Below are 133,583 nucleotides of genomic sequence, written 5' to 3'. Positions count from 1 at the left end.
TTCTCCTGGTGCCACTTTGTCAGTGGCTCCTTAATCTCCTGCTATGGAGATACTCTCGGTTGTGACCTTCAAATGCCAAAGATTGTTTTTCTAGTTTACAAACTAGAAATACTGCCACTGGATTGAATGTAGAGTTGGAAATGGGATTCGCAAAATACTAAAACATACAGGTTATAGTTACTGAAGTTTAAGCCCTTCCTTTTACAGAGAGAGAGAAAAAAAAAAAAGAGTTCAGAGGGGTCAGTTAACTTAGCAAGGGTCACATAGCTGATTAATGGCAGAGCCAGGACTGGACACCCTAAGCCATAGTTCTGTGAGCATTCTTTCTACTTCCTCCTGCTCCCCATCCTGTATTGATTGCCAGAGCAACATTTACAAGAGCAAAAGTGTTAAGTAGCAAAACAACCCATGTCTACAATTCTTTTATGGTAGAAATTAGGGAACCCCAAATTTCCTTTTTTGCTATTTGCCAGGCATGGTAATAAACACTTTTACAAAGAGTAACTGACTAAATCCTCATGATAATCTATGGGTTAGGTACTGTTACTGTCATCCTTGTTTTGATAGATGGAGAAACTGAAGCCCAGAGAGGTTATAGGATTTGATCAAGATCACACAACTGTTGAATGCTGGCTCTGGGACTCTAACCCAGTTTGTTTGACTCCAGAGTTGATGTTCTTTATTATTACTCTCTCTGCTGCCTGTTTGTGTGATGATTAAAGGGGTCAGGAACGGGAAGGGGAAGAAATAAAAACCTTGGACAGCTCCATGCACGGACCGTTGAGATTGGAAGGAAAATTGAAAAAACCTAAAACAATTGCTTCCTTGGCTTCTGAGAGTGGTCATCTACTTATGTAGAACAAGGGTTCTCTTGAGAAAATTTGTTTTTAAAGAGACATGCCCTCCTTAAAAGACAAGAGGTTTTGTTTTTGTCTTTGTTCTTTTTTAAGAGTAGTCTTTAAAACAGTACATGCCATCAGTCTATTTTCTTTCTAAAGCAATAGAATGCAGGGTGAAACTCTACATATTTTTAAAGATATAAAAGACCCCTTGAATGCATTAACATGACAATACACAGAATAAAATTTCATAGAGAAATTGCCTAGAAACCAAGAGCCTCAAACACCCAATCTGACAGAGGCTGTCTGTGACATAGATCCTCACCATCACACCCGAAAGAGCATGCACAAGGCAGAGTTGATGCTAGGTTCTAGTGGCCCAAGGTTACTGAAGACTTTAGGCTAATACCATCACATTGGGAGTTAGGATTTCAACATATGAATTGGGAGATACAAAAATTTAGTCCATAACAGAACCCTTCCCAACAACAGAACCCTTCCCAACTTTTATCTTTCTTTCAGGAATCTCTAATTGATACTATTCGTGTCAGACCTTCTCATTCTACTTCATGTCTTTTCTCATATTCTCTAGATTTTTACATTTTGTGCTACATTCTAGGTAATTTCCTCAGATCTATCCTCTGTTCATGAATTTTATCTTGCACTATATCTAATCAACTGTTTAACCTGCACACTGACTTTATGATAATGCAAATATAATTAAATCAAGAGGTAGAAGTTTGAGAGTGCCGATTTCAGCATCTTTCACAGCAGGGGGTGAATTTATAGTTTAAAATTGAATCACTTATTTACAACAACTAGTATTATCAAAATCCCTTTTTCCTTAAGTTTATAGGAAACTTGTAAGAACTAATATTTCTTGTGGTGAAAAACTTTCTTCTGAGGTTTAGCAATGTATTCTGCTTTCCTTATTTCTGTTAAATCCAATAAAAATTAAACTGAAAGAATTAAAACTAGCATAGTGACCCTGTTTTTATTTTTACTTATTTTTATATATATATATATTTTGAGATGGACTCTCACTCTGTCACCCTGGCTGGAGTGCAGTGGCTTGATCTCGGCTCACTGCAACCTCCACCTCCCAGGTTCAAGCTACTCTCCTATCTCAGCCTCCCGAGTAGCTGGGACTACAGATGCATGCCACCATGCCCAACTAATTTCTTTTTGTTTGTTTGTTTTTTGAGACGGAGTCTTGCTCAGTCTCCCAGGCTGGAGTGCAGTGGTGCGATCTTGGCTCACTGCAAGCTCCGCCTTCCAGTTTCACTTCATTCTCCTGCCTCAGCCTCCAGAGTAGCTGGGACTCCAGGCGCCCGCCACTATGCCCAGCTAATTTTTTTGTATTTTTAGTAGAGACGGGGTTTCACCGTGTTAGCCAGGATGGTCTCGATATCCTGACCTCGTGATTCACCTGCCTTGGCCTCCCAAAGTGCTGGGATTACAGGCGTGAGCCACTGCGCCCTGCCTAATTTTTGTATTTTTAGTAGAGAAGGGGTTTCGCCATATTGGTCAGGCTGGTCTCAAACTCCTGACCTCAGGTGATCCACCTGTCTCAGCCTCCCAAAGTGCTGGGCTTAAAGGCATGACAACAGGCATGATAGCTGATGTCTAAGATTCCAAGCTATTGGATCTTCATTTGTGTGTACATATACATGTTTAGATGTGTTTATTTGTATATACACTTATTGTTACATGTTGTATCTACCAAAAGTGGCTTATAAGTAAAAGAGTACTCATAAATTAAGTAAATAAGCCTAAGCAATTTTAAAGTTCACATGACTTAAGTATAACTTAACTAAACCAGCTAGCTCTTTTATATATATATACTTTAAGTTCTAGGGTACATGTGCACAATGTGCAGGTTTGTTACATATGTATACATGTGCCATGTTGGTGTGCTGCACCCATTAACTCATCATTTACATTAGATATATCTCCTAATGCTATCTCTCCCCCTTTCCTCCACCCCATGACAGGCCCCAGTGTGTAATATTCCTCACCCTGTGTCCAAGTGTTCTCATTGTTCAATTCCCACCCATGAGAGAGAACATGCGGTGTTTGGTTTTCTGTCTTTGCGATAGTTTGCTGAGAATGATGGTTTCCAGCTTCATCCATGTCCCTGCAAAGGACATGAACTCATCCTTTTATATGGCTGCATAATATTCCATGGTGTATATAAGCTAGCTTTAAAATTATTGGTGGAATAAAAACAAAATGCCTTCAGAATTGCCAGCATACATTTTGTCTGAATGTAATGTTTGTCTTTGCTAGATATTTTGAGATGTCAGTGTTTGGTATGGAAGGTTATAAAATTATAAACCCAGCCAAAACAAAATAATCTTGGTTTGTGTGCTTTCTTTTGATGAATGAGAGTAATTTATAAAAGGAAAATATCTTGGGTCCCCCAAAAATTACTAGGCTGAAGAGAAGATTTGGGCTGGGAGCTGCTTGGGGAAAGCCTGCCTCATATTCTGTTCAATTTCACTGAGATAAATGCATATCTAATTCCCTCCTTTGGAAAGGCTAATCAGAAACTCAGAAGAATGCAACCATTCCTTTCACGCCTACTTGTGACCTGGAAGCCCCAAGCCCCATCCCCTGCCTTTCTGACCTAACCAATGTTCATTTTACATGTTAATTGATATCTCCTGGCTTCCTTGTTAAAAGTGAAAGAATTGGCTGGGCACGGTGGTTTACGCCTGTAATCCCAGTACTTTGGGAGGCCAAAGCGGGCAAATCACGAAGCCAAGACATTGGGACCATCCTGGTCAACATGGTGAAATCCCGTCTCTACTAAAAATACAAAAAAATTGGCTGGGCGTGGTGGCGCGCGTCTGTAGTCCCAGCTACTCGAGAGCCTGAGATAGGAGAATAGCTTGAACCTGAGAGGCGGAGGTTGCAGTGAGCCGAGATGGCACCACTGCCCTCCAGCCTGGCGACAAGAGTGAGACTCCATCTCAAAAAAAAAAAAAAAAAAAGGTGAAAGAATTGAGTACAGTGAATGGAATAAATGTTTTAGGTAAACTTTTTGCATAAATTAAAATCTTAGAGTTATTTCTGACGCTCATTTAATATCTAGGTCATTTCCAATTATGAAAGGGTTGTGGACGGGCGTGGTGGCTCAGGCCTGTAATCCTAACAATTTGGGAGGCCTAGGTGGGTGGATCACGAGGTCAGGAGATCAAAACTATCCTCACCAATGTGGTGAAACCCCGTCTCTACTAAAAACACAAAAAAATTAGCCGGGCGTGGTGGTGGGCGCCTGTAGTCCCAGCTACTCCGGAGGCTGAGACAGGAGAATGGTGTGAACCTGGGAGGTGGAGCTTGCAGTGAGTTGAGATTGCCCACTGCACTCCAGCCTGGGCAACAGAGCAGACTCCATCTCAAAAAAAAAAAAGAAAAGGTTGTGATATGGGGACATACGTTTCTAAAATTGTGGAATTGTTCTTATGTATAAATGCCTATATCTGATAGTTCAGGATTTCTTGCTTTTTAGAGTCTTACAAAAGTTTTAACTTACCAAGGATGAGAGTTCTCCTTAACACATAATTCTGTTTACAAAATGTGCCAGAAAGGGTTATTAGTGAGAAAAAGAATCATTTTGTCTAATTCAGAAGTTATCCAAAAGTTAGTTCAAATTACAGATGTGAAAAGGTTATTTATGAAACAATGTAGTAAGGAATCATTAAGTAGGGAAGAAAACTATAGGAAACGTTTATGTAATAAAATGTTCTTTAAAACCTAATAGAGAATTGGAGACATTTGGCTAATTAACATTTTCACAGTTAAAGCTCTTAGTCTTGATTACAGTAAAGTAAGAAGTATAGAGAAATGCATCAGCAGTTTGACAACTTTTTAAAAAATATAGTTAAGGCTCTAATTTGGTTCTGTGGATAGGTATTTTGTTTCCTATGCATTTCTAGCAAGCCATCATTTGTTCCATTTATCTAGAATTCCTAAGATACCTTTGTGGGGCCCACAGCAATTAATGGAGCACACTAGACTTTTAACCTTTAAGAGGGAGTTAAGAGTAGCAGTTTGGGGATAGCACTAGGAGATATCAGCTGTGACGGCTTGGAGAAACAGTGTAAACCAGCAGTATAAATAAGAGCAGAGCATTTATGAGTAGTTGAGAACGGTGAATAGGAGTATGATTAGACAGAAGATAGTAGGGATGACAAGGTTTTTGGGTCACAGTCCAAGTTGGTCTGGTGTCTGGAATGAGACTGGGGCTTAATAAAAAGGACCGTCTCAAACCTGTAATCCCAGCACTTTGGGAGGCCGAGACGGGTGGATCACGAGGTCAGGAGATCGAGACCATCCTGGCTAACATGGTGAAACCCCATCTCTACTAAAAAATACAAAAAACTAGCCGGGTGAGGTGGCGGGCGCCTGTAGTCCCAGCTACTCGGGAGGCTGAGGCAGGAGAATGGCATGAACCCGGGAGGCGGAGCTTGCAGTGAGCCGAGATCCGGCCACTGCACTCCATCCTGGGCAACAGAGTGAGACTCCGTCTCAAAAATAAATAAATAAATAAAATAAAATAAAAAAATAAAAAGGACCGTCTATACAGGAGCTTAAATGGGCTGTACCCTGTAGCATTCCGAGTACAGGCCTGAATTCTGAGAGGGCAAGTGGTAAAAGTATAGTCCAGTCCTTTTTAAGTTGGTGGCTGAGCTTGGTGAGGTGTTTTTAAAAGACTATTAGTCCGTTCTACCTTTCTTGAACACTGAGGACCGAAAGGGGTATGAAGCTTTGACTGAATACCAAGAGCCTGAAAAACTGCTTGAGTGATTTGACTAGTAAAGGCTGGTCCATTATCAGACTGTATAGAGGTGGGAAGGCCAAACCGAGGAATTATGTCTGACAGAAGGGAAGAAATGACCACGGTGGCCTTCTCAGACCCTGTAGGAAAGGCCTCTACCTATCCAGTGAAAGTGTCTACCTAGACCAAGAGGTATTTTAGTTTCCTGACTTGAGGCATGTGAGTAAAGTCAATTTGCCCGTCCCGGGCGGGGGCAAATCCCTGAGCCTGATGTGTAGGGAAGGGAGAGGGCCTGAGAAATTTCTGAGGAGTAGTAGAATAGCAGATGGAACACTGAGAAGTGATTTCCTTAAGGATAGATTTCTAGGATGGAAAGGAAATGAGAGGTTCTAAGAGACAGGCTAACGGCTTGTAACCTAGATGGAAGAGGTTATGAAATGACGACAGAATAGAATGGGCCTGTGAGGCTGGAAGGAGATATTTTCCTTGGTCTAAGAACCATTTGCCTTGTGTGGGAAGAGATTGATAGGTGGAAGTCTCAGTGGGGGAGTAGGTGGGAGTGACCAATGTGAAGGAGGAAAACTGCTGTGAGGGGTAGAAGTTGGAACGCTAGCTGCCTTTTTTAGCTGACTTATCAGCATAAGCATTGTCCTGAGCGATGGGATCTGATGCCTTTTGATGGCTGCTTTTTTAGCTGCCTTATCAGCGTAAGAGTTGTCTTGAGCGATGGTGGGGCGAGGAAAATAGATTTTGAAAGTTATGAGAACTGCAGAGAGTGAGTTGAGCATAGTTTGTGATTTTTAGGGCCTCTGAAAGTATTAAGACAGTGGCAGCCGCTGCACGCAGACATGAAGGCTAGGCTAAAACAGTAAGGTCAAGTTGTTTGGACAGAAAGGCTACAGGACACAGTTCTGGCTCTTTTGTAAGAATTCTGACCACACTAACCATGCCTAGGAAGGAAAGGAGTTGTTGTTTTGTAGAAGGGATTGGGGTTTGGGAGATTAGCCAGACACAATCAGCAGGGAGAGCATGTGTGTTTTCATGAGAATTATGCTGAGATAGGTAACAGATAAGGAAGAAATTCGGGCTTGACTGAAGTAATGGGGGCTGTCTGTGAAGCCTTGCGGCAGTACAGCCTAGGTAATTTGCTGAGCCTGATGGGTGTCAGGGTCAGTCCAAGTGAAAGCGAAGAGAGGCTGGGATGAAGGGTGCAAAGGAATAGTAAAGAAAGCATGTTTGAGATCCGGAACAGAATAATGGGTTGTGGAGGGAGGTATTGAGGATGGGTTTGGCACCATAGGGTGGATAGGCAAAACAATTTGGTTAATAAGGCGCAGATCCTGAACTAACTTGTAAGGCTTGACTGGTTTTAGGACAGGTAAAATGGGGGAATTGTAAGGAGAGTTTATAGGCTTTAAAAGGCTATGCTGTAACAGGCGAGGGATAACAGGCTTTAATCCTTTTAAAGCGTGCTGTGGGATGGGATATTGGCGTTGAGCAGGGTAAGGGTGATAAAGTTTTAATGAGATGGTAAGGGGTGCATGATCGGTCGCCAAGGAGGGAGTAGAGGTATCCTATACTTGTGGGTTAAGGTGGGGAGATACAAGGAGAGGATGCAAGGGAGACTTTGAACTGGGGGAAAAGGCGGCAATGAGGTGCGTCTGTAGCCCAGGAATAGTCAGGGAAGCAGATAATTTAGTTAAAATGTCTTGGCCTAATAAGGGAACTGGGCAGGTGGGGATAACTAAAAAGGAGTGCATTAAAGAATGTTGTCAAAGTTGGCACGAGAATTGGGGAGTTTTAAGAGGTTTAGAAACCCGGCCATCAATACCCACAATAGTTATGGAGACAAGGGAAACGGGCCTTTGAAAAGAAGGTAATGTGGAGTGGGTAGCCTCTGTATTGATTAAGAAGGGGACGGACTTACCTTTCACTGTGAGAGTTACCTAGAGTATCTGTGATGGTCCTGTAGGCTTCTGAGGTGCTCGGCAGTGTCAGTCTTCAGCTGCTAAGCCGAGAAGATCTGGGAAGGAGTCAGTCAGAGAGCCTTGGACCAGAGTTCCAGGGGCTCTGGAAGTGACTGCCAGGTAAGTTGAACAGTCTGATTTTCAGTGGGGTCCCACACAGATGGGACATGGCTTAGGAGGAATCCTGGGCTGCGGACATTCCTTGGCCTAGTGGCCAGATTTTCAGCACTTGTAGCAAGCTCCTGGGGGAGGCGGTCCTGGAGGAAAGCCTGGTTGCTGTGGTTCAGGCGTTTGGAGTTCTTGTGTGCTGGAGATGTGGCTGGGGTTTCTCTCACAGTGGAGGCAAGGAATTGCAACTCAGAAATACATTGCTACTTGGCTGCCTCTACTTTATTATTGTACACTTTGGAGGCAAGGTTAATTAAGTCCTGTTGTGCAGTTTGAGGGCTGGAATTTAATGTTGGGGGCTTTATTTAATTTTGGGAGCAGATTGGGTAATAAAATGTATACTGAGAATAAGACGGCCTTTTGACCTTTTAGGTAAAGCATCTCAGGGTTGCTGCCAAACAAGCCATGAACTGGGCTGGTTTTTTCATACTTAATGAAAAAGAGCCTAAACACTAACTGATTTGGGAGAGGTCAGATAAAGAAAAAGGAGCATGTACCCTGACTATGCCTTCAGCTCCAGCCACTTTCTCTAAGAGGAAATTGTTGGGCAGATGGGGAAGAGCTAGTTGCGGAACTAAACTGTAAGCCAGACCTGGTGTGAGGAGGGGAGGTGATAAAAGGATTATAGGGTGGGGGAGTGGAGGCTGAGGAAAAATTGGGACCTAGTTCGGCCTGGTGAGGAGGGGAGAGGTCAGATGGGTCTGTGGAAAAGGAAGATTAGAAAGACTCAGCGACGCCTGTGGTTGGGACTGAGGGGACAGGCGGGAGGGAAAGAAGGAAGATTTGGGACGAGTTGCATTGGGAACAGAGACTAGGGAGGGACTGATATATAAAAGAATTCCTGGACGTCAGGCACCTCAGACCGTTTGCCCATTTTACGACAATAATTATTTAGATCTTGTAGGATGGAAAATCGAGAAAGTGCCGTTTTCTGGCTATTTGGATCTACTGTCGAGTTTGTATTGAGGTCGAGCGGCATTGTAGAAGAAAATAAGGCTTTTAGATTTTAGGTCAGGTGTGAGTTGAAGAGGTTTTAAGTTTTTGAGAACACGGGCTAAGGGAGAAGAGGGAGGAATGGAGGGTGGAAAGTTGCCTATAGTGAAGGAGGCAAGTCCAGAGAAAAGAGAGAGTAGAGACACGGAGAGAAGGGGTTGGGGGGTTCTTGCCCTCCAGAAAAGCGGGAAAGGGGTCGGGACGTGAAGATAAGGGGTCGGGTCATGGAGATAAGGGGTCGGGGGGTTCTTGCTCCCCAGAAAAGCCGAGAAGGGGTTGGGGGTTCTTGCCCCACACCAGAAAAGCAGAGAAGGGGTAGAGACAGGGAGAGAAGGGGTTGGGGGTGCTTGTCCCCACCCAGAAAAGCAGTACTTGCCACTAAGGGTGAAGGACCAAGGCAGGCTTCCCTGCGTGGGAAGACACCTCTGAAACGTGAGTGAATAATCAGGTGGGCATCCCCGCATGATTAAACACCAAGGGAAGACTGTCTTCCTGAGTCTAGTCCGTGGATAAAATGCATCTCCTTTATCTCTACCAGAAAAGGAAAGGAACTGAAATTAAGAGAAGGGAAAGATTGAAGTGTGGCATCAAGATTGAAAGGAGAAAGAGGTTGAAGGATAGTGAGAAAGGTTGGAGAAGACAGTAAAAAGAGGCCGCTTACCGGATTTAAAATTGGTGAGATGTTCCTTGGGCTGGTTGGTCTGAGGACCAGACGTCGTAGGTGGATCTTTCTCACGGAGCAAAGAGCAGGAGGACAGAGGATTGATTTCCCAAGTGAGGTCCCCCGATCCGAGTCAAGGCACCAAAATGTCATGTGTGTCCGTGTGAAAAGACCACCAAACAGGCTTTGTGTGAGCAATAAAGCTTTTTAATCACCTCAGTGCAGGCGGACTGAGTCTGAAAAGAGAGTCAGCGAAGGGAGATGGGGTGGGGCCGTTTTATAGGATTTGGGTAGGTAAAGGAAAATTACAGTCAAAGGGGGGTTGTTCTCTGGCAGGCAGGAGTGGGGGTCACAAGGTGCTCAGTGGGGGAGCTTTTTGAGCCAGGATAAGCCAGGAAAAGGAATTTCACAAGGTAATGTCATCACTTAAGGCAAGGACCGGCCATTTTCACTTCTTTTGTGGTGGAATGTCATCAGTTAAGGCAGGGGCAGGGCATTTTCACTTATTTTGTGATTCTTCAGTTACTTCAGGCCATCTGGGCAATATACGTGCAAGTCACAGGGGATGCAATGGCTTAGCTTGGGCTCAGAGGACTGACATTAAGTATACTCAATATGTATGGGATTTCTAAAATTCTAATGTCTAAGTATATGCTATCAATTATAATTATGGTTTTTATGTTAAGTTATTGTAAACCACAGAAATAACCAAATTTCCTTGCATAAATCTACTAACCCAAGTAGAACAAAAAAATTAATTAAATACCAAGGAAATACTTTGTCACATTTTCATGTTAAACCAGCTGATACTAAAATTGTTTAAATATACAATTTAGGCTGGGTGCAGTGGCTCATACCTGTAATCCCAGCACTTTGCGAGGCTGAGGCAGGTGGATCACAAGGTCAGCAGTTCGAGACCATCCTGACCAATGTGGTGAAAGCCCGTCTCTACTAAAAATACAAAAATTAGCTGGGCATGGTGGTGCGGGCCTGTAATCCCAGCTATTCGGGAGCCTGAGGCAGGAGAATTGCTTGAACTCAGGAGGTGGAGGTTGCAGTGAGCTGAGATCACACCACTGCACTCCAGCCGGGGCAACAGAGCAAGACTCTGTCTCGAAAATAAACAAACAAACAGTTTGATAAACTCCATGGTCTAAGTCAAATCACCCATGATAATCCATCAGTTATCAGTGCTATGCACCTAATTTGGAAAAACTAGTAGTATTCAAGAGGATACAAGTCTAATGTTAATTAAGCATGGATTCATGGAGAACCAGGATGGACACCTTGTCGTTCCTGAGTCCTTAATGCTTTTATTATTAATAGTTCTGCATTGTATGACTCATCATGGAGAAGATAAAATGATCCAATTTGAATACATTGGTGTTGTGACTTATAAGTTACTAAAATAGTTTATAACCAACGTGTGATCCCATATTCATGGAAAAAACAAAGCTTCAGGTATATTTGGTCACCTGATGGGCCTTTTAAATTTTTTTTTTTTTTGAGACGGAGTCTTGCTCTGTCACCCAGGCTGGAGTACAGTGGCACAATCTCTGCTCACTGCAAGCTCGGCCTCCCAGGTTCACGCCATTCTCCTGCCTAAGCCTCCCAAGTAGCTGGGACTACAGGTGCCCACCACCATGCCCGGCTAATTTTTGTATTTTTAGTAGAGACGGGGTTTCACCATGTTAGCCAAGATGGTCTCGATCTCCTAACCTCGTGATCCACCCACCTCGGCCTCCCAAAGTGCTGGGATTACAGGCGCAAGCCACCGCGTCCGGCCTTACACATTTTATAAAGGGATTTCATTCAATTATTATTTTCAATGTATGTTTTCTGGTGGTATACAAGCTCTCCCATGCAAGAAGGCTGAATGGTAAATTATTATGCTACAGTGTATTTTCAACAGGAAAGAAAGCTTTTTATGGTTTGAACCTTCTGAGAACATTAAAGAAAAACTATTCTTGCCATCCATACTACAACAAAACCTTGGAACCTTGAACTGTGGATTCATAATCTCACAACTAAGAAGGGTCCCTCCACGCTCTTGGAGCTGTACATCCTTGGAACCCTTGGGATAAGACTAACCAGGGAAGTTTCTCCTCAGAAGAAGAAGCCATCCTTGATGTGAACAACTTTTCCCAAGTTCACAGATTAAGACTTCTATCATGAAACTCTGAATATTTTTTTATTGCTTATGCCTCTATGAACAATAAAAGTAGAAAGGGGTCTGTTATGTGCACTTATGGGGTATACTTTTATTTGTGAAGAAGTCTACAGCCATCCTTATAAATGAATAACCTTATACTTTGATAGATAAAAAATAGTAGGCCCAAGGCTAAGCATGACGGCTCTTGCCTGTAATCCCAGCGCTTTGGGAGGCTGAGGCAGGCGTATCACTTGAGGTCAGGAGTTTGAGACCAGCCTAGCCTGGCCAACATGGTGAAACCCTGTCTGTACTAAAAATATGGAAATCAGCCAGGCATGGTGGCGGGCACCTGTAATCCTAGCTCCTAGGGAGGCTGAAGCAGGAGAATGACTTGAATCTGGGAGGTGGAGGTTGCAGTGAACCAAGATGTCGCCACTGCACTCCAGCCTGGGTGACAGAGCAAGACTCTGTCTCAAGAAGGCAATGATTAGAAATGTATCCCCCATAATAGGCTCTATAGCAGAATTTTTTTTTTTTTTTTCCTGAGTGGAATTTCACTCTTTTTGCCCAGGCTGGAGTGCAATGGGTGCACTATCGGCTCACTGCAACCTCTGCCTCCCAGATTCAGGTGATTCTCCTGCCTCAGCCTCCCGACCAGCTGGGATTACAGGCACGTACCATCACACCCGGCTAATTTTGTATTTTTTTAGTAGAGACAGGGTTTCACCATGTTGACCAGGCAGGTATTGAACTCCTGACCTGAGGTAATCTGCCCGTGTCCACCTCCCAAAGTGCTGGGATTACAAGCGTGAGCCACCGCGCCCAGCCTACGCAGATTCTACTGTAAAGGTTACAGTTACACAACAGACTTTGTATTCTCTTGTGAAAGTTATGATAGAATTAGCTGAACAGAGAAGTATCTGTGCAGCTGCTCCACTCATGGCCTTTGGAGAAAACATTATTATAGAAATTCAGTTGTAGGCCGGGTGCAGTGGTTTATGCCTGTAATCCCAGCGCTTTGGGAGGTGGAGGCGGGCGGATCACGAGGTCAGGAGATTGAGACCATCCTGGCTGACACAGTGAAACCCCATCTCTACTAAAAAAAATACAAAAAAAATTAGTTGGGCAGCTGGACTTGGTGGTGAGTGCCTGTAGTCCCAGCCACTCGGGAGGCTGAGGCAGGAGAATGGCGTGAACCCGGGAGGTGGAGCTTGCAGTGAGTGGAGGTCGCGCCACTGCACTCCAGCCTGGGCGACAGAGCAAGACTCCATCTCAAAAAAAGAAAAAAAAATTCAGTTGTAGCAGATTAATGAAGAAACTGCTTAGTTAAGTCATTGTTTGATCAATTTGATTTTAGGTTTGGTTTATGGGAACCTCAGGTAAGGGGCACACTTCAAACTCTTGCTATTATCCTCCCAATGGTCATAATAATAGTCTCCCTGGGGTGCTGTATTCTCTCAAAGGTTTTAAATGCTTGTATGCAGCCATCTCTAGAGCATCATATGATCGCTCTTCAACTGGAATGACAGGAGCTGAAAGAAATATGCAACCGGATGGGTGTGGTGGCTCATGCCTGTAATCCCAGCACTTTGTGAGGCCGAGGCGGGCGGATTACCTGAGGCCAGGAGTTTGTGACCAGCCTGGCCAACATGACAAAACCCCATCCTCTACTAAAAATGCAAAAATTACCCGGGCGTGGTGATGAGCGCCTGTAATCCCAGCTACTTGGGAGGCTGAGGCAGGAGAATTGCGGGAACCGGAGAGACAGAGGTTGCAGTAAGCCAAGATCACACCACTGCACTCCAGCCTGGGGAGACAGAGCAAGACTCCGTCTCAAGAAAGAAAAAAAAAAAAAGAAAAAATATGTACCACCAGGAAGACATCATAACCTATAAATGACGCTCTAAGACTGGAAACCCAAGATGATGGTAACTGAGAGTGGCACTAGGCCCTCAGTTTTGGTCACACTCTCACCAAAGTGAGAACCTGCCCCAAAAGGGGTTTTTTAAACAAAATTCTGGGAGGCCATTGTTTTGGACTAAGCTCATATATTAGGCCCCAGTAGACCAAACCAAATCAAAATGGAGTTGCTTGTGCTAAGACTTTAAAGAAACACATAGATTCTAGAACAAGCCAGGTTTTGGGTTTTTTTCCTGCAAATGTCTCCTTTTTTATTTTATTTTATTTTATTTTTTTGAGACAGAGTCTCACTCTGTCACTCAGGCCAGAGTGCAGTGGCACGATCTTGACTTACTACAACCTCTGTCTCCCAGGTTCAAATGATTCTCCTGCCTCAGCTTCCGGAGTAGCTGGGATTACAGGCGTGTGCGCCACCACGCCCAGCTAATTTTTGTATTTTTAGTAGAGACGGGGTTTCACCATGTTGGTCAGGCTGGTCTCGAACTCCTGACCTCAGGCGATCCACCCGCCTTTGCCTCCCAAAGTTCTGGGATTACAGGTGTGAGTCACTGCGCCCCGCCTAAATCTTTTAATTAAATTCATTTCCTCTTGCCTAGCGACTATGAAGCTTTAGTTGATCACACAACAAAGGTTCCAGCCAGTGCCAGGTGAAGAAACCACCGCTGGCCATCAAGAAGCTACCCTGCCTCTACTAGACAGAGCAAAGCGAGAGTTCCGTTATCCCCAGTAGGTAGAGACTACACCCCAAGCCAGCATGTAGCAGTTACAGGAGAAAGACCATAGGTCCCTCCTCCTCCCATAAAGACTTATGAGGATCACATCTCTCAGTGGGGAGATGAGACAGGAAAATAGGGTCTAGAGGCAGGGAACCTAAGGCCAATTCACACGTCAGCTATGACAGGAAATATCCTCTTCATAGGGCATATGCTGAGTAAATGACTTTGTAACTTTACTGCATCCTCTTCATTCACATAAGGCATACATCAAGTAAACAATGGAATCCTCTAAAGGGTATTTAAATTCTCCGAAATTCTGTAACAGGGCTCTTGAGCCCCTATGCTTGGGCCTGCTCGCACACTGTGGGGTGTATTTTTATTTTCAATAAATCTCTGCTTTTGTTGCTTCATTCTTTCCTTGCTTTGTTTGTGCATTTTGTCCAATTCTTTGTTCAAGATGCCAAGAACCTGGACACCCTCTCCCGGAAACAGGTGTGTGGTCCAACAATGCATGTTTCAACAAGATTCTGATGTTTGCTAAAGTTAGAGAACCATTCCCTAAATGATGTAGTCTCAGGGCAAGAAGATACTAAAAGGCAATTGGCTGCATGTATCTTGTCGGCTTTTCTGATCTCTTGTCCCCTGCACTTCCAACTCCATCAAGAACTGGTATGGATTCCAAAAAAGAATGCAGCTGATTATCCTATGCTTTGTGTAATCCAATGTAGTCAACTACAAAGAAATCTCATAGAGAGTTATTTTAGTGACCAAGAGTGTAGTCTGTGAAGTCAGGCTTGCTCAATTCAAGTATTGGCTCCACTTCCAACAAGCTGTTTCTCAGCTTCTCCTTCTCTTCCTTTCCTCTGTTTGTAAACTGATAGCTAATAATACAGTCACTTCAATGAGGATATTGAGATAACTAAATGTATTCAAAACCATAAAGGATAGCTATTATGTTACAATAATTTTTTTCTTTCCCAGACTGCATTTTGATACAAATATAAAGGTGAGGATATTGCTTCAGTTGAATAGTTAAGAGTCATATTTGGCTGGCCACCGGGGTCCTGCCTGTAATCTCAGCACTTTGGGAGGCCGAGGCGGGTAGAGTGCTTGAGCCCAGGAGATTTAAATCAGCATGGGCAACACAGAAAGACTATTTCTACAAAAAATGCAAAAAGGAGCTGGGTGTGGTACATGCACCTGTAGTCAGAGCTACTCAAGAGGCTGAAGTGGGAGGACTGCTTGAGCCCAGAAGGTGAAGGCTGCAGTAAGCCGAGATTGCGCCACTGCACTGTAGCCTGGGTGACACAACGAGACCCTGTCTAAAAAAAAAAAAAGAAAGTATTTATAGGGACATGTTGGGTTGCAGGAAGGGCAAAGAGAAAAAGATCGAATTGCAGGAAGGGCGAAGAGAAAAAGATTGAATTCATGTGCTGCCTTCTTTACCATGTCGATGGAATTAATGAAGTTACATTTGTAGGTCAGGGAGTAGAGTTTTAAGTTCAGACTATTATGACAGCCTCTGTATTTATGGGTTTTAAAGTAAGAAATGTCTAGGCTTCTAACTATGAAGGATTTTATTAACTGGTGGGGTGATAAGGGTTTGTTTTAATTCCTACTTCTCATTTGAATCCTTTATGACAAATCCTGTAAGAGGTATAGCACAGCTCAGCAGATTACACAAGAGAAACAGTCTAGACGTCCCTCTCCTGATGTAATTAACACAAAGGTCAGTGTTAACCTAATGAATTCAAAGCTATTAAGTTTTCTCCAACAAAATCAGGCTAAACTTTGTAGGTCAGGCAGTTGTTTGTAATTTTGCATGTAAGAGTTATAAAATACTTTTTATGTGACTAGTTTAATGATCATAGGATCACTTGTTTAAAACAACCCATGTTAAATTGAAAATGTGAATTAAAATCCACTTGATTGGTAAAGGTTATCTACATTTAGGCCTCACTCTATGGCTTAATAAGCCTGTTGGCTTATTCAAACTATGAAATGGGTAGTTAGAGAACTTTCATGGACCCTTCCAACAATGAAATCTTTAATTCCAAGTTCAAACTAGTAGGAGCAGAAGCATTCAAATTCTCATGAAAAGGTTCCTATATTCAGTATTATCTGAGTATGGTAGCCTTTTTATTTTTATTTATTTATTTTGAGATGGAGTCTTGCTGTGTTGCCTAGGCTGGAGTGCAGTGGCACCATCTCGGCTCACTGCAACCTCCATCTCTTGGTTCAAGTGATTCTCCTGCCTCAGCCTCCTGAGTAGCTGGGATTACAGGTGTCCACCACCATGCCTGGTTCATTTCGTAGTTTTAGTAGAGATGGGGTTTCATCATGTTGGCCCAGGCTGGCCTCGAACTCCTGACCTGGTGATCTGCCCGCCTTGGCCTCCCAAAGTGTTGGGATTACAGCCGTGAGCAACTGCACCCAGCCAGGCAGCCTTTTTAAACTGGTAAGACTACAAGAGCCTTCTGGTTTTGTACATATCCAAAAGATGTCTAGTTTTTAAACGCATTGCTAATGTATTCAGTTTAGTTTTTCAATCTCAAATGATAGGTGTGATATAATAAAAAAAAAATAGGCCAAGAGCGGTGGCTCACGCCTGTAATATCAGCACTTTGGGAGGCTGAGGTGGGTGGATCACCTTAAGTTGAGAGTTCGAGACCTACCTGACCAATGTGGTGAAACCCCATCTCTACTGAAAATACAAAAATTAGCCGGGCATGGTGGTGCATGCCTGTAATCCCAGCTACTCAAGAGGCTAAGGCATGAGAATCGCTTGAACCTGGGAGGCGGAGGTTGCGGTGAGCAGAGATTGCACCACTGCACTCCAGCCTGGGCAACAAGAGTGAAGCTGTCTAAAAACAAAACAAAAAAATGGATTTGGGTTTTTCTACCTGGTTCCTTGCACACAGCTCCAAAAATTCTTGGAATTTCCAGAATGTCTTTTGTTATTCATTACAAGCCCCTTTTGACCTTACCAGTTTATGCTAATGAGATGACTATTGGCAGAGGGGCCCCTAGAGAGTTTCAAGATGGGCATGGGTCACTAGAGGAACCCTAGGAAAGGTAATGTACCTTTGTCCTTGATCTTTACCTTGTGGTCAAAACTCGTTTTAAAATCCTTGTTTCATACCTTGGCTTAAGGGCACAGTATGCGCTATTTTCAGCATTCAAAATTCACTAGACACTAACTAGCAATTTACATATTTGAGACCACTATCTGTTAAGAGTTTTTTTTTTTCTTGAACAACTCAGGAACATTGGCATCCTAAGGCAAACTGAAAATTCACTGGGATATAATTTAATTGTAGTATCGGTATTTTCCAATTTCAAATAAAAAATACACTGTTAAACCATATTAAAGGGCTACAACTATTACCCTCACCTGAGACCTCCAGGGAAAGAATGGGCTGAAGATTGAGTCTGGTCGCCAATAATTCAATCAGTCGAGGTTATAAAATCTCAGTAAGGGAGCTTCTGAGTTGAACACATCAACATGCTGGGAAAGTGGCATGCCAAGAGAGGGCAGAGAAACCTCTACTATTCTCCTCCACAACCCCCTCCTTCCACCTTACCCTGTGCATCTCTTCCATTTGGCTGTTCTTGAATTGTATACTTACCGTAGTCCCAAGTATAGTGCCTTCCTGAGTTGTTTCAACGCATTATTGAACTCGAGGGGATGGGAAGGCCTAAGAACCCCAAATTTACAGTTGGCTGGGCAGAGGCGCGGTTAGCCTATTGATCGCATTTGTGGCTGTGGTGTCTGAAGTGCGGGCGATTTTGTGGTACTGAGCACTTAACTTGCTCTAAATCTGGGTGGTGTCAGATTGAATTGTTGGGCACCCAATTGATGTCTGAGAATCATTGTTGGAACAGTGGAGTAGAGGAGATAGAAAAGCCTCTCATTCTCAGTGCACTTGGAACTTATTTCTATGTGATCACTGCACACTCTACTGTCCAACTTGGTAGCTCATACCGTAGACTTATTTTAAAACTCCAGTAGAAATAGAGTAGAACACTGAAGGACTAAATATTGTTTGCTTCAGTACTTGGAAGCAAATATACATCAGTTGTTAATAGCTGTTTTATGTTCTACATAAAATGCTTTCCAACTACAAAGTGTTATTCAACATACGGTTTATCACCAGTAGATAGTTTTCCTCTACTTTTACAATCAAATTCACTGGCATTCTAAGCACACTGATAGCTTCTATACCTTTTGGAAAAAGAAAAATGAACTGTATCTGCACCTCAAATCTGTCTCGAAAGGTCTTGACAAATGTGAAAACTCAAATAATTTTAACACTTTGATGTACCTTTGCCTTGATCTTTACCTTGTGGTCAGAACTCGTTTTAAAATCCTCATTTCATACCTTGGCTTAAGGGCACAGTATGCACTATTTTCAGCATTCAAAATTCACTAGATACTAACTAGCAATTTACATACTTGAGATCACTATCTGTCAGGGTTTTTTTTCCCTTAAACTCAGGAACATTGGCATCCTAAGGCAAACTGAAAATTCACTGGGATATAATTTAATTGTAGTATCGGTATTTTACAATTTCAATTAAAAAAATACTGTTAAATAAGCTTTGCAGTAGGTACCCAACTACCAAACAGTACACACTTGAAAGTGTTCATATCCTTATTTTGATCTTAAAAATGTGGCCTCCTTAATACAGTGGTTGGCTTTATCTCCAGATTTATATCTAAATCTGACTTCTCCAACGGTGGGAAGCCATTCTCTTCAGTTTATTTTTGTAAATGTGATACGATTTAACATCAGGATTACCAAAGGGGGCTAATCGAATTGGTGTTTTACATTTGACACAGTTAACTGAATTCCTGCTGTTGTGCCTACCATGTAAGAACTATTAATACAAAGAATATGAAATTCTTCCATGCTTTTGAGCTGATTTTTGGGGGTTGAAGGTATGATTGAAAATTTATCACAATTCATGAATCAGTCATGTTAACACGGGTAAAGACACATGAGGAACTATCTCTGCCCAGATACAAACTTTCACACTGGTACTTTTTTAAAGAAGAGTCATGAACACATAATTTTAAACTTTACTTAAAAAATGTAAAGAACTCCTAATATTTAACAGGTAAAGAAAATAGCATATTGGTTTACGTGTTTGTTATATTTTATTTTCCAAGTAATACTGATTAAAAATATTTACACACCTACTTTTAAGTCCACAGTTTAGCACTCTTATTTGTATGGCTTTAAAAGTTATAGCACAAGATCTTTACATTAAGGATCGGGGGAAAAGATTCCATTCAAAACAAAGCCTGATAATTATATACATGTCTTTCTCTGTACTTTATTTTAAATACATTAATTTTTAAATGCTGCTCATCTTTTTTTCATCTGGTGGTAAAATACTAGTGCAACTTTTCATCAAAATAAAGTTTACCACAGATGTAAATACATTTTCCCAATTGAAAATGGCCCTTCAGTGGCCATTAAATAAAATTTCTCAACCTAAGTGAAAAAGAACTGGTGGCTGTCATTATAAGCAAAAATATAAAGTATTATAGCATCATCTACATTGCTCCTTACAACACAAACTTTGAAAGAACCAGAGATGCTTTATAGAAGTTTAGTTGGTTTTCAGAAGGCACATGGGTGTTTTTTTTTTTTTTTTTTAAACATTCTAGAACTTTTGCCACCACCACTCTTTCTGTTGCAGAGATGGCATCTGTGACTACTGGGGTAGACAAGAACGTTTGTTCAAACTAAAGAAAGCCAGAAGCCAAAATTTACTGCACAGTAACAATGCACTTTTCATCATGCAGCCTTGTGTTTCCTATATTATTCAATTTTCTAACATGCATTAGAATACATACACTTGTATTCTAATGATTTAAGTTTGATTTTACAATATGGAAAAAATTTGAGGAAGAACATGACCTGGGAAAGAGAAAAGGAAGAACTTTTACCACAATGAAAATAGATACATTCGTACCCAACTATATAATAAGAATATAATCCATTTAAGTTTCCAGAAATATACTTCTCAAAACTCCCCTTCAGTTATGGAAAAGATCCCTCCTCTGTGGCATTAAGTAGGGGGAGGGGAATCAATGTGTTTCAACAGAAACAGTTCAGCACAACAGGAAACAGCTTAACTTTGGTCCACTTGTCTGTTAGGCTTAAGGACAGTCATACTGCCCATAATCAGTTCAAAAACCCAATAAGTAAATTTAAAAATATATTCATGTGTAATTTCATTCTAAAACTGGCATAGCTGTTCTGTCCTCATTCTTGGCCTTTTCAGTTTCAGAATCCACTGCTGGCTTGGTCTCTAAATCCTCAGCATCTTGGTGATCTTCTCTGGCAGCCTTAGCAGCATCTGCTTGGCTAGACTCTCTCTCCTCTTGGTTCATGATTTCTGGGGTCACATGGTCCAAATCTGCTTCTAGAAGTTCAGTTTGTACTTCCACTGGCATCTGATTTACCCGTTCAACATGCAGCTCCTCTACATGTACTTCAGTACCTTCTTCAGTCTGAATTCGGCCCACTTCTAGATAACTCACTTGGACCTGCTCTGGAAGCTCACTCATGTGTGAATCGTGCACCTGGCTGTCCTGAAGCAGATCTGGATGGACTTGTTCCACAGTCACTTGTGCTGAATCCACCTGAACCTGAAGCAATGGTAGCACATGCACCTTCCCAACTTGTTCTATAATAGTCATTGATGTTACAGGTTCAGTTTGCACACGTGTTTCTACTGAAAGAACTTCTTCTGTTACTAGACGCTCTGAAATATTGTGAGCATCACTGAGATGCCTCCTTAATTCATTTCCTTGCATAAACCACAAATCACATAAAGTACAATGGTTGGGTTTATCTCCAGTGTGTATCACCAAGTGATCCTTGAACTGGTCCCAGCTGTTAAACACACTGTTGCAGACCTAAAATAATCAAAAATATGATGTAGACAATACTTATATCCGAACTGAAGGAAATATGAATGCATTTATTCTCTGTAAAGAAAAAGTTGAAGGCTTATTCTGTAAATGTTATAAACGTGGTACCTGCAAGAGAATCTAGTCCAAGCTATTTCATAATTCTTTGGTTCATTTGGACTTTTAGCTCACACAGCTAGTAATACATTTTTTTTTTTTTTTTTTTTTTGAGATGAAGTCTCGCTCTTATCGCCCAAGCTGGAGTGCAATGGTGCGATCTTGGCTCACTGCAACCTCCCCCTCCTGAGCTCAAGTGATTCTCCTGCCTCAGCCTCCCAAGTAGCTGGGATTACAGGCATCTGCCACCACGCCCGGCTAACTTTTGTATTTTTAGTAGAGACAGGGTTTCACCACGTTAGCCAGCCTGGTCTCAAACTCCTGACCTTAGGCGATCCACCTGCCTCGGCCTCCCAAAGTGCTGGGATTACAGGCATGAGCCACCGTGCCTGGCCACCAAAATACATTTTGAGAAACATTTCAATACTGCCTTCATTGTTTAAACATAAAGTAACAATATTTTAATTTCTCCCATAACATATAACACTTATATCAAATATTTTTATATCAAATAATGTAATAATTATTTGATATTTGATATAAAAATACACTAATCATGGGGGAAAAAATCTAATTATAGCTGAAATGTTTCCTCCAATCCCCATCCCAAATTCTAATAATTGCTCCATGGTTAACTACAGTTCCAGATTGTTATTTAGGACATAATTTTTATTGACATTGGTGTCATCTATGGTTGGGTTAAAAAAACCAATTTAGTCCCCAAGACAATAATGTTCTTTATTCTCATTTCTTTCCAGACCATCAGCCCCTATACCTTTGCTTGAGACTGTTTCCCTTTGCTTTTGATGACTGCAAACACAACACTCCTTTGTTAAGAACTGAATGCATGTAACTGCACATACCTGGCATTCGTAGAGTTTCTTCCTTCCTTTTTTTGCTCCTACTCCAGTTTGGCATGCAGTGAGGTGACATTTAAGAGTGCTATTTCTAGCAAATCGTTCATGACAATTTGGACATTCAAAAGGTTTTTCACCTATTAGAGGGGAAAAAACATATGTTGGCAAATTAAGAAAAATCATAAGAGCAAATAATTTTAAATATTTACTTTGTTTTTTTGACGGGGCAATTTTAATAGTAAATTCCTAAAAGGAGAAATCACAATTCATAATTCAAATATTTTCACCATATTCCAAAGACTTTTCTAGAGGTAGCAAAAATAATAAAATTTAATATTTAATTGTATCTATGCTTTGACAAAGATAAATATAATTTACATCTAAACTCTGTTCCATGTTTTTGCACTTCTTAAAAAAATTATTTATTTTCCCGTAGATAAAAATCATGATCAACCTCTTATTTTGCGGAAATGCATCATTATCCTTTCTGCATTTTTTGCACTTACCATGTGCTAGACCATGTGCTAGGTGATGAAGGTAAGAAGATAAACTGTCCTTTGCAAAAAACTTCCTATCAAAGGCCAAGGTATAAAGATGAAATACATGAAAATAAACAAATGTAATGCACTGTAAAAGATCTGTCACAGAAAAGCGATGGAATATGTACTGCAGCAGCACAGAGGAGGGGGTCAATTCGGCCTGGAATGAAATAGGAGGAAAAAAAGGAAGAGGCACGGAGGTATAAAACAGCATGGTGGGTGAGAAGTAAGGATGGAGGAATCAGTGATGGAGATTCCCAGATCCTTGGCTTAGAATACCAATGAGAATAAAGAAATAGGACACAGGAGTACATGTAGGTTTAGAACATGGTATGCTGGGAAAGACTATAAATTCAGTTTTGTGTCTGCTGAGTTTACGGTACTCAGAACAGAGTGGAGATGTCCGGTAGATAGTTGTAAAGATAATTCTGGAGCCAAATAGAGGGTGATTTATATATAAAATAGGGTCGTTTTTTTTTGTTTGTTTTTGTTTTTTTTTTTTGAGACAGTCTTACTGTCACCTAGGCTGGAGTGCAGGGGCACAATCTTGGCTCACTGCAACCTCCACCTCCCGGGTTCAAGTGATTCTCGTGTCTCAGCCTCCGGAGTAGCTGGGATTACAGGTTGGGGCCACCACACCCGGCTATTTTTTTGTATTTTTAGTATAGATGGGGTTTCACCACGTTGGCCAGGCTGGTCTCGAACTCCTGACCTCAGGTGATCTGCCCGCCCTGGCCTCCCAAAGTGCTGGGATTACAAGCATGAGCTACCGCACCTGGCCAAATTAGGGGTTAAGTGATAGTAAAAACCTTTAGGCAGGAAAACATTTCTGAGTATGTTGTATGATAACAAGAATGAAGGGCAGAATCCAGAGAAACACCAAGTTAAAACAGCAGGTAGATGAGCTAGCAAAAGAAATGAAACAGCCAGAAGTAAAAGGAAAGAAAAGGAAATGACTTTAACCAGTGATGTAACTGGCCCACTGCCACGGGGCAAAAGTGAGTGAGAATCATGTCAATGAAAACAGTCAGTACCAAAATTCTTTTAAGAAGGCCCAGAAAGCCAAATGTGGTGGCTTAAGCCTGTAATCCCAGCAGCACTTTGGGAGGCCAAGGTAGAAGGATTGCTTGACGGGAACAGCTTGGGCAACATGGTGAGACTCCATCTCTGTTTAAAAATAAAACAGCTGGCCAGGTGTGGTGGTTCACACCTGTAATCCCAGCACTTTGGGAGGCTGAAGCGGGCAGATCACTTGAGGTCAGGAGTTCAAGACCAGCCTGGCCAACATTGCAAATCCCCATCTCTACCAAAAATACAAAAATTATCTGGGCATGGTGGTGAGAGCCTGTAGTCCCAGCTACCTACCTGTGAGGCCGAGACAGAACAGCTTGAACCCGTGAGGCAGAAGTTGCAGTGAGCTGAGATCACACCACTGCACTCTAGCCTAAGCGACACAGTGAGACTCCATCTCAAAAAAAAAAAACAAACATAAAATGACCTACAAGAAGAGAGATGACTAGCTAGAGGGAAGCATGTCAATAACAGCATTCTTTTTTTCTTTGAGATGGAGTTTCACTCTTGTTGCCCAGGCTGGAGTGCAATGGCATGATCTCAGATCACTGCAACCTCCACCTCCCCAGGTTCAGGCAATCCTCCTGCCTCCCAAGTAGCTGGGATTATGGGCGTGTGCCACCATGCCCAGCTAATTTTGTATTTTTAGTAGAGACAGAGTTTCACCATGTTAGTCAGACTGGTCTTAAACTCCTGACCTTAAGTGATCCACCATGGCCAGCCAATAATAGGATTCTTTAAGCCAGGAGAGACATCCATTATTTATTTGTTGATGGGCAAAGAGGCAATGGAGAAAGGAGATGGAATGATAGATGGGACATGGTTTAGAGGGACATCAAGGCATGGGATCTAGAATTGGCTTTGAAGAAAAGGGAAACCTCTTTTTCTAGAATAAAAGAAGAGGGTATAAGCCAGGCACGGTGGCTCACACCTGTGATCCTAGCACTTTGGGAGGCCAAGGCAGGTGGATCACGTGAAGTCAGGAGTTGGAGACCAGCCTGACCAACATGGTGAAACCCCGTCTCTACTAAAAATACACACACACACACACACAAAATTAGCTGGGCATGGTGGCAAGCACCTGTAGTCCCAGCTACTTGGGAGGCTGAGGCAGGAGAATTGCTTGAACCTGGGAGGCAGAGGTTGCAGTGAGCCAAGATTGTGCCACTGTACTCCAGCCTGGGTGACAGAGCGAGACTCCATCTCAAAAAAAAAAAAAAAAAAAAAAAAAAAAAAGAGGGGCAAAGATTAATGCTATTACAGGTAAGTTGGGGGTTGGAAGGTAAGTATGTTATCTGCTGGAGGAGGGGTGTGGGCAGAGGTCTTTGAATATACCGGGAAGCTCTGAAATAGCAATTAGGAAAAAGAGATAAATCAGACACGAAAGTGCTTAACTTAAGGTCTGAGATATCAATTTTCTCCAGCAGTCCTCAGCAACCAGCGGGTAGGAGTAAATAACTGAATGATTCCAGGATGGAAGGTGGAACCCCAGTAATGAGGAGGTCCTAGATGTGAGCCTTACACTTAAATACAATGACACAGTCCAGTAACTGAGCTATATGTATCATCTGACAAAACATTTATAGCTTATTTTGTGCAATTTTTATATGATGAAAAGTTAATTTGAGAGACAAGACCTAATTAGCTGGAATTAGTGCAATAAAAAACTATTCTCAACTACCAAAATGATGGGCAATATCGCTAAATGAAATGGTTTAGTGGTTTTATCAATAATTTTTCATTATCAGTAAGACCTAGAAACAAACTGGCATAGCCTCTCCTTAAATGGCAATTTAATCATCTTTGTCAAGATATAAAATGTGCATATTATTAGGGAGGCTGAGGCAGGCAGATCACGAGGTCAGGTGTTTGAGACCAGCCTGGCCAACATAGTGAAACCCCGTCTCTACTAAAAATACAAAAAATTAGCCAGGCATGGTGGCGGGTGCCTGTAATCCCAGCTACTCGGGAGGCTGAGGCAGCAGAATCTCTTGAAACCAGGAGGCGGGGGTTGAAGTTATCGAAGATCATGCCATTATACTCCAGTCCGGGTGATAGGGTGAGACTCTGTCTTTTAAAAAAAAAAAAAAAAAAAGTGCATATTCTTTGACCTTGCAATTCTGCTCTTAAAAATGAAATTACTTGAACATCTGAAAAGGCATATGTACGAGTGTGCTTACTACAGCAGACTCTGTAATACCAAAAGCCTAGCAACAACTTAAATGTTCATCAATACTAGTTGATATACCCATAGATTAAAATACTGTGCAGCCACAGGAAGAAAATTTAAATACTCATAAATGTTCCATATATTTTTCAAAACGACTCAAAGATAAACTAAATGGCATGACGCTGTACTACCGCATGCTCGTTTGTTTTTCCAAAAGCATGTGTGCCTGTGTGTGTATGGCTACCTGAAAATGCAAGGAATGAATCTGATAAATCAGAAAAGGATAGCAGTAGTTACTTCAAAAGACCTACTTGAGTAGAAACAAGACTCAATTTTCATTGTGTGCCATCTGAGCTTTTCCTATTTAAAAAATTTAGTAAGCTCAGTAAAATGTAGGAATAGCAACATATTAATTCTTTTAGATGTGTGGACAATACAGTTTTCAATGTGCTTTCACCATTTTCTTATTTGTCACAACCCTATAAAGTAGGTACACAGACAAGAAAAGCCCAAAGATGAAGTGAACGGTCAAATTCATCATGCTGGCAAATGCTGAACTGGAGCTGGAACTGAAATTCTGATTTCTGGACACACATTCCCTCTATGATTCCACACTACCTTTCTTGGAAACTAGGGAGTAGTTGTTTGAAAACATGGCTAAAGGTTACCTCTAGGTTCTCTTTTGACACTGTGTGTCCCACAGGTGTATCTGTCAACATGTCTGGTATTTCCCTCCTTCCCCATCTGCTTACTCTTCTACATATTTTTTTGTAAGTTAATTAGCCTCCAGTGGCCATTCAAATCAGAAAGCTGGGACTCACCAGCTCTCTTTTACTCCTACACCTCACTGACCACCAAATCCTACTGATTCAGGCTACGTAATGTTACTCAAATCTCTCTTTTCCACTAACACTGCCTTTACCCAACCTCCCATTCTGGTTTAGATTACTCGAAGATTCCTCACTGAGCTAGCAGGTTTCAACCCACTCCAATCTATCTTGCCAGTCACCTCTCTAGAATATGAATCTGATGAGCTATCTGCCTGGCTGAAACTCCTTTAAAATGACCTAGTCTTCCAAGATATTATTCAAACTCATTTATGGAATTTATGAAAATAACTCCATGATCTCAAACTCATCTCTCATTACTCTCCCTCTTTCTTACCCTTACACCACTCTAGATCTCCCATATGATGCCCAAGTGCATGCAACATGGTTAGCCCTTCCAACCCCTTTGGCCACATCTCCTGGCATTCCTCTACTTGGACCCAAGCCTCTGGCCATAATGCCCTACTAACAGTGATCTAAACAATTTGTTTCCTCTCATTCCTCTGTGTCTGTGTCATTTCCTTTTGCCTGGAATACCTGTTTCCAGGCTAACTCCTCTTCCTTTCTGAGTCATCAAAGACTAACGACCCCCAGAAGCCACCTACTATAGTTTTAATGTTTGTCTCCTTCAAAACTCAGGTTAAAACTTAAACCCCAATTTGGTAGTATTGAGAGGTAGGACCTTTAAGAGGTGATAGGATCATGAGGGCTCTGCACTCATGAAGAGATTAATCCATTCATGGATCAGTGAATTAACGGGTTATCATGGGAATGGGATGGGTGGCTTTAAAAGAAGAAGAGAAACCTGAGCTAGCATGCTCAACTTCCTCACCATGTGATGCCCTGCATGGCCTCAGGACTCTGCAGAGTCACCACTGGCAGGGCTCTCACCAGATGTGACCTCATAACAGTGAACTTCTTAGCCTCCAGAACTGTAAGAAATAAATTCCTTTTCTTTATAAATTCCCCAGTTTCAGGTATTGTTATAAGCAACAGAACAGACTAAGATATCACCTTTGTCTCTTCCATCACAAACAAGCAACCCAGGCAGGCATTCCCACAGGATTCTGCTTACTGTGGTCAGCACTTAGCATGTTACACAGATTGTACACGCTTGTTCCCCGCTGCAGCATATCCTGAGCTCCTTGAAGGCAGGGACTCTAAAACTGTTTTATATTCATGGCCTAGTGGTATATGGCATTATCATTACTATTTTCCAAATAAAAGTAAATTCAGAGGACAAAAAATAGCTAAAATTTTACAAATCAAGCCATAGATTACAGTGCATGCTTTAACAGCATACAGGAAACCAAACCATTAAACTAATAAAGATATGCAAAATATGAAACTAATGGGGTATACATTTTGAGAATAGGAAACAGGAAGAGGATTGTCTGCCTTAAGTTTGTTACAAGGAAAAATTGTCCATTCTTTATTAACTTAAACGTAGTTTAAAACTGCTTACAAACATACCTATTTTTATTGTGCTTCACTTTCTTGCATTTTTTGAAAAACTGAAGATTTGTGACAACCCCGTGTAAAGCAAGTTTACTGGTGCCATTTTCCCCAACAGCATGTACTCACCTCATGTCTCTGTGTCACTGTAATTATTGCAATATTTCAAATTTAAATTTAAATTTTTAAATTATCATCTCTTATAATGATCTGTGACCAGTGATTTTTGATGTTACTACTGTAATTGTTTTGGGGTGCCCTGAACCACACCCATAACAAAGAACTTAACTGATAAATGTTGTATGCTTCCTATTCCACCAACCAGCTTTTCTCTCTTCCCTCCCTCCCTCTCTCAAGTCTCTCTATTCCTTGAGAAGCAACAATATTGAAATTAGACCAATTAATAACCTTAAAACAGCCTCTAAGTCTTTAAGTGGAAGAGTCACGTGTCTCGGCCGGGCACAGTGGCTCATGCCTGTAATCCCGGCACTTTGGTAGGCTGAGGCGGGTGGATTCCAAGGTCAGGAGTTCAAGACCATCCTGGCTCACATGGTGAAACCCCATCTCTACTAAAAAATACAAAAAAATTAGCCGGGCATGGTGTCGGGCGCCTGTAATCCCATATCCTCAGGAGGCAGAGAATTGCTTGAACCTGGGAGGCGGAGATTGCAGTGAGCCGAGATCACGCCACAAAAAAAAGTCACATGTCTCTCATTGCAAATCAAAAGGTAGAAGTGATGAAGTCTATGAGAGCAAGGCATATCAAAAGTTGAGACAGGCCAAAAGCTAGGTCTCCTATGCCAGGTAGTTAAGTTGTGACTGAAAAGGTAAAGTTCTCTAAGGAAATTAAAAGTGCTACACTAATGAACATATGAATGGTAAGAAATCAAAACTGCCTTACTGCTGATATGGAGAAAGAGTGAATAACCTGGATAAAAGATTAAACCAAACAAACATTCCCTTTAGCCAAAGCCTAACCCAGAACTAGGCCCTTTCTTCAGTTCTATGAAGGTTGAGAGAGGTTAAGAAGTTGCAGAAGAAAAGGTAGAAGCTAGAAGAGGTTAATGAAATTTAAGAAGCCATCTCTATAACATAAAAGTGCAATGCGAAGCAGCACATGCTCATGCGGAAGCTGTAGCAAGTTATCCAGAATACCTAGTTAAGATCACTGACGAAGGTGGTTACACTAAACAACAGATATTCAATGTAGACAAAACAGCCTTCTATTGCAAGATGCTATCTAGGACTTTCATAGTTGGGGAGAAGTCAATGACTGGCTTGAAAGCTTTAAAGGACAGGATATCTTTCTTGTTGGGAGCTATTGCAGCTGTTGACTTTCAGTTAAAGCCAATCAGTCATTTATCACTCCAAATCTCCTAGGGTCCCTAAGAATCTTATTACATGTACTCTGCCTGGGCTACAGAAATGGAAGAACAAAGTTTGGTTGACAGAACATCTGTTTACAGCATGGTTTATTGACTATTTTAAGCACACTGTTGAAACCTACTGCTCAGAAGACTCCTTTCAAAATACTACTGCTCAAAAACAAACAAACAATCACAAACAAAATACTACTGCTCACTGACAATGCAGCTGGTCACCCAAGAGTTCAGAGGGAGAGGTACAAGGACATTAATATTGTTTTCAGTCTGCAAACACAACAGCTATTCTGCAGCCCACAGATCAAGAAGTAATTCTGACTTTCCAGTCTTATTAAGAAATACAAGGCCACACCAGAGATGTATGCACGAAGAGGATAAAACCGTGTAAGGACACAGAGAGAAGGTAGCCATCTGCAAGCCAAAAAGAGAGGTCTCAAAAGAAACCAACAGATTGATCTTGGACTTCTAACCTCTAGAACTGTGAGAAAATGAATTCCTGTTGTTAAAGCTAAAAACAAACAAACAAACAGACAACAACAACAAAAACAGGGCTGAGATGGTGGCTCATGCCTATGTTCCAAGCCTAGGGAATGTGATGAAACCACGTCTCTACAAAAAAACAGAAAAATTAGTTGGACATGGTGGCACACATCTGTAGTCTCAGCTACTCAGGAAGCTGAGGCAGAAGGATCACTTGAGTCCAGGAGGTTGAGACTGCAAGTGAGCTATGATGGCGCCACTGTACTCCGGCCTGGGAAACAGAGGAAGACCCTGTTTCAAAGGAGAGAGAGAGAGGAGAGAGGAGAGGAGAGAAGAGAACAACTATCTTGGAACTAATTACCGGTATAGAAATTGGTTGAAGTTAAAAAACAATGAAGTGGGGGTTCAGTTTGCTTTACGTGCTCAACTGTTCCTCCAATGGGCATATGGTTCAGTAATTTATAACTACTTAAATTACTTATCTCACATCATTTCTAAGGGAAAGACATACAATATAATGTACTTAACTCTATATTCTGCTGTCCAATCCAAAATAAAAAATCTAAGACCTGAGAGGCATATTTAAAGATGTCCAAAGTGGTCTGTGTTGTCCTATTTTCTAAGAGGTAAAAGTCAGTAGGTAATGTTTTGGGTAAAAGAGGTAACTGCGGCTACTTTCACATTCATAGGCTATAAAAGCTACTGATTATCTGCTGGGGTATGGGAAACTGCTATCAAAGTTTGCAAGTTACTTACCAGCGTTTTTGTTTTGTTTTGTTTTTTCTTTGAGATGAAGTTTCACTCTTGTTGCCCAGGCTGGGGTGCAATGGCACGATCTTGGCTCACCACAACCTCTGCCTCCTGGGTTCAAGGAATTCTCCTCCCTCAGCCTCCCAAGTAGCTGGGATTACAGGCATGTGCCACCACACCCGGCTATTTTGTATTTTTAGTAGAGACAGGGTTTTGCATGTTGGCCAGGCTGATCTTGAATTCCTGACCTCAGCTGATCTACCTGCCTCAGCCTCCCAAAGTGCTAGGATTACAGGCATGAGCCACCATGCCTGGCCACCAACGTTTGTTTATTGTGCTGCTGGTATAACAATCGTTTTGCATAATTAACCCAATTACCACAAATATGTTCACCAACAGACTATTGTTTTCTAAAGACCAAAAATTATAACTATAGGCAGTTTCCAAATATTATATAAAACAGGTTGGTGTCCCTTGGTATATGCGGGGGATTGGTTCATATAGCAAAATCCACGCACATTCAATTCCTGCAGCCGGCCCTGTGGAACCACACATACTAAAAGCTGGTCTTCTACATATATGGGTTTTGCATCCTGGGAATACTATTCTTTTGATCCATATTTAGCTGAATGAAATCTGCATATAAGTGGATGCAAGCAGTTCAAACCCATGTTGTTCAAGAGTAGACTGTATATACATATGTTTGAAAACAGAAAGCATTTTCCCAAAAGATTTCATGAACGCCTATTAGTTATCCAAACTAGTACCTTAAAGACTTTTAAATCCATACTGAGCCTTAAGTACAAGATCCCTTTGCTATTCCTGTATTTATTCAGTCCTCGAATACTGACAGTAAGAGTTTGGACAGTGGGGGGATAACATCATCTGAATCTATGTGGTTCCTCAATTTCAAGTGATGTATACCAAGTGACGGTGAGAAACCTATTTTTAAAAACTTTTACCAGAAGCTCTCCAAACTCCAGCATCAAAGAGAAAGATTCTGAATACTGTAGGATATCTATGTTGTATTTACTGTATTAACAGTCTAAACAGCCTTAACCACCACATATAACAAAGACTTGGGAACAAATGTCCAGAAGTCTGACACTTAGCATGCTGTATTAATTGTTCTCTCCATACCCTTGTAATAGTACATTTAGGGACTATCTAAGATTCAATTCGTTGGTGGTAGCTACTGTGTCTGGTGCAGGAGACCTAGTAAAGATTGGGGAGTGGGAGCAAACAAGAGACCTGAGCAAGGTCAGGGACTCTTGAAAGGAAGATGACTGGAATAGGGGATGAATAACTATGTGGGAGAGGCCCTGAGGTAGGTATCCTGGGACATTTCCATCATGCTTGCATGGCTCTCAGAAGTATAAAAACCTTATTCTCCTTAGCTCCCTGGATGTCCGCAAGTCCTGACATATTTGCTGTTGAAAAGGTGGAGAGAGATGGACATATATTACCTACTGTGCCAAAGCAGGTAATTCAATGTACATTAAAAAGTATAAACAAGGGCCAGATGTGGTGGCTCATGCCTGTAATCCCAGCACTGGGAGGCCGAGACGGGTGGATCACAAGGTCTGGAGTTTGAGACCAGCCTGACCAACATGGTGAAACCTCATCTCTACTAAAAATACAAAAATTAGCCAGGTGTGGTGGTGCAAGCCTGTAGTCCCAGCTACTCGGGAGGCTGAGACAGAAGAATGACTTAAACCCAGGAGGCGGAGGTTACAGTGAGCTGAGATTGGTGCCACTGCACTCCAGCTTGGGTGACACCGAGGGACTCCATCTCCAAAAAAAAAAAAAAAAAAAAAAAGGAAAAGAAGTATAAACATGTCAGGGATTGTATTTTTTTTTTCTTTTTTCTTGAGTTTTGTTCTTGTTGCCCTGGCTGGAGTACAATGCCGTGATCTTGGCTCACTGCAACCTCCGCCTCCCAGGCTCCAGCAATTCTCCTGCCTCACCCTCCCAAGTAGCTGGGATTACAGGCGCCTGCCACCACACCCAGCTAATTTTTTGTATTTTTAGTAGAGACGGGGTTCCACAATGTTGTCCAGGCTGGTCTCGAACTCCTGAGCTCAGGTGATCCACCTGCCTCAGCCTCCCAAAGTGCTGGGATTACAGGCGTGAGCCACCGCACCCAGCCATTTTTTTTTTTTTTTTTTTGTAGATGGAGTCTCACTGTCGACCAGGCTGGAGTGCAGCTGCACGATCTCGGCTCACTGCAAGCTCTGCCTCCCAGGTTCAAGCGATTCCCCTGCCTCAGCCTCCGGAGTAGCTGGGACTACAGGTGCCCGCCACCACGCTTGGCTAATTTTTGTATTTTTAGTGGAGATGAGGTTTCACCATGTTGGCCAGGCTGGTCTCAAACTCCTGACCTCAGGTGATCCGCCTGCCTCAGCCTCCCAAAGTGCTGGGATTACAGGCCATGAGCCATGGCGCCCGGCCGTCAGGGATTGCTTGTAAATGTACTCTAAGTAACACAACACAAGAAATGTAAAAATAGAAATGGTAAAGTCTCACTATAAGATTTAATTATTTATAATCTTTAGGAAATAAATCACAAACTATTTTCTCTATTTCTTTAAAAAATACAAAAATTGGACAAGGCATAAAAATAACAATTACTTCCAAAGTTGATACTGATTTGCATTTAAAGCATCAATATTTGAACATATAATACTATACACAATATGTACTTAGCCTACACATTAGAGATAATACATTAGATGGCTTCTGAGGCACTATTTTTTTAAAAAGATTTTATATATTTAAATTTGAAGTGCATGTGGGAAAAAAAAATCTTAAGAAAGTATTTGCTAATTACCTGTATGTTTTCGAAGATGTTCTTTAAAATGTCCAAAATGGTCAAACTGTTTCTCACAGTACTGACATACGTGAATTTTTTTCCCAGTTCTTTGCTTCTTACTGACTCCACCTTCTTCAAGGTGGTAACAATTTAGGTGCTGTTTCCATGCGCTCTCTCGAAGATACCGTTTATTGCATATTTCACACTTGAAACTCTCAGTGGAGTGTGATTTCATGTGTTCCTTAAAATGGTAAAACAATTTAAATGAACGGTTACATTTCTCACAATGGAACAAGTCCTTCACATGTGACAGCTGAAGTTCCACAATTTCAATACCTTCTACCTGTTTGCTCGTGGGGTCAGATGGACAGCCATCTTCTTTTATCTGCCCTTTTCTGTCACCTTGACGGTACTTGCTGGTAATATCTGCCAACAGTGCTAGAGCAGAATCATCAGAGGAACCTGTGCTCTGTATGTACTTTACGGATTGCTTGGCAGAAGCCATTTCCTCTAATGTTTCGATGCCTTCATCTTCCACTTCAATGGTGCCTTCGGCAATCTCTACCTCAATTTCAACAGGTTCTGATTCTGCAGATGGCAATGACTCAGTGATAACATTTGAAGTTTCTGCAATCTTCCTTTTTTTGGCCTCATTTTTTCCTGTGGTATTTTCCTCTAATGGAGCTGAATTTTCTTTGTTCCTGAAATACATAATGTAGGGGTTTAAAAAATATAAGAAAATCCCAGCAGGCTTTTTTGAAGAAACTGATAAAGTGGCAATAAAATTTATATAAACAGTTAGAAAACAAGACTGCAGGGCTTATCCTACCTGATTTTAAGACTTACTATAAAGCTATAGTAATTAAGACAACAGTACTGGTGAAAGCATAGACATGAAGATTAATGGAATAAAGTCCATGGAAATAGACCCACGCTTAGTCAACTGATTTTTTTGGGAGGGGAATAAAGGTGCCAGCCAGGTGCAGTGGCTCACACCTATAATCGCAACACTTTGGGAGGCCAAGGCAGGTGGATCACCTAAGGTCGGGAGTTCGAGACCAGCCTGACCAACATGGGGAAACCCCATCTCTACTAAAAATACAAAATTAGCCAGGTGTGGTGGCATGCCTGTAATTCCAGCTACTCAGCAGGTTGAGGCAGGAGAATCGCTTGAACCCGGGAGGCAGAGATTGCGGTGAGCCAATATCGCACCATTGCACTCCAGCCTGGGTGACAACAGCGAAACTCTGTCTCAAAAAAAAAAAAAAAAAAAAAAGTTCCAAGGTAATCATTTAACAGTGGTGCTGGAACAAGTATGTGCATGGGAAAAACAAACCTCAACCTTTACCTCATATCATCCATGAAAAGATTCAAAATGGGTCACAGACCTAAATTTAAGAATTATTAAATTTCTAGAAGAAAACAAAGACCTTAGTGACACTGGTTAGTGAAAGATTTCTCATTCTCTCACCCAGGATGGAGTGCAGTGGTGTGATGTTGGCTCACTGTGGCTTCAACCTCTTGGTCTCAAGTGATCCTCCCACCTCAGCCTCTCAAGCAGCTGCGACTACAGATGCATGCCATCACACTCAGCTAATTTTATTTTTCATAGAATTGAGGTCTTACTATGTCACCCAGGGTAGTCTGGGCTCAAGTGATCCTCCTGCCTTGGCCTCCAGAGTGCTAGGATTACAGACATGAGCTACTGTGCCCAGCTGAAAGATTTCATAAACAGCACACAAAAGACAGAAATCAAAACAGCAAAAATTGATAAAATTGATTTCATCAAAATTAAAAACTGCCCTCTGAAATACAGTTAACAAAAAAGCAAGCCACAGACCAGAAGAAAATAGTTGCAAACATTTACCTGTCAAATATCTTTTTTTTTTTTTTTGAGACGGAGTATCGCTTGTGGCCCAGGCTGGAGTGCAGCAGCACAATCTCAGTTCACTGCAACCTCTGCCTCCCAGGTTCAAGTGGTTCTCCTGCCTCAGCCTCCTGAGTAGCTGGGATTACAGGCTCCCGCCACCATGTCAGGCTAATTTTTGTATTTTTCAGTACAGACAGGGTCACCATGTCGGCCAGGGTGGTCTTGAACTCCTGACCTCACGTGATCTGCCTACCTCGGCCTCCCAAAGTGCTGGGATTACAGGTAAGAGTCACCGTGCCCAGCCTAAAGATCTTATATCTAGAGTAAAGAAAGGATTCTCACAACTCAATAAACACAGTAAAAGACGACACCTGTTGGGAGACAATTCTCCTTGAGTCTCTTCAGTTCCTCACATCTTGTGAACTGAAAACTTTTGTTTTGGACTTTTCAAGAATGTCTGCAGTATAGTATAGTAGAAGAAAGGGCAGGTTTATTGTTCAATATAATAAAGAGAATGCCCCCCCTCACCTCTGGGAAAAAGGTTAGGATGATTGTTTGTAGCCCACTATAAAAAATTTGGGATTCCTAAGCTGGAGATTCGTCAGTTACTACAGAAATCAATCATACGCATTCACCTGGGCCACTCTATGTCACTCTTGTGGGACCTGAGAAGGTAAAACTGGTATAAAAATGAAATTTATACTGCTTGCTATGTAGAGAGTAATAAAATCCTTTCTTTCTGACTCAGAAGTCTTGTATCTTCTTCCAACATCCATGACACTGTGGCAGGAAAACTTGCAGGCTTGCAAGTAGAGTAAAATCTCAGATCCCTCATAGCTCTTGCCAGTTTTTTGGCATTGAGAATAAGATATTGGGGGAAAAAAAGGCTTTCTGGAAAAGGAAGGATGAGGCATCACAGAGCAACTGATCAGATTTCAGGGAAATCCACCAGAACCAGCAGCAAACATGTTGACTACATTGTACAGTCAACAAAGCAAAAAATGGCCCTCTACTTTATTGCCTATTATTGTGGGTTGAATTGTGTTTCCACAAAAGGTATGTTGAAGTCTTGGCCCCTAATATCTGTGAATGGGCCTTATTTGGAAATAAGTGTGCACATCTGGCCGGGCACTGTGGCTCACTCCTGTAATCCCAGCACTTTGGGAGGAAGAGGCGGGTGGATCAACTGAGGTCGGGAGTTCGAGACCGGCCTGACCAACATGGAGAAACCTCATCTCTACTAAAAATACAAAAATTAGCCGGGTGTGGTGGCACATGCCTGTAATCCCACCTATTTGGGAGGCGGAGGCAGGAGAATTGCTTGAACCCGGGAGGCGGAGGTTGTGGTGAACCAAGATCCCACCATTGCACTCCAGCCTGGGCAACAAGAGTGAAACTCTGTCTCCAAAAAAAAAGTCTGGCGCGGTGGCTCACGCCTGTAATCCCAGCACTTTGGAAGGCCGAGGCAGGCGGATCAACTGAGGTCGGGAGTTTGAGACCAGCCTGACCAACACAGAGAAACCCTGTCTCTACTAAAAATACAAAATTAGCCAGGCATGGTGGTGCATGCCTGTAATCCCAGTTCCTCGGGAGGCTGAGGCAGGAGAATCACTTGAACCCAGGACTTGGAGGCTGTGGTGAGCCGAGATGGCACCATTGCACTCCAGCCTGGGCAACAAGAGTGAAACTCAGTCTCAAAAAAAAAAAAAGAGGTTATTAAGATGAGCCTTAATTCAATACAACTAGTGTCTCTACAAGGAAGAAGAAACCTGGACACAGGAGAAAGCCATTATGAAGACAGAGAAGATGGCAATGGGAAGATGAAGGCAGAGATTGGAGTTCTGCTACCATAAGCCAAGAAACACCTTTTAGCCAGAAGCTAGAAGAGGCAAAAAGGATGCTCCCCCTAGGGTCCTGGGAGGCATCATGGCACTATGAACACCTTGATTTCAGACATTTAGCCTTCAGAACTGAGAAACAACACGTTTCTGTTGTTTAAAGCCACCCAGTTTATGGTACTTTGTTACAGTAGTAGCTTTAGGAAACAAAAGTACCTATAAATGAAGCAAAACTTGGAAGGTGGTTGCAGGAAGAGTACTAGGCAGCAAGTTCAAGAATAGCTGCTGAAATGGTGCCCTGGTTATTGCAAACTCTTCTGTGGGAGAAAGAGAGACTCTTTTATCAATCTGGTACCATGTCTGCCCCATGATTAACAACCATACTAAGATTCATTGGGAATGGGTGGGTGGGACAGAAGGTTCTGCCTCTTTTCAGACAAGTTACAATAATATGCACCTACAATGAATGTAAAAGAAAGGAAATTTGTGATTGCTATAGGCAGAAGCCAGGTGAGTCACGGCTCTGGCCGGTTCATATGGGAGATGAGGGGAGAACATAATACTTATCAAGGAAGAATGTTAAAACCTGGGCCAGCTTTGGGCTCAGTTCTTCCTGCAGTTTATCATGCCCACCTTTGATTTATTTGGAGAGGACAGTAAAAGGTCTCCAAGATTTTTTTTGCAGTCAAGTCTTGGCTTCTGTAAGGACCCTCTTTGAGAGATGTATTTAAGATAAACTCCTATGGGAAACCACAGATAAGATATTGAATAGATAGAGCCTTCCAGTCCAATTGGGTTTACAATGCTGATGAAGATCCCACTGGCGAATGAGAAAAGGATCCAAAGTAATATGAATTCTTACGGTCAGTGCTGCTGAAAAGCTCCCTAACCTTTATGTTAAAACCAGGCAAAAGAATAACAACAGGGCAGCGATGTCCAGAATTAAGGTGTAATTTTTTTTTGGTGGGGGTGGAGAGACGAGGTCTCACTATGTTGCTCAGGCTGGTCTCAAACTCCTGAGCTGAAGTGATCCTCCCACCTTGGCCTCTCAAAGTTCTAGGATTACGGGCGTAAGCCACTGCACCCAGCCAGTGACTGAAGAGTGTACTCTTCAGGAATCACCGAAGCTGAAATAGATGAGTGTCAGTAGGGATGACATTACACTGACTGAGGTCACTGGGTGGGCTTAAAACACTGGAGGTTTGTTTAGTCAAGCCACATGCAGCTTCTGTGCTACTTGAAACCAAAAGTAAATGTGCCTTACTTATTGGCACAGAGTCCCCTTTCTCCCTCCACATCTCGTCCTCCTCTACCCTCTCCTCTGACTTAGTGCTTTTAGGAGAAAGATAATTAGGAGTGGAGCCAAATTCTCCCTATTCTCAAAGGGGATTGAAAGCAACATACTCAGCCAAGTATACTGGGGAAAACTCAGGAATGGAAGGACTCAAACTTCCATGACTATTTCAGATTAAGGTGCCAAACTCACCATAACCACTTTTCCAAGGGGAAAGGATGGACTTGCATTTTTTAACTGATGGGGTTTGGGCATGGTTCACAGCAGGAAAGGGAAGCTATCTTGACCTTGTGGTACGGCTGATTCTATGTATACTGCTGTTGCTTCAACATGTGAATGTACAGCAGGAAGTGCCTTTATACTTCTTCATCCCGTAAGCACCAGAGGGTATCACCCCAACTGGGAAGAAAAGCTAAGAGAACAGTGGCGCAAACCTCCCTGACATTTGCCACTAGTGGTGAGATCAGGATTTAGTGCAGTGTCTCTATTCTCTGATGTCTAGTTTATGTTATATTGATATCCTATTGATTGGTAAGTCAGAAGTCTCAGTCTCAAAGGCCCTGAACTGCAATGTTATCATACCTCCATCAGCAGGGGTTGCTGATAAACCCCAGCAAATTTCAGAGGCCTACTCATCAGGTAAAGTTTATAAAGATAGATTCATAACACTCCATCCAACAAAGAAAAACTGTTTCTTCTCCTACCCTCCTCCCAACAAAAATAAAGCCCAGCATCCTATTGGACTCTCTGGGTGCTGGGCAGTATATGCCTTACTTAGGCATTCCACTTTCTCCTTTCTATCAGCTAACCTGCAAGCAAATCAGCAACCTCTAAGTGGGGCTCCAACCAACAGGCTGCTTTGGAAGTTAACCATCAAACTGCAGTGCATTCTCTCTACCTTTAGGGCATCACAACGCTAGTGAACCCTTTGCGCTACTAGTCTGAACCCGATGCTTTTGTAGATTAGAGCTTCTGGCAAAAGGAGGCAGACTCTACCCAAAGGTTATTCCTTGGGTTTTGGACTTGCTGAACCCTGACACAGCTCCCAAGGTACACCAAATCTGAGGAAAAAAAATTAGTTTGCTTTTGGGCTCTTGTTGAAACTGATCCCTAACCACCCATGCAGGTCTTGAGGTTCTCCAGCCTGATATTCCCATCTGGGGGTGAGTCAACTCAGACTTCATGACTAACAAGGTATGAGAAATGTCCACCAAGTTTCACTTGTCAAATAGAAATGGTATACTTAAGAAAGCAGTGGACCCCTTGGCCATCATGAAAAAGTAGCAGCTGCCCAACTGTTGCCCAAAGCAAAGTCACCAGATTAATGGAGCCCTTAATTCACTGATGGCTTGGCTAAGCTGAAATTTGATGGTATTCACTGGGCTGCTGCAAGTGCTCAGCCTCTGCACCAACAATGAAAACCCAAAGCAGACATGGTCACTCTGCTCAGTGGGCAGAACTCAAGGCTGTCCTCATGACTCTGGTCAACATTCCCCCAAATTAACCTTGCTATATTTTTACTGGCACTTACGTTGTTGCCAATGGTCTAGCTGTTTAGTCTGCTACTTGGAAGACTTGGCAGATTAAAGACATCCACGCCTCTGGGGCCAAAACTGTAGAAAAAATAGCAGCTGTTGCCGGAACTATCTGGGTCACTCATTTAGATGTGCATAAGCGACTATTCTCTAATGAGACCAACTGGAATCAAGCTGCTAACCAAGCCTGCACTGCCCAGATTGCCACTAACGAAGTCTAGAGCCAACATTATTCTGGATACGGTAACACATCCACCACCATCAGAGACTGGGCACAAATTAGAGGACCCTATGTTTCTTATGCAGAAGTTTGCCACTGTTACGTCAGACTTGTGACACCTGTTACAGCTTGGCCTGCTTGTCTCATAGTGAAGGATCACATAATACAGAGCACTGTCTCTGACTGTTCCTTGCAGACTGACTATATTGGAGCTGTGACCCCAATGCAGGGCTGTCAGTGGTGCTTCACCACTGCTGACATTTCTGACACTTTTTTTTTTTTTTTGAAACGGAGTCTAGCTCTGTCGCCCAGGCTGGGGCGCCATGGCGCGATCTCAGCTCACTGCAACCTCCACCTCCCTGGTTCAAGCAATTATGCCTCAGCCTCCCAAGTAGCTGAGATCACAGATACACGCCACTATACCTGGCTAATTTTTTTGCATTTTTAGTACAGACAGGATTTCACTATGTTGGTCAGACTGGTCTCAAACTCCTGACCTCAGGCAATCTGCCCACCTCAGCCTCCCAAAATGCTGGGATTACAGGCGTGAGCCACCCCACCCCGCCATGGTGACATGCTGACACTTCTTTAGGTTAAACTGTTGCTGTTCCAGTCTCATCAGCTGGTTCTGGCCACACCACTATGGCTCTTGAAACTAATCTATGCCTTATGTTCACCTTTCTAGACCATCTGCAGTCTGATAATGGTTCAGCTTTATCATATACACAAAAATGACCACAAAAGCTAATCAATAATTGGTTAATAGTCAAGGTAATGATGGACCTTTCATGCTACCATCCATAGATACTGAGTATCTTGTTGAGTATGGCAACAGCATTCTCAAACACTGACTCAAAATGATTTCTGACTCTACTTCCCTCACATCCTCTTTGTCCAAAAATCTGAGTAAAGCAGTTTGATCATTGAATTTAGTTGTCCCTAGAAAGGGATGTCTTCTTGGCTACTTCCTGGATAATGATGAAGACAGAAGGCGAGGGAAGTAATATAAACCTAATCTGAAAAAGCAGGATTCTGTGCCCTGAACATCCTTTTTTTTTTTTTGAGATGGAGTTTTGCTTTTGTTGCCCAGGCTAGAATGCAATGGCACGATCTTGGCTTACTGCAACCTCCGCCTCCCAGGTTCAAGGGATTCTCCTGCCTCAGCCTCCTAAGTAGCTGAGATTACAGGCATGTGCCACGACACCCAGCAAATCCTGTATTTTTTTTTTTAGTAAAGACGGGATTTCACCGTGTTGGTCAGGCTGGTCTCGAACTCCTAACCTTAGGTGATCCACCCGCCTCAGCTTCCCAAAGTGCTGGGATTACAGGCATGAACCACTGCGCCTGGCCCGTCGTGAACATTCTTGAACATTTTCTTTTCCCCAACAATAATCCTGGAACAGCCTGGTACCTTTTAAAGGTGACAGTCTGGTCAAAACCAGGCTTAGGAAATTCGAACTTCATTCTAGTTTGGCCATCTGGATTCTCTTAATGGAGTGACATCATTTTATAGGAATACTGACCACTTGGATTGAATTCACTGCTTGCCAAGTACACTCACTTATAACAGCCCATGTGAGCCAAAGTGGGAAACATAATGGGTCTCTAAGTTTTAAATGTCCTTGCCCTTCTTGTATATGACCATACCAGATGAAAGGTCTGGATAAGAGGAGGGGATGACTGGAAAAGAGGTGAAGGAGGAATGACAATCTTGACATCTAGGGAGAGAAACATCTTACAACTCCAGAAGATATGGGGCAGGAGGGACAATAATCTTTGTCAAGCTGGGCGTGGTGGCTCACACCTATAATACCAGCACTTTGGGAGGCTGAGGCGGGAGGATCGTTTGAGTCCAGGAGTTTAAGAACAGCCTGGAGAACATAGTAAGACCGCATCTCTACAAAAAACTATAAAAGATTAGCTGGGCATGGTGGCACATGTCTACAGTCGCAGCTCTGCTGGGAGGCTGAGGTGTGAGGATCATTTGAGCCTGAGAAGTTATAGCTGCAGTGAGCTGTGACTGCACCACTGCACTCCAGCCTGGGTGACACAGTGAGACCCTGTCTCCAAAAACAAAACAAACCTACTTTGTCTTTCAGAACTGCCCCTAGAACCTTTCAAATTAAGAAAAATGCTCAGTTGCAAGTCTCTCCAACGGCTACAAGCATTTTTAAACTGACTGCTGTGTTTGCCATTCTCTGCCAAGTTGTTTCCCTTAACTTTACCAACATGTCTTCTAAAAACAGCTGGGGATGACTCCTGTGTGTCAGAGGCAAAACACCATGCTCCACTACCATTCTCATAGCTGAGATCAATCCATGAGGTGGACAGCTACTACTTAACTCAGCTGGCATTCAGGAGCTTGTGATAAATAGGACAGACTCGCCTGGGCGTGGTGGCTCGTATCTGTAATCCCAGCACCTTGGGATGCCAAAGCCGGCAGATCACTTGAGGTCAGGAGTTCGAGACCAGCCTGGTCAACGTGGTGAAACCCCGTCTCTACTAAAAATACAAAAGTTAGCTCAGCCTGGTGGCACGTGCCTGTAGTCCCAGCTACTGGGGAGGCTGAGGCAGGAGAATCGCTTGAACCTGGGAGGCGGAGGCAGTGAACCAAGATCGCGTCACTGCACTCTAGATTGGGCGACAGAGCGGGACTCCATCTCAAAAATAAATAAATAAATAAATAAAAATAAATAAATAGGACTGTCCTGTCCTCACAGTCTCTCCAAAAACCAGAACTAGACTCAATCATTCTAATTGAACTGGGAAAGGAGACTACATTGGAGGCCATGTCAATCTGTGCCTCTACACTGATGCAGGTCCTACTTTGGAAGCATGTACAATTGCAAACAGTACTTTCCTTTCAGGGTTCCTATGTGCCCCTGGGACTGTGCTTGTGTGGAAGCCAGGTACTAATTTCCTTGCCTCAAAAAAATACAATGCCTTGCAAGGCGCGGTGGCTCACGCACGTAATCCCAGCACTTTGGGACTCCGAGGCAGGTGTGTCACCTGAGGTCGGGAGTTCGAGACCCATCTGACCAACATGGGGAAACCCCAACTCTGCTAAAAATACAAAAATTAGCAGGGCGTAGTGGCAGGTGCCTGTAATCCCAGCTGCTAGGGAGGCTGAGGCAGGAGTACTGTTTGAGCCCGGGAAGCAGTGGTTGCAGCAAACTGAGATGTGTCACTGCACACCAGCCTGGGCGACAGAGCGAGACTCCATCTCAAAAAAACAAAACAAAACAATGACTTACACCTAAGAGGTGGTTATAGGAGACCATCAAGTGTTTAAGGAAGACCAAGCAGCCCTTGGGTGACTGTGGAAGTCTCATTTAAGGATACTCTTGGTTAGAAATTCTCAAAGGGATGCTTCCTAGAGTAATAACTGACTTATTTATGCACATCCTGTGGGAAGTTTTCCCTAACAGTAGGAGTAATCCAATTAAAAAAGTGGTACGACATTGTGCATGACTTAAGCTGATGTGTACACTGTTACTGCTTGGGCTCTGGAAGGCATTTATGTCAGCTTCAAGCCACTGGGGGGCCAGGTTTGTCATGAATGATAAACTTGCCCTAGTAGACATCCTCCCGATGGGACAATGCGGAGTCTGTAATTGTAACTGTAAAACATCTTGCTATACTTAGATTAATGCCCAGGGCTAAGTGGAAAATTCAATACAGAAACTGAAAAAGAAAGTCACCTGTTTTTCTAGAGATTTGTTCAGTTGATTGAGTCCAGGATGAACCTTAGTGGGGTGGGTGCATGCTTAAGGTCAACAGGGCAGGGTGGCCAAATCCTGCTGCTTAAAGTTCTGTTGACTTCAATAAATCCTTAAATAAATCCAGTATGAGAAAAACTGAATGGATTAGGTCCTGGTCCCTGTGTTGTTTGTTTGTTTTTGGGACAGAGTTTTGCTCTTGTTGCCCAAGCCAGAGTGCAATGGCGCAATCTCAGTTCACTGCAGCCTCAGCAATTCTCCTGCCTCAGCCTCCTGAGTAGCTGGGATTACAGGCATGCATCACCACGCCCAGATAATTTTTTTGTATTTTTAGTAGAAATGGGGTTCCAGCACGTTAGCCAGGCTGGTCTCGAACTCCTGACCTCAGATAATCCACCCGTCTCAGCCTCCCAAAGTGCTAGGATTACAGGCGTGAGCCACCGTACCCAGCCAGGTCCTGGTCCATATGATCAGATTACTCAGAGTGGCTAAAGAAAGTGATGTACTTATGGGGAAAATTCAGTACCAGCCAGGATAATACAGAAACAAGGATATGGAACAAGACAACTCTCCATGGATCCTCATGTTTCTACATGTCTTATAAACTAAGACACTGAGAGCCTTTTATTTTGGACTATCTTTTCAAAGTTGTCTGTATAGCAAAGGACTTTGGAAAACAGAGCCCATCCTCTTCCAGAGTGGAGAGTAGGTTTATTTATTGTCCAGTATAATAATGTTTCTTCTACAGGAAAGGTTAGGCAGGTTTGCTTGCAGCTCATTATAAAAGATTTGGGTTTCCTAAAGCTCAGAATTCCTCAATTGTGATGCAAACAACTGTGAGCACAGTACACGCCTAGGCCACTGTGTCACCCCTGTGGGACGAGGGGGACAGGGAACAAGAAAAACTGATACAAACATGGAACTCATGCTGCTTTCTTTGCTCTAAGTAATCAAGTCCTTTTCTCTCTGACTCAAGAGTCTCATGTCTCTTGCCGGCAACCATGATAAACTGTTGGTTAAAAAGTTACTACCTTGCAAATAGGATAAAATCTCAGACCCCCGCAATGTTGCCCCCACCCAGTTCTTGACAATAACCCCATTTTAAAAAATAGGCAAAAGATCTGATCAGGCACCTTGCCAAGGAATACAAACAGATGGCAAAAAAGCACATTAAAAAATATCCAACACCATTAGTCATTAGAGATATGCAAATTTAAACCACCATATACCCACCAGCCCGGCTAAAATAAAAAAGCCCAACCATATCAAGTATTAACAAGGCTGTGAAAAACTGGAGCATTCATAGGCTACAGAATGGAATGTAGAATGGCACAACCATTTTTGAAAGAGTCTGGCAGTATCTTAAAATATTAAGCATATATTTACCATACAAGCCAGCTATTCTACTAAGAGGTATCTACCAAGAAAAATGAAAGCATATATCCAAAAACTTGTTACACAAACATTCATAGCCACTTTATTTGTAATAGCCAAACATTGGAAACAACCTAAATGTCTGTCAACAGGTGAGTCAACAAATTGTGATATAGCCATACAATGGAATACTTAGCAGGAAAAAGGAATGAACTACTTATACACACACTAATATACATGAATTTATTTATTTTTTGATCCACCCGCCTCGGCTGCCCAAAGTGCTGAGATTATAGGCGTGAGTCACCGTGCCCAGTCTTTTTTTTCTCCCTCTGTCTCCCAGGCTGGAGTGCAATGGCACGATCTCGGCTCACTGCAGCCTCTGCCTCCCAGGTTCAAGCAATTCTCGCTCAGCCTCCCAAGTAGCTGGGATTACAGGCATCCGCCATTATGCCCAGCTAATTTTTGTAGAGATGGGGTTGCGCTATGTTGGCCAGGCTGGTCTTGAACTCCTGACCTCAAGCGATCTGCCCGCCTCGGCCTGCCAAAGTGCTGGGATTACAGGCGTGAGCCACCACACCCAGCATGAATTTCAAAATAATTATGATAAGTGAAAGAAATCAGACAAGCACTACCATACTATTAACGTGTACATAAAATTGTAGGGATGAAGATAGGAATAGGAAGAGAGGAATAGATTACAAAATTACACAAGGCAACTAGAGAGTGATGGGCAGTTTATTACATATTATACCTTATTAAAGTTTTAAAAATATTAATACTACAATAACACACCACTATATATCCAATTAGAATGACTAAAGCAGGAATCAGTAAACTCTGGCCTAACAGTAGTAGCATGTTTTATGTCAACAAAGTTTTATTAAAACATAGCTACATCCATTCATTTACATACTGTCTATAGCTGTCTTGCTACAACAGCAGATCTGAATAACTGCAACAGAGACTATATGGCATTTAAGTCTAAATATTTATGTCCCTTTAATAAAATGTTTGCCATCTCCTGACCTAAAGTTTAAAAAAATCTTGACAATATCAAGTGCTGGTGAAGATAGGGCATAAGTAGTTGTGTTGCACACAAATATGTAAATGGATAAAACCACTTTTTTATTTTGAGACAGGGTCTCGTTCTGTTGCACAGGCTGGAGTACGGCGGCATGATCACTGCTCACTTGCAGCCTCAACCTCCTGGGCTCAAGCAATCCTCCTACCTCAGCTCCCCAAGTAGCTGAGACTACAGGCATGTGCCACCACACCTAGCTAGTTAAAAAAAAAAATTTTTCTTTTTTTTTTGTAGAGACAAGGGTCTCACCATGTTGCCCAGGCTAGTCTTGAACTCCTGGGATCAAGGTATGCTCCTGCCTTAGCCTCCCAAAGTACTAGGATTACAGGCATGAGCCACCATGCCCAGCACAAAAAACCACCTTTTTTTTTTTTTTTTTTTGAGAAAAAAAAAAAGTGCTCTTGTCGCTCAGGCTGGAGTGCAATGGCACGATCTTGGCTCACTGCAACCTCCGCCTCCCAAGTTCAAGCAATTCTCCTGCCTCAGCCTCCCAAGTAGCTGGGATTACAGGTGCCCACCACCACACCCAGCTATTTTTTTGTATTTTTAGTAGAAATGGGGTTTCACCATGTTGGTCAGGCTGGTCTCAAACTGCTGACCTCAGGCGATCCACCCACCTCAGCATCCCAGAGTGCTGGGATTAAAGGCATAAACCACCACGCCCAGTCATTAAACCACTTTTTAAAAAACTGACAAACTGTCTTCCAAAGTTAAACATACACATACCAAACAACTAAGCTCTATTCCACTTCTAGATATTTACTAAGAGAAATGAAAGCATATATCCACTCAAAGAGTTGTATACAGCAGCATTATTCTAATAGACAAAAACTAAAAAAAACTACCCAAAAGTCATCAGATAAACAAATTGTAGTATACTCACCCTGTGGAATACTACTCAGCAATGAAAAGGAACAAAATAACACCTACAACCACCTGGACAAATCTCTAAAACACACTGCTAAGGTAAATAAAGTCAAATATGAACTTTGTACGGTACACTATAGAAAAACTAGTGATAAAAATCAGATCAATGACTGCCTGGGGCTAGAGATCAGGATCAACTGCAAAGAATCATGAGACAAGCTTCTAGAATGATAAAAATGTTCCCCAATCTTGATTGTGGTGGTATCTTTATCACTGTACATATATATATATATATATATATTTTCAGATGGAGTCTCTTTCTGTCATCCAGGCTGGAATGCAATGGCGTGATCTTGGCTCACTGCAACCTCTACCACCTGAGTTCAAGCAATTCTCCTGTCTCAGCCTCCTGAGTAGATGGGACTGCAGGCGCACACCACCACACCTAGCTATTTTGCATTTTTAGTAGAGACAGGGCTTCACCATATTGGTCAGGCTGGTCTCGAACTCTTGACCTCAGGTGATCTGCCTGCCTCGGCCTCCCAAAGTGCTAGGATTATAGGCATGAACCACTGCGCCCAACTCATACACAGTTTTGTTTTTTGTTGTTGTTGTTGAGACACAGTCTCGCTCTATCGCCCAGGCTGGAGTGCACTGGCACAGTATCGGCTCACTACAAGCTCCGCCTCCCAGGTTCATGCCATTCTCCTGCCTCAGCCTCCTGAGCAGCTGGGACTATAGGCGCCTGCCACCACGCCCAGCTAATTTTGTTTTGTATTTGTAGCAGAGACAGGGTTTCACCACGTTAGCCAGGATGGTCTCGATCTCCTGACCTCATGATCCGCCGCCTCGGCCTCCCAAAGTGCTGGAATTACAGGCGTGAGCCACCGTGCCCCGCCATACAGTTTTAAGTAAACAATAATGTAATTTCAGCAAAGCAAAATGAGGTCCTAATTTTTTTTTCGGTGTCGTTCAAAAGGTTTACCCTACATTTCAAAAATAATTCTATAATACATATGTGACAAGCGTACCTTACGCACCTTCTGTATTTGCAAAATAGTCATACAATTGCCTTAAGTAGTCCAGCTAAATTAATTTTTATTCCTGAATTGTTTAGCCTGTTAAATCATGTCTTCCTAAGGTCCCATAAAGCCCTTGGTTATTGCTTTTGTAGTCATTCCTTTGATGACATTTATTTGCTCCATTAATATGAAATTAATTAATGGAGAAACACTCCAATACCAATTCTACCATAACTTTCCACTTAAGGATCAACTCATGGTATAATCAATTGGAAGATATTTTAAATGACAAACTCAACTTGTCTGGTATCAGTAACACAAATAACTACAAGAATTTATTAACAGTTGAAACTAACTGTTAACTCTTGCCTGGCCACTCACTTTTGAAGGGAATTCCTATTTGAAATATACTAAAATAAGGAAAAAAATTGGGCATCTTATGCTGAAAAAGTACGGTTTCTTTTTGTTCTTTTCAAGTACAAGTGTTGAGGTAAATTGTAAACTACTTCTTTTTTGGTTTGTTTGTTTTGAGATGGAGTCTCACTCTATCACCCAGGCTGGAGTGCAGTGGTGCGATCTTGGCTTACTGCAACCTCTGCCTCCCGGGTTCAAGCGATTCTCCTGCCTCAGCCTCCCAAAAACTGGGATTACAGGTGCATGCCACCATGTCTGGCTATTTTTTGTATTTTTAGTAAAGACAAGGTTTCACCATTTTGGTCAGGCTGGTCTCAAACTTCTGACCTCAAGTGATCCACCTGCCTCAGCCTCCCAGAGTGCTGGAATTACAGGTGTGAGCCACTGCACCTGGCTATAAACTACTTCTTAACCAGTTTTCTTATGCTTGTCTTAACTATAGGTATGACCTACTGAACTCAGATCCCTATCCCAAACAGGAATAATTAAAGAACAAGAAAAGTGCTGCTACCAGGCTTTTGTTTTGCAGAGTGCGGTAAGCCAGCTTGTATTCAGAACTGAACAGCAAGGAAAGAGATTTTAAAGGCTTATGAGGGAAGAAAAGGACATAAATCTGGCAACTGAGTATTCCAAGAGGCGTAATTTCGAGGTAGTTTTTCAAACCCATCCAAACGCCTCCTAAAGATGAAAAAAACACATAATCCCTGCCTCAGAGAGGTTGGAGACTCTTAGAAAAATGTGGGAACACTAATATGATTACTGTTTTAATGAAAAATGTAAAACAACAAATACTGAATAATAGAAGTACCTAAGTCAACCTGCTTGGCTCAGTGAGGAAAAGTTTCAGAGAACAGGTTGCTGACTCTCACCTGAGACCAGAAAGATGAGTAAAATTTTGCCAATGAACAACCGGACAGATGGCATTCCAAGAAATGAAAAGAACATATGCATAATCATGTTATTATGTGGCAGGTATGGTTTTAAGAGCTTTACACATGCCACTTCCTTAAAAGATAAATCTAAGACAGGATAAAATATTTGGAGATTTGATCTGACTCACAGCTCACTTTTCAAATAGCTCTAACCACAAGACATTTGTCAAAAAACAATCAATGGCAACTGTTTATTATTGCAGCTACTGTGGTGGCATTACAAGTTTGGGCTATCAAGAAGCTGAACAAAAACTGAAAGGAAAAACTGGAGAATGAGATATTCATAGGCGGCTTTAAAAAGCTCTGACAGGCTGGACTCTGATGGCTCTGATGGCTCATGCCTGTCATCCCAGTACTTTGGGAGGTCGAGGCCGGTGGATCACCTGAGGTCAGAAGTTCAAGACCAGCTTGGGCAACATGGTGAAACCCCGACTCTACTAAAAACACACAAAATAATTAGCTGGACATGGTGGCAAGTGCCTGTAATCCCAGCTACTCAGGAGGCTGAGGCAGGAGAATCACTTGAACCTGGTAGGTGGAGGTTGCGGTAAGCCGAGATCATACCAACACAAAACTCCATCTCCAAAAAAAAAAAAAAAACCTCTGACATATTCCAGAGAACCTAGAAGGCCATGCACATGCACAGAGCTGTATACACGTCCAGGAAAGACCTTCGCAACTCTCTACGTGACCTTGAGGTTCTGTTAACACACGAAGTAAAGGCTAAAGTAGTTGTAAACTGCTCGATGGGACACTGATGGTGTGCCCTATAAAGAGTTCCCCAACAAAAATGTGGAGATTTACTGGTTTAAGACATTTAAGAAAATTTCTGTCCAATGATCACTTTGTTCAGTAAACTACCTATGCAGAGACTTCAATGGCCATACACACAAAATACAGACTGTATAGAATTACAGGAAAGGAATTACACAAGTCCAGGAAAGTTGCTAAACCAGTAACAACAATAAAACAATGTCTGGCTCATCTAAACTAGTTCCAGTGGGATAGGAAATTAAGAAACTTCAAATACAGTATGTAGTCAAAGATGATAAACTTGCAACAGTGGAGAAGCAGATCACTGCTTTTGAGGACTATGATGTAGTCCATGGATGTGGCTGCTTTCAACAAGATCTAAAATCCATCCTGGATCGCTGCACTTAAATAAAAGCTTGAGGTTGGGCGCGGTGGATCATGCTTGTAATCTCAGCACTTTGGGAGATAGAGGCGGGTGGATCATGAGGTCAAGAGATTGAGACCATCCCGGCCAACATGGTGAAACCCCCGTCTCTACTAAAATTACAAACATTAGCTGGGCGTGGCGGCATGTGCCTGTAGTCCCAGCTACTCAAGAGGCTGAGGCAGCAGAATTGCTTGAACTCGGGAGGCAGACGCTGCAGTGAGCCAAGATCGCGCCATTGCACTCCAGCCTGGTAACAGAGTGAGACTCCGTCTCCAGAGGAAAAAAAAAAAAAAAAAAAAGCTTGAAAGATTAAAAAAAGAAACCATGTCTGGCCAAGTATGGTGGCTCATGCCTATAATCCCAGCACTCTGGGAGGCTGAGGTGGGCACATCTCTTGAGCCCAGGAGTTCAAGACTAGCCTGGGCAATATGATGAAACCCTGTCTCTAAAAAAAATACAAAAATTAGCCGGGCATGGTGGCAAGCGTCTGTGGTCCCAGCTACTTGGGAGGCTAAGGTGGGAGGATCTCTTGAGCCCGGGAGGTTGAAGCTGCAGTGAGCTGAGATTGTGCCACTGCACTCCAGCCTGGGTGACAGAGCAAGACCCTGCCTCAAAAAACAAACCAAACCCAAACAAATCATATCTGAGAGAGAGAATGGGGGTGGGGAGGTAGGGGGTGGGATCTAAATACAACTTATTTTAAAATATCCAATTTTTGGCCAGGCGCCATGGCTCATGCCTATAATCCCAGCACCTTGGGAGATCGAGGCAGGTGTATCACGAGGTCAGGAGGTCAAGACTAGCCTGGCCAAGATGGTGAAACATCGTCTCTACTAAAGATACAAAAAAATTAGCTGGGTTTGGTGGCAGGCGCCTGTAATCACAGCTACTCGAGAGGCTGAGGCAGAGAACTGCTTGAACCCAGGAGGTGGAGGTTGCAGGGAGCCGAGATCACGCCACCGCACTCCAGCCTGGGTGACAGAGCGAGACACCAACTAAAAAAAAAAAAAAAAAAAATAGATTTTTGTTTTTTTTCTTTTCATTTTGAAAACGTTTTTTTGAGATGAAGTCTCGCTCTGTCACCCAGGCTAGAGTACAGTGGCGAGATCTCGGCTCACTGTAACCACCTCCTCCCCGGTTCAAGCAATTCTCTGCCTCAGCCTCCCAAGCAGCTGGGATTACCAGGAGCCCGCCACCATGCCTGGCTAATTTTTTTGTATTTTTAGTAGAGATGGGGTTTCACTATCTTCGCCAGGCTGGTCTTCAACTCCTGACTTCACGATACACCTGCCCTGGCCTTCCAAAGTACTGGGATTACAGGTGTGAGCCACCGTGCCCAGGCCAAAAATCTAATTTTTAATAAAAAAAAGATATACGATATCTTTTTTTAAAGATATACGAATAAACAGTAAAATACAGCTCATGAACAGGGAAAAAAGTCAACAGAAACCATCCCTGTAGAAGTTTAAAAATTGCATTATTATAAACAGCCAACATATAATACTACTGCCTTTTTCTTTTCAAAGGGAACTCTTCAGAACATATTACATGCCTATCTGGCTCAAGAAACAAATCAACGTTACTGTGTTTATACTGAAAAGCACTGATGATTTTAGGTACTATTGGGATCCCAGTTTTTTGCTTTTTTTGAGACAGGGTCCTACTCTCACCCAGGCTGGAGTGCAGTGGTGCAATCTCGGCTCACTGCAACCTCTGAGTCTCCCATGCTCAAGCGATCCTACCACCTCAGCCTCCTGAGTAGCTGGGACTATAGTTGCACGGAACAATGCCAGCTAATTTTTGTATTTTTCACAGAGTTCGCATTTCGCCATGGTGCCCAGGGCCTGGTCTCAAACTCCTGAGGCCCAAGCAATCCACCCATCTTGGCCTCCCAAAGTGCTGGGATTTACAGGCATGAGCCACAACCTTCTCCAAAGTGACATACCACTCACTATCATGAGCAGCAAAAGGGCCACAGAGAACATTCTTTCAGAAGGCTCTCTTTCAAGATTTAACCACAAATCTGACATCGCCCCATCCATATGTATTTCCTTTAATCTTTTTGAGAAGAGATGGCCTGATCAGGTATATATCCTCAGAACGCATCTCTAGTTTGACATCCATGCTCAGGTCTCTGCAAGAGAGTACTGACCTAGTTTTAATTAGCATGTATCCATCTATCTATTCACAAATGTTTCCTGTACACCTGCTATATGCCAGGTGCTAAGCATCAAAGAATATATATACATACCAAGCTCTTATCAGAAAAGTTTACTCTTGAACTGTCAAACTAAGAGATGATATTTATGGACGAGTACAGTTCAGTATTCTTAGAGTTATCTAAATTTTTATCTCTTAAAAAAACTTTTCTTCAGCCAGGCACGGTGGCTCACACCTGTAATCCCAGCACTTTGGGAGGCTGAGGCGGGCAGATCACTTAAGGTTGGGAGTTTGAGACCAGCCTGGGCAACATGGCGAAACCTCTACTAAAAATACAAAACTTTGCTGGGCATGGTGGCGGGCACCTGTAATCCCAGCTACTCAGGAGGCTGAGGCAGGGAGAATTGCTTGAACCCGGGAGGTGGAGGTTGTAGTGAGCTGAGATTGCGCCACTGCACTCGAGTCTGAGAGACAGAGCACGACTTCGTCTCAAAAAAATAAGATAAAATAACATTCCAGTAGAGTCCTCAGAGAAATAAATTTGATCTTTTAACTAAACCACAACAGTGAGTTAAGATTAAATCATTGTGCCGCTATGTGAAACTGATTTTACCAAACTGTTTTGGCATCATGCCAATGATCTGTATTGAGAAACATAAAAAACAGTACCAGGAGGTAATAGTTCATACTTAAGAGTACTCATTTAGTCAGATGCCATGCTAAATGCTTTGCATGCATTAATTCATTCAACCCTCACAAATAATCAAATTCCATGTAGCAAGTACCGTTTATTACTCTCATTTGACAGAGGAGGACACAGCTGACAGGATTAAGTAACTTAATTAAGGCCACAGTGGTAGAAACAGGATATTAACCGAGGGAAACTGACTCCAGAGCTCCTGTTCTTAGTAACTATGTTACACTGCCATTATCCATTAAGTAAGGATGTTAAGGTCTCTATTCATTATAGCCTTTCATGTTTTCTCTTTTTTAAAAAACAAACAAGGTCTCACTCTGTTGCCCAAGCTGGTATGCAGTCAGTGGCGTCATCACGGCTCGCTGCAGCTACACCTTGCCAGGCTCAGGTGATCCTCCCATCTCAGCTCCTCAGTAGTTGGGACCACAGGCGTGCACTACCACAACCAGCTAATTTCTGTATTTTTTGTAGAGACAGGGTTTCACCATGTTGCCCAGGCTGGTTGTGAACTTCTGGGCACAAGCTATCCATCCACCTCAGCCTTCCAAAGTGCTGAGATTACAGGCATAAGCCACTGGGCCTGGCCTAATGTTTTCTTAATACTTCTCAGGAGAAATTTTAATACTAGGAACGGCTCCTCGGCAATTGATTTGTTCTCGGCTTCTAAGAAGGAATAACTTAACTGACTACTCTTTTTATTTGAACTAGGTGCACTTAAGAGCTAGATTTACCACATCTACTATATAGACTTACAGTATATGTTTTTGGCTATCATACTTCTACTTCTAACTTGTAATGATTATCTCTTTATTCCACCAATTTATTTCCACCTAGTTCCCTATTTTTAAACAGTATTACGTTAATCTTTGTAAGCCAAACCCTTTTTGTAGGATAAGGCTTGGTACAAACAATAACTTGAATCCAACAAAACAGTTTACAGGGATCCAGATCCTTAAAAAGCTGTCTAGACTTATTAGATATCAAAGATGCTACTTTAATATTAGCAGTTTTAACACATGAACAGAAAATCAAAGTCAAGTGAAAGATCAGTATCCAGAAAAATTTTTTATAGATCCTTAAATATTCTTAATTCTTCTGAAGAACTCCGTTCATGGCATGACACATACTATAAGTTCTTCACTAACAGAATGAACATGACTGAATGACTATCTGAACCCCATTAAAGAAATAAGTACCTGACTTCAAGGGCTTTGATAGCTTCTAGCATTTGTAGAAACTCTGCTGCTTTCCATACATCATTGGCTTCTTCTTCTCCTTGTATCATTAATTTTGCTGTATATGTGAACTCAATTAAATGGCGAAAGGCCATTTTACTAACACCTGCAAAGAAGATGTACATTAGAGCATGTAATCATATTGACCTCAAATCTTACAATGTTTAGTAAAGAAAGAAAAGCCCAGGGCTTGGAGCTTGATTAGTATTTATTTTTGAAAACTATTTTCTGGCAGAATTCTCATTAGCAATATAATAATATTGCAGCTAAATTCCAACACTACCTAGCTGGAAAATCTTAAACTAAGATTTTTCCGGAAGATTTCTTGAGGCTCTTGGAGAACAGTTAAGATTCTATCACTCAAATATATGAATTGGCTATTACATGTCAGACATGCTATATTTCTTGCCAGGGAGATTACAGCTGTGCCAACTCAGCTCCAAAATCTTCAATAGCTTTTCACAACTTAGCAAACAAAATTTAGTACCTCTCTGACTTTATTTCAAGGCCCTTCACATTATTTTCCTATTTACCTTTCCAAATTTTAAACTATATCACACACACACACTATATACTGTTTCTCAAACAAACCCTGCACTTTCTAATAGCTGACTTGCCTTTATTTTATTCATTTATTTTGAGACGGAGTTTCACTCTTGTTGCCCAGGCTGGAATGCAATAGTGTGATCTTGGCTCACCACAATCTCTGCCTCCCAGAGTCAAGAGATTGTCCTGCCTCAACCTCCCGAGTTCCTGGGATCACAGGCATGTACCACCACACCCAGCTAATTTTGAATTTTTAGTAGAGACAGGGTTTCTCCATGTTTTTCAGGCTGGTCTCAAACTCCTGACCTCAGGTGATCTGCCCGCTCAGCCTCCCAAAGTGCTGGGATTACAGGCGTGAGCCACGGCGCCTGACCTGACTTGCCTTTATTAACACCTTCCTAGTTGGATGCTTAATCATTTTATCTCTGATTATACTCATCCTACCACTCACCCCTTAAAGGTCCAACTCTAATGTCACATGTTCAATGAAACCTTTTAACATTTATTGTAATAAGAACATGAGATCTTAACACATTTTTAAGTGTACATTATTGACTACAGGTACAATGTTGTATAGATCTCTAGTTTATTCATCTTGCTCAATTGAAACTTTATGCCCATTGATGAGTAACTGCCCATTTCCTCCTCCCTCCCAGCTCCTAGCAATCCCTATTCCACTCTTTCAATCTATTTTAGATAGCTCATATGAGTAGAAGTGACTATTTTAGATTCCTCTAAAATGATAAATGGAAATACGCAGTGTATGTCTTTCCGTGCCTGGCTTATTTCACTTAGCATAATGTCCTCAAGGTTCATCCATGTGGTTGCATATGCAGAATATTCTTATTCTTAAAAGCTGAATAGTATTCCATGGGATACATATACTACGTTTTCTTTTCTTTTTTTTTTTTTTGAGACGGAGTCTCGCTCTGTCACCCAGGCTGGAGTGCAGTGGCCAGATCTCAGCTCACTGCAAGCTCCGCCTCCCGGGTTTACGCCATTCTCCTGCCTCAGCCTCCCGAGTAGCTGGGACTACAGGCGCCCGCCACCTCGCCCGGCTAAGTTTTTGTATTTTTTTAGTAGAGACGGGGTTTCACTGTGTTAGCCAGGATGGTCTCGATCTCCTGACCTCGTGATCCGCCCGTCTCGGCCTCCCAAAGTGCTGGGATTACAGGCTTGAGCCACCACGCCCGGCCTACTACGTTTTCTTTACCCATTAATCTATCGACGAGTATTTAAGTTATTTCCTCTCGTGGCTACTATAAATAGTGCTGCAATGAACATAGGAGTGCTAAAACTTCAAGATCCTGATTTCAGTCCTTTTGGATAAATGTTCAGTAAGTGGGATTGCTGAATTGTATGGTATTTTAATTTTTTGTGGAATATTCATACTGTTTTCCATAATGGCTGCACCTATTCCTACCAACATTGTGCAAGGATTCCAATTTATTTATATCCTCACCAACACTAGTTGTCTTTTGTCTTTTTTTTGAGAGCCATCCTGAAAAGCGTGAAGTGATACTTCATAGTGGTTTTGATTTGCATTTCCCTGATGACTAGTGACACTGAACATTTTTTTCATGTATCTGTTGGCCATCTGTATGTTTTCTTTGCAGAAAGGTCTATTCAAGTTCTTAGCACATTAAAAAAAAATTTTTTTAATTTTTTTTTGCATCATTTGGACTGTAAAGTTACATTTTTTAATTGAGTAGATTTTTTTTTTACGATCAGTTGTGGGAGTTTCTTATATATTTTTGGGATTCACTCCTTATCATTTATTTGGTTTTGCAAATATTTTCTCCCATTCCTTAGATTTCCTTTTCACCCTCAGTTGTTTCCTTTGCTGTACAGAAGCTTTTAAGTTTGATGTAGTCCCACCTGTCTTATTTTCTGTTGTTGGCTGTGCTTTAGATGTCACATCCACGAAATCACTAAAAACGACGTCATGAAGCTTCCCTTCATGTTTTCTTCCAGGAGATTTACATTTTTTGGTCTTATGTCTAAGTCTCTAACTCATTTTGAGTTTTTTTCTTTTTATGGTAGAAGACAGGGGTTCAATTTCATCTTTTTGCATGTGAATACCTAGTTCTTTCAACATCATTTGTTGCAGAAAATATTCCTTCCTTATTGTGCATTCCTGGCATCCTTGAAGATCAGTTGACCATATTATCTGCATGGATTTATTTGTGGGCTCTCTATTCTGCTCCATTGGTCTGTATGTCTCTTTAAGCTAGTCCCTTTGATTATTGTAGCTCTGTAAAATATTTTGATATCAAGAAGCATGATGCCAGCTGGGCACAGTGGCTCATGCCTGTAATCCCAGCACCTTGGGAGGCCAAGGCTGGTGGATCACCTGAGGTCAGGAGTTCGAGATCAGCCTGGTCGATATGGTGAAACTCCATCTCTACTAAAACAAAAGAAAAAAGAAAAAAGAAAAAAAATTAGCTGGGGGTGGTGGCACCCACCTGTAATGCCAGCTACTTGGGGGGCTAAGGCAGGAGAATCACACGAACCAGGGAGGCGGAGGCTGCAGTGGGCCAAGATTACACCATTGCACTTCAGTCTGGGCAACAGAGTAAAACTTCCTCAAAAAAAAAATTAAAAAAGTATGATGCCTCTAGCTTTGTTCTTTCACAAGACTGATTTGGCTAGTCCATGATTTTCTGTGGTTCCATATGAATTTTAGAACTGCTTTTCCTGCTTCCACAAAAAGAAAAAAAAAAAATCCCATCAGGATTTTGAGAGGGACTATAGCGAACCTGTAGCACACTTTCTGTAATACAGGCTGGATATGCCTCATATGAAAAGTTTGGGATCTCAACTGTTTTGGATTTTGAAATATTTGCACTATACTTGACACAGGTTGAGCATCCCAAATCTGAAAATCCTGAATCCAAAACGCTCAACAAGCATTTGAGTCATGTTGATGGCTCAGAAAGTTTCAAATTTTGTAACAGCTCAGATTTTTTTTTTTTTTTTTTTTTTGAGACCAAGTCTCATTCTGTTGCCCAAGCTGGAGTGTAGACGTGCGATCTCAGCTCACCTCAAGCTCCACCTCCCGGGTTCAAGTGATTCTCCTGCCTCAGCCTCCCGAGTAGCTGGGACTATACAGGCACGCATCACCATGCCCGGCTAATTTTTGTATTTTTAGTAGAGAAGGGGTTTCACTATGTTGGCCAGCTAGTCTTGAACTCCTGACCTCGTGATATGCCTGCCTTGGCCTCCCAAAGCGCTGGGATTATAGGTGTGAGCCACTGCACCTGGCAAGCAGTTGAGATTTTCAAATTTGAGATGCTCAATCTGTATGGACAATTTAACAATACTAAGTGTTTTAAATTCATGAAGATCTATTAAGTGTCTTTAGTTTCTTTTTTGAGAAGGAGTCTCGCTCTGTCGCCCAGGCTCGAGTGCAGTAGTGCGATCTAGGCTCACTGAGTAGTTGGGACTACAGGCATGGGCCACCATACCCAGCTAATTTTTGTGTTTTTTTTTTGTTTTTTTTTTAAATAGAGACAGGGTTTCACCATGTTGTTCAGGCTGGTCTTGAACTCCTGACCTCAAGCAATCCACCTGCCTCCACCTCTCAAAGTGCTGGGATTACAGGCGTGAGCCACTGTGCCCAGCCCAATTTCTTTAGTTTTATGGTTCTCAGTATTGCATGTATCTCACCTAAGGAGGTGAAAGGTTAAGCTTACTCTTATTTTATTCTTTATGGTGTCAATATAAATGGGATTGTTCTCCTAATTTCCTTTCCAGATAGTTCATTGCTAGCGTATAAAAATGCAACTGATGGCGGGGCACGGTGGCTCATGTCTGCAATCCAACACTTTGGGAGACTGAGGCGGGTGGATCACCTAAGGTCAGAAGTTCAAGACCAGCCTGGCCAAAATGGTGAAACCTCGTCTCTACTAAAAATACAAAAAGTTAGCTCAGTGTGGTGGGAGGTGCCTGTAATTCCAGCTACTCGGGAGGGTGAGGCAGGAGAATCACTTGAATCCAGGAGGTGGAGGTTGCAGTGAGCCAAGGTTACGCCACTGCACTCTAGCCTGGGCTACAAGAATGCAACTCCATCTCCAGAAAAAAAAAAAAGCAACTGACTTTTGTATGCTGACTTTGTATCCTGCATCTTTACTACATTTATTAGTTCTAGTAGTTTTTTGTGGTGTCTTTAAAGTTTTCTATATATAAGATGTCACCTGCCAAAAAAGACTGATTTCTTCCTTTCTAATTTGGATGGTGTTTACTTCTTTTTCTTACCTAATTGCTCTAGGGAGGATTTCCAGTACTATATTGAAGTGATAAGAGCAGGCATCCTTGTCTTGTTCCTTGATCTTAGAGAAAAAAGTGTCAGTTTTTCACCGTTGAGTATGTTAGCTGTGGGCCCTTATTACATTGAGATAATTTCCTTCTATTCCTAGTTTGTTCAGAGTTTTTACTGGGAAATGGTATTAAATTTTGTCCAAGGCTTTTTCTTCATCTATTGAGATGCTCATGTCATTTTGCTTCTTTATTGTTAGTATGGCATATCACATCAACTAGTTTTCATGTTGAACTATCCTTGCATCCTAAGGATAAATCTCACTTAGTCATGGAATATGATACTTGTACCTTGCTGTTAGAATCAGTCTGCTAGTATTTCACTGCAGAGTTTTGCATCTATATTCATCAAGGATATTGAGCTATAGTTTTCTTTCTTGTGTCCTCTTTGTCTTGCTTTGGTACTGGGATAATGCCTACCAATGAATTTGGAAATATTCCTTCCTCTTCAGGTTTTTTGGAAGGCTGTGACAAGGTCTGAAATTAACTTTTCTTTTAACATTTCATTGAATTAATCAATGAAGCCATCTGGTCCCATGCTTTTCTTTGTTGGAAGGTTTCTGACAACTGATACAAGTGCTATAGCAATTGCAGGTCTGTTCACACTTTCTATTCCTTCATTATTTAATCCATTTATGCCTAGTGTTCCATTATTTGAACGCTAAGTGTGTGGGAGTTATTAATATCCTACTGCTCAGGGGCATAACCAAGGTCTGATTTTTCAAATTCAAAAAATTGCAATTTCAGGTATAAATGGGTTAACCATGAAACATTCTTTAATTACTTCTCCAAGACTCAATTCTATAAACTGTACCCACTCTGATAATGACAGTTCATGGACATCTCTTGACTGTAAACTACTTGAGGAAAAAGATTTTTGATCTGTACACTCACATCACAGTACCTAACAGTGCCTCCTAAAATGGAGGAATATAAAACAGGAATAAATCAATAAATACTGAAGTCACTTTCTCTTTTTCTTTTGAGATGGAGTTTCGCACTGTTGCCTGGGCTAGAGTGAAATGGCATGATCTTGGCTCACTGCGACCTCCACCTCCCCAGATGAAACGATTCTCCTGCCTCAGCCTCCCGAGTGGCTGAGATTACAGGTGCCCAGCACCACGCCTGGCTAATTTTTTGTATTTTTAGTAGAGATGGGGTTTCACTATGTTGGCCAGGCTGGTCTCAAACTCCTGACCTCATGCAGCCTCCCAAAGTGCTGGGATTACAGGTGTGAGCCACCACGCCAGGCCTAAAGTCACTTTCAAAATTATGCATTTATCATTGATACTTTTGACAGTTTTGTGTTTAAAATTTAATCCTAAAGTCATACTCTGTTTATGTCTCTCAATGCTATGTATTATTGGTTCAGTTTGCTAATGAAAGACTATGAGGCACTATTAAGAAAAACAAAAAGAAAACCTATATTTAACATAAATTTTAGACTAAGAAATGCCCAAGTCCAAATTGCACACAATAGGTAAAACTGCAATTCTCAAAAATATGTTCTTCCCATCTGTTTTACACATCTGAATGCAGCCTTCAGGACAACAATAAGAATGCTGGTGGAGTATGATTTAAGCGTTCAAAGCAGCATCCTCTATTTGCGTAAAGAGAGGTTACCGGCTGGACGCAGTGGCTCATGCCTGTAATCCCAGCACTTTGGGAGGACGAGGTGGACAGATTACTTGAGGTCAGAAGTTCGAGACCACCCTGGCCAACATGGTAAAACGCCATCTCTATCACAAATATAACAAAATCAGCCGGGTGTGGTAGCACGTGCCTGTAATCCCGGCTACTGGGGTGGCTGAGGCAGGAGAATCGCTTGAATCCGGGAGGTGGAGGTTGTAGTGAGCCAAGATTATGTCACTGTAATCTAGGCTGGGCAACAGAGCAAGACTGTCTCAAAAAAAAAAAAAGGGATACCATTCAGGAAGTTATAACTTTCATGTTTTACTCACAGCTCTTACATGAACTGAGTTATCTGGGGCAATTCAGAAACTCTGAACCTCAGCAAACTCATTTTCAAAATGTCTAAAAGCAATCTGAATATTGAGAAACACCATAAAAAAGACCAAGTTACACTCTACCAAATAAACAAACAAAAATAACTGGACTCACTGAGGGCTAGTTTTATTTGGTTCCCTTTGTATTTTTTCTCCTTGTTGCTATCATTTATTCTTCAGTATATGAGAGTAGCCCAAGGAAAACACGAGCTTTTGCTGTCTTTCAGAAGTTTTGGCCAAAAGTTTAAAAGCACAAGAAAAATCCTTTTTAAAACAATGTGTAAATGTTTCCAAAGTCAAATGAGATTTTGATTTTTAATCAAACACACATACATAACACTTTCTATATATATAAAAAGCAAGGCCCTAAATACTTTACAAGCATTAACTTACTTAATCCTCATAACATCTCTATAAAGTGATAAAACCCAGATGGTCTGACTCCTAATCTATGACAAAGATTTTAAATAGGATACTAACAGGATAAAAACTTCAAACTTTTCCTTCCTGCTTGGAAAAGTTTGAAGATACATGTTCTCATTCACTATAGGTTCACAATCTCTTACTCATAATTCTAAAGTCCCCTCAATTTATTTTTTTTGTACATACGCACATACGCCTATCCCTCCATGTTACTCTCTGGTGGTAGGATGGGTGAATTACTGCTTATTCTTCCAATTTACATCTTGACTTTTATTAACATTTTCACCAGAAAGGCTTTGCTGAACTTTGAGAGAACCATATGCTAAGAGATATAAACTATATTAGCCAGAAAATCTTAATACCACTAGCATTCTCAAATATATTAGAATTTCAGGATCATTCCTCTGCTTTCCTGCTCAAGTCCAAATACTTGTTGACAATCTTTAGAGGCAGATCTTCCACTTGGAGAAAACTCCATTTGCCATGTCAACACAGAGCCAGCCAAAAAATGTGATAAGGGCCAGGCACGGTGGCTCACACCTGTAATCCCAGCACTCTGGGAGGCCAAGGCAGGAGGATCACCTGAGGTCAGGAGTTAGAGACCAGCCTGGCTAAAACAGTGAAACCCCATTTCTGCTAAAAATACAAAAAATTAGCCAGGTGTGGTGGCGCACGCCTGTAATCCCAGTTACTCAGGAGGCTGAAGGAGAAGAATCGCTTGAACCCAGGAGGTAGAGGTTGCAGTGAGCCGAGATCATGCCATTGCACTCCAGCTTGAGCAACAAGAGTGAAACTCCATCTCAAAATAAAAAAAGTAGTAAGCTTGGAGGCCGGGCTCTGTGGCGCACACCTGTAGTCCCGGCACTTTGGGAGGCCAAGGCGGGTGGATCACCTGAGAACATGAGTTCGAGATTAGCCTGACCAACATGGAGAAATCCCGTCTCTACTAAAAATACAAAAAATTAGTCAGGCGTGGTGGCGCATGCCTGTAATCCCAGCTACTCAAGAGGCTGAGGCAAGTGAATCACTTGAACCCGGGAGGGGGAGGTTGTGGTGAGCCGAGATCACGCTATTGTACTCCAGCCTGGGCAACAAGAGCACAATGCCATCTCAAAAAAAAAAAAAAAAAATGTGGTAAAAAAAAATGTGGTAAAAGAATCGAAGCATCAACTCTTTCAAAACTGGCCTACGGACATTTTTCTCATTTAACAACCAGCACTATTAACATTCAGGAAAACTAATTTTGAAGTTAGGAGAAGAAAGTTATCAAAGAAAAAATATCATTTTGAATCTGCTCTTACTCTTCTTGTATTACCCATCACACAAAACGTATACATTATTTCTTTCTCTCCCTCACCACCATACTGAATCAATGACAAATCTTTTTGATTCTGCCTTATTATATCTCAGCCACATTGTCTCTACTTTCCCGTATCTCTTTTTCTTTTTTTTTTTGAGAGAGTCTTGCTCTATCGCCCAGGCTGGAGTTCAGTGGCACGGTCTCGGCTCACTACAACCTCCACCTCCTGGGTTCCAGCAATTTTGCTTCCTCAGCCTCCCGAGTAGCTGGGATTACAGATGCGTGCCACCACGCCTGGCTAGTTTTTGTATTTTTAGTAGATACAGGGTTTCACCATGTTGGTCAAGCTGGCTTCGAACTCCTGACCTCACGATCCGCCTGCCTCGGCCTCCCAAAGTGCTGGGATTACAGGCGTGAGCCACCGCACCTGGCCTCCCATTTCTCTTAAAACCAGAAGTTTCAGCTGGGTGTGGTGGCTCATGCCTGTAATCCCAGCACTTTGGGAGGCCAAGGCAGGCGGATCATGAGGTCAGGAGTTCGAAGCCAGCTTGACCAACATGGTGAAACCCTGTATCTACTAAAAATACAGGCCGGGCACGGTGGCTCAAGCCTGTAATCCCAGCACTTTGGGAGGCCGAGGTGGGTGAATCACGAGGTCAGGAGATCAAGACTATCCTGGCTAACATGGTGAAACCCCGTCTCTACTAAAAATACAAAAAACTAGCCGGGCGTGGTGGCGGGCGCCTGTAGTCTCAGCTACTTGGAGGCTGAGGCGGGAGAATGGCGTGAACCCGGGAGGCGGAGCTTGCAGTGAGCCGAGATCACGCCACTGCACTCCAGCCTGGGAGACACAGCGAGACTCCGTCTCAAAAAAAAAAAATACAAAAATTAGCCGGGCGTTGTGGCACGCACCTGTAATCCCAGCTACTCGGGAGGCTGAGGAAGCAAAATTGCTGGAACCCAGGAGGTGGAGGTTGTAGTGAGCCGAGACCATGCCACTGCACTCCAGCCTGGGTGACAGAGCAAGACTCCATCTCAAACAAACAAACAAAAAAACCAGAAGTTTCTCCATAAATCTGGCAACAAAACTTGATCTCAACTGACATGAGGCTATGTCCAGTCTTTATCCCACTTACAGTGAATACTAACATGCTATATGCTGCTAAACTATTAATATTTGCAAGTATTATGTTTTTCATTGCCCTTAGAAAAGTTCTAAAATCTGGAATGTTGAGAAGTATGTCTGGCCTCCAAGAAGATGTGAATAAGGAATTGTGGACCTAGCTCCCTGTCTTGACTGATGAGAATCACCTATAGACTAAATAAAGCACTGGTACCAAGGGCTGGGTGTGGTGGCTCATGCCTGTAATCCTAGCACTATGGGAGGCCAAGGCAGGAGCATTGCTTAAGGCCAGTAGTTCAAGACAAGCATGGGCAAAGTAGTGAGATCACTTCTCTACAGAAGATATAAAAACTAGGCTGGGCATGGTGGCCCATGCCTGCAATACCAGCACTTTGGGAGACTGAGGCAGGCAGATCATTTGAGGTCAGGAGTTTGAGACCAGCCTGGTCAACATGGTGAAACCCTGTCTCTACTGAAAATACAAATAAAATTAGCTGGGCATGGTGGCGGGCGCCTTAATTCCAGCCCCTTGGGAGGCTGAGGCATGAGAATTGCTTGAATGCAGGAGGCGGAGGTTGCAGTGAGCCAAGATCGCACCACACTGCACCCCAACCTGGGCAACAGAGACTCCATCTCAAAAACTGTAATAATAATAAAAAATAAAAATACAAAAACTAGCTGGCCTTGGTGGCATGTGCCTGCAGTTAGAAGGCTGAGATGAGAGGACTGCTTGAACTCAGGAGGTCAAGGTTGCAATGAGCCATGATGGTACCACTGCACTCCAGCCTGGGTGACAGAGCAAGACCGTCTCCAAAAAAAAAAAGTACTGGTACCTGATCTTCGGAATCAAAACTGGGATAAATATCTGGGTTTTTGTTTATTATGAGCACCCAGGTGCTTCTTTTTTTTTTTTTTTTTGAGATGGAGTCTCGCTCTGTCACCCAGGCTGGAGTACAGTGGCGCAATCTTAGCTCACTGCAAGCTCTGCCTCTCGGGATCACACCATTCTCCTGCCTCAGCCTCCCCAGTAGCGGGGACTACAGGTGCCCACCACCATACCCGGCTAATTTTTTTTGTATTTTTAGTACAGACGGGGTTTCACCGTGTTAGCCAGGATGGTCTCGATCTCCTGACCTCATGATCTGGCCGCCTCGGCCTCCCAGAGTGCTGGTATTACAGGCATGAGCCACTGCGCCCAGCCTCCAGGTGCTTCTAACTTATATGACCAGCCCAACACTGTCCTAGGAACAAACCAGTGACCTAATGAGCTAACATGAACCAAACTGATAACACTTGCCCAGCTAAGTGAAGTGATGGTAGATGTATAGTAATTATACATCAAGATTAGTTTGGTAACTTAACAAATCTCAGCAATCCCTTACTCCCTTCATAACAGAAGTGTGCAGAATACAACTTTTCTAAGAGAGTATCTAAGGAAAATGTTGAAGTGAACAATTTAATCTGAGTCTTCTCCCTGCCAGCAATGCTTAGAACGGAGTAAAAGAGGGCAGCATTCTGGCATTACTCTAGACTCAGGGAATCCCTGCAACTGGTGGAAAACTCCTACTCAAAAAGATGTACAAACACGTACAAGGATGCTTTTTGTCCTTGATAGTAGGGGCTAAAATTTCTGGACACTATGTTAGAGTTGCTGTTACAGAGAAATTAAGTGCTATGGATCTGTGGTTTCAGGTGAAGTAGAAAAAGAATGAATTTAGAAAATTGGAGGTTCAGGTTAGAAGGTTGTGTGTTCTCAACAAAGGAATGAAGGTCTGTTGAAGATTTTGTATGGTGTGAATCCAAGTCACAAAGGTGAGCTGGGATCCAATTAGCTTCAATAGCAACAAATCTGAATTGAAGTCAAAGATGAACCTGTGGTTCTAATCAAAGGTAACTTACTTTAACCAGGAACACAGAAAACAGGGAGGGTGAGCTCAGCTTGCACCTAATGAGTTTATACTCATAGAGAATATTACAATCTTAATTTATACACGTCATCTGCTTTTATGCAATCGTCTAAGACAGTGGTCCTCGACATTGACTGCACACTAGAAGCATGCTAGGGCAGTGCTCCTCAAATTTTACTGTGCATAGGCATCATCTGGAGACCTTGTTCCAATTCAGCAGGTCTGGAGTGGAACCTGAGTCTACATTTCTCACAAGTTTCCTAATGATCCCCATGTATGTGGTCCTCAGACCACAACCCACATAGCAAGAACCTAGAGAACTTTTAAATATAGTTGCCTGGATCCCACTACTGAAAGACTTAATTATCTGGAAATGCAACCTGGACATTTGTATTTGTGATAGCTTCCCTGGTGTCTCTAATGCCCATCTAATGTGCCATGCTGTAAGTCATTATTTATATTTTACGAGTGGGGGATGGGGTCCCAGTTTTAGCTAAGATGGAGAATGCACACTCCACCCTATCTTGTCCGTTGATCGCAACTAAAAATCCTGGAAAGAACACATAAAGCAAACATACAAGGACGCTGAAAAGTAAGTTGAAGCAAGCAGACTGGGAAGAGAAATCAAAACTCAAACAGTAGTGAGTTTCCTGTTTTTTTCCTCCCACAAATGTCAGCTTAGACTTGAGGACAGCCCAAATCTAACTGTGCAGTGAGTGGAGACAGAGAAAAGTTTCAAGAGAAACTCCTTCTGGATAGAGAACCAGAAAAGACGATGAATGGGAGAGGGACAATGGGGAGGGGTGGATACCTGGTAATTTTTCTTCTCTCTCAGCTCTGCCTCAAAGCAAGTTCCAATTCTGAGTCTGCACACCTGTGGCTGGTAGTGGTCTCCTAAACTCTTAAAGAAAGTTCTTCTGACAAAAGAACTAGGAAAAAGATGATGATCTGAAGAGTATGGAGGAGGGAATTCATTTTATTTTTTTCTCTTAATTTTTCTCTCTCTCCATTTTGTCCAGGAAATGAGCCCCTCCACAGAAAACGTATGAGCGCACGAAGAAGCTAAAATCCCAGTTTTCTCACTAAAGAACCACGAAAAGAAACTCTTGGGAGCTTGTGTACAAGGGATATCATGGAAAGGAGAAAAGTCCTCCACATTTGTGTATACAATCTCAAGTTTACCACCAAGATGCCCATGTGTGGAACTGACCCAAGACTGCAGAGCAAAGGCTTTGAGAACTGCACAATGGCACGGATGGCACACCTGGGACCTGAACGGCAATACAAAGGTTTTGAAAACTAAGTTCAAATTGGATCCGCAGCCCACAGAGGCAGTCTGAACCTAACCAGGTTAACTGCCCGCTAAAGCAAAACCAAAAAACTAAAAATATTTTTCCAGAGAATTTTAACAGCATCCAGTCTTCTAACAAAATATTCAAATGTCCATGACATACTCCAAAATTATGTGATATATGAAAAATAAGGAATCCAAGATGTCTAACGTCACACAACACACAAACAGTTAAAACAGGGCTAAAACTCAGTTTTCTAACTATATGCTCAGGGCTTTCTCCACAGCCAGGTGACCTTGCTAGACAGTACAGTAACCCCAAAGTTAAGGGCTTAAGATACTGAACCAAATTAATTATTTAAACCTGAATCTGACCAAATGACAGAAATAAAAGAGTGTCTATTTTGCTTTCTTATCTATCTCGAGTTCAAATACTGAAGACCCCACGGACCCAAATCTCAAGGTGACTAATCTTCAGAAGACTAGGCTCTACTTCTACTCCTCCAGGTAGTGTGTGCTCATTCTACCAGCAACAAATATTCCAGCTTAGGCCACTTTTTCTTTTTTTTTTTTTTTTTTTTGAGATGGAGTTTCACTCTTGTTGCCCAGGCTGGAGTGCAATGGCGTGATCTTGGCTCACCGCAACCTTTGCCTCCCAGGTTCAAGCGATTCTCCTGCCTCAGCCTTCCTGAGTAGCTGGGATTACAAGTGCCCGCCACCACGCCCGGCTAATTGTATATTTTTAGTGGAGACGGGGTTTCACCACGTTGGTGAGGCTGGTCTCCAACTCTTGACCTCGGGTGATCTGCCCACCCTCGGCCTCCCAAAGTGATGGGATTACAGGTGTGAGCCACCGCACCCGGCTAGGCCACTTGTTTTTTAAGACTTAAAATTTCTGCTCAGACTCGGCCAGTCACGGTGGCTCACGCCTGTAATCCCAGCACTTTGGGAGGAAGAGGCGAGTGGATCACCTGAGGTGGGGAATTCAAGACCAGCCTGACCAACATGAAGAAACCCCATCTCTACTAAAAATACAAAATTAGCTGGGCATGGTGGCACGTGCCTATAATCCCAGCTACTCGGGAGGCTGAGGCAGGAGAATCGCTGGAACCTGGGAGGTGGAGGTCACGATGAGCCAAGATCACATCATTGCACTCCAGCCCGGGTAAAAAGAGCTAAAATCCATCTCCAAAAAAAAAGGAAAAAAAATTCTGCTCAGACTCTCCTCTTTGAAATCTTTCCTCTCTAAGGAAGACCAAATCATTCATTCTCCCTCTTCAGTGATACCATTTCACAGTAATAGTCTTTGTAATACTTTTTAAACTCCTTTATTTGCCTGTTGCTCACCTGCTATGGAATTTTCTGACTTCTTTAAGGGATATCTTATTCATTAATTCTTCAGCTCCAGGGTCTAACATAGTACATAATATAGGTATTCAATACGATATTTTTTTTTTTTTTTGAGACAGGGCCTTGCTCTGTCGCCCAGGCTACAGTGCAGTGGCAAAATCATGGCTCACTGTAGCTTTGACCTCCTGGGTCCCAGCAATCCTCCCACCTCAGTCTCCTGAATAGCTGGGACCACAGGCATATGCCATCAGACTCAGCTAATAATTTTTAAAATTTTTTGTAGAGAAGCGGTCTCCCTAATGTTTCCTAGGCCGGTCCCTGTTTTGTTAAACTTTGACAATACACCAAGTATTATGCCAGGCATTCTGCATGTTATCACAATTAGTCTTTATAAGCCTATGAACCCACTTTTCAGATGAGGAGAAAAGCATGCAATTGAGGTAAAGTAACCTGCCTGAGGTCACATATTTAATAAGCCTCAGGTGTGAATGAATTCATGGAGGCTTACTTTGTAGTAGAAACCACTATCATCTGGGCAGTCAGATTCTCACTTTATTAAGTTTTGTGGATTTCCATAATTATATCTCTGTCCTGATCATAGATATTAAAAGATAATCTAGCTGCAAATATATCAGCTATAATGCTAAACTGGAACATACCAAAATTAAAGAATATTCTTAACTCTTTTTTGTTTTCTTTACTCCTCTAGGCATCAAAGGGAAAAAAAGCATGTTTCTAGGCAACCCATTCAGAACAAAGAATACATACACGATGAAATAGATACAAAACCAAAATCCAAGAACCCTAAAAGAAGCTAAAATTTTGTAATTACATAAGCAAACAGATTTATTTCCTACTGTTTCGGATTTTGATGCCGGTGGTAGGAGAAGAGTTACTGCAGTAGCAGAAGAAAAAGCATGGTAATTAATAGCACAAACTTAATTCCTTGCTAGTTGGGCAACCCTGGGCAAGTAACCTTTTAGAGTCTCTTTCCTGAAGTGTAAATGTAACACCATTTCCCTTTAAAAAAAAAAAAAAAAAAAAGAAAGAAAGAAAGAAAAGACAGGGTCTATGTTGCCCTAGGCTGGCCTTGAACTCCTGGGCTCAAGCAATCCTCCTGCCTCAGCCTCCCAAATAGCTGGGACTACAAGCAAAAACCATCATGCCCAACATCAAAGGATTGCTGTGAGCAATTAGACAATACACAAACTACATATTACAATGCCTGGCACTTGGCAGGTTATTAGAAAAATGTTTAGAAAGTACAAAAATCACTTTTTGCTTCAAGGTAACAGGTATTGATCCACCCCATTGTAGAGCCAGAATTTCCTCTGAACACTACTTCAGTTCATTTTAACTAGCTTTCTTCCTATTATGGCAGCCCATTTCACACTGTGCATGTCATCTGTACCTCTGCTACTACATCACTACTTCTGCTACAGAGTACAGTAGAAGTTTCTACTGTAACCTGCAGCATCTCCACCGGTCTGAAACATAAACCCACTGAACAAAGACGGTAATTCAAAAGACAATGACCACCAGTTTCCACAATGGAAAAGACCAACACTTACCATCTAAGTTTTTCTTGGCAGATTATTCAACCAAGCACTTCACTGAAAGTAAGACTTCTCAGGTATCAAAAGAACAATTTATCTACCTTTACCTATAGAACTACTGATGCCTATTTCCTATGGTGTCTTAATAAACTGTCTAAAACTGCTTCACCAATTGTTTGCTAAGTATTGTATTTAAAACCAGTATTTAAATAAAATGGTTTCTTTGATTTATTAAACAAAAAATAAAAAATAAACAATCACTTACCTTCTATCTCCACCAAAGGTTCTTGGGTAAACTCCTGAAAGAATTTGTAGAAGAACTTACTACAAGCAGCCAAAACAGCCTTGTGAGCCTTAAAATGGTGTCCTAGGTAAAATTAAAAAAGAAAGAAAATAATACACAAGCACGAAAATCAAATGTATAACTATATAAAAGACTGAAAAATCATATAAAACAAAAAATAGGTTTTCCTTCATTACATAACTATATAAATTATTGAACTCAATGCAGAATATTCTTGGCAAATGTTAATCTCAATTAGATAGGAAGCTAAAACTTCACTTCAAATCCCTTTAGTTTTATAAAGGCTAATTTACAACGCTAGGTAAGGAGCCTCTTGCCACTTTGTTATTTCCAATTAAGCAGTGAGAGGCATATCCAACTCAGTTGAAACTGCTAAATAAAAGGACAACCCTTTAAAAGGTCACATATCATTTGGAAAAAGAGAAAAAAGCCATAAACACAAAGCTGGTTATGTCTGCTATGAAAAACATTTTAATATGCCTAATATTTGGAGGCTCCATCTATGGCAGACCCATAATTTTAAAAACAGCTTACCTTGAGAAACCTATTTTCACTAAACAGAAAACATACACAAGCTGGATTTCCTTTTATTATAGAGACAACTTCTAAGATTGGTAAAGACCCTATTTTATTTTGGAGATTGTCAAAGGGGGTATGAGTGCTGCAAAGGAATCTCTCTCCTTCTCCCTTTTAGACCATTTGGGAAACTATAAATCAACACTTCCCAAATGACTCCTGTGAGGGACTTCTCAAAGAAGCTTACCAACAAGAGGCTATCAACCAAACATTTTGAGACATCCTGTCCCCAACGCCATCATCTTGCACTCAACAGGATGTAAGAAGTTAAAATGAGATGAACACCAGACTACGTGGAAAGCGTGACTGATCAACCAGTCTTCTGCAGCACGCTCTGTGAGAGTGGACACTGACAAGTGCAATCTGGTCTGCAGGCTTTGGTAGGGAGACCATAGAAAATGTGGTTTTTTTTTTAAAAACAAAAACAAAAACAAAGGCGGGTGTCCGAAGGACAGAAAAAAACTGAAGCCAAAAATGCTCCTCTGCCCACTGCCCTACCCACCGTCGACAATTAGGGTGATGTCAGTAAAGCGGTCCTGCTCTCGCTGTTCATTCAATCGGTCCAGGATCATTTTATGATGTTCAGGGAACTCCTGAAGGCATTCCATCGTCTCTTCAGCCTCCATGGCCATCGGGCTGCTCTACAAAAGAAGAGCATGATAATATACACCCATGAGCTCGGGCCGAGGAACAAAACCCCTAAAGCATAAAACAACAACAAAAAAACCCAGCAACGTGAAAAGAAAGGGGGAGGGTGAAGCAAGAGGAGAGAAGGCGAGGGAAGAAAGGCGAGCCGAGCGGCCGCGGCGCGTTAGGGGCCGGAGTCGCGGCCGCGGGACTCCGAGCCTGACCTAATTGGAGTCGGGAGACGCGAGCTGGAGCGGGGTGGGCACAGCGCCGGAGGCTCCAAGCGCCGGGGCGCGCAAGTCCAACAAGGGAGGGGACTCGACAGCGGTGGCGGCCCTCTAACGGCCCGCCAAGCCCTTCTGCCCGGCCGGGGCTCCCGCCGCCCCGGGACCCGGTCCGGCCCGCGACCCACAACGACTCTCGGGTCGCCTCTCCCTCCCCCGCCCTCCCTCTTCTCCCCCGCCCCGACCGGGCCGGCACTCACTGAGGGAAGGAGGAGCGGCCCAGGCTTGCGCGTCACTTACGTCGACGCACAGCGTCACCACGTCAAGCTCCGGCTGACGCGGACGCCTTCCGGGCGCCGACCAGCAAAGGAACGGGCCACGCCCCTGTCCACACCCCTCAGTGGATGGGCGGGGCCCAGCGCGGGGATTTGGCGCTCAAGAGAGGCAAGGACTTGAGCTCTGAGAAGGAACTGGGCTGCGGTCGATTTGAGCTCGTGGAGGGCCTGGCAGTGCCAGAAACTGGGAACATAAGTCGCCGCCCTTCCACCTCTCACCCTCCCTAGCTTGACTTCAGGGGCGGACACTTCCCGACCCGAGTCCAGAATGAACTCGCCAACCGTCCTCAACCCAGCTACTGCGCGGCCCCTTCCGCCCCGTCCTGCCCCGCCCCCTTCCTTCCGAGACCTCGGTCGACCCGCCTTACCTAGCTCGTGGGCCGTCCTCCTTCCTCTCGGCCCCTCAGAGCCTCTTGTTCCCTGCTTTCCCCTCCCAGGGCATAATGCGCCCCACACCTTTCCTGACCCCTAACCCGTGGCTCGTCCTCCATTTTCTTCGTGAGAATAGGGGCTCCCCTTCTGCTCGGGCCCGCTGGCGCACGTGCGCTCGGTTGGGCACCCGGGCGGCCGCGGCGCCGCAGCGGCAACGACGGGCGCGAGCACGTTCGGGCCGCCCGGGATCTTCCTCGGCGAAGCGCGCCCTCCCCGCGCCCGGCCGCAGCACGTGTTTGCTGGGCTCAGGACCTGGGGCTGCTCAGGATTATTTACACCGGATCCCCTTACTGCAGACCTTCCCCACTCCATTAAAGAATCCAGGCCGGGCGCGGTGGCTCACGCTTGTAATCCCAACAGTTTGGGAGGCCTAGGCGGGCGGATCACATGACGTCAGCAGTTCGAAACCAGCCTGGCCAACATGGCGAAACCCCGTCTTTACTAACAAAAATTATACGGGCGTGGTGGTAGGCGCCTGTAATCCCAGCTACTTGGGAAGCTGAGGCAGGAGAACAGCTTGAAGCAGGGAGGTGGAGATTGTAGTGAGCCGAGGTAGTGCCACTGCACTTAAGCCTGGGCGACAGCGCGAGACTCCGTCTAAAAAAAAAAAAGTCCAGTGACCCACAGTCAGCTGCATGTGACTGCTTCCTTGATTCCTCCAAAGAAATATATATAAATAAATTTTGAGGATAATTCTATAATTGAGATTTATTTTTTTCTCAAAGAACTTGAGAATTGGGATTAGGGAGGAACTCAAATAGCTATATGCTAAAAATGTAATCATTATTTCAACAGACATGTATTGAGAATCCTAGTACTAGGCACTGAGAAATCGAGCTGTGAACAAGGTACATGTGGTTTCTGCCTTTCTGAATCTTAAGTCGTAGAGTCCATAGATATTTTGAACACTAATTGCCTAGGTGCTTACTGATGAGTTTTGCAACACCTGAAGAACAAAGTAACTCGGTGTCAAGGAAAGCCAGTTGACCTGTAAGAAGAGATATGGGCGGGTGCGGTGGCTCATGCTTGTAATCCCAGCATTTTGAGAGGCGGAGTTGGGGAGGAGTTGTTGAGCCCAGAAGTTTGAGGCCAGCCTGGGCATATAGCGAGACCCCATCTGTATTAAAACAAAATAATGTTTTTAAGTGATGTGAAGTCTAAGTGTTCTTAGCCAAAAGTATAGCACATGCAAAGGCACCAGGATTATAGCATTCAGGAAACTGAAAGAATGTTGCTGGACGCACAAGGGTGCCTTATAAACAGTGTTGAAGATGTTAGATTTTCTTTTTGCAAGGGGAAGCCTTGACGTATGGTGACATCCTAATGTTTGCTTTTTAAAGAGATAATTCTAGCCTTAGTGTGGAGAACAGATTAAATGGGAAAAGCTGCTAAGAGTAGAGATCAATTGGGAGACTGTTAGTAATGTAGATGAAACCATGGGGGAAAATGGAACTAGAGAGCTGGTCAGAATCTAGAGATAAGCTGGGCGCAGTGGTTCAGGCCTGTAATTCCAGCACTTTGGGAGGCCCAGTCGGGGAGGATCGCTGGAGCCCAGGCGTTCAAGACCAGCCTGGGTGACATGGTGAAACATCGTCTCTACAAAATACAAAAACATTAGTGATGGTGTGCACCTGTTGTTCCAGCTACTTAGAAGGCTGGGGTGGGAGGATTGCTTGAGCTTAGGGAAGTTGAGGCTGCAGTGAGCTGAGATGGTGCCACTTCACTCCAGGCTGGGCAACAGAGTGAGACCCTGTCTCAAAAAAAAAATCTAGAGGTAGAACCAACATTGGCTATAAAGCATGCCATAGATACTAAATAAATATTGCTGGATATATTGGTGACAAGGGAGAAGGAATAGTCAAAGATGGCTCCTGGATTTCTGGCTTGAGCCTGTAGATTGTTGGTACCATCTACCAAACTAGGAAATACAACTGGCGGAGCTCGATGGGGAGAGAGGATGGAACGAGAGGTGTTATTATAAGGAGATGATGTTAGAAGCCCTTGGATATATGGGCCTACATATAGTTTAGGGAAGAAGACTAATGGTAGAGATAGAGATTTGCAAGTTTACAGCATAGAAGGAATATTGAAGTGTTAAGAATAGATGGGATTGTTTAAAGAGAGTCTGCAGGGGTGATAGGCTAGCAGCTTGTAGATTGAATTGGTGTTTTAAAATATTATCATCAGCTGGGCGTGGTGGCTCATGCCTGTAATCCCAGCACTTTGGGAGTCCGAGGTGGGTGGATCACGAGGTCAGGAGTTTGAGACCAGCCTGACCAACATGGTGAAACCCCGTCTCTACTAAAAATACAAAAATTAGGTGGGTGTGGTGGCATGCGCCTGTAATCCCAGCTATTCGGGAGACTGAGCAAGAGAATCGCTTGAACTCGGGAGGCGGAGATTGCAGTGAGCCTGAGACCGTGCCACTGCACTCCAGCCTGAGCCACAGAACCAGACTCCGTCTCAAAAAAAAAAAAAAAAAAATAGGCTGGGTGCGGTGGCTCACGCCTGTAATCCCAGCACTTTGGGTGGCTGAGGCAGGCAGATCATGAGGTCAGGAGATCGAGAGCATCCTGGCTAACACAGGGAAACCCCATCTCCACTAAAAATACAAAAAAAATAGCCAGGCATGGTGGCGGGCTCCTGTGGTACCAGCTACTTGGGAGGCTGAGGCAGGAGAATGGCATGAACCTGGGAGGCAGAGCTTGCAGTGAGTGAGCCGAGATCACACTACTGCAGTGCAGCCTGGGTGACAGAGCGAGACTCCATCTCAAATAAATAAATAAATAACACATAAGTTAAATTAAATAGTATCATAATCGTTACTATTCACACAGTCCGCCACCACTGCCTGGCTAATTTTTTGTATTTGTAGTAGAGATAGAGTTTTGCCATGTTGGCCAGGCTGGTCTCGAAGTTCTGATCTCAGGTGATCCACCTGCCTCCGCCTCTCAAAGTGCTGGGATTACAGGCATGAGCCACGTGCCTGGCCATGGTGTTTCTTAAGATGAAGAAATTATACAAAAAATGGGCTTTTTGGAAATTCCAGTATATAGGGCCGCTCTTCTTTTACAGCAATTGAATTTAACCAAATGGAGAACCTTTTTCTATATAGCATTTGAGCTGTCCAGTTCACTACAATCCCCACCAGTTTCTAATGTTTTGGACTCAGCTATCTTAATTCATTTTCCTTATTTGCTTAGTGCCTAAAGGCATTTGAGTTTGGGACTCCTATTCTATAGGGTCAGAATAGAAGAGAGTGTAAGACTTTTTACCTAAAAAGTATCAATGTTTATGGATTGAGTTGAAAAGGAAGAAGCTGAAAGGACTGAGTACTGCAGCTGAAGAAAGATGGAAAACTGGAAGAGTATGATATCAATAAGGCCGTGAAAGGAGAGTGTTTCAAAACAGAGGGTGTGGGCCAGGTGCAGTGGCTCATGCCTGTAATCCCAGCACTTTGGGAGGCCAAGGATCACCTGAGGCCAGGAGTTCGAGACCAGCCTGACCAACATGGAGAAACCCCATCTTTACTAAAAATACAAAATTAGCCATGTGTGGTTACAGGCACCTGTAATCCCAGTTACTCTGGAGGTTGAGGCAGGAGAATCGCTTGAAACCGGGAGGCGGAGGTTCAGTGAGCTGAGATGGCGCCATTGCACTCCAGCCTGGGCAACAAGAGCAGAATTCCGTCTCAAAAAAAAAAAAAAAAAGAGAAATTGTGGTTAGCAATGCCAAATGCTGCCAAGTGGTCAGGCTAAAAAAAGATTGGAAATGGTCTGGTATATTTAGCATCATGAATGTCTTTGGCAGAAGACCTTAGCAAGAAAAGATTTAACGAAGTTCTGAGGGGAAGAAAGGGGAGGTGAGAAGTCTATATTCAGGTAGGTTAAGAAATAGCTAGGAAAATTGGGACAGCAATTTTAGAACTTTCATTTAAAAATGAGAGAAAAAAAAAAAAAAGAGATGAAAGGAGTACCTGTAGAGTCTAGGCAGTTTTACTATTTTTGTGTGTTTGGGTGGGAGAGACTTAGGCTATTTAAATGGTGAGGGGGAAGGATCCAGCAGAGGAAGAAGATAAAAGTACAAGAGGAAAAGGAGTAATTGTACAAGAGAGGGATTAATGGATTGAAAGTTCTTAGGAGTGTAGATTAGCTTTCAAGAAGTTAAGGAAATTCCTATCAAACTGAAGACCTCTATTTTCTTCCTTAGATAGATGGTCATGTCATCTACTAAAAAGTCAAGAATAGGAGAGAAAAAGTGTTTGTGTGTTGGGGTTGAAGAAGTTTCATGAGCTTGAAAGATGTATTAGTTATTGAAGGCAAGGTAACCAATTACCCCAAATCCTAGTGGCTTAAAACAATATTATTATTTCACACTTTCTGTGGGTTAGAAATCTAAGTGTCACATAGCTGGGCTTTCAGGGTCACTCACAAGGCCCCTATGGAGTTGTCAGGTAAGGTGGCTTTAATTTCAAGGCTCCAGTGGGGAAGGATCTGCTTCCAAGGTCACTCAAGTGGTTCTTGACAGAATTCAGTTCCTCCCTGGCTCTTAGACTGAAGACTTCAGTTCTCCACAAGGCCTCTGTTCATGCCAGGCTCTCCACAGGACATGGCAGCTAGAGTCCATCAGAGTGAGAAGGCAAGAAGGGGTGAGCAAGACAGAAACCAAAGTCGTCTTTTATTCCAATCTCAGAAGTGACATTCCATCACTTTTGCCATATTCTATATTTTAGAAGCAAGCCACCAGGGTCAGCCTACACTCAAAGGAAAGTAATGACACAAAGGCACAAATAGCAGAAGGCATGATCATTGGGAACAATCATAGACGCTGCCTACCACAAAACAGAATGGAAAGGATTTGAAATGGACCCTGGACACAGTAATAACACAGTAGCATCAACAGGAAGCACAGCAATAACAGCATGCAGTAGGAGTTGGTGGCCAGGAATTTATATGATAGCAATCTGCCAGACATTATGATTTCCACTAGTAACATTGATAGTCAGGTACATGGTAAATGACTTAGAATGAGTTATTGTTAAAACACAGTTCCCTGTGGTGCAGATGTTGTGCCAGTTAATAATAAGCAGATTTATAGATTTTCTGTGGAATTGAAATAGATTATTCAAACTTAGTAAGAATTGACAAATAGTTCTGGCTACCCTAGTGGTATCCAGGCACTTTTATATGCTTCAAGGCAACATTAGGAAGGAAATAACAGAGTGGTTAAGAAGGTTGGTTTGACAGCCTGGGTTGAAATCTTGTTTCAACCTATTAGCTGGGTGATTTCAGGCAAGTAGTTTAACTTCATTAAGCTTCCATTTCCTCACCTTTGAAACAGTGTTGTGGGAAGCAAATGAGGTAACATACAGGAAACACTTGGATTAGTAGCTGGTATACATTAGCTTTCAGCAAGCGGTCATTATCGTTATATTCCAGCATAAGATTTACATTCTATCTGCTGGACTTAAAAAAAAGAAAAAAAAGTGGTCGGGCACGGTGGCTCATGCCTGTAATCCCAGCACTTTGGAGGCCAAGGGAGGCAGATCACAACATCAGGAGTTCGAGACCACCCTGGCCAACATAGTTAAACCCCATCTCTACTAAATACAAAAATTAGCCGGGTATGGTGATGCGCCTGTAGTCCCAGCTACTCGGGAGGTTGAGGTAGGAGAATTGCTTGAACCCAGGAGGCGGAGGTTGCAGTGAGCTAAGATGGCGCCACTGTACTCCAGCCCGGGTGACAGTGAGACTCTGTCTCAAAAAAAAAAAGCATTTATGAAACAAAAAATGAGCTTGTCTTTGTGTTTGTCCAAAGGAACTGAAAATTCAGGGCATCCCCAATGAGCCCTCAGATACAGCAAGATTAAAAAAGGATCATGACAGGTCCAAACTTTTGGAAGAGCACATGATATTTTACATATGCCACAAATAAGAAACTGACACAATTGTTGGGGCTATTTCCTTCTTTTCTTTTTCAGGCAACCTGCTGTACTCAGGAAAGTAGCACGCACTTAAGGAAAGTTACTTAGCTGTTTCCCAGCTGGTGGATATTGGCCTTTACTTACATAGTAAACTCTAATGCTGGCTTGGAAACTCCCAATTTTGGGGGCACTGCATCATTCCTGTGGTGCTGGGAAAGAAGGCAGGACAGGGGCCAGATAGCAAAAATCACAGAAGATAGTGTGCTAAGTAGGAACTGCACACCAGGCCAGAAATTTTCTTTTCAGCAATGTTGTTCACAGTGGCGGTTAAATCCTTTGTCCACGGTGGCTCAAGCCTGTAATCCCAGCACTTTGGGAGGCCGAGACAGGTGGATCACAAGGTCAGGAGATCGAGACCATCCTGGCTAACACAGTGAAACCCCGTCTCTACTAAAAAATACAAAAAACTAGCGAGGTGGCGGGCGCCTGTAGTCCCAGCTACTCGGGAGGCTGAGGCAGGAGAATGGCGTGAACCTGGGAGGCGGAGCTTGCAGTGAGCTGAGATCTGGCCACTGCACTCCAGCCTTGGCGACAGAGCGAGACTCTGTCTCAAAAAAAAAAAAAAATCCTTTGTCCAAATTTGGCTCTTGTCCCATCTTGGCATAATAATATGAAAAGCAATAATAACGAGGTGTGGAAATAGTTGCTGCTCTCCTAGATTGGAGACCTCCAGGATGTTGTTACTTTCAAAGGGTCCACTAATATCCAAGTACTTCTGCCTTTATTGTTTTGTTTTTATTGCAAACTTGGAACTCATTGGACCCCGCTCCTTCATCTTTTTGTGGATCAACCTCTTTTCCTCTACCTCTTAGTGCTGGAGTGTCCCAATTCATAACCGTTTTTGGTTTTTTTTGTTTTTTTTTTGTTTTTTTTTTTTTTTGAGACAGAGTCTTGCTCTGTCGCCCAGGCTGGAGTGCAGAGGTGTGATCTTGGCTCACTGCGACCTCCACCTCCCAGGTTCAAGCGATTCTCCTGCCTCAGCCTCCTGAGTAGCTGGGATTATAGGTGCCTGCCGCCACACCTGGCTAATTTTTTTCTGTATTTTTAGTAGTGGTGGGGTTTCACCATGTTGGCCAGGCTGTTTCTTGAACTCCTAACCTCATGATCAACCGCCTCAGCCTCCCAAAGTGCCGGGATTACAGGCATGAGCCACCGTGCCCAGCCAGTTCATCACTTTAAATGTCATTCTAATATATTTGGGATTAAATCTGTTATGTTAACATTTGTTTTCTACTTGTCTTACTGTTCTGTTACTTTCCTCTTCTTTCTTACCTTATTTTGGATTTTTTAATGATTGTAATTTCTCTATTAACTTGATAGTTATACATTCTTTTAGTGGTTAACCTAGAGATTACATCATGAATTCTAGACTTAAAACATCTAAATCAGTTACCCTGTTCCCAAACAATGACACTTTAATTTCCTTCATTCTCCCTCCACCCAGGTCTTTTGCTTTTTAAATTCATGTATTTTAAATCCCAGAAGACATTGTTTTGATTGTTTCACGTGGTTAACTTCCATTCAGATTTGCACACAAGGGTAAATCCTTTATGTTACGCATTATTTAATTTCTACTTCCAAACTTCAAACTATTTTCACTTTCTGGTGGTGACAAATTCTCACAGATTTTGTCTGAAGTCACCTTTATTTTCACTTGCTGGATAGGCAGTCTCTAAGATGATTTCCAAAGAAGGCCAGTACTACAGTGAGGAGAGTGAGGCATTTGTCTGGAGTGCCAAAAACTCAGAAATCAAGATAAGTAATGGTTTAACTCAACTTTTTTTTTTTTTTTTTTGAGATGGAGTCTCACTCTGTTGCCCAGGTTGGAGTGCAATGATGCAATCTCGGCTCACTGCAACCTCCACCTCCCGGGTTCAAGCGATTCCCCTGCCTCAGCCTCCCAAGTAGCTGGGATTATAGGCACGTGCCACCACACCTGGCTAATTTTTTGTATTTTTAGTAGAGACGGGGTTTCACTATGTTAGTCAAGCTGGTCTTGAATTCCTGACCTCATGATCTGCCTGCCTCGGCCTCCCAAAGTGCTGGGATTATAGGTGTGAGCCACTGCACCTGGCCAACACAACTTTTTCTTTTTTTTTTTTTTAGACAGATTCTCACTCTGTTGCCCAGGCTGGAGTGCAGTGGCACTATCTCGGTTCACTGCAACCTCCACCTCCTGGGTTCAAGCGATCCTCTTGCCTCAGCCTCCCAAGTAGCTGGGACTACAAGCAGGAGCCACCCTATGTGGCTAATTTTGAGAGGTGAAGCTAGCTGGACTTCCTGGGTCAAATGGGGACTTGGAGAACTTTTCTGTCTAGCGAAAGGATTGTAAACACACCAATCAGCACTCTGTATCTAGCTAAAGGTTTGTAAATGCACCAATCAGCACTCTGTAAAAACAGACCAATCAGCACTCTGTAAAATGGGCTAATCAGTGCTCAGTAAAAGACCAACCAGCAGGATGTGGGCGGGGCCAAATAAGGGAATAAATGCTGGCCACTGGAGCCAGCAGCCCCAACCCATTTGGGTCCTCTTCCCCACCGTGGAAGTTTTGTTCTTTCGCTCTTTGCAATAAACCTTGGTGCTGCTCACTTTTTGGGTCTGCACTACCTTTATGAGCTGTAACACTCATGACAAAGGTCTGCATCTTCACTCCTGAAGTCAGCGAGACCACAAACCCACTGGGAAGAAGGAACAACTCTGGACGCGCCACCTTTAAGAGCTGTAACGCTCACTGCCAAGGTCTGTGGCTTCACTCCTGAAGTCAGCATAGACCATGAACCCAACAGAAGGAAGAAACTCTGGACACATCTGAACATCTGAAGGGACAAACTCCGGACACACCATCTTTAATAACTGTAACACTCACCGCCAGAGTCCGCAGCTTCATTCTTGAAGTCAGCGAGACCAAGAACACACTGAAAGGAACCAATTCCGGATGCAATTTTTGTGTTTTTAGTAGAGACGGCATTTCACCATGTTGGCCAGGCTGTCTCGAACTCTTGACTCCGAGATCAGCCCGCCTCAGCCTCCCAAAGTACTGGCATTACAGGCGTGAGCCACCGCACCTGGCCACAACATTTTTAAAAAGCAAAATGAACAGAAGACTTTGATTTTGGCGCTAATGGAGTAGCTGTATTTTTCCTTATTTCTCCCACTAAGTACAATTTAAAACTCTGGATATGATCTGGAAAACAAAATTGGCCGGGCACAGTGGCTCACGCCTGTAATCCCATCACTTTGGGAGGGCGAGGTGGGCGGGTCACTTTAGGTCAGGAGTTTGAGACCAGCCTGGTCAACATGGTGAAACCCTGCTTCTACAAAAAAACAAGGCGGGCGTGGTGGCCGGCGTCTGTAATCCCAGCTACTTGGGAGGCTGAGGCAGGAGAATCATTTGAACCCTGGAGGTGGAGGTTGCAGTGAGCCAAGATCGCACCCCTGCACTCCAGCCTGAGGGACAGAGTGAAAAAAGAAAAAAACAAAAAACAACCCGAAAGTTTGAGAGAAAAAAGCAAACTGACTATAGGCATCTCAGAAACTGAAGAACAGCACAGTGGCAAACTCCCTGAATTTTCTTTTTACATGTCACAGACTTTGAGTTAAAGAAGCCAGGCAAGCCAGGAATGCCAATGAGCATAGGAAAAAACAAAACTCTTAAGGAAAGCCTGCTCTTTAGCCAAAGGCTCAGGAAAGGGGCTGTCTAGCAAAACAAAACTTTTAGACAAAAGTCACAGTATTGAGGCTAAATACCATGGAAAGAAATGTGAACCCACCTGCATCCATGTCAGAAAGACTGTGGTGGCCAGCATAGGGGCTCCTACCTGTAATCCCAGCACTTTGGGAGGCTGAGGCCAGCGAGTTGCCTGTGCTCAAGAGTTCAAGACCAGCTTGGCCCACGTGGTAAAACCCCATCTCTTCTAAAAACACAAAAATTAGCCGGGTGTGGTGGCGCGCCTGTAATCCCAGCTACTCAGGAGGCTGAGGTGGGAAAATCACCTGAGCCCAGGGAGGTTGAGGCTGCAGTAAGTCAGTGCACTTCAGCAAGAACTGTTGTGGTGAGGAGCCTAAACATCTGCCCTGTTCAGGCTATAATGAGGCACCTCAATTCCCACCTTTTTAGGGTGGTGTCAGAGGCCAAGTCTCAGTCAGAGCTCAGACTTTCATCCACACCCAGCAGTAACAAGGTTCTCCTTTCTCTTCTCCTAAGGTAATGTCAGAGGAGGCGTGATGGAGAGTCAAGACTCTCACCATTATCCCGCAGGAATAGGACTATCTTCACTTCCAGTGTTGATGCAGACCATGAGGGGAGCCAGAACTCCTGCTCCTCCCCAGTAATAACCAGGTGCAACCTCCTCTTTGGGTGTCAATGGAGGTCAGTTGGGAAACTTGGACTTCTGCCTCCATCCAGCAGTAACGAGCTGGCACCCCACCTCCTTCCTCTATGGGAGCAGTGTCATAAAAAGCCAGGTAAAACAGATGGTTCAAAGAAAACTCAGAGTCTCATAATTTCTGAAAATATACAAGTTTCAATTTTTAAAATCACTCATACTTCAAAGCAAAAATCAGGAAACTCTCAAACTAAACGTAAAAGACAATAAATAGATACCAACACTGAGATAAAAGAGATGTTGTAATTAGTAGACAAAAACCATGATAAAAGCCATGATTAAAAATACTTCAAGGAGCAATTATGAACACGCTTGAATCAAATATATATATATATTTTTTTGAGAAGGAGTCTCTCTCTGTCGCCTAGGCTGGAGTGCAGTGGTGCAATCTCAGCTCACTGAAAACTTCGCCTCCCTGGTTCACGCCATTCTCCCGCCTCAGCCTCCTGAGGAGCTGGGACTACAGGCAACTGCCACCATGCCCGGCTGATTTTGTTTTTGTATTTTTAGTGGAGACGGGTTTCACCATGTTAACCAGGATGGTCTTGATCTCCTGACCTTGTGATTCGCCTGCCTCAGCCTCCCAAAGTGCTGGGATTGCAAGCATGAGCCACTGTGCCAGGCCGAAACAATTTTTTTTAAGCCTCAGTAAAGTAACAGACGATATAAAGAAGAAGCAAATGGAAATTTTAGAACTGAAAATTCAATAACTGAAATTAAAAGTTCAGTGGATGAGCTGAACAGAATACTAGAGAATACAGAGAATCAGTGAAGTGGAAAACAAAAGAATCAAAACAATGCAATTTAAAGAGCAGAGAAAAAATTGACTGAAAAAAATAAGTAGAGCATCAGGAATCTATGCGGCTGTAATGGAAGATTTAACATTCGTGTTCTCAGAAACCCTGAAGGAGAGGAGAAAGAGTGAGGCTGAGAAAGTACTTAAGGAAATAATGGTTGAAACATCCCAAATTTGGTAAGATTTGGTACAGATTCAAGATGCTGACCAAACCCTAGAAAGTATAAACTAAAATAAATCAACCCCAATAATCATAATTAAGCTTATAAAAATTAGAGGCAAAAAAAATTTTTGAAAGCATTCAGAAAAAGAAACAAAACCCAAAACCTTGCCTACAGGGAAAAACAATTCAAGTGACAGCAAACCTCTGATCAGAAACCACAGAGGCCAGAAGGAAGTGGCACAATATTTTTTTATGTTGCTGCTGCTCAATTCTCAACCTCCTGTTGAGATTCCAAATACCCATTTATTAGACTTTCTTGTTGTATACTCTATGTCGTTTCCCATCTGTTCTGTATTTCCCATCTATTGTTTTTCTCCTTGGTTCCTCATGGACATTTTCTTCTGATTTTTCTTCCAGTTCACTAATTCTCTTCAGCTGTGCTAATCTTCTGTTGAACTCATTGAGTTGTTGATTTGGCTGCTATATGTTTTATTTATTATTATTTTGAGGGAGAGTCTCACTTTGTCACCCATGCTGGAGTGCAGTGACGCAGTCTCAGCTCACTGCAGCCTCTGCCTCCCAGGTTCAAGCAATTCTCCTGCCTCAGCCTCCCAAGTAGCTGGGATTACATGCGCCCACAACCACACCCAGCTAAGTTTTGTATTTTTAGTAGAGACGGGGTTTCACCATGTTGTCCAGGCTGGTCTCAAACTCCTGACCTCAAGTGATCCACCTGCCTCGGCCTCCCAAAATGCTGGGATTACAGGTGTGAGCCACTGTGCCTGGCCATGGCTGCTTTATGTTTCAGTTATTTTTGCTTCTTTATTATCATTACTAATTTTCTATGAGTTTCTCAATCTTGTTTTTTATTTTCTTATTCATATTGAATGTATTTCACAGTCTATGTTTCAGTATCTAGAGAATGTTTCTTTGTTGCTTCTCTCAGTGTTTCTTCATGTTGTTCTATTGTCTCAATTATCTAATCATTTTTTTTAAATTGAATGCTGGATACTGTATGTGAAATTTTTTACAAATAATTTGAGGCCTGCAATAATTTTATCTTTCTCTATAGAAGATTTTTGCTTTTGGTTGGCAGCTAGAGGTATTGGCAATTGGGAAAACCTTAATTCAATTTTAGAAATGGAGATAATTTGGCTGGGCGAAGTGGCTCACGCTTGTAATCCCTGCACTTTGGAAGACCGAGTGGGCGGATCACCTGAGGTCAGGAGTTTGAGATCAGCCTGACCAACATGCAGAAACCCCGTCTCTACTAAAAATACAAAAATTAGCCAGGCGTGATGACACTTGCCGGTAGTCCCATCTTCTCAGGAGGCTGAGGCGGGAGAATCGCTTGATCTCAGGAGGTGGAGGTTGCAGTGAGCCAAGATTGCGCCACTGCACTCCAGCCTGGGTAACAGAGCGAAACTCTGTCTCAGAAAAAAAAAAAAAAAGAAATGGAGATAATTTGAAGATTAACTTACTTCCTTTTGAGGACTAGTTTATTACCCGTTCTCCTTTATTCCTAGAGTGTAGCACCTTAGGCTTTTAACCCACATCCGAGGCCTCCTCTTTATTAAGATTGTTTGGAGCTGGGCGCGGTGGCTCACACCTGTAATCCCAGCACTTTGGGATGCTGAGGTGGGCGTATTACCTGAGGTTGGTAGTTCGAGACTAGCCTGACGAACGTGGAGAAACCCTGTCTCTACTAAAAATACAAAATTAGCCAGGCATGATGGTGCATGCCGTAATCCCAGCAACTTGGGAGGCTGAGGCAGGAAAATAGCTTGAACCCGGGAGGCAGAGGTTGTGGTGAGCTGAGATCGCCCCATTGCACTACAGCCTGGGCAACAAGAACAAAACTCTGTCTCAAAAAAAAAAAAAAAAAAAAAGGAAAAAAGGTTGTTTGGATTTATTCTCATTGTTCATTTCTGAGATGTTATCACTAAAGACTCCTTTAAATATTCCATTTTTGTGTAAGTTGGTAATCAATGTTTTGTCCTTAATTGGGTCAGACAGAGTTAAAAGGGAAGCAGTGCCCATGCTCATGGCTACTTTGATAATGATAGTGATCAATGAGTTTCAAAAGGCTGGGAGAAAACCAGGGAGAGATAGTGAGGAAGCATGAGTTTGGTCAGGCTCCCTCCCTTATCATCTCTTGTGTGTAAACTTTAGAGTCCAAAGCATTATTTTTAGTGATGAAGGTAACACTTTCTTATATGTTCATTGGGTTCTTCTGAATCTTTTAAGCTCCTGTTGTTTTCTTTGAGGGCCAAGCAGAGTCCTGGCCAAAAAATAACATTATAGTGGTGAAGATAGAGACATTGAGGATTGTATTGATAACCTGTGATAGGGAGATCTGGATGGCATTAGTGCAGACCCTTGATTTGAATATACTTCTAATCAAATAATTTGTGTTTTCCTGAAATAGAGATTACTGATAATATCACTTAATAAGATGACATTAGTTACATGAAAACAGACAAGGTAGCCATATCAACACATTTAGAATCTTTATTGAAAAATAAGAATAGCAAAATAGGACATGGAATTAATTGAAAAATAAAGGATACATAGAATGATAAAATCCAGCACTCTCATGGCTCTGTGGCTCTGACTCAAAAAATATTTTAAAAAAATTCAGCATGCTTTCTCTCAGCACTAAGCAGTGCAGTTTAGGACATGGTTTTGGCAAATTGTTGGTATTGGTTTGTCTTGAAGGATTCATGCATAGTGCTTAAGAAAGCTTCCTCTGCCGGGCGCGGTGGCTCAAGCCTGTAATCCCAGCACTTTGGGAGGCCGAGGCGGGCGGATCACGAGGTCAGGAGATCGAGACCATCCTGGCTGACACGGTGAAACCCCGTCTCTACTAAAAAATACAAAAAAAACTAGCCGGGCGAGGTGGCGGGCGCCTGTAGTCCCAGCTACTGGGGAGGCTGAGGCAGGAGAATTGCGTGAACCCGGGAGGCGGAGCCTGCAGTGAGCTGAGATCCGGCCACTGCACTCCAGCCTGGGCGGCAGAGCGAGACTCCGTCTCAAAAAAAAAAAAAAAAAAAAAAAAAAAAAGAAAGCTTCCTCTTACACAGTACTAAAGTGGCCTGTTAATGTGTCTCTCTCCCCTAGATTAGAATTTTTTGAGGAAACTGAGACTATATCTTCTCTGTGGTCTCCTAGAGGTCATCAGGGTCACTTCCATGTTGGAGGTTCCTGATATATTAAAAAATCAAGAAATCGGCTGGATGCGTTGGCTCAGGCCTGTAATCACAGCACTTTCGGAGGCCGAGGCAGGCGGATCACGAGGTCAGGAGATTGAGACTATCCTGGCTAACACGTGAATCCCTGTCTCTACTAAAAATACAAAAATTAGCCCAGCTTGGTGGCGGGCGCCTGTACTCCCAGCTACTCTGGAGGCTGAGGCAGAAGAATCGCGTGAACCTGGGGGGCAGAGCTTGCAGTGAGCCGAGATCGTGCCGCTGCACTCCAGCCTGGGAGACTGAGCGAGGCTCCATTTCCAAAAAAAAATCAAGAAATCCCAAGTTTCCAAAAATTGTAGCCGATTTTAAATAGTTACATTGAACAAATTTCTACTTTTTCACAAATCAAAATATAATACAATATAATCATGGTTTTCAAAAGCTAAGTTTCGGAATTCTAAGAAAGAACATGTTGTTAATAATTCATTGTGCCCTAGGGGGACAAAAGTTTAAAGTTGAAGAATTAGCATCTTTCAGTCCTGTCACTGTAGCTCTGTCTGTGAGGCCTTCCACATATAAGAAGTGACAAGTCAAATGTGCCTGCCATCTCCCTCAGTCCAAATTCTTGTTTTGGCCCTGGTCTTATTCATCTTTGTACCACAAGCCTAGTACAGTGGTTGCTTCATGGTGGACACTCAACAAATGTTTGTTGACATTTGTTTTTAAACTAAACTGTTTTAAATATGGTTCATTTGACTTCTGAAAGTCAAAATACCAGAAAATGAGTTTGCTATTCAGTTTCTAGAACTCCTAAAGCACTATTTTACACATAATTTTCAGGCTTTGCCAAACTGTTACTAAACTTACAATGGATGATTGTCTTTCATGCTTTCCCAACACGATTCAAATTTCTGGCATGGAAAAATCTAAGCATAAAGGATGTGTGTGTGGAGGGGGAGGGAAGGCAGTAAATACAGGAAATCTATACCTCAACTCCTGACCCCATGAACCCATTTTATTAGCGATAAAACCAAGGGTTGACTCATTGAGGGGCTTTCTAGAGTCATCTCAGGTGTATGCTAGACATGAAAGTCCTAGAAAGTTCTAGAAACATCCCAGTCTGTGGAAAGCAGCACCACCTCCTCGTGACTGAATTTAGAACGACAGAATTGATCAATTCTCTTAGCACTCTATGAGCCAGGGTCCACACTCAACCACAGTCTAATGGAGCCCGGTGTGCTGCTGCCCTCTAGTGGCTCTTCTGCCTGTGCAGGACCCACTGCTTTTCTCCCAACGTGAGGGGGCAGCAAAACTTCCAGGTTATCAAACGCTGAAATCCGCTGGGATGCTCTAACCAGCCAAGTCCATGGTCTTCCCCTCAAGGCATCCGAGATCATCAAGTAGTGCAGGAGTCATCAGGCCCAACACTGGGATTTGGTCCTTCAACTGAAATGCAGGATCCCACAGCTAGTCCTCTTCAGTGCCATTCCCTGCTTTCAAAGATGCAAAACCAAGGGGAGGAGGACTGAGGACAGAATGGATCTGCGAGCAGGAACCCAAAGCCAAACTGTCTTTCTTCCCCCTCCCCCCCCCCCAAATGAATTTAGGTTACTATTGGGAGGGAGCGCGTGTGGCAGTAGTGTCTCTAGTGGACAAAAGGTCCGTTGTTGTTTGATTCACTCTTCAATTCTCCTGGTTTGTTGTTTATATTTCCCAACCAAGGCTTCCTGTCCTCTCCGTTTTCTTTTTTCCACATTGTTTTTCTCCCTAGATTCACTTGCTCGGATAGCTCCTAGATCCTGTGCCCTCATCATCTTTTCCAAGGCCATCAGGACTCATGCAGGCTTTTTTTTTTTTTGATACGGAGTCTCGCTCTGTAGTCCAGGCTGGAGTGCAGTGGGGTGATCTCGGCTCACTGCAACCTTCGCCTCCCGGATTCAAGTGATTCTCCTGCCTCAGCCTCCTGAATAGCTGGGATTGCAGGCGCATGCCACCACGCCTGGCTAATTTTTGTATTTTTACTAGAGACGGGGTTTCACCATGTTGGTCAGGCTGGTCTCGAACTCCTGACCTCGTGATCCACCCACCTCGGTCTCCCAAAGTGCTGGGATTACACTTGTGTTCCTGGTTGCTCGTTGAGGACAGAGGAGTTGGTGGGGCGGGTGGTGGTGGGGAGGCTCATTGGGGGAACTGGCCCTTGATCCTGGGTATTTTGGCTTTGTTGGCCAAGGGGTGTGTGGTGGGGTTGTCTGTGGTCGGGGTTTGAGGGCTTCTGGGAGGGGGAAGCCGGCCAAGGGTAGAGAACTGCCAGAAGTCATAATTGCCGACATAGGCTGGGCTGCGGAAAAATTCGGCAGACAGACAACAGCCCACACTGTGCTTAGCCCTGAAATGCCTCTACTGGGTCCTCCTAACATTTAGTCCGAGTGTGCCAGGGCGCCTTTCTGAAGCCTTCCTGTTGCTCTCCCTGCCATCTCTACTGTTCTCCTGCTTCTTGATGCTTTGGATCAAATAATCGGGCTGGAGAAGAGCAAGTGGTAGGGGACAGACGTCTGATTCTGGCCTATTCTGCAGCCATCCTAGCATGGGTTTAGAAAATGACATTTTTCTGTTTGCAGGCAGGGTAGCTCCCCCCCCCCCCGCCCGCCACAAACACACACACACAAAGTAAAATGAAAAATAAAAAATAAAAAAGATATGAATTGACACGTACAAAAGAGATCAAAATGTCTATTTAAATATTTTACTTCTTTGTGGGACAGCATTAAGAAAAAATATTTATAAACTTTCAAGATGAAATGTTGAGAGTTTTTCTTTTGTGTTTTTCTTATCTAAAAGTTGTGATCATAAATAAACATTCTCAAAATATCCTAAAAACAAAATATATCTTGAATATTTACATGTTTTATTAAGGAATCTAGATTCATTTCTTTTTTTTTTTTCTTTTTCTTTTTCTTTTTTTTTTTTTTTTTTTTTGAGGCATACTCTTGCTCTGTCATCCAGGCTGGAGTGCAGTGGCGGGATGTCGGCTCACTGCAAGTTCCGCCTCCTGGGTTCACGCCATTCTCCTGCCTCAGCCTCCAGAGTAGCTGGGAGCCCGCCACCACGCCCGGCTAATTTTTTTGTATTTTTAGTAGAGACGGGGTTTCACCGTGTTAGCCAGGATGATCTCAATCTCCTGACCTCGTGATCTGCCCACCTCAGCCTCCGAAAGTGCTGGGATTACAGGCGTGAGCCACCGCCCCTGGCCTAGATTCATTTCTTTAAGAATATTATTTTTAAAAAGGATGTAATAAGTTTGTAGACATAAAACTGAATGTGATATCACTCTTATATTTCCTTTTCTGGTTTTTAGGAAAAGAAACAGCACACACAAATAGTTTAAGCATATAGAGATTTATTAGGGGTTAAAGATAACTTAAAATTTGATGGAAAGGTGAAGGCAGATTTTCAACTGAACTTCAGGAACGGCTCTCAGAACCAAACTGCAAACTGGCTCCCTAAGGGTGAAACGGTCGGAAATTAGAAAACACTGAATCAGGTAAGTATCACTCGAGCTGCCCTTTTTGAACTCTCATGCATGTTGGCTGTTGTGTTGGGTATACATAGGGCAAGGAGACATTCCCAGAGTTGAGAGAGGCCAAAACACTGAGACCCACCTGCCTAAGAATCAGTGACTGAAATTGCCAAGATGCTGCAGTTCCTTCAAGGAGACACAGATGCTGCAGCCCAATGGGGCTTACATTAGCTAAAAGCCAGCACTTGGGGAGGTGTAGACACATGTCCAGAGTGCCTTGGAGAGCACAGGCCACCCCTGAAGCTGTGAAGAAAGGCTAAATACATGGTGGAACCAGGAAAGGAAAGGAACCCCAGACTTGCTCCTGGCTCACAGTACTGCCCTCTTCCCTATGCGGAGACACCCCAGTGAGGGCCCTCATATTGCCCTGTGGACTTCATGGGGACTAAACCCTTCAGACCTAAGAGCTTCTAGGGCTCAGTTATTGGAAATATTTTCAATTTTATTCTTCTTCTGAATGACTTAAAGATTTTTCAATTAGAAAAACTCTCTTCATGAATGACATGTACTAATGTACTAAAGAACTTTGCTTCTAGATCGATTTAGAATTGTCACACTTCTACTACTGATTACTATCGTAATCTACTGGATTACAGGCGTGAGCCACTGCGCCCGGCCTTTTTTTTTTTTTTTTTTTGAGGTGGAGTCTTGTCCTGTCGCCCAGGCTAGAGTGCAATGGCACTATCTTAGCTCACTGCAACCTCCGCCTCCTGGGTTCAAAAGATTCTCCTGCCTCAGCCTCCCGAGAAGCTGGGATTACAGGCACCTGCCACCATGCCCGGCTAATTTTTGTATTTTTAGTAGAGACGGGCTTTCACCATGTTGGCCAGGCTGGTCTGGAACTCCTGACCTCGTGATCTGCTCGCCTCGGCCTCCCAAAGGGCTGGGATTATAGGCATGAGCCACTGCACCCGGCCCAAATGTGCTTTTCAACAAAGGATTGGGAAAAAATAAGTTAGAGTGCAACTGCAAATTCCAAAATGATTAAGCCCTTGGAAATAAAATGGGATACATGATTTGAAAGATATCCAAGAGGTGGCGTGTGCGGTAAGAAGAACTCAGCATTGGGCAGGCTGGTGGCTATAGCATCAGTGCCCAGAGGGAAGGATGTTAAGTAGGAAACAAAAGCCCTTAAAGAAGGGCAGAGTTCCAGGATCCCTGTCCACATGGACAACATGACCCTAGTCTCTCATGTCTGCCAGCTCTTGTGTCTTCTGACTTTTCTTAGTCTCACTCAGCCACGTGGTTTGTAGCACTCACTTCCCTTGAAGGCACTTGGGACATCTTGAAACTGGGACATCTGTCCACAGACAGGCATGTCTGGACAGCCTTCCAAAATGCCCATGGCAATGAGAAAGTCTCTGAGTCCCAGTCATTTCCCTGCACATAGAGTAGTTCCCATCTTAGCAAAACTGGGTGTTTTCTGAATATCACTCAGCACATGGAAGCTGTCCAGACTTCTGTCCTGTGCAAGCAGGCAGTAACCTGGGATCTCCGCTCTTGCATGCAGATAAACATACATGTCCTTCAAACCTTCAGGTTCCTAGATGGTGAAACAATACATCTGTGCTGAGAGTGAGAAGGATGTGATAGGCTTCCAGTTTTGTACTTTTATACTTCTGGGTCATCAAAACCAAAAGTCTGCCTTGGTTTCCCAAAGTGTTGGGATTACAGGCATGATCCACCATGCCCAGCCTCAGTTATTATTTATTTATTTATTTACTTACTTATTTTTTAAGACGGAATCTCGCTCTGTTGCCCAGGCTGGAGTGCAGTGGCAAGATCTTGGCTCACTGCAAGCTCTGCCTCCCAGGTTCACACCATTCTCCTGCCTCAGCCTCCCGAGTAGCTGGGACTACAGGTGCCTGCCACCACGCCTGGCTAATTTTTTTTTTTTTTTGTATTTTTAGTAAAGACAGGGTTTCACCATATTGGCCAGGCTGGTCTTGAACTCCTGACCTCAGGTGATCCGCCCACCTTGGCCTCCCAAAGTGTTGGAATTACAGGCATGAGCCACCGTGCTCGGCCCTACTATTGTTTTTTTAAGCCCTAAATTCAAGGAAAAAGGTCTGGCTTTGAAGAGAGTCACATGTTCAGTAACCTTTCTGGTCTTCAGATAAGCTCTCCCAATGATCTTGGAGTTTGGCTGTATTCTGAATGGTCTCTTCACTGTGTCTTTGCTCTCTCACTCGGTTGTAAGGTCTGTGAAAGCTGTAGCCAATCCTTCATCTTTGTGTATATGGCTCCCATCACCGCATCTGGCATATGGAAGGATATCAACACATGCTTGTGAAATGTTGAAACTAATCAGACTTTTATAGTAAGAATGATCTTTGAAAAAAAAAATGTGTATTTGTCAACTTAAAAAAAAAATCACACAATCATTAATTTAGAAACGAGATTTTCTTTCCTTTTTTTTTTTTTTTTTTTTTTTTTGAGACAGGGTCTCACTCTATCACCCAGGCTGGAGTGCAATGGCACAATCATGGCTCACTGTAGCCTCAGCCTCCCCAGACTCAGGAGATCCTCCCACCTCAGCCTCCTTAGTAGCTGGGACTACAGGCATGTGCCATCATGCCTGGTTAATTTTGGTACTTTTTGTAGAGATGGGGTTTCTCCATATTACTCAGGCTGGTCTCAAACCTCTGGGCTCAGGTGACCCCTCTGCCTCAGTCTCCCAAAATGCTGGGATTACAGGTGTTAGTCACTGTTCCCGGTCAACTTTATTTCTTTTTTTTTCTTTTGGTAGATATGTGGTTTTGCCATGTTGGCCAGGCTGGTTTTGAACTCCAGGCTGGGTTTGGCACCAAGTGATCTGCCCGCCTTGGCCTCCCAAAGTGCTGGTATTACAGGTGTGAGCCACCATGCCCAGACTTAATTTTATTTTCTTATAAAGTGTTACGGCCTGTAGGGTGGTTATTCTGACAGGCTGGAAAGTGTACTCCCCAGCCAAAGATGGAAGCAGGCACTTTGAGGAAGTGGAGGGTGGAACAGGGATTTATGTTGAATGGGTTGACTAAGTATACATATTCAACAGGTTACAGGAGGCATATAAATATTCATGAATGTGTTCCTAATGCATGTGTACTGAACAAATATGCCTGTTACATATAGTCCTTATTCATTCTATGGTGGAGACAACATTCAAATGTATTACAATTAGGCCATATACTTCAAAAGGTGAAGCAGGGACATGAAGGCACTCAAGTGCGCAGACTCTGTGAACAGTTCCTGTCGGTGGTCTTCTTATTAGAAGAAAGTTACTGAACTCAGTCTCTTGTCCAATCAAAGCTTCAGTTATAGCTTGTGGAACAAGGGCCTCAGTTAGTCACTGTCTGGCAATGGATGAACTGTAATGGTTTTAATAATGCTTATCTCTAGGCCAGTGCTTGATTAGCTGCTGGAGAAAAAGAAAAACATTGTGGTAGTTAGAACATAATTTTTTTTTTTTAAGTTTAGAGATGTGTGATTTAACCCTTGCCTGGCACAGCTTTAGGTCTCATTTATAATTTGGTGTCTTAATGCTACAAGGAGTCTGTTCTGTCAGTCTCATGATCCCTATTGTAATAATAATGCCAGTCAGTCATGTTTAAACTGCAAAAAGGAGTAGGTGTAAAGAGCTATGTCTGATCTGCTGTCTTGTCATAGCTAGGAACTCAGGTTTCTCTGGGGTCCCCTTGGCCAATAGAGGGTCCATTCAATTGGTTGGAGGCCTTAGGATTTTATTTTTAGTTCTCATACCCCTTGATGTTTTTGCAAACGGAATGTTTGACTCAGATGAAAATGTATTGCCATACAATTTCATTATGGCTATGATATGAGAAGGAAACACAATCCACTTTCAGACAGAATACTCCAAGAAAGTTACCATTTTACATTTGTTCTCATTACGTTGTCTTTGAATCCATGATAAAATCAATAATAATGATATTTGTATTAATAGCAATTGACCAAATTATTTTCTGCTATGCACTGTTGAATATTCACTTTTATATGGAATGCATTCACGAAAGCCACCTTGTAAAATGCGAGCAAATTTCACTTCCATTTTAGAGATGATAAAATAAGATCCAGGTAAATTAAATAACTTGCTGAGGGCCACCATCTGGAAAGGAACACTACAGCTGGCTAACCGAGTCAGCCAGCCGGAGAACTTGACTTCTTGTTGTTACACATGTACACACACTCTGAAATCCTTCTAACTCAGCAATTCATCAGTAAAAGCCAAAACTGGGCTTGTGAAAGTCCAAGTTAGGAATGTATAACTCTCTCTGCCCCACCTCTAATTAAAAACCAAAACCATTCCTTAGGCATCACCCCAAGAATTCCTTTGCTAAGAGACCTGGGTTTCAGAACTACCTACATGATCTGGGGCAATAATCAGCATTCTACAAGCTAGTGTTCCCCAAAAGAGCTTCCTTCCAGAAAGCTAATACTTTTCTTTTCTTTTTGTGAGATATTTAATTAATTTATTTATTTTAATTATTTTTTAAATTATACTTTAAGTTCTAGGGTACATGTGTACAACATGCAAGTTTGTTACATATGTATACATGTGCCATGTTGGTTTGCTACACCCATTAACTCGTCATTTACATGACGAGTTATATCTCCTAATGCTATCCCTCCCCCTTTCCCCCACCCAACCACAGGCCCCAGTGTGTCATGTTCCCCTTCCTGTGTCCAGGTGTACTCATTGTTCAATTCCCACCTATGAGTGAGAACATGTGGTGTTTGGTTTTCTGTCCTTGCGATAGTTTGCTGAGAATGATGGTTTCCAGCTTCATCCATGTGCCTACAAAGGACATGAACTCATCCGTTTTTATGGCTGCATAGTATTCCATGGTGTATATGTGCCACATTTTCTTAATCCAGCCTATCATTGATGGACATTTGGGTTGTTTCCAAGTCTTTGCTATTGTGAATAGTGCCACAATAAATATATGTGTGCATGTGTCTTTATAGCAGGATGATTTATAATCCTTTGGGTATTTACCCAGTAATGGGATGGTTGGGTCAAATGGTTATTTCTAGTTCTAGATCCTTGAGGAATCTCCATACTGTCTTCCACAATGGTTGAACTAGTTTAAAGTCCCACCAACAGTGTAAAAGCATTCCTATTTCTCCACATCCTCTCCAGCATCTGTTGTTTCCTGACTTTTTAATGATCACCATTCTAACTGGCGTGAGATGGTATCTCATTGTGGTTTTGATTTCCATTTCTCTGATGGCCAGTGATGATGAGCGTTTTTTCATGTGTCTGTTGGCTGCATAAATGTCTTCTTTTGAGAAGTGTCTGTTCATGTACTTTGCCCACTTTTTGATGGGGTTGTTTTTTTCTTCTAAATTTGTTTGAGTTCTTCATAGATTCTGGATATTAGCCCTTTGTCAGATGAGTAGATTGCAAAAATTTCCTCCCATTCTGTAGGTTGTCTGATCACTCTGATGGTAGTTTCTTTTGCTATGCAGAAGCTCTTTAGTTTAATGAGATCCCATTTGTCAATTTTGGCTTTTGTTGCCATTGCTTTTGGTGTTTTACACATGAAGTCCTTGCCCATGCCTATGGCCTGAATGGTATTGCCTAGGTTTTCTTCTAGGGTTTTTATGGTTTTAGGTCTAACGTTTAAGTCTTTAATCTATCTTGAATTAATTTTTGTATAAGGTGTAAGGAAGGGATCCAGTTTCAGCTTTCTACATATGGCTAGCCAGTTTTCCAAGCACCATTTATTAAATAGGGAATCCTTTCCCCATTTCTTGTTTCTCTCAGGTTTGTCAAAGATCAGATGGCTGTAGATGTGTGGTATTATTTCTGAGGGCTCTGTTGTGTTCTATTGGTCTATATCTCTGTTTTGGTACTAGTAACATGCTGTTTTCATCACTGTAGCATTGTAGTATAGTTTGAAGTCAAGTAGCATGATGCCTCCAGCTTTGTTCTTTTTGCTTAGAATTGTCTTGGCAATGCAGGCTCTCTTTTGGTCCATATGAACTTCAAAGTAGCTTTTTCCAATTCTGTGAAGAAAGTCATTGGTAGCTTGATGGGGATGGCATTGAATCTATAAATTACTTTGGGCAGTATGGCCATTTTCATGATATTGATTCTTCCTATCCATGAGCATGGAATGTTCTTCCATTTGTTTGTGTCCTCTTTTATTTCATTGAGCAGTGGTTTGTAGTTCTCCTTGAAGAGGTTCTTCACATCCCTGATAAGTTGGATTCCTAAGTATTTTATTCTCTTTGAAGCAATTGTGAATGGGAGTTCACTCATGATTTGGCTCTCTCTTTGTTATTGGTATAAGAATGCTTGTGATTTTTGCACATTGATTTTGTATCCTGAGACTTTGCTGAAGTTGCTTATGAGCTTAAGGAGATTTTGGGCTGAGACGCTGGGGTTTTCTAAATATACAATCATGTCATCTGCAAACAGGGACAATTTGACTTCCTCTTTTCCTAATTGAATACCCTTTATTTTTTTCTCCTGCCTGATTGCCCTGGCCAGAACTTCCAACACTATGTTGAATAGGAGTGGTGAGAGAGGGCATCCCTGTCATGTGCCAGTTTTCAAAGGGAATGCTTCGAGTTTTTGCCCATTCAGTATGATATTGGCTGTGGGTTTGTCATAAATAGCTTATTGTTTTGAGATACGTCCTATCAATACCGAATTTATTGAGAGTTTTTAGCATGAAGGGCTGTTGAATTTTGTCAAAGGCCTTTTCTTCATCTATTGAGATAATCATGTTTTTGTCTTTCGTTCTGTTTATATGCTGGATTATGTTTATTGATTTGCGTATGTTGAACCAGCTTTGAATCCCAGGGATGAAGCCCAGTTGATCATGGTGGATAAGCTTTTTGATGTGCTGCTGGATTCGGTTTGCCAGTATTTTACTGAGGATTTTTGCATCGATGTTCATCAAGGATATTGGTCTAAAATTCTCTTTTTTTGTTGTGTCTCTGCCAGGCTTTGGTGTCAGGATGATGTTGGCCTCATAAAATAAGTTAGGGAGGATTCCCTCTTTTTCTATTGATTGGAATACTTTCAGAAGGAATGGTACCAACTCCTCCTTGTACTTCTGGTAGAATTCGGCTGTGAATCTGTCTGGTCCTGGACTTTTGGTTGGTAGGCTATTAACTATTGCCTCAATTTCAGAGCCTGTTATTAGTCTATTCAGGGATTTAACTTCATCCTGGTTTAGTCTTGGGAGGGTGACTGTGTACAGGAATTTATCCATTTCTTCTATATTTTCTAGTTTATTTGCGTAGAAGTGTTTATAGTATTCTCTGATGGTAGTTTGTATTTCTGTGGGATCGGTGGTGATATCCCCTTTATCATTTTTTATTTGATTCTTCTCCCTTTTCTTCTTTATTAGGCTTGATAGTGGTCTATCAATTTTGTTGATCTTTTCAAAAAACCAGCTCCTGGATTCATTGATGTTTTGAAGGGTTTTTTGTGTCTCTATCTCCTTCAGTTCTGCTCTGATCTTAGTTATTTCTTGCCTTCTGCTAGCTTTTGAATGTGTTTGCTCTTGCTTCTCTAGTTCTTTTAATTGTGATGTTAGGGTGTCATTTTTAGATCTTTCCTGCTTTCTCTTGTGGGCATTTAGTGCTATAAATTTCCCTCTACACACTGCTTTAAATGTGTCCCAGAGATGCTGGTATGTTGTGCCTTTGTTCTCATTGGTTTCAAAGAACATCTTTATTTCTGCCTTGATTTCGTTATGTACCCAGAAATCATTCAGGAGCAGGTTGTTCAGTTTTCATGTAGTTGAGCGGTTTTGAGTGAGTTTCTTAATCCTGAGTTCTAGTTTGATTGCACTATGGTCTGACAGATAGTTTGTTATAATTTCTGTTCTTTTACATTTGCTGAAGAGTGTTTTACTTCCAACTATGTGGTCAGTTTTGGAATAAGTGCGATGTGGTGCTGAGCAGAATGTATATTCTGTTGATTTGGGGTGGAGAGTTCTGTAGATGTCTATTAGGTCTGCTTGGTGCGAGCTGAGTTCAAGTCCTGGATATCCTTATTAACTTTCTGTCTCATTGATCTGTCTAATGTTGACAGTGGAGTGTTAAAGTCTCCCATTATTATTGTGTGGGAGTCTAAGTCTCTTTGTAAGTCTCTAAGGACTTGCTTTATGAATCTGCGTGCTCCTGTATTGGGTGCATATTAATTTAAGATAGTTAGCTCTTATTGTTGAATTGATCCCTCTACCATTATGTAATGGCCTTCTTTGTCTCTTTTGATCTTTGTTGGTTTAAAGTCTGTTTTATCAGAGACTAGGATTGCAACCCCTGCCTTTTTTTGTTTTCCATTTGCTTGGTAGATCTTCCTCCATCCCTTTATTTTGAGCCTATGTGTGTCTCTGCACGTGAGATGGGTCTCCTGAATACAGCATACTGATGATCTTGACTCCATCCAATTTGCCAGTGTATGTCTTTTAATTGGAGCATTTAGCCCATTTACATTTAAGGTTAATATTGTTATGTGTGAATTTGATCCTGTCATTATGATGTTAGCTGGTTATTTTGCTCATTAGTTGATGCAGTTTCTTCCTAGCATCAATGGTCTTTACATTTTGGCATGTTTTTGCAGTGGCTGGTACCAGTTGTTCCTTTCCACGTTTAGTGCTTCCTTCAGGAGCTCTTGTAGGGCAGGCCTGGTGGTGACAAAATCTCTCAGCATTTGCTTGTCTGTAAATAATTTTATTTCTCCTTTGCTTATGATGCTTAGTTTGGCTGGATATGAAATTCTGGGTTGAAAATTCTTTTCTTTAAGAATGTTGAATATTGGCCCCCACTCTCTTCTGGCTTGGAGAGTTTCTGCTGAGAGATCCGCTGTTAGTCTGATGGGCTTCCCTTTGTGGATAACCTGACCTTTCTCTCTGGCCGCCCTTAACATTTTTTTCTTCATTTCAACTTTGGTGAATCTGACAATTATGTGTCTTGGAGTTGCTCTTCTCGAGGAGTATCTTTGTGGCATTCTCTGTATTTCCTGAGTTTGAATGTTGGCATGCCTTGCTAGGTTGGGGAAGTTCTCCTGGATAATATCCTGCAGAGTGTTTTCTAACTTGGTTCCATTCTCCCCGTCACTTTCAGGTACACCAATCAGACACAGATTTGGTCTTTTCACATAGTCCCATATTTCTTGGAGGCTTTGTTCATTTCTTTTTACTCTTTTTTCTCTAAACTTCTCTTCTCACTTCATTTCATTCATTTGATCTTCAATCACTGATACCTTTTCTTCCAGTTGATCGAATCGTTACTGAAGCCTGTGTATTCGTCACGTAGTTCTCGTGCCATGGTTTTCAGCTCCATCAGGTCATTTAAGGACTTCTCTAACTGGTTATTCTAGTTAGCCATTCATCTGATCTTTTTTCAAGGTTTTTAGCTTGTTTGCGATGGGTTCCTCCTTTAGCTCAGAGAAGTTTGATCGTCTGAAGCCTTCTTCTCTCAACTTGTCAAAGTCATTCTCCCTCCAGCTTTGTTCCGTTGCTGGTGAGGAGCTGCATTCCTTCGGAGGGGGGGGATGCACTGTGATTTTTAGAATTTTCAGCTTTTCTGCTCTGTTTATTCCCCATCTTTGTGGTTTTATCTACCTTTGGTCTTTGACGATGGTGATGTACAGATGGGGTTTTGGTGTGGATGTCCTTTCTGTTTGTTAGTTTTCCTTCTAACAGTTAGGACCCTCAGCTGCAGGTCTGTTGGAGTTTTCTGGAAGTCCACTCCAGACCCTGTTTGCCTGGGTATCAGCAGTGGAGGCTGCAGAACAGCAAATATTTCTGAACAGCAAATGTTGCTGCCTGATCATTCCTCTGGAAGCTTCATCTGAAGGCATACCCGGCTGTGTGAGGTGTCAGTCTGCCCCTACTGGGGGGTGCCTCCCAGTTAGGCTACTAGGGGGTCAGGGACCCACTTGAGGAGGCAGTCTGTCCGTTCTCAGATCTCAACTTCCACGCTGGGAGAACCACTACTCTCTTCAAAGCTGTCAGACAGGGACATTTAAATCTGCAGAGGTTTCTGCTACCTTTTGTTCAGCTATGCCCTGCCCCCAGAGGTGGAGTGTACAGAGGCAGGCAGGCCTCATTGAGCTGCAGTGGGTTCCACCCAGTTCGAGCTTCCCGGCCACTTTGTTTACCTACTCAAACCTCAGCATCAGTGGGCGCCCCTCCCCCAGCCTCGCTGCTGCCTTGCATTTCAATCTCAGATCGCTGTGCTAGCAATGAGTGAGGCTCCATGGGTGTGGGACCCTCCGAGTCAGGTGCAGAATATAATCTCCTGGTGTGCCATTTGCTAAGACCCTTGGAAAAGTGCAGTATTAGGGTGGGAGTGACCCAATTTTCCAGGTGCTGTCTGTTACAGCTTCCCGTGGCTAGGAAAGGGAATTCCCTGACCCCTGGAGTTTCCCGGGTGAGGCAATAGCTCACCCTGTGTTGGCTGTCACTCGCTGGGCTGCACCCACTGTCTGACATGCCCCAGTGAGATGAACCTGGTACCTTAGTTGGAAATGCAGAAATCACCCATCTTCTGTGTTGCTCATGCTGGGAGCTATAGACTGGAGCTGTTGCTATTGGGCCATCTTGGAACCATCAATACTTTTCTTTCCAACTTCTAACCCAATCTATCACCAAAAGGATTTCATTCTAGAAAATTTCATCAAAGGTAATTGATTGGATTTTATGTTAATAACACCAGGCTATTCTTCTGTTGCAATCAGCTCTGGGCTTCCTGTCACTACCCAGCTTGCCCCTATCTGCTTGGGACTGCCTAATCAACCAGAAGATCATTAAAAAAATGGCACTCATCTTTTGTCACCTGGAACAGGACAGATGTGAGGCACTTTCAACAACTTGTGCTTGAGGCCTGGGATTTCGTAGAGCATGTTCCAATGTACCAGAGGATTCAAGTCCCTGGCAGCCTGCTTTCTATCCAAAGCTGGGCCACCTCTCTTGGGACCACCAGGACATTGAACTGCTTTCCTATTCCTGTGGACTTCTGAAATGGGCCCACCTGAGACAAGAACCTAGAGTGCATAGCACCTTTAGCCGGGCACAGAACCATCCACCTAGGAACTGATCACTGCAACCCAGGAGGAGACACAGATGCCCCCAGAGATGCCCCCAAGTCACAGCCTCCCTTGAGCCCTGCCAATGCACTCCCTGACTGCCTCACTTGGCTGGATCACCCTGCTCCAGGAACAGACAACTGGAGCCTGAGAAATCTGATGATGGAGACCTACCAAGCATCACCCTCCTCCTGCCTCCAACAGCCACCACCCAATGTTCCAAGTCTTGTTGGCAGTAGAGCCCAGGAGCAGTGACTCAGTTGATGCACGCCTGCCTCTGCCACCTGCCTTTGGCCTCCTTTTTCTTTCACTGAGACTCTTCAATGGGTGATCCTGTGCCAAAAGATATTGTTACCATGACACCCCTAGGTTTGCTCAAACACAATGGTAGAGATTGTGCCAGCAGAGAACTTTGTACATGTGTTTTTGCCCATGAGATAAAACTGTGCAAAAATGCAAAATTCTTATCCATGCCTGTTTCTGGTTTGGCTGTTGAGGAAGGACAGGGAGCAGAGGAGCTGGTGGCCGGGAGCTTGGCCGGGACAGGTGCGTGGCCCTTGGTGTAATAGGGAAGAGTCCAGCATAAACACAACTTTGATTTGTATAGAGGTGACTGGGTGTTTTAAAGGGTGACAGAGGGAATAGGGAGGGATGTGAGTGAGGAAGACCTGAGTAGAAACAGGAAAGTGAAAAATTATAGGAAGTAGAAAGGGCGGATTGGTCCATATGAACTGAGTCTCCTAACTGGGGCTAAACAAAGCTAGGCTCCTGCCCTCCCACAGAGGCTGAGAGATAGCAGCTCTATTTTCAGGTCTTGCCTGGAACACACAGTATATTCTTTCTGCAGCCTTGACCTTTCGGAGTCAGGCATCTAAAGGAGGGCTAGGGTCATCCGAGTTGTAGCCTTGAGCTGTTAGACAATGTGTTAGTGTTTTTCAAGTCTTTATAGACCAAGGTTGAAGCTTAGTAAAGAGTATTCCCAGGAACCTATCTAGAGATTGGTCAAGGGGATAATCTTTGTCAATGTCAACTAAAGAAAAAAACAAAAAAAACAAGCTTTTAAATATTTAAATTTAGTTTTATTTAGAAGTATTTCTGAGGACTACAGATTGAGGACTTATAGCCCTGGAGGAGTCTTTTAGAGAGATTTTGCAGACTGCTTAGAAACAGCGTTTCTGCTCATATACAGGTCACAGAAGTTTCAGTATGTCTTCAGAATTTACATCAAACTTGCTCAGATGTCACATTAAAGCAGAATCACATCAATGCTTGCGTGCAAGAGTACATCTGGTTATAGATTATAGAGCATAATCACTAACCCTGTCACATATTATGTGCAGGAAAATATGTGTCACATATTATGTGCAAGGACTGAGTTTATTTATGTTTTTTGTTTGTTTGTTTGTTTGTTTAAGATGGAGTTTTGCTCTTGTCGCCCAGGCTGCAGTGCAGTTGCGCGATCTTGGCTCACTGCAACCTCTGCCTCCTGGGTTCAAGCGTTTCTCCTGCCTCAGTCTTCCGAGTAGCTGGGATTACAGGCGCCCACCACCACACCCAGCTAAATTTTGTATTTTTGTTAGAGACAGGGTTTCACCATTTTGGCCAGGCTGGTCTTGAACTCCTGACCTCAGGTGATCCGCCTGCCTTGACTTCTCAAAGTGCTGGGATTACAGGCATGAGCCACTGTGCCCGGCCCACTTATCTTTTAAGGAATATGGTGACTCAGACAGGAGATGTGGGGGGCAATGTGCTGTATCTGTTTTTGTTGTTGTTGAGAGAAACTGTTTTTTTTTAAGAGAAACTCTCGCTCTGTCACCCAGGCTGGAGTGCAGTGGTGCAATCTCGGCTCACTGCAACCTCCACCACCCGGGTTCAAACGATTTTTGTGCCTCAGCCTCACGAGTAGCTAGGATTACAGGCACCTGCCACCATGCCTGGCTAATTTTTGTATTTTAGTAGAGACGGGGTTTCACCATGTTGGCCAGGCTAGTCTCAAATTCCTGACCTCAGGTGATCCACCTGCTTCGACCTCCCAAAGTGCTGGGATTACAGGCTTGAGCCACCATGCCCAGCCCATTTTATTTTTAAAGCATTCTCTTAGATAGAAGCACATCATCACAGAGTCAGGGGCTTTGTGAAATTATGCTGGCAACAGAAAGGAGCAAACGTGGCTTTTTACATTGCAACTTTGTCTCAAGTACATTACTGGGGATGTGGGGCCAAAGGGGAGGCACCTTCCTGCACCATAGCAAAGCTGGGAATGGGAAGAGAAGGCAGGAGTGCATGATGGAGATACCAGAGTACTCTGGGGGCGATTTGCAGACCTAGGACCTCAATTTTAGGTGGGGACCAGGATGCCAAACAAATCTCCAAACTGACTTGTCGAGGTCCCTGGATGCTGTTCCAGGTGTTGAAGAAAGGGTCAACCTAGGATCAGTGTGGTGGCTTATGCTGAACTGGGAAGGCGCATGAGGAAGAAGCAGAGAGAACCAAGCAGTCACCTAGCAAGGCCAATTCCGGAAGAGCATGTTTGGGGAAAATGGACTAAAGTATAGCCAGGAAAGTTCTAGTGGAAAGACAGGATTGGTCCAAATGAATTGAGTCTCCTAACTGGTGAGGCCAATTCTGGATGAGCAGATTTGGGAGAAATGGGCAAAGCCTCCCGTCTTCCAGGATATGTGGGTTTCCTTCACCACAGTGGCCACCACATGAATTTCTAGGATGAAGGGGTCAAAATCTCCTGGCAACCTTGAGCTTAACTTGTATTTGGGTAACACCTTCCCTAAGGTTCCAATAAAATTACTAGGGGGTTTTACAGAGTGAAGTAGAAGGGACTGACAAGGACCTTCCTTGACCAAACCCTAGACACAGTCTCAGACATCGCCTCAAGAGCCCAATTTTAGACAGAATCCCCTATCTTCAATATCTGATTCACCCTCAATATCTGACCACATTCCTTATTCTCCAATTGATATCTGATCACCCCGGTCTGCCTATAGCAAGAATACTGTGAGGTCACTTTAGAAAAAATTAACCTATCCTTTTAGTAATTTTCCATTTACTAACCCCTGTCCTTCCCCACTTTCCATCCCTACCCCTCAGTCCTTGGGTGTAAATCCCTTATTTTCCTTGTATTAGGAGCTGATCCCAATCTCTATCCTCTACTGCAAAGTATACCTATGACAATAATGCTGAATAAAGTCTGCTTTACCATCTTAACAACTGTGTAATGTTTTTTTCTTTAAGAGAAATAAAGTATGTTTGCACTTTTGAAGAGGTAGGAGACTTTCTGTCCCATAAGTCCCATATCCAGTCCTGAAGCCTCTTCTTGCCTCAGAGTTGTCAGGGCTGGTTTCCTGAGGAAATAAAAACATTTCACTCCAAAATCTATTTCTTTGACATACTTCATGATAGTGGCTCAGAGGGCCTGCAAACAGAAGTAGTCCTAAAAACTGTGTTTTATGGAGGAGACCTTCATCTGTAGAGAAAACCTGCATTGATGTAGCCAGGCTTAAGCCCCCATTCTTTCTGGTAACCTTAAGTTGGTATATAAACATTCATACCCCATTGTTAGGGTAATCACTTGTGACTTTCCCCCAATGCATGCTAGTAAATTTCTATGCCATCTCCCCTAGTAATCGGCCTTTTGTCAGTTGATTTTTCATTGAACCTTCAGAGGATGAAGGGAAATTTTCCCTTAGCTTCTACAGTTTTGGTGCTGTCAGCAGGATCCCAAAGTCTCTTTGCTGTTCTGGAAACTGCAGTGAAGGGCACTTAGGACCTGACTAGATGGCAGAAAGGTAAGATTTTCTTACCAACCAGCCTCTCTGTCTCTCTCTCTCTGTGGAATCCAGTCAAGTGGATGGCAAAAATCACTGTATGTCTCTTTTTCCTCTACAAAATTTTGATTAATAAGAAAAAAATATTTGTGTGGCTAGTAGTGGGTCTAACAACTCTGATGTACTTTTTGGTATGAATATTCATATTGTTTGGTCTTTCTCCTCCCAGAAATAGTCTTCTTTGTCTTTCTGTGTTGTTCTGTGATAAAGAAGGACACCATAGGGTGGAACATGGGCCTAAACCTCCGATAAGCCCGTTTTTCAAGGCAACCCTGAAAACTAGTCAGTTTTGTAATTGTGATCAGAGTAGCATATAAACTTTGCTGTGGGTCTCCAAAATAAAAACTGGATGGGGTTCCCGTCTTGTCTTATGTCCTTGAGAGCTTGACCTGTGGCCAAGTGGGAGCACTCTCTCTTTGTCTCCATCATTTAGGTGGCATGATTTTTGGATCATGTCTGGTGGCCAGTCTGAAAATGACTGGGAACCAGAGTCATATAAGATTTGAAGCAACACACTTTTTGTTCCAAATGTGTCAAGCTCTCGAGGTAGTTTGTCTTTAAAAGTCCCATCTCTACAGGGCTTTTGTCACCTCAACCCTGGTTGCCTGGTTAGTGCTGGAAAAGTCCTATCCTAAGAGAGCCTACTTGGTGTCACAGATTAAGAAGTCTGTGACTGGTGATCCCCACAAAGTTCTAAGTCACCAGAGGCACTGTATGCACACACAGCATCCTTAACCATGTGTGGCAACAAGAATCTTTCTGTCTTGGCTTATTCTTGGGAGTAAATTTTTGAGGGAGAGACTCTTTGGGATTGCCACTTCTATGCCTCTTCAAGAAACATCTTTCTCTTAAATGATAAAAACCTACATTAAACCTAGAAATTTATATCTTGGGTTTTCCAATGAAGAGGCTATTGCATTAAGTCGCATTGAATTAAGTATACCAGTGGAAATTCTAATTTCCAATGTCCAGACAATAGAGCATTTAAGTTAGAAAGACTCCTAAACTCAAAAAACATTTTTAAAGATCTCTCATTCTCAACAATTGCCTTATTTGTATTTATAGGAAGATTACATTAAAAGAAAGACATATAATGGTGTAATGGCTAGCCTTAGAAATTCTCTTGACAAAATTAAAGAGCAAACCCCTAATTGAAAACAAAGTTAAGACCCTTTATGAACTCAAACTCCTTACTTTGGATACTGTTTGAGATTCACTAAGTAGTATGCTCCACCTTGTAGTTTAGATAAAATTCTGTGCTTTCACCAGAGTGGCCTGGCTTTGACTCCTGGGCAGGGAATCAGCCCCTTTTGGTTTAATAATTGTGTGACTTTTTACTTTCGGGGGTACCCATTTGTTTTTCATCTTTTTCCTTTCCATGGACAGCTTTTGATTGTTCATCTTCCATCTGTAAGGGCACGTGGGGCTTTTTGGGCCTTTGTGATGGCCAGCTGAGAAGCTGAGACGCTAGAGAGAATATAATCAGACAGATACAAATTATACCCCGTTTGTGATTAGCAAAACTCTTACCCTTTGAGTTATCTCTGAAGTTAGTTCTGGATCTTGTGAGGACTTCTTTGTACCTCTTTGGAGACACCTCATGCATTCTTGGTTATGTAGGGTGCCTTTGGTTAAAAAGCTCAAAATCTAGCAATGTTAGCTGTTTGTCTCAGCTAAAATCTGACAGGAAATTTTTAAAGATTTTTTTAATTAAAAAAAAGCTACATGGTCAGAAGTCAGCTTAATTAAAAGCTGATATTCAAGCCATATATATATGAGAGGCCCATACCAGTGGCCTAGACCAGTGGCCATTGTGAGGACTGGGGACATGACCTGTGCCTCATTTTCCCTAGTCCAGCTGTGCCTCCTGGCCATGCTGAGAAATCAGGTCCTACAGAGATTGTCTTGAGAGCCCTTTCCATTGTCTTGGTCTCTACATCTGGTACATAACAGTTAAAATTACTTATTTCCTTGATTTTTAACTAAAAATCAGAGTTATTAAGCATTAATGTTATAATTATTATGTATAATTAAAACTTCTAGGTTAGGCCAGGCATGGTGGCTCATGCCTATAGTCCCAGCACTGTGGGAGGCTAAAGCTGGTAGATTGCTTGAGCCCAGGAGTTCAAGATGAGTCTGGGCAATATGGTGAAACCTTGTCTCTATAAAAAAAAAAAAAAAAAATTAGCCAGGCATGGTGGCACATGCCTGTAGTCCCAGCTACTCAGGAGGCTGAAGTGGAGGATTGCTTGAGCCCAGGAGGTCTAGGCTGCAGTGAACTATGACCATGCCATGCCACTGCACTCCAGCCTAGGCAACAGAGTAAGAGTGTAAGATCCTCTCTTTCAAAAAAAAAAAAAAAAAAAAAAAAAAAAAAAAAAAAGGAAAAGAAAAGGCTTCTAGATATAAAAAGTGCTTCTATATACAAAATATATACAACATACACAAAAACACTTCTACATGCAACATACACAAAAAAGATGTTTTAAATAAAGAAGGTTGGCAGAGTGCAGTGGCTCAAGCCTGTAATCCCAGCACTTTGGGAGGAAGAGGTGGGTGGATCACCTGAGGTCAAGAGTTTGTGACCAGCTTTGCCAACATGACGAAATCCTGTCTCTACTGAAAATACAAAAATTAGCTGGGTGTGGTGGCACACTTCTGTAATCCCAGCTACTTGGGAGGCTGAGGCAGGAGAATCGCTTGATCCCAAGAGGCAGAGGTTGCAGTGGCCGAGAACGTGCCATTGCACCCTAGCCTGGGTGACAGAGCAAGACTTAGTCTCTCTTAAAAAAAAAAAAAAAAAAAAAAAAGGGTTATTAAAAAGAGATAAAATTATAGTTGTTGGTAAGAAAAATGTTGTTCAGTTTTGAGGGTTTTATTTGTTTTGAGACAGGGTCTCACTCTGTCTCCCATGCTGGACTGCAGTGGTGTTATCAGCTCACTATAACCTCAAACTTCTGTGCTCAAGGGTTCCTCTTGCCTCAGCTTTCCAAGTAGCTGGGACTATAGGTGCACGCAACCGTAACTGACTAATTAAAAAATTTTTTTTGTAGAGACGAGATCTCAGTTTATTACCCAAGCTGGTTGTGAACTCCTGGACTCAAGGGATCCTCCCGCCTCAGCCTCCCAAAGTGCTGGGATAACAGGTGTGAGATGCCACACCTATCTTAGTTTAGATGTTTCTTTTAATGTTTTAAATTTTTAATAGTTAATAATAGACAAAACTAAATTTAAAAAATTATAAAAGGTTATAAAAGGTTGATACAAATCTTATCTTCTGTGGTCAAAACTAATTGAGATTAGATAGATCTTTTTGTAAGGTTTTACTAAAATTAGCTTTAGCTTTAATAATATACTGATAAAGAGATAAAATTTTTTAACAAAATTTCCATATAATAAGAGATAACAAATACAAGATTTTTTGTTCACCTTTTAAATACATTGCAAAAGGAAAAAAGGGAGTTTGCCTCATGCTGTCTTTGTCTTTTTGATTGTTTAGAGAACTGAGTCTCCTCTCTATCAAAGAGTAAAGGTTTTTGTTTTTTGAAATCTTTGAATTATCACTTTGGCTAAATGAGTAACTTATTTGTATAAGTTAAGGATTACTTATGTGTAATCCTATTTTGATTCAGGGTTTGAAACCTTTCTTATTTTCCTATCAAGTGTTTTAAGCCTTTAACAGTTGATAAACTTCTCAAAATCAAATTTTATATTCTAAAATTAAGTTTTTTTTTACCTGAAACTTTTAATTTTGGTATATAAAAATCATATGGAAAACACTGTCAAATAGTGGCATTTAACTCTGGGTTACATTTGCAGAAATGTGTTATTAATATGTGCTCCAAAATTGTATGAGATTCCTAAAATTATGATATATCATGGCCTGTGTAATGAGTCATATGATTATGAGTCATATGATTGTTATATGCCACAGAAATAAGCAAATTTTCTTGTCAATTGGGTCTTTTTTTTTTTTTTGAGACGGAGTCTCGCTATGTGTGCAGTGGCGTGATATCGGCTCACTGAAAGCTCCACCTCCTGGGTTCATGCCCTTCTCCTGCCTCAGCCTCCCGAGTAGCTGGGATGACAGGCACCTGCAACCATGCCCACCTAATTTTTTTTTTTGTATTATTAGTAGAGATGGGGTTTCACCATCTTAGCCAGGATGGTCTCAATCTCCTGACCTTGTGATACGACCGCTTCAGCCTCTCAAAGTGCTGGGATTACAGGCATGAGCCACTACACCTGACCATCAATTGTGTCTTTAATTAACGGCTATTCTAAGTCTTTTGCCATCCATAGACATTTATTGCTTTATTTTTATTCTTCTTGAAAGACAGTTTATAATAAGCTAAGTCCTAAATTTGATTCTTCTTCCAAAAAAGTCATAATAAGGATCCTGACAAGTACTCTTGAATACAGGTTTTTGATAACTTTGGAGAGCATAACATTGAACAAGGTGAAATTTTTCAAGAGTCTAGTAAAAAAAGTTAATAGTTCATGAAAGTTGATAACTTCAAGCAAAACAGGAAATGAATTACATGGAACTAAACTGATAAAAGACTAAAATAATTTTTGTAACTTTTTTGCTTAAAATATTGCTGATTCTTGTTTTGTTTTTGAGTCAAGAAAAACTTTTATTTTTAACCTTAATATTTATAGTTTACAACAATTGGGTAAAGTATACTTTTGTGAATAAAATTGAAACATTTGCTGAGCGTGGTAGCTCACTCCTGTAATCCTAGCACTTTGAGAGGCCAAGGCGGGCGGATCACGAGGTCAAGAGATCGAGACATCCCGGCCAACATGGTGAAACCCCATCTCTACTAAAAATACAAAAATTAGCTAGGTGTGGTGGCACATGCCTGTAGTCCCAGTAGGGTGCCTGAAGGCAGGAGAATCACTTGAACCTGGGAGGTAGAGTGAGCCGAGATCACGCCACTACACTCCAGCCTGGCAACAGAGCAAGACTCCATCTCAAAACAAAACAAAACAAAACAAAAAAAATTGAAACATTTACCTGTCTCTACCTGATTTCTCCAAAATTTGGAAGTTACTTGTGAGTATTCTTATGGCAATATAGTTATTTGCATACATTCAGTAAGAATCTGCTTTCTGTTGTGACAGCTCACAGTTAGATATATTGGTTATTTTACCAAGGCTTTAACTGGAATGATATATTTTTGGATATGACCAGACTGCTTTGAGCAATTTAGGTTGTCTTCATAGAGCATAAAAAGCTCCTTGGAAAGACTGGCCTGGTGCCTCATCTACACGGCTCCCTTACGAGGTTCCTGACCTTGTGGTAAGTAAATAATATCACCTTATGACAGGCCCAGGACTCTTCAGATATTTTGGGAACCTCAAAAAGAGAGGAATTCACTGGTTTTATACACACATATTTTATACAGTTTCATACACTGGTTTTATAAGCACAGTCTGATGGCAAATCTTTGGCTTGGCTTCTCAGTTTTAAGAAGCTTTTAAAAGTCTAACCTGAGATTCCTTATGAAAAAGTTCTAGTGGCTGAGCACAGTGGCTCATGCCTGTAATCCCAGCACTTTGGGAAGCTGAGGTGGGCAGATCACCTGAGGGCAGGAGTTCGAAACCAGCCTGGCCAACATGGCAAAACCCTGTCTCTACTAAAAATATAAAAATTAGCTGGGTGTGGTGGTGGATGCCTGTAATCCCAGCTACTTGGGAGGCTAAGGCAGGAGAATCGCTTGAACCTGGGAGGCAGAGGTTGCAGTGAGCTGAGATCGTGCCATTGCACTCCAGCCTGGGCAACAGCGACTCCATCTCAAAAAAAAAAAAAAAAAAAAAAGGAAAAGAAAAAGTTCTTTCTATACTATTCTTGCTATACTTTATGCAAATAATCAGGCCAAATATAGTAAAACTAAAACATTTTACAAATAAATTAGTGTTACTATGATTTGTCTTTGGTATAAATAAGAGACTAAAGAAAGAAAAATTGTGGGGGCTAGGCGCGGTGGCTCAAGCCTGTAATCCCAGCACTTTGGGAGGCCGAGGCGGGCGGATCACGAGGTCAGGAGATCGAGACCATCCTGGCTAACATGGTGAAACCCCGTCTTTACTAAAAGTGCAAAAAAGTAGCCAGGCGAGGTGGTGGGCGCCTATAGTCTCAGCTACTCGGGAGGCTGAGGCAGGAGAATGGCATGAACCCGGGAGGCAGAGCTTGCAGTGAGCCGAGATAGTGCCACTGCCCTCCAGCCTGGGCAACAGAGCAAGACTCCATCTCAATAAAAAAAAAAGAAAGAAAAATTGCATTTCAGAAAAAACACTGTAGTACACCTGTTATTAGACTCTAGCCCTGCCAATTGTTTTTGAGTTTTTGTTATTTGGCTACAATTTAGACCAAATACTAAATAGTTTTGTCTCTACAAGTTTCCAAACTGATGTTTCCATTTTTCTTGGTTAGACTCACTAAAGATTACAATTGTGCTTTTTCTTCAAGCCCTGCAAACTGAAGTTAAGCAATATAAACTTCAGGAAAAGTCACCAGAGCAACTTACATATAACAGCTAGGAAGGGAAAATAAAATACTAAGACCCCAAATTCTCTAAGTCAAAGGGAAAAGTCAAGCTGGGACCCAAGTCACATAAAATGGCCTCCTACTTTTTTCCCTAAATAGATAGCTACAAAGACAAAAGGCTATATACCATCTTCACAGTTTGCTCACAAGGAAATTTCTTGTGGACCTTAATATCTTTACCCTAAAATAGTTCTGTTGAATTTCACCCTAACAATGTAAATTAACAACTTATCTTCATGGGAACTGGACAAAGGATAGAACTGAAAGATATCTCTCTACCCACCTAAACCTAAAACGTACCCAATGTACCCCTGACCCTAAAATAAAAGTTAAAAAAATTGATTAGATTCAGATGTATCTTTGTCCACTCTTTTATTTTCAACCCTTTTTATCATTTTACTTTGTCTTCAAAATAGCATAGAGTTTGAAGCTGTAATTTCTTTCTTTATCTTTTAAGAGATGAAGTATTACTCTGTCACCCATGCTGGAGTGCAGTGGCATGATTATAACTTATTACAACCTTAAATGCCTGAGCTCAAGCAATCTCCTGTCTCAGCCTTCTGAGTAGCTGGGACTACAGGTGTGTGACACCATACCTTGCTGTAGTTTACTTAATCTATTAATGCAATTGTACTTATCTTTTCACAGGGTAGTTCAATACACTGAATGATTGTATAAGTGTGAAAAGTGGCATCCCCCTTGTCCAGTTTCTATAAGGTACAATTATACCTGAATAATTTTAGTTTCATGTCTCATCTTTTAGTTCTCACCACTAAACTAATGAATTATCCGGTTGTAGAGTTTGAGGGGGATCTGCACGTAAAACGTTTGGCCCCTCACATTCCACCCTCTTTTGTTAAGCCAGCTCCTCCTGGAAAACTGTGCTATGCTTACTTCTCCATGTCCCACGCTTCGTAGACACACAGCCTCACTTGAGGAAACATGAGGTTGTGTAACTGTTCCTGAGGCTGGACGGATAAATGCAATTTTGCCGTTCAGTGTCAAGAGGTCCATTTTTGGTGTTAGCATTAGGCTCATCTTCCAATTTAGTTTATTGTGTGTGTGATTTTCCTGTATCCCTTATTTCCAACCCTTCAATTCAAGATAACCATCCACAGTTGGTTATTTTATTACTAAGTTGATTATTCTGTTGTTTACCTTTTTACATAATTTTTATCAATATGTATCTACATATTGTGTTTTTGTTAATTTTATAAAATAAAACTGTGTTCTGTGAAGGGAAATTAAACTTTGGGACCCCAAACTCATTTAGCCAAAGGGAAAAGTTAAGCTGGGAACTGGGTCACACAAACCTGCCTCCCGCTTTTGGTTCCTAAATAAGATGGCTACAAGATGAAAAGCTACATACCTCTCCCATATTTTGCCCAACAGGAAATTCCTGGTGAGCTGTTAAAACTTCACCATGGCAATGCAAATTGATAGCTTATCTTTACATGTGCAGTCACCCTGCTCACAAGACACAAATGCATATCTGATTGTTCCCCTACCCCATTTTGTCTGTGTCATCTTATGTAAAATGCAGATTCCCCACATTTTTTCTCTGCCCCTTTGGTTTATGTGAAAACTATGAGCTTCTCAATATCCCATCCTTTCCCCTTTAGATTTGGAGCCCTCAAAATCATCATCAGAGAAAGGCATAGACCTGTATCTTGGGCCTGTCCTTAACTTTGGTAAATAAACCTCCTAAAATGATTAAGACTTGTCTTGTCATTTTCCTCAATTGACAGTTCTATGTAGTCTTTTAAACTTTCTCTCTGAATATTATGTTGCTATAATGCAGCCATGATTTTGAGTAATGTTGTAGTTTATTCTGATTTTTGTAAAATATTCCATTCTGTGAATATAACATGTTCCTTTCTATCTGCTCCCCTATTGTTGGACTTTTAGTTCCTTCCTCCTCAGCAAATTTTTGTTACTATGAACAGTACGTATGTGGACATTCTCTTCCATGTTTCCTTGTGTACGTGTAAGAATTTCCTTTGGGTATAGACCTAAGAATGGAATCAGTGGATTATGAGATATTCCTAAACTTGTTTACTCTATCTTTCCATTTTAACAGGAAAGTTCTTACTTCTCGGTCTTATTCTTTGTAGACTACCATTGAATAAAGGCCTCAATCAACCATCCATACCTACTGCAGATTCTTCTAGATGCTGATGTATGTGGAACCCAGAATTTCTATTCTTGGCACCCATATAAGTAAATTTTATTTGTTCTGCATTATGCTCTAGTCTTCTTGATATAGCACTTTAAAAAATCATTTTCATACAATTCATATGGTTTCTGCAAATATAAATTAACTATCTCTTGCAACTGTTTTGATATGTAAGCAATGACACCCAAATTCAGATTTCATTGTTGTCCCTTAGGGGTATCCTAGTATCTGCCTCTAGTTAGGGGTTTAGAATTAGTTATACTGGCTATGAGACTTCTGTTGAATTGACATTCTTTTAGGAGCTGTCTCAAGTAAGAGCTTTCTAGTATCTTCAAACAAAAAAAAGAACTCACCTACTCAGACAGAAAGTCTATTTTTTAAAGGAAGCTTAGAGAGATTTGTGGGATTCAAGATTATTATATTTATAAAGATCTACCCAAATTTACCCATTTGATTTCAGAGTCCCATTACTTGCTAATCAATCCCATTGCTTGTATATAAAAGATATGGTAAAGGTGAATTCACCATATATACATACATATATATGTATATATAAAATTTAGAGACAGAGTCTCAATATATTCTCTAGGTTGGTGTTGAACTTGCTTCAAGCAATCCTCCTCTGGCCTCAGCCTTTTGAGTAGATGGGACAACAGGTATGTGCCACTCTGCTTGGCTCTTCACCTTATATTCTGTTTGTTTTTTTTTTTTTTTGGAGACAGAGTCTCACTCTGTCACCCAGGCTGGAGTGCAGTGGTGCAATCTCGACTCACTGCAACCTCCGCCTCCCGGGTTCAAGCAATTCTCCTGCCTCAGCCTCCTGAGTAGCTGGGACTATAGGCACAGGCCGCCATGCCTGGCTAATTTTTTGCTTTTTAGTAGAGACGGGGTTTCACCGCATTGCCCAGGCTGGTCTCGAACTCCTGAGCTCAGGCAATCTGCTCGCCTCAGCCTCCCATAGTGGTGCAGTGGTGCAGCTCACCATGGCCTCCAACTTCAGCCTGGATGCACTTCAGTCTGGGTGACAGAGCAAGACTCTGTCAAAAACAAAACAACAAACAACAAAACAAACAAACAAAACTTTACATTGATTTATTAAAATAACATAAGCTATTGTTGGCTATACATTTTTCTTTTTATCACTAATTTCAGGAACAAGAAAGTAATGGGCGAGACTCACATTGCCCAACTTGTGGTAGCATTTTAGGTAATTTATTAGTCTAGAAACTACAGGAATGGAAAAAAAAAAAAAAAACCACCAAAATGTATTTATTTATTTATTTAGAGATGGAATTTCAGTCTTGTTGCCCAGGCTGGAGTGCAATGGTGCGATCTTGGCTCACTGAAACCTCTACCTCCCGGGTTCAAGCGATTCTCCTGCCTCCCGAGTAGCTAGGATTACAGGCGCCCACCACCACACCTGGCTAATTTTTTTGTATTTTTAGTAGAGACGAGTTTCACCATGTTGGCTAGGCTGGTCTCGAACTCCTGACCCCAGGTGATCCACCCCTCTCAGCCTCCCAAAGTGCTAGGATTATAGGCGTGAGATACTGTACCCGGTCCCAAATTTATTTTTTGCTTATTTATTTTTTACTTATCTTAACTTTTTTTAGAGATAGGTTTTCTCTCTGTTGCCCAGGGTGAAATGCAGTAGCCTGATTATAGCTTGTTGCAGCCTCAAACTCCTGGGCTTATGTGATCCTCCCATTTCAGCCTCCTGAGTAGCTGGCATTACAGGCAAGAGCTGAGTTGCCGCCCCTGTCAAAATGCCTTGAAACAATTATTCCTGGGTATGGCTGACAGGGATAGGATTGAAGGCTCTTGATCAGGTCTCTCTGAGCCTGATAAATTTTGCATACCTTATATTCCTCAGGCTACTCTGAGCCACTTTTCTTTCTTACCCTTAATGCCCATCTGATTGTGGTCAAATCCATTGTTCTAACTCATTTTAGAAGCAGAATACCTCTGTAGGTGATGAAAAAAAACTGATCTCTACCTTCTTAAATTCAGTGTATAGACTCTGTCACTTTTTTTTTTTTTTTTTTTTTGAGATGGAGCCTTGCTCTGTCACCCAGGCTGGAGTGTAGTGGCATAATCTAGGCTCACTGCAAGCTCCGCCTCCCGGGTTCACGCCATTCTCCTGCCTCAGCCTCCCGAGTAGCTGGGACTACAGTCACCCACCACCCATGACCGGCTAATTTTTTGTATTTTTTAGTAGAGACGGGATTTCACCGTGTTAGCCAGGATGGTCTTGATCTTCTGACCTTGTGATCCGCCCGCCTCAGCCTCCCAAAGTGCTGGGATTACAGGCGTTGAGCCACCACGCCCAGCCCCAGCCTGTTACTTAAACTGAAAGACAGATTAACAGTAGGAAAATTTTATTTTGCATACATAATGAGGCTTCACAAAAGAGAAGTGAAAACCCAAGTAAGAGTTTAGGGCTGGGGGCTTATATACCATTTAACAAAGGGTGATACATTGTGAAGAGAATAGAATAGTCAAAGAAAAAGGGAGCTTTGAGATTATCAGGGGAGGGAGTAAATAGTGGGAAGGTGATTAGGAAATGTCTGGCAAGTAAGGTTTGTTATGCAGTCTCAAGTTCTCTCTGGTGATAATACATGTCCTCAGACAAGTATTGTGGGGGAAAGAAAAGAGAGATCAGACTGTTACTGTGTCTGTGTAGAAAAAGGAAGACATAAGAAACTCCACTTTGATCTGTACTAAGAAAAACTCTTCTGCCTTGAGATGCTGTTTTCTGTAACCCTAGCCCCAATCCTGTGCTTGCACAAACATGTGCTGTATTGACTCAAGGTTTAATGGATTTAGGGCTGTGCAGGATGTGCCTTGGTAAAAATGTTTGCAGGCAGTATGCCTGGTAAAAGTCATCACTGTTCCCCAGTCTCGAGTACCCAGGAACACAATGCACTGCGGAAGGCCACAGGGACCTCTGCCCAAGAAAGCCTTGGTATTGTCCAAGGTTTCCTCCCAACTGAGACAGCCTGAGATATGGCCTCGTGGGAAGGGAAAGATCTCCATCCCCCAGCCCAACACCCGTAAAGGGTCTGTGCTGAGGGGGATTAGTAAAAGAAGAAGGCCTCTTTGCAGTTGAGATAAGAGGAAGGCATCTGTCTCCTGCTCATCCCTGGGAATGGAATGTCTCGGTGTAAAATCCGATCATATATTCTAGTTACTGAGATAGGAGAAAACTGCCTTATGGCTGGAGGTGAGACATGCTGGCAGCAATACTGCTCTTTACTGCACTAAGAAAGATGTTTGTGTAAAGTCAAACATAAATCTGGACTATGTGCACATCCAGGCACAGCACCTTTCCTTAAACTTATTTATGACACGGAGTCCTTTGCTCCCGTTTTCCTGCTGACTATCTCCCCACCATTACCCTACAGTCCTGCCACATCCCCCTCGCCAAGATAGTAGAGACAGTGATCAATAAATACTGAGGGAACACAGAGACCAGTGCTGGTGCAGGTCCTCACTTGCTGAGCGCCGGTCCCCTGGGTCCACTTTTCTCCTCTATACTTTGTGTCTTACTTCTTTTCTCAGTCTCTCATCTCCACCTTGCGAGAAATACCCACAGGTGTGGAGGGCAGGCCCCCTCCAAGTATTAGAGTAGAAGAGTTTCCTTCTCTTCCAGGTAGGGGAGAGGTGGAAGCCTTTATAAATGGAAATTTTTTTTACAAAAGCAAAATGTATGCCCTGCTTTTTGGCAGGAAAGGGAGGTCAGAGAGATCCTCATATGTCTGCTATTTCTAATTTCTTTTTTCTTTTTTTTGAGATGGAATCTCACTCCCATCGTGCAGGCTGGAGTGCAGTGGTGCGATCTCGGCTCACTGCAACCTCTACCTCCTGACTTCAAGCGATTCTCCTTCCTCAGCCTCCTGAGTAGCTGGGATTACAGGTGTGCCCCACCATGCCTGGCTAATTTTTGTATATATATATTTTTTAATAGAAATGGGGTTTCGCCATGTTGACCAGGCTGGTCTCAAACTCCTGACCTCAGGTGATCCACCTGTCTTGGTCTCCCAAAGTGCTAGGATTACAGGTGTGAGCCACTGCACCATGCCTCCTATTTCTAATTTTTCAACTGCTCGAAATAATCTAATATGCTAAAATAAAATATGCTAAAGTGGCATATATTGGGGTGGTACATTCTGATCCCCTTTACATCTCAGACTAACTCTGATAGAGATTCTAGTCCTCCCTAGGCTCATTAGAAAAGAAGTTCTAGACACATTAGAAACATCTCAGTCATTTAAAATCCTCCAGCCTAGGAAGGTTCAAGTTAAGCCTTCCAAACAATTGGAGTTCACTGTGGCCTACCATCTGCAACTTTTTCATGCCATACAGTCGTTTCTGATGGGCACATCTAGTTCTGTCTTAAAATACAAGACAATACTGAAGACACACAAACCTATACATCCAACTTAGACTCTGATACTCCATGGTTGGATTTCTTCTTATTCACTGAACAGCTCTTTTGGAAGCCCTCAGACAACTCTAAATCAAGCCTGCCTCTCTTTAGGGATTCCTTATCTTGGTTAATGATATCTAGAAAAATAATTTGTTTAACACAAGTAAGAAACTAGGACACAGTTTTATCTTTTCTTGCTTCCTTTCTTGCTTGCTTGCTTTCTGTCTCCCTTCCCTTCCTCCTTACCTATAACACTAACTCTAATTATATCCGTGTGAATACTTCAGGCTATATTACTTATCGCCATCTACATATGTACTCCCTTTTCTGGGAGAAGTTGTATCTTTGCTTTCACTTTCCTCAGCAGAAGTTCCCTGGGTATGTCTACCCAGAAAGACCCTCTCTGTGTTCCCCACATTTTCTGGTAAAGAAGAGACTCTCACAAGGCCTCTTAGTGGTTCGAAATAGCACCATAACATTCATGGATTCAGGATACACTGTGTAATTAGAGCTCTGCTTTCACAAGGCCAGGTTCATACTTGAAAGATTCTCCCTGGGGCCTGAAAGCTTGAAGGGATGAGTAACTCCTCCCAACCCTGAATTTCGAGAAAGAGGCCATCGTGTACTACATAGTCATGTTAGACTGGGACACTTCCTGTTTACAGAGGACTATAAATCCCCTGTCCCATCCTCACTTGGGGCTGATGCCATTTTAGGCCTCAGCCCACCTGCACCCACATGCTCATTAAAACAGCATGTTGCTCCACACCACCTCGTGCTGTCTGTTGGCATGCTCTCGGGGTTCAAACCGATATAAGAACCTTACATCTGGTGCCAAAACCCCGGAGAGGCTCTGTGGACCTACCCCTTCACCCTGGAGAACAGGCCACAGCAGCAGAACAAACGAAGCTCCTCAGCCTCCAGTCGCCTCTCTGTGCATGCACATTGGTCACTGATCTTGCCTATTGGTAAGTTTCCCTGGGAGCCCAGTTAACAAGGGAAAAGCTGCATGGCCTCTCTTTTCTACAGTCCGAAGATCCAACGTTGGTCCAAAAGGCTCCTGCGTGTGCCAGGTACTCGCTGATCATCTGATCATCTGGCCTTAGGGAGATGCCTCTAAGCCATTTGATCTCGTTCCAGGAATGAAAAACGCAGCGGTGATGATCGCTCCTTTTATCGTCTCCCTGTGGCCATCCAGGATGGTCTCCTTTTTCCCTGTTCTCCTGAGTCTACCCTCTGTTATGGGAAACTCTCAGTCCTCCATTCCAAAAAACAGCCCTCTAGGCTGCCTCATAAAAAGCCTGCAAACCTTAGGCCTCAGGCAAAATATCCACCCTAAGTGCCTTGTCTTTTTTTTGCAATTCAATCTGGCCACAATACGAATTGGATAATAGGTCCAAATGGCCCGCAAATGGAACATTCAACTTTACAATTTTAACTGACTTAAGCAATTATTGCCAACGACTAGACAAATGGGAAGAAATTGCTTATGTCCAGGCCTTTTTACACTCAGATCACAACTCCACCTCTGCAATTCTTGCTCACCTGTTCAAATCCTTCTCCTCCATTCTCGCTGCCTTGATTGCCTTTCTCCTCCCAACTCCACCTCTTTTCCCTTGTTAGATCCAGCACACTGCTGTCCACCCCTCCCAGCCCCTACCTCTTCCTCTCAACCGTCTTCTTTAGCCCAAGCCTCCTCCTTGTCTTCCCAGCCACCATCTTCCCAGCCGCCATCTTCCCAGTCAGCAGTATCCACTTCTTTTCCTACACCGTCCCCTCCTCAGGACAATTCTAGTATTGCCTGTACCCATTCTCCTCCCCACTGCCCTCTCCTGAGGCTTGTAAACCCATCCCACCACCTTACACCCCTATCTATCCTCCACTGCCTGTTAACCCCACTCTCCCCTTCAAGCACTCAGCAGGAACCACTTCCAGGTTCTTCCTGCTCTCCATCCACACTCCACACTCGTTCAGGTGCCATGTTTGGCCCATGTCCCACCCTTACTTCAGTGCCTGTGCTAGAGTGCCCCCTTCAGGAAGTAGCAGGAACTGAAGGTATTGTTAGAGTTCATGTTCCCTTCTCCCTCACAGATCTCTCTCAAATTAGCAAAAGACTCGGTTCATTTCCAGAAGACCTGACCTCTTATATTCGGGAGTTTCAGTACCTTACCCACTCTTAGGAACTAATCTGGCATGACCTCTACATTGTCCTCTCTTCCCAGAGGTCGTCCCTCACCCCAGACGACCGGGACCATATCTGGACCCTAGCTCAGGCGCATGCTGATGCAGTTCATCACCAAGCTCCTGCCCAGCCTACTGGCACACAGGCAGTACCCAACCAGGACCCCCATTGGGATGATCAAGACAGGGCCTCTGGACACCACCATTGAGACCACATGATTGTGTGTCTCCCTGCAGGACTCAAAAAGGGTGCCCATTAAGCGATAAACTATGAAAAACTTTCAGAAATCACCCAAGATCCTGATGAAAAAACAGCCCTTTTTCTCTCTCGTTTAACTGAAGCCATGAGAAAATATACCAACCTAGACCCAACCAGCCCAGAAGGAACCACTATTTTAAACCTTCGGTTCATCTCCCAATCCACCCCCAATATTTGGTGCAAGTTTCAGAAGTTTAACGACAGCCCTCAAACCCCACAACAAGACCTTCTTAATTTAACCTTCAAAATCTTTAACAATCGTGATGAGCAAAACACGCAGTTTCAAATGCTTGCCTCCGCCATCAGGGGCCCTGCGGGCCTACAGGGCCGCACCTCCACACAGAAGCCTCCTAGCAATCCGGCTCCACCTGGCACCTGTTTCAAGTATGGCAATGAAGGCCACTGGTCCAGACAATGCCCAAACCCAGGTAAGCCCACTAGGCCATGCCCCCTCTCCGGAGGACCCCATTGGAAGTTGGACTGTGAGCGGTCCCTGCAAGGACCACCTCCATCCCTTCCTGAGCCAGCCAAAACCTCCTACTCAGATCTCATTGGCCTTGCTGCTGAAGACTGACGGTGCCCTGGAACGGACGCCCTGGCAACTACCATCGCTTCATCCAAGACAAGGGTAACCCTGATGGTGGCAGGTAGGCCAGTACTTTTTTTTAATTAATACCAGGCAACCTACTCTGCTTTACCTGATTTTTCAGGACCCACCCAGTCCCCCCAAGTTTCTGTTGTGGGAATTGACGGACAAGTCTCCAAACCCCGAGCCACCCCTCCACTCTTCTGCTCCCTGAACACCTTTTCCTTCACTCACTCTTTTTTAGTCCTGCCCTCATGCCCAACTTCATTCATAGGCAGAGACATCCTTTCAAAGCTCCACACTATTCTCTACTTCCAGGTTCCCCAAAGTACCCAATATATCAACCCAGACCCTCTGGGGCATCTAACTTTCTTCTACTCCTCCAACTTCCCACCTTAAAACATGCAACTTTTCCTTATCCCCCATCCGTAGTTAACCCCAGTGTTTAGGATACTTCCACACCCTCAGTCGCAGAATACCAAACCCCCATCTGTATTACCCTTAAAGAGCCCACCCAGTTACTATCACAGAAGCAGTATCCCATCCTCCAAGCAGTTCTCATAGGCTATCATTTCTCACCTCCTCACCAGTCACCTACTCCACCCAACAAACTCCTCTTTTAACATACCTGTTCTACCTGTTAAAAAGCCAGATGGAACTTACCGCTTAGTCCAGGACCTCAGGCTCGTTAACCTAGCTGTACTCCGTATGTCCAGTAGTTCCTAACCTGTATATTTTACTTTCTGCAATTCCCTCCAATACCACTCATTTTTCTGTTTTAAACCTAAAGGATGCTTTTTCTTCACAATTCCCTTACATCGATTCCCCAAACTTCTGCCTTTACGTGGAAAAACCCCAACACCCACCTTTCACGCCAGCTCACCTGGTGCATACTACCTCAAGGTGTCAGAGACAGCCCCCACCTTTTTGGACCGGACCTTGCTCGCGACCCCCTCTACCTTATTCCTAAAACCGTCCACTCTCCTTCAATGTGTTAATGATCTGCTCCTGTGTAGCCCCTCTCAAAGAGACTGCGACACCCATAACTATCTCTCTCTTTTAAACTTGGCAGAACAGGGGTATTGGGTCTCCCCTAAGAAAGCACAAATATGCACCCCCTCAGTTACCTATCTAGGCCTAGCTCTTACTCCGTGAACCTGAGGGCTCACAACTGAACGCATATCCCTCCTCCAGTCCCTCCCGCCTCCACAAACTAAGCAAGAAATTCTCTCTTTTCTAGGACTAGGATATTTTAGGCTCTGGGTTCCCTCCTTTGCTCTACTTGCCAAACCGTTATACCAAGCCACTAAAGGCCCTCTCCATGAGCCTTCAAACCTGCGCAGTCTCTTACCTAACCTTTCCATCCACTCCAGAAGGCTCTCATTTCAGCCCCTGTCCTCATTCTCCCAGACCTCACCAAACCTTTCTCCCTCTATACTTACAAACGGCATGGAGTTGCACTAGGTGTTCTAACCCAGTCTAAGGGACCCACCCTCCAGGTTGTCACCTACCTCTCCAAACAGCTCAAAGCCACAGTTCTTAGATGGTCTGCCTGCCTCCAAGCACTGGCGGCAGCTGCTGTCTTCACCCTTGAAAGCCTAAAACTATCTCTCCATGCCAACCTAACAGTTTATACAACCCATAACATCAAAGACATGCTGGCTCACTGCAGTGTACTAAGTCTCATCTCTGCCCCACGGCTCCTTCAACTGTATGCTCTATTCATAGAAACTGCCCAAATCACCACACTAACCAGCTCCTGTCTAAACCTGGCCACGTTCTTACTTGAAGCTACAACAGCCAAAGACCCTACATACTTCTGAGTGAACAATGTTCAAACCTTTCTTATACTTTTTCCAAACCTAACAGACCAATCCCTTCCAGGTGCCTCCTTTACTTGGTTTGTAGATGGTAGCTCTTTCCTACATTAAGGATGCTGGCATGCCGGCTAAGCTATAGTGTCAACTCCCCACACTACTAAAGCCAATCTGATCCTCCTAGGCACCACGTCCCAAAAAGCTGAACTCATCGCCCTCACTTGAGCTCTCACTCTAGCAGCCAGACAACAGATCAACATATATTCAAATTCTCATTATGCATTCCCCATAGTACACTCACACTTGTCCATCTGGAAAGAATGGGGTTTCTTAACTGCAAAAAACACTCCTGTCATAAATGGCTCTCTCAGGCCGGGCGCAGTGGCTCAAGCCTGTAATCCCAGCACTTTGGGAGGCCGAGACGGGCGGATCACGAGGTCAGGAGATCGAGACCATCCTGGCTAACACGGTAAAACCCCGTCTCTACTAAAAAATACAAAAAACTAGCTGGGCGAGGTGGCGGGTGCCTGTAGTCCCAGCTACTCCGGAGGCTGAGGCAGGAGAATGGCGTGAACCTGGGAGGCGGAGCTTGCAGTGAGCTGAGATCTGGCCACTGCACTCCAGCCTGGGCGACAGAGCGATACTCTGTCTCAAAAATAAATAAATAAATAAATAAATAAATAGCTCTCTCATCAGCAAACTCCTTCAAGCTGCCAGGCTCCCACAGAAACTTGCCATCATTCACTGCAGGGGCCACCAAACCCCAGACAATCCTGTATCAGCTGGAAATGTGCTAGCAGATCAGGTAGCCAAACAAGTAGCCTTACAACCCGTGCAAAGCCAGTTTCTGTCCCTATCCTTGTTCTCTCCTCTTTACTCCTCAGAAGAAAAGGAGGACTTCTGAGCCCAAAACCGTCAAAAGCAAGGATCACGGTATGTCAAGGAAGGGCACTTCGTTCTTCCTCACTCTCAAAGCCTTCCTCACCTCCAAAGCCTCCACAACTCTTTTCATGTTGGTTACAAACCTCTCTTGCAACTTCTCCACCCTATTCTCACTTGTCCTCACCTTTCCAGCCGTGTTCAAGAAATTACCCAGTCCTGCTCTATCTGCCACTCAGTGTCACCCCAAGGCTCCCTCCAGCCACTGCCTTTTCCTACCCACCAAGCCTGGGGCCAGGTACCCGGGCAAGATTGGCAAGTAGACTTCACTCACATGCCGCCCGATAACAGCTCCGCTATCTTTAGTCTTTGTCTGTACTTTCTCCGGGTAGGTAGAAGCTTTCCCAACAACTTCAGAAGGTGCAAATATTGTCACACAAACTCTCATCATGCATATAATTCCCTGTTTCAGACTCCCAACATCCATCCAGTCCGATAACCGGCCCGCCTTCATCAGTCAAATTACCCAAGGCATCTCTACATCCTTAAGAATAAAGTAGGTTCTCCACACACCCTACAGGCATCAATCTTCAGGCAAAGTTGAAAAAATTAACTCTGTCCTTAAAGCCCAACTCACCAAGCTGGCTCTAGAAACCCACCAGTCGTGGACAAAAAAAAAAATCTCTCTTTCACCCTCATGAGACTGCGAAACACCAAAAGCACCCTCTTTTTATAGTCCCTTTAAATTAATCATTTATGGCCAAACTTTTGTCCTAGGTTCGCCACCCTTACCAGACTCTGAGCCACTCAGGAATTACCTCCCCTCCTTAATCCAGACACGGTCTTTCATTCGTGAAGCAGTAAATGAGGCCATGCCTCTCCCTATCGACACCTCCTTGTCCTCTCAACTGTCTTGCAGGCACAGACGTGTTTATCTGCCAACCCGACCCTCACCAAAAGCTACAACTGAAGTGGACAGACCCCTACACCATGACACTTAGCAAGCCAATTGCAGTAAGAGTCCAAGGATTCCCTGACTGGTTCCATCGTACCAGGGTCAAGCTCACCCCCAAGGCTACACCTCCCTCCAAAACATTAATAGCGGGCAACATCCTCAGAGTCCCTGTGTATGATAACTTAAACAGAGAAAAACAATCCTTAAAGGTAGAAGGAAGCCAAAGATGGCAAGAGGACGAATGGCCTCCGCAACAGATCATCGAATATTACAGTCCTGCCACTTGTTCATGGGGTTATCACACTCCCATATATATGCTAAATAGAATAATTAAGGCTACAGGCAGTTCTAGAGATAATCACTAACCAAACCGCCTCAGCCCTGGAAATGCTCATGCAACAACAAAGCAAATGTGCACGGCAATTCTCAAAACAGGCCAGCACTAGACTACTCATTAGCAGAAGAGGGTGGGGTCTGTGGTAGGTTTAGTATCTCTAATTGCTGTCTTAACATAGATGATAACGGAAAAGGGGTTCTAGAAATCACTTCAAACATCAGAAAAGTAGCCCATGTACCAGTCCAAACCTGGAAGGGATGGGACTCAACAAACCTTCTAGGAGGGTGGTTCTCTAATTTAGGAGGATTTAAAATGCTGGTAAGGACAGTAATCTGACAGCTGACTCCATCTTGCTTCTAACCTGACAAGCTAACTCTTGGCTCATTCCTCGGCATAAGTCAAGCTAACTATGGGAGAAATTTAGCTTATAGTTTAATCTTAAAACAAGGAACATAATAACCCTTTCCCCAAACTCTCCCATGTAGTTCAGGAACCGAAGAAACCATCTTTGTAATACTAATGAAAGTACACAATATTAGAATTTTGGGAAGTGCCTAAATTCTGCTAATACCTATGCATAGTTCAATGATAACAAGTCATGGTTTACTACTCAGGAGTCACATAAGGGTAGTCACAAGATTTGTAACTTCCCTAATTGCTACTATAGATGACATTGGCATTGTAAAACCTAAGACTGGTGTTTGAGATATTTTTGAGACTTTGCATTTCCATTGGAACAACTGACACCCAGACCAGTGATCCCCACCCAGGAACTGACTCAGTGCACAAAGACAGCTTCAACACCCTATGGTTTCATCCCCAACCCAACCAATCAGTAGTCTCCATCCCCTAGCCCCATGCTTACCAAACTATCCTTAAAAAATCCTGTCTTAAGAATTCTCAGAGAGATGGATTTGAGAATGAACTCCTGTTCTTCCACTGGCCAGCCCTGCAATTATTAAACTCTTTCTTTGCTGCAAAAAGCTGCTGCTCTCAGTGCATTGGCTTTTGCGGACAATGGGCAAGATGAAACCGCTGGGCGATTACACCCACCCTACACAAAAAGACATTCTCTAAAAACTGTCACATCTATTATCTGTTCTTCCAAAGGACCATTTATCTTCTAAAAAATCATTTGTGGCCGGCATGGTGGCTCACACCTGTAATCCCAGCACTTTGGGAGGCTGAGGTGGGTGGATCACAAGGTCAGGAGATTGAGACCATCCTGGCTAACATGGTGAAACCCTGTCTCTATTAAAAATACAAAAAAATTAGCCGGGTGTGGTGGCGGGCACCTGTAGTTCCAGCTACTGGGGAGGCTGAGGCAGGAGAATGGCGTCAACCCAGGAGGCAGAGCTTGCAGTGAGCCGAGATCGCACCACTGCACTCTAGCCTGGGCGACAGAGCAAGACTCTGTCTCAAAAAAAAGGAAAAAAAAAATCATTCATATTTCCTTAAGTGCTCCTCTGCCCTGCCCCATCTCCTTAATGACATAGGATTCTTCTCAACCACGTTGCCAGCCAGCCAGAGGCCTCTGGTTGGTGATGCCCTACCCAGGACTTGCTGGAGCCCAGGCTAACCACAGGAGATGCCCCGTCTACTGGCTCGCTGGGCTGTGCCTGGCATGCCCTCTGGTGCAGATCCTGTGGCCACCGCAACCGTGCACTCAACCCCTGGCAGGAGGGGTATGTGAGCTAGTGAGTGTGGGGTTCTGCTGGTTGCTCCAAGCACCAGCACAGGAGCAGGCTCTGTGTGGGACTTGTGGCTAGACCAGGCATGTTGCAAGTGACTCCTATGGTGGACTCTGGCATCCAGATGAGGGGAATGTGATGGCACCCAAACGGGGATGCCCATGACTCCAAAGCCCCAGAGTGGGTGTTACAACATGTGAATAGCTTTCAGTCCTGCCTTCTGTAGCCTGAAATATGTCAACGTGTTAACAGCTCTGTCAGTCCTGTGGTCTCGCTCTGGCCTACAGCTCCAGGGCTGGCTTGGCCCAACAGCTGCTTCCCATGTTACAGCCTTCTTTGTACCCGCATTAGGTGGGTCCCAAGTTCTTGTCCTGCATTCAAGAAGAATGAGGTTACGCTGACAATCAAAAAGTGAGGAGGGCAGACAAGAGTTTTATTGAGGCACACAACAGCTCTCAGTGGAGAGGGGATCCAAGGGTGGTCCCCCACCAGAAGTTGGGTGGTCTCTCTCCCAATGTGGCTGGGTCCGGGGCTTTTATAGGCTCAGAATGGGGGAGTGTGTGCTGATTGGTTTGTGCATATGCAAAAAAGGCTAAAACAAAGGCACCACTCAAAGGTGGGCACAACTGCGTAAAAAACCAATTAGGGAAGGGCAGGTATATGTGAAATAGGTGATGTCTGGGGATCAATCAGAGGAAAGTGCACTAGGTGAAGTGTGTGGATCAATCAGAGGGAAGTGCACTAAATGGGAAGAGAGATTCTTAATCTGGTCCGTGGATTTATTGGAGACTTGTAGCTTGGCTTTCATGCTTTAAACTGTCTTTGGTTTGAAAGTGGGGTTTCACCAGGGACCCGCCCTTGTCTCCCTAGGATTTGTCTGCCTCCTGCCACTATCATTAAGATGGTATATAAAGTCTCAAATTTCACCACACTTTTGGATATTCGGTTCTTTCTATATGCCTCCATGCACATTAGATTAAAATTTAAAAACTTGGCCTGGCGCGGTGGCTCATGCCTATAATCCCAGCACTTTGGGAGGCCGAGGCGGGTGGATCACAAGGTCAGGAGATTGAGACCATCCTGACTAACACAGTGAAACCCCGTCTCTACTAAAAAATACAAAAAATTAGCCGGGTGCGGTGGCAGGTGCCTGTAGTCCAAGCTACTCGGCAGACTGAGGAAGGAGAATGGCGTGAACCTGGGAGGTGGGAGCTTGCAGTGAGCTGAGATGGTGCCAGTGCACTCCACCCGGGAGACAGAGCGAGACTCTGTCTCAAAAAAATAATAAAAAATAAAAAAACTTTTATGCCTTTTCTCCTGTTAATCTGTCTATTGTCAGATGAATTCACAGCACTCCCTGCCCAGCCACTGAATCTAAGAAGGTGGGGAAAAACTATTTCCTCATCTATGCTGGAAAGCATGAATGTAGATTCCTGCTTTTCTAATCTATGACTTGAATAGCTTCTGTGCAACATCCTGACTTCCCAGACAATTCACCTGTACGTACCACTTCTGTGTAAAGACTACCTTTGTTTTGTTTTGTTTTTGAGACGGGGTCTCACTCTGTCACCCAGGCTGGAGTGCAGTGGCAGTGATCTTGACTCACTGCAAGCTCCGCCTCCCGGGTTCATGCCATTCTCCTGCCTCAGCCTCCAGAGTAGCTGGGACTACAGGTGCCCGCCACCATGCCCGGCTAATTTTTTGTATTTTTGGTAGAGATGGGGTTTCACTATGTTAGTCAGGATGGTCTCGATCTCCTGATCTCGTGATCCACCCACCTTGGCCTTCCAAAGTGCTGGGATTACAGGCGTGAGCCACTGCGCCTAGCCGGATTTTTTTTTGAATGTTTAAAAATGTTTCTATTTTGTGCCACCTTCCTTTAGTGAATAATAACCCAAGTTTTGTTATTATTAGTATATTGGTTTAGCTAGGTTTATCTTGATAAAATTTTACAAAAATATACTTTGAGGCTGGGCACTGTGACTCATGCCTGTAATTCCAGCACTTTGAGAGGCTGAAGCAGGCAGATCACTTGAGGTCAGGACTTTGAGACCAGCCTGGCCAACAGGGAGAAATCCTGTCTCTACTAAAAATATAAAAATTAGCCAGGTGTGATGGTGTGCACCTGTAATCCCAGCTTCTCGGAGCTGAGGCAGGAGAATAACTTGAACCGGGGAGGTAGAGGTTGCAGTGAGCTGAGATCATACCACTGCACTCCATCCTGGGGAACAGAGCGAGACTCTGTCTCAAAAAAAAAAAAAAAAATGCTTTTCTTTATTCTTTGTTTCTTTGTCTATTTGACAAACAATGAAAGAAAATATTAAAGGCTGGACATCATTTGTGGTTTGTGTCCCATAGTTTGCATTCCAGATTTGACCTGGTGCCTAGAACCTGCATATACCTGACATTGCCACCCAGCACCCAACTCTACCACATCTGTATTGGTCCATTCTCGCACTGCTATGAAGAAATATCCAAGACTGGGTAATTTATAAAGAAAGAAGGTTTAACTGACTCACAGCTCTGCATGGCCTCAGGAAACTTACAATCATGGTGGAAGGCACCTCTTCAGAGGGGCGCAGGAGAATGTGTGCCAGCAGGGGAAAATGCCAATTATAAAACTATCAGATCTTGGAGACCCACTCATTATCACGAGAACAGCATGGGGAAAACCACCCCCCATGATTCAGTTATCTCCACCTGGTCTCACCCTTGACACGTGGGGATTATTACAATTCAAGGTGAGAGTTGGGTGGGGACATGGAGCCAAACAATATCAGCATCTGTCCTGATTTTCCAAATGCAAATGTCTTAGAGTCTCTAGCTGAGGAATATACGGTTCCTGACTTGCCCTTTCTCTGACCACCCCACAAAAACACCATATTGGAATCAGACTGAATCTGAATGCCGGAACTAGAATGCCCCCTCCTTTAGGGAAGTGAGCTCCATAACTCCTCTCCACATTCCTAACCTGGAAGGGTGATCCCTTCCCTCCAGAAGTGCTGATCCCAGCATTTTTGCTAAAATAGGAAGCTAGGGTAGAAAGGGAGAGAGAGGAATGGTGGGTGGGATATTTTGTTTTTTCAAAGACTCTGCACAGTATCTTCAATTAGATAAAGTGGCTGTAACTTTTCTTCTATTGACACTGCCCTCTTTCCTTTATTCTACTGCCTGCAAAAGAAGGCAATTGAAGAAGCCTCAAGTACCAGGGCAGGTTTTGGCTAGCTGAAGAAAGGGTAGGGTATAGGGAGGGAAGACTGGAGGTGACCATCTCGGGAGTGGGTGAGAAGTGAGAGCCCAAAATGGGTCTTCTTACCTCTGGTGCATTTTGTGCTCTTCTCTGGTCTGACATCCGCCCAGATTCATCCAGAAAAAGATGGAAATGATTTGAACAGGATAAGCTAGGGTGAGGATTAGACATGATGAATTCAGCTGGAGACACTCATGGTAGAGTCTGGAGGTCTCTTTGGGGGATCACTTCCAAAAGTGCAGATTTTTAGAGAAACGAGAAAGCTTCTGGAAAGGGATGTTTTCCTTCTGCTCAATGGCAGTTTCAGGCTTCCTATAAAAAAGAAGTTTGTAGCGTCAGCATATTTGACAAATGGGGGAGAGGGAAGATTGAAGAGCTTGAAATTGCACCGCACTTCCCAAAGATGGAGAAGACATCAGGGATGAATTTCAAAGGTCAAAGGTGATAGAAATGGAGCTGCCCTTTGAGGATTTCAAGGGGAGAGGGAACAGAGGCCTCACCATCAATCCACACGTCCTGTGCTAGAATCTTGCGGTTCTTATTTCCTCTACCCTCTTCCAACGATTATTCCCATATATCAAGGCCATCTGACAGAGTTAACCATCAGAATTAAATAGCAGTTCCCACAGAGTTCCATCCCCTGGAGAGGTACCTAGCTGCCCGGGCAGGCCTGAAGCCTGGGTCAGGCGGCATTGTGTCTTTCACTCTCCACTGAGGTCTTGGACTGAGAGCTTCAAATTCCAAAGGGATGAGGTGTCGGCTTCCTCTTAGGAGTCTGGAGGGCTCTGACCAAGGAGAAGGGCGGAGCCCAGCCACTGGAAGGTTTGTTTCTTGCAGTGGAAGACGGCTGGCGACCCGGATGGCTTTTACTTTGTTTCCAGGGCCAGCCTAATCCGCCCGATTCTCGATCGCTATACTGCCTCCTTTTCCCATGCACATCGCAAGGGGTCGGTTGCTGGGGCTCTCGGTATGACTTCGCTATGAAAAATAAAGGTCTTCTTAAGCGGGAGAGGATTGATTTGAGGACGGAGGGTGGGAGTAGTGCCGGCAGCACTTTGTCCTAGTGGCAATGGGTGGGCAGTTATCAGTTGCAGCCCGCTCCTTTCTCAGTGCCCACGGTTTCTCATTGACAGTGCAGCTCGTTTCTCAGAGCCGGCGGATGTTCACGGGCAGCACCATGGAGCCAGAAGCAGTTATTTGTCCTGGTAGGTCATTTCCCAATTGCCGAGGTGTACTAGGTTCCAGTCCCTCTGGTTTCTGGAATCTGCTGGTCCCACGCGAAACACCAATAGGTAAACCCAGCCGGCAGTTTCCGGTTAGCACTTTCGCTATTTGAAGACATTAGGAAGTTAGGCGGTGGCTCCGTGCTCTTCCTTTCTCCATCCGAGGCCCGTGTCCTAAAGTCGGTGTCACGGTGGCAGCACCCAGCGTTTTGTTGGCTCTTTCGCCAACAGCGCCGAGCCGGGGGGAGGGTTTCTGTCACAGCACTTGTTGCACCGAATTTCTCGGTCGCAGAACCTCTCTTTTCCGAGGGTCGACATTTTCTCCGTGACAACACAGTTGGTTGCGCCAAAACGGATGTTGCCCTTGGGAACTCCTCCGGCTGGCGTCACTCGCAGAGTCCCGGCACCGCCATTTCGCGGAGCCGAGTTCTTTTGGTGGCGGCACAGCTTGTTCCTCGGTGCCTCCATTTTCTCGGTGGCGGCAGCGCTCTGGTCGCTGATCTGAGGGACTTGGAGTCGCAGCCAGTTGCGCAGAGTCTGGCGTTCCCGGGTGGCGGCGGCGCTGGGCGGGGGAGCCCGCCGCTCGTCTGAGCCAAGTGGCAGAGGAGCTGCGCGGGCGCCGTCTCTTCACAGCGCCGCGAGCGGCGTCGTAGGGGTTCTGGCTTAGCCTCCAGAACCCAGTCCCCTGGCGGCGCCGCCGCTCGCGTCTCTGTCCCAGGCCTCTGCGGTTTCGCGCGTCGTTGGCTTCTTGGTTCTCGCAAGTTTCGATTTCGCGGTGCCTGCGATTGCTGCCTCTTGTACAAATCAATAGCCAAAATGTGATTTCTCAGCCTAAGCAAGTCCCGGTTTAGGGCAAACACCGGTCTAGCCCTGGCTGCGATTTCTTGATCCTAGAAGTCACTGTGTAGCAAG

General features: G+C 43.1%; 1 protein-coding gene and 1 long non-coding RNA gene across 36 annotated transcripts; both read right to left on the bottom strand.

Annotated features, from left to right (window-relative positions):
* Positions 1 to 19,341: 19,341 nt before the first annotated feature.
* On the bottom strand, positions 19,342 to 73,504 carry ZNF131 (zinc finger protein 131). Of its 30 annotated transcripts, none has more exons than XM_028849431.2 (8): positions 73,282 to 73,504; positions 72,230 to 72,368; positions 71,113 to 71,214; positions 54,990 to 55,134; positions 33,924 to 34,288; positions 33,606 to 33,828; positions 22,108 to 22,238; positions 19,342 to 21,133 (listed from the first exon to the last, which is right to left on the bottom strand). In XM_028849431.2, the coding sequence occupies exons 6-8, from the start codon at positions 33,820 to 33,822 to the stop codon at positions 20,447 to 20,449; spliced, it is 1,035 nt and encodes a 344-aa protein (XP_028705264.1). In that variant the 5' UTR covers positions 33,823 to 33,828; positions 33,924 to 34,288; positions 54,990 to 55,134; positions 71,113 to 71,214; positions 72,230 to 72,368; positions 73,282 to 73,504; the 3' UTR covers positions 19,342 to 20,446. The 30 variants fall into 30 exon arrangements, with proteins under 30 accessions (XP_028705264.1, XP_014995477.2, XP_077860835.1 ...); XM_015139991.3 differs by having other exon boundaries at positions 33,931 to 34,288; XM_078004709.1 differs by having other exon boundaries at positions 33,931 to 34,288; positions 72,230 to 72,363.
* A 17,742-nt stretch (positions 73,505 to 91,246) lies between these two features.
* On the bottom strand, positions 91,247 to 132,714 carry LOC144341404 (uncharacterized). 6 transcript variants are annotated; one of them, XR_013418319.1, is made up of 3 exons: positions 131,949 to 132,714; positions 131,515 to 131,760; positions 91,247 to 92,986 (listed from the first exon to the last, which is right to left on the bottom strand). It is a non-coding gene; the product is annotated as an uncharacterized LOC144341404 (long non-coding RNA). The 6 variants fall into 6 exon arrangements; XR_013418322.1 differs by having other exon boundaries at positions 91,247 to 91,366; XR_013418321.1 differs by lacking the exon at positions 91,247 to 92,986 and adding an exon at positions 93,734 to 94,843.
* Between the last annotated feature and the right edge of the window lie 869 nt (positions 132,715 to 133,583).

The sequence above is a fragment of the Macaca mulatta genome, chromosome 6 (genome assembly GCF_049350105.2).
Source record: "Macaca mulatta isolate MMU2019108-1 chromosome 6, T2T-MMU8v2.0, whole genome shotgun sequence".
Taxonomy (NCBI): Eukaryota; Metazoa; Chordata; class Mammalia; order Primates; family Cercopithecidae; genus Macaca; species Macaca mulatta.
Note: the sequence above shows the minus strand (reverse complement) of the source record. Positions and strands in the feature narration are given on the sequence as shown.

Bases quoted from the DNA above. Each gene is read 5' to 3' on its own strand.
- ZNF131 (XM_078004705.1), bottom strand. From the start codon at position 72,359: ATGGCCATGGAGGCTGAAGAGACGATGGAATGCCTTCAGGAGTTCCCT. The intron at 71,215-72,229 runs GTGGGTAGGGCA...AATTTTACCTAG, and splicing joins CATCACCCTAATTGTCGACG to GACACCATTTTAAGGCTCAC. The intron at 21,134-22,107 runs GTATGTGCAGTT...TGATTATTTTAG, and splicing joins AGAAACTCTACGAATGCCAG to GTCTGCAACAGTGTGTTTAA.